The sequence below is a fragment of the Neltuma alba genome, unplaced genomic scaffold (genome assembly GCF_004799145.2).
Source record: "Neltuma alba isolate B1F8T4 unplaced genomic scaffold, ASM479914v2 tig00013555_pilon, whole genome shotgun sequence".
Taxonomy (NCBI): domain Eukaryota; kingdom Viridiplantae; phylum Streptophyta; class Magnoliopsida; order Fabales; family Fabaceae; genus Neltuma; species Neltuma alba.
The window spans coordinates 1,915-126,612 of record NW_021637761.1 but is presented as its reverse complement, the minus strand read 5'-3'; the positions used below and the strand labels follow the sequence as shown (position 1 = coordinate 126,612).

The following is a 124,698-nucleotide window of genomic DNA, read 5'->3' as shown; positions in this document are numbered from 1 at the left end:
GAGAAGAAGAAGAAGGAGAAATATGTGCCCTATTTTCTACTCGGTGCTCCCCCCACAAAACTTCAGGAAGTGGCAAGTTTATAAATTGGCAAAGAAATTTAAAGCGCAAGGAGAGAGAAATGGGGTTTGGTCATCTTCTTGGTATACTTTGAATAAGCTGCTCAGAGATTTATGTCTGGAGTTGATTCATGCATATGACCCCCCCAAGTAAACAAATTACCATAAGGGGGAAGACAAAGAAGGTCACGTGTACAGATGTTAGGAGGGTTCTTGGGTTACCAGATACGGCTCCAAAGTGAAGTTGGATGGCTTCAAGGATGAAGTAAATGAGCTGAAGAAGGACTATACTCCACTGACATATTCTCAATTGCGGAGAAGATAAAGAGTGATGAAGAAGATGGAAACTTTGAATTCATTTTGTTCTTTTCACAGTGGGCACTCTTCTTTGTCCCACGGAAGTGCAAGTGTGAGTGACAAGGTGCTAAAAGTAATGGCCTGCACAGAAAATAACTGGAAAAAATTTGACTGGGCTCCTTTGTGCTTGACGAGCTCAGTGAGGAAATTAACGGTACAATAGGATCAGTAAGGAAGGACAGACCGAGAGTGCCAGAGTCGTCGGAGGTGCATCTACTTTTTATTGGTACTTGCATATTTCCTTACAAAATATGCCCTGTTGGATATGCTTTGAACATTAAACTGTTGATGTATTATTATTTGATTTTTGAGTCATATTTTTTCTTTCTCTGTAGTTGTGTTAAACATCCTAATTTTCATGTATCTAATATTTAAACAATTTTTTATAGAATAGGTAGAGGTTAAATATACATATATGTATTAAAATAATTCTGCTTGTGTGTGTGTGTGTATGATAAAATGAATAAAATGACGATGTTAAGAAGTCCCACATTGATTAAATGATAGGAAGTGAATAAAATAGCAATGTTAAGAAGTCCCACATCGACTAATCTTTAGAGTGAAGGAGTTTGAGGAGCCTATATATAGGAGCTAGTGAGTGGAGCTTGGAGTAAGTAAATAATTTTCGCACATATCTGAGGTAGTCTCAGAAAAGTGCTAGTTTTGATTTTATTAACCGTTGGATCGGACTGAAATTTGGTCGGCCCATTTGGGACATCCAAATCGTTAATTTCAACGGTTAGATCACCCTTTTGATCTCCGAGTTACAAGTTATTAGGTACGTTTTTAACTTATATCTTTTGAATTTAGCATATAGAGTCTTGAATAGTAAATTAGTATTTTAAAGTTTATTCACCGTTAGATTGAGCTATAATTTGGAGGATAGTATCATGATAGATAGGAAATTAAATTCAACGGTTAGATTATGCGTTTAACTTCTGTAGTGAGAATAAATTGGTTCGTACTAAGTCTATTTGTCTAAGTCTTTCGAAGATGGAATATAAGTTATAAATTTATAGTTTGTCTATTTCATTATGAATTTGATGATTCTAATAAATAATATAATATTAAGGGATATTAAGTAAGGAAAATTAGGAATCGAGTCTAAATCACGTATATTATTATATGTTCTCATTCCAAACCTTAGAGAAATATCTTTTAGACTAGAGTTCTGAGTAAAATTAAAGCTTCTAGAGAAGGAGATAGAGGCTAGAATTTTGTGAGTAGCCTACTCTAATACTATAGAATAATATTTTAATTTTTTTTGTAGATATAAACTCTATTGTGGCATTTTTGAGGTTGGACTCTGGTTGTAGTTGACTGTTAGCTAGGAGACCAGGGTAACAAAATTTCTATCTGTTGCATGCTCTAGTATGAAGTTGGTGAGCGGCTTATAACTAATTCTATAAAAGTATATTACATTTTGTATGAACTGTCTTGTGGGATGCTATTTTTAAAAGGATTGACATAGTTTGTATTGCAAGAAATTGGTGATCATAATGATGATGTGCTATTATGAAATTCTGTTGATTATGCATATAAATGTGTCATTTTGAACCCTGTGCATCTATTTTGGGTGGGAAAGGAGGTAATTGGAGCTATTGAGATTCATATACTTGCCACGTGGTATTACCTCCATACGGAGCTCTATGGTTGGCTGTTATTGTTGTCCCACTAGTTCTTCGAGGGACTGCGACACCCCAACTAGTTCTTCGAGGGGGGACCCATGGTCCACGAGTGCTCTGTGGTCTTTGGCCGGTCCACATCATTCGTGTGGTGAGCTTGTTAGAGTTGCCAGTCAAATGGAAAGAACTTAGCCCATGGGTCCAGTCGGCGGACATAAGGAGGATATAAGGATGGATTTGGGTTTAGGAATTGCATATGACATGAAATATTCATTGATATTTATATCTTTTAAATAAATGACAAGTGCGTTATCTATTTTAAAATGTATAAATTGCATGAGAGTGGTGGAAATATTTGTCTTATATGATTATTGTGAGTTTAAATGTTAAATAAATGTTTATCAATTATTATTAACTCTGTGTATCCCACCTGACACCTCGCTAGCCCATGCTAGGGTGTGTGATAGGTAGGGATTTAGTTACTGAGACGTTGTCTCATCCCTATTGTTTAACATTTTTCAGGTGAAAGCTTTAAAGGAGGGACGTCAGGGAAGGCTCAGGAGGAGTAAAGCTACATTAGCAACTTGTAGCGTCTCCTCGGTTTATGAGCTGTGTTGTATCCTGTATATTGCCACCTTAGGATAAATTGTTTTTAATTGATTCATGCATTATTATTTCTTATGTCTTTTGAGTGTACTATTGTGGTATGTGTGCGGATAGGTGGCCAGAGGCCTAGGATGGTATATTCGCATGTGATTTGTTTATGAATTTATTATAAAGTATGAATTAAGATTTAATTCTTAACATTTTGACTTATGAGCTATATTATATGTTGTATTATAACTATATTAGATAAGATTAATCCTTTCTTATATAGTTTGTATTTGAATGAGTTAAGAAAAATTCTTTTATCCGTGATAGGATGTATGATTGGGTGCTGCTCTTTTCTATCACGGATAACAATATTATATAATTAGTTAGTGTAGATGATTGTGATATAATTTGAGTTTGTATTTAGCATAGTTTGGTTATAAAATGTTATTTCTTAAAGTTACTATGAAAAAGTTAAGTTTATCTGTTTATTTAGGGAGGTTGTTTCAAGTTGCACTTCCTGTAAAGGTTCCCTCTACAGGGAGGTGAACCAAAAGACAAAGACGCCGTCAGATATTGGGATGATAAGGCTGTGAAGAGGAGAATTGATGCGGAAAAGGAGAGTCGACATGGCATTTTCTACAGTCCACCCGCTGCTGAAGTGAATGAGTCAACACAACCGGGGAGCAGTACAAGTTTCCATCATCCGGTGAGTAATACCAATGTGATAATGTCTGTTGGTGAGACTTAATATCTGTTTGATGACATACATTTACAATGTGCAGGACATTAAGGAGTTTTGGCTCAATTTCAACACCACATTGAACAATGAGATGACCAAGATTCAAAACTTAGTTTGTGATGAATTAGTTAAGTTGGAAAATAAACTTCTTAACCGGGGAGGCAATGAAGAAGAAGGAAAAGAACACCACACTGAGGAGGATGAAAATGAGCGGCCACAACATGATGAAGTTATGACTGTAGAGAGCGGAGAAACACATGAAAGTGGTGACAAATTGCATGATGATGAACAGCAAGAAGAAGAAGAAGAAGAAGAGGAAGATGAAGACGAGAACGACAATGTGAGAGAAGATGAAGCTGCGGATAAGGATACTGAAGATGAACAGGCAGCTCAAACGGAAGAAGGGAAAATGGTGGGCAAAGCAGTGCAGCTACCCACAAGGAGGTCAAGTAGACGTAAAGTCCCAGCAGTTAAATCTCCTTACATGTCTACTTATGGCAGAAAGGTGAAAATGAGTGACAGGGATGCATTTTATACTGTGTGTACTGAGTGGTGTCAACCAGATGAGGCTCAAGAGTAAGTATAGTCAGTTATTATGGAAAAGACAGCCTGTGAATAATACTACTATGCAACACTGACTACTTATTTTCACTTTCATATTTGTTGTAGGGTCATGGTAGATATGTTTGGGCATTTGGCAACACGATCAGACCTACAAGCACTGGGTCCCAGAAGGTGGATAAGCAACAGGGTACGTGCACCTATTCAAGTTACATCAAAGTGGCCATATATGGAATGTGCCACAATTTTAATTTAATTTTCCTGCTCCTTTATTCTACAGATCATGACTCTGATTGCCCACACCTTGAACGCTGACCAACATGAGAGTGCCTCTGCGGTTAAAAGACACATATTTGATGCAGATTTCACGGTTAGTGCTATCCCCTGTTAATGGATCAATGCTTTAAATTGTGCAATAAAGTTATCGATACAGTTTCTTCACTGACAATTTGCATTGCTGTGCAATTTGCTGTTGTGATAGGCAAGGATGGTGCAGCAACACACAGCATGGCAAGTGGACAAACACCTGAAAGAACTACTTCCCCAACACGTGGGATACAATTTGGCTGAATGTGAATACATATTTGCACCTGTTGTGTTTGCACTGCATTGGTTTTGCTTTGTGTTTGAACCGAGCACACTAAAGTTTTATGTGCTGGACTCTCTGCGTGGTGGTGAGGATACAATGAAGCACCAAAAGAAGAAGAATAAGTCTGATCCAGCATTAAAGGGGCAGCAAATGATGGCGCAAACTTTTGTAAGTGGTGTAATTATTCTGCTACTTTTGTGTTGGACAACCATAGTATCCCCTGTGTGATAATCATCTGTAATTGTGTAGAGGGCACACTTCATTGAAATACTAAGGAGAGTGAAGCCTGAGCTGGAGGGGTTGGCCAACCCAGATTCAAACAATGACATCTTGTATCCCACGGTTCATGTTCAAGACAATACGTGAGTCTTTTGTTCACTGAAAGTTATTTGTCATAAATTATAATCGACATACATAAGCCAGCATAGTGATGTGTTCATTTTTTCAGTGATGATTGTGGGGTTCATGTCATCACATATCTAAGAGAGTGGCCCAACCCACAAGAGAAGGATGGAGTTCTATTCACCATGCCTTATTATACAGCGGTAGGTGTTGAATTATATATTAATGACATCATGCATTTGTGTCAACTTACTGAGAACAGTTGTTGTTGTCCCATAGGATCAATACACATCTATACGGTGTGAGCTATTGTGGTGGCTCGTGACGCATCAAAGAAACATCAAGTCAGATGCTGTTACCAAACACCTTGACCACATTAACAGACAACGCAAGAGAAAGCGATGACTGATCAAATTCCTACCTTGTAGTTTTTGCTGATAAGCACTGTAATTGTTGTTGTGAACACTTTATGCGGACTAAAATGTTGTGCATACAAACGATGTTAATGAAGACTGTTTTGATGGATTCATATTATCACTACTTGTTTACTTTCATTAGATGTACGGTTAACAACAAAAATTAGGGAATTTGCACCAAAAAACAGGAATTAACACCAAATGTTCGTCCATTTCCAACTGAACAACCTACATCAGGGATTAGACCTTTGCACGAACGATTAGACAATTTGCAAGAGAGACAAATAAGTTAACAACAGAAATTAGAGCATTCACAAGTGTCGTTCATCTGCTGAACAACGTGTCCTCTTAAATATGCAAGTGCCCTCCTTCACCTGAATAAGGTGTCCATTTCCATGAGGAACTAGGGAATTTGCTACTCCGATACATATATTCACAACTGTAATCAGTCCATTTACATGTGCCGTCCTTGACCTGAACAGGGTGCGCATTTGCAAGGGGAACTAGCCAATTTGCACAACACATACCGATATTCACACGTGGAATCAGTCCATTCACATGTCGACTGGTCCAGCTGAAGCATGTGTCCGTGAGGGAACAAGTGCGGGAGAGCGCATTTGCAAGGGGAACTAGCCTATTTATAAAATACATACCTATATTCACACGTGGAATCCGTCCGTTCATATTGGCAAAGGGGACTAGCTAATTTGCAAGACACATACTTGGCTTCACATGTGGACTGATCCACCTGATGCATGCGTCTTCCTTAAGTGTGGGACAACCCATTTACAAGTGGGACTAGACAATTCGCACCATACATGCATATTTTCACAACTATAAATAATCCATTTACATCTGACCTACTCGTACTGAAGGAGGTGTCCGTGGGTGAACAGCTGTGCAAGGGCCCATTTGCAAATGAGATTAGACAATTTGCCACATACATACAAATATTTACAACTACAAATAGTCCATTTGCATGCGGACTGATTCACCTGGAGAAGCTGTCCAAGTATGGTTTCGTATACCATTTGCAAGTGACATTAGACAATTGGCAACATACATATATATATTCACAACTGTAATCAGTCCATTTACATATGACGACCTTCACCCGAAGAAGCTGTCCGTCAGTGGACAGGCAGGGGAATCTCCGTTTGCAAGTGAGATTAGACAATTTGCAACATACATAAAATATTTACAACTAAAAATAGTCCATTTGCATGCGGACTGATTCACCTGGAGAAGCTGTCCAAGTATGGTTTCGTATACCATTTGCAAGTGACATTAGACAATTGGCAACATACATATATATATATTCACAACTGTAATCAGTCCATTTACATATGACGACCTTCACCCGAAGAAGCTGTCCGTCAGTGGACAGGCAGGGGAATCTCCGTTTGCAAGTGAGATTAGACAATTTGCAACATACATACAAATATTTACAACTAAAAATAGTCCATTTGCATGCGGACTGATTCACCTGGAGAAGCTGTCCAAGTATGGTTTCGTATACCATTTGCAAGTGACATTAGACAATTGGCAACATACATATATATATTCACAACTGTAATCAGTCCATTTACATATGACGACCTTCACCCGAAGAAGCTGTCCGTCAGTGGACAGGCAGGGGAATCTCCGTTTGCAAGTGACATTACACAATTTGCAACATACATACAAATATTTACAACTAAAAATAGTCCATTCGCATGTGGACAGATTACAGCCTAACATATCCTGCGACAGCTATAGTCACCTACTGTCATGAAATTTTTTAACTATTGACACCACTATACAAAATATAATCGAACCCACCACCAAAAAATCAAAATGGGTTGTCATAGCTACTTCCCCAACAACTCAACAACTACATAGTGGGGCTCATTTATGTACAAAAGTAGCTGTGTGTTGAACCAAAAAAATAAAAGACCATTTTGAGCAACAAAGTCACCCAGGGTTCGGGTTAGTGCAAATCTTTCTAGTGTGACCAGCTTCACCACATCCTGAGCAATGATACGCTTTCTTCTGCTGGAATTGTGATTCAATCCTCCTACCTCTGGGTCTTCCAGCACGCCGAGTTGTCAATGGTGGTTGTAGGAAGATGGTGGACGAGTAATCTTCATATCGAGGGAATTGGCCTAGGGATGTCATGGGTCTCAACTGGAATCATGAGTCTGCCATAAATTTTCTTTTGGGCTGAGAGTAAAAAGCAATCCTCGACATATGCATATATATTACCATATACCTTCTTGATTGCAGCACACACATGTGGGCAAGGTAGTCCTGACATTTGCCAACCTTTGCAGGTGCATTCACGTAACACAAGATTTACCCGCACATCTAGGTTTCCCCATCTGACCCTGAAATTGTTCATTCCATAATTTTGCACATCCATTCTTTCTGATCTGGCCACATGATCCATCAACTTTTCCTCTATATTAGGTCCCATACCATTGCTCCAATTCGTCATGGCTTCTTTGCTGTGGTACATCTTGTTTGCGAATTTTTCCCTGTGCTCATGTATCAAGATAGCTATGTTGTGCTTCCTCTCACCAACAAGCCAAGCATTAAAGGATTCGGCTAGATTTGTTGTGATATTGTCCCACCTCTTGTAAGGAATTTTGTTTTGTGCCCAACGCTCAATGTCTCCATTTGTTTGAAGCCATTGTCCTAATTCTGGACAAAATGCTATTAGCTTTTCCATACTGCAATCAAAGTCTCTATCAAGTCTTGCGTATGCAATACAATCAAGTAATTTTAGTGCAACTTCCTTTGTCTGTCCGCTGGTCCTCCTCTTTCCCCTGGTTATCTTCAAAAACTCAGCACTGTAATTCTCCTTCACATGACGGTAGCAAAAAGCATGTCGATCTCCTCCAAACACGGCTTGCACTGCACCTTTTATTGAGTTGTGTCTATCCGATACTATTGTCACTTCTAATGAGCCCGTAATATCCTTTATGTTACCAAGAAACCATGCCCAGTCATCAAGCGTCTCACCTCCAACAATCGCATATGCAAGTGGGAATAATTCATTATCCGCGTCATACGCTTGTGCTCCCAATAACGTTCCTTTGTACGGACCACTCAAGTGGCATCCATCCACATATAATACAGGTCTGCCACCTTTCAAAAACCCTTCTACACAGCAACCGTATGCAATAAATACAGCTTGAAATCTATTATCTGATGATGCAACCCACTTTGCTACCGTTTCTGGATCACTTTCCTTCAGCCTTTCACATATCCAAGGGATTAGCATATAAGACTCCTGCGGACAACCATGAATTTTTGCCAATGCTTTCTCTTTCGCCCTATATGCTTGTTGGTAGTTGAGCCTCAACCCATACTCTCTTTCCAAATCCCGTCTAATGTCATTTGGAGCTTTGTGCATGCAAGAAATCAACTCATCTATTATGACTGCTGAAGCAAGTTTGCACCTCTTTCTCTGAGGGACAACTAAGTTGTCTTGTGCATAATGCAAGTGTTCATAGTTAAATCTTCTCACAACTAGGAATCCATTATTCTCACCTACACCATATGCTGAAATTTCCCAGGGACAACCATCTACACAGCACTTCACAATCATCTTATGCCTATCATTCTTTACGTACCGGTAACCAAACTTGTGTGCAAGGCTATACTTATATAATGCCTCTCTAAAATGTTCAGCACTAACAAAGGTTTGCCCTCTTGACATCAACAAATCTGCCCACTTTGATGAATTCATCACCGCTATTGGGGTTGGCAACGTTTCCATACCTACACTTCCTATCAGTGTTGGCACATCTTGTACGGAAGATATGTTTATGTTGTCTGTGTCTAGATCCAATTCCATTGCAGATACTGACATTCCACAAGGGCCAACCAAATCATCTAACCTGCATAAACAAATACAGCTATTCAGTATTACAGTTCAATTTATCAAAATTGGACATATTCTTTCTTATCCTACACACAATCTTAATAAAACCAGTTGAGAACAACTTACTCTTGTACACTGTCCAGCTGTGACACTTGTGTGAAGTCTTTCTCATTCTCACAAACATAAACATGGCCACTACTATTGTTGTACTCAATTACTTGTCCAACACCAATATCGTCAACAAGATCCAAGAATGTATCCCGGTCAAAGCTAACTGTGTACTTCATTTTATATTCACGAGTCCCTGGCCACACATCATGAGCTACCATGCATTGTAGTTCTTCATATGTCATCCCTTCTCTAATCAATCTTCCAGTAATGATGCCCCCTTCATAAATGAATTTCCCTTCTGAGGTCTTTACAAAGTGCCCTCTAACATGAAAGATGCAAAATGCTTGTTTCCTACTACTGCTAGCCATTTATCCTCTGCTGCTGCACATCATTCAAGTATGACACAACATACGTTTACATCAGCAATTTGACAATTGACAACAAGAATTAGTATTTTCACAACATTATATTGCTTTTTCTCGCACACAACCAGAATTACCAAATTTACCATCGTACTATGTATTTTCACCATTCCTCTGCACGTCTACCTGTCATATAACCCATTCCAGGCCACACACCCATTTCCCTTTCTTTTTCGCCTACCTATGTTCCTTCAGCAGTGCATTATTCTCAATATGCACCCACTTTTGAAAACATCACAAACACCACATCTTTAACAACTTAAAATAGCATCAGCATGAATTTCTTAAACCATAAAACCGTAAGATTTGCAACTCACTCCCAACCTACATGCCCATGCACTTAAATACTCATTTCTTCCTCATTCACCCATCACAACCCACCTGTGCTAATCGAATCACACCAACAAAACCAAAATTTTAACAACAAAATCTTACCTCCCACACCAACCTGACGCTACTTCCAGAGAACACGCAACACTGTAGGGCACACTTGCGACTTCTCTCTCTTGCACCAACTCTAGCTTGGAGTCCGAAAGACGGCGGAGGGACGGACCGCAAAAGTGAAGCTTCGCCACTGCGTTTTCTCAGCTCATGGTTGTCAGCTATCTCCCTTCCACACCGGCGCGCTGCATGGGAGAGGCAGGAAATAACGCCATCTCCTCCCTTTCCGTCTTTCTTCCGTCTTTTACACCCGCTGATAATATGTCTCATTTTCGGAGGAAATAAGTCTTCATTAGGGGCAGTGGCATCATTTCGCTTGTGGAATTAATATCAGATTGGCCCCTTGGTTTTGCAGTGAGATTTCAAAATGTTTTGGGGGCTCTTTGAAATTATTTGTCTTCTGCGGTCCTACAGTGAAATTTCCCCTTTCTTTTTTCTTTCCACCCAAATAAAATAAACATGAAACGCGTAGTCACGGCTTCAAGAGCACCGGGTCCCTGCTTCAATTTTTTTTTGACAGGGACAAATTACACATTCTGTCATTTGGAGTATAGTAAATTTATAAATAAGCATTATATATGATTTTTCATTCCGTCACACTGAGAGTCTCAGAATGATTGATAATTAGATGGCCACTTATGGTTCTAATTAAAAAGCTTGTCCAAACACCTTCAAATATTCTAATTGATTGACTACGAAAATATTCATTATTTAAGGATAAGTAACAAGTTAACTGTGGGGAAATTTGATAAATGTATATTTTATCATTAAAGAGCTATTGATTTTGGATTATATTTGACTAAATTTATTAATATTTTAAACCTACTTAATTAATTGTTACACATTTTCACCTATACACTTGTTTATATGATAAAAGAGGGAATTTTGATACAGAATCTACTTAAATCTTTCTGTAAGGAAAAAATGATGAAAGAAAAAACAGAAGAAAATTAAGGTTAAAGATAAATTAGTAAAGTAATGAAAGGATAAGCAAGTAGGAGAATTATAATAAGATCCTAAGAAAAGAAAATAATTAATTTTGATAATAGTAGTTGTCATTTACTGTCTTAGAACTTGTTATTGTATACTATTCAAATACTATTAAAAAAATTTTTAATAATTAAATTTCTTATTTAGAACTTCATAACAATTTTTCTAAGTCATATTGCGAAGAAAAAACTTAATTTAAAAAATAAGCATGCACATTGCACACGCAGTTACCATTACCAAGCAACAACTCCAACCCAACCAAACCTTCTTTACAATTTTTTCTTTTTTTTTTTTTTTCCCGCCCCCAACTCAAATAAAATAACATAAAACCACCTGATGGCTTCCGGCCCGACTCTGCTTTATTGACCCCAAGTCAAAGATTGCTGGTTGATGATAGACATTAGCTAGAAAAAAAATTGTGATGTAAAAATACTACCTCAGATCCTTAATATAAGATCTTATTTAACTTTTATTTTGGTTTTGAATATAAAATCTCAATCCACTTTATCTCTCATATTTATTCATTTTTTTCTAAGATATTCCTTCTAATAACAATAGTTCTAACCAACAAACTTGATTAGAAAAGATATTTTTGGAAAAACAACACATATTTGTTACAAATAACTAACTTAACTTGTTTCTTTAATATACTCAAATTAGTCAACTAACTCTTATATTTAGAACTGGAGGTAGTATATTACATGTTGTATTTTTTTACTTTCACTTTTATTAAATATAGAAGAGAGATGAGAGATAATAAAATGTAACATTAAAGAGAATTTCTCATTTTTTTAAAAATAAAATAGGAAATTCTATAATTTTAGGACTATTTTAATGACTAAACTTCTATTTTTTTATTATATGAGAAAAATTAATCGTCTTGTTATATTATGAATCAAAAGAAGCGTTGCAGAAGCCAACTTACGCTAATAATCCAACCAACCTTCTTCCAATCTCTGGTACTGACCATATTTTATTTAGATTCAGCATTAACTTTGACTGGTTTTATTTTTTTTTTCCCCTCCTCTCTATAAATCATTCACTAGATATTCTTTAACTCATTTTTTCTTGAGATTCATGTGGAAGATAATTTTTCATGAAGTTTCTCTTTTAAGCTTTCTATTGGTAATGTTGTTGAACTTTACTTTCAGAGAAAATTTCATGAGAAAATTATAATTTTGAAAAATTAGAGCATTCACCATTAATTAAAATAAAGATAAAACCGCGTAATGGCTTGTTAGACTCATGGGTGTTGCCTTTCCCCTCTCCTCATTTTCTCCCCATCGCCATTAATATTGTTTTTAATATAGTAATTTATTGTGTTGTGGAATTCATTATTACACTACCTGTATTGATATATCATACTAAATTATAACAAATTTATAACCGTTGAGCTTCAATATTTTATAAAATTATTATTATAATTTTACATAAAAAACATATGTAAAACATATGTAAATTTACAAAGTTGAAATTTGATTCGAATAAGTTAGATCCTTAGACTAATGTTAAAAAAATATCTTATGAATTAGATTTTTTTTAAAAAAAATTTCTTACTACAATTATAAGGTGTTCGAATAAAATTTTAATAATTTAAATTTATATGCACTTTGTTTTTGATAAAGAATAATAATAATACTAAATCCGAACTTTTAAAATTTTAAAGAGAGAATGACACAAAAAGAAGTTTGAAATTACTAAATCCTAAATAAGAAATTTTTACAAAAATATATTGTTATTATATTTTTATTTGTAAATGTAGTGTTATCAAAATCTATTAAAATGTTATTATTTGGAATTTAGTAATTTTTATTTTTATTTTATTTATTTTTAGAATTTTCCTAGTTACTAATGGTAACTGAGGGAAAAGAGGGAAAATGAGGGGAAAGAGAAAGGGGACAGCCGAAAGGGGAAGGGAGATACCCAGCTTTAGTTGACTCCCTGTCAACAACTGATTCATAAAAACACGGATATTGCAGAAGCAAACTCACAGTAATTATCCAATAGACCTTCTTGCCATTGCTGGTAGTGATCATATTTCAAATCTTGAGAGCTATTTATCATTTTATTTTACTTCTGCATTAACTTTGAAAGGTTTGGTTTTTGTTGCAGAGGAATTGGTACACTTTCTGGAGAAGAAACTCGTTGCTCCGTCTTGAATCTCTTCCTCTCCAACCATAGCTTCTTTTTCTACTTCTTCCGATGATTCTCAAATCAAACACAATGTGTTCATCAGCTTCAGTGGCAAGAACACTAGACGCGGTTTTCTGAGTCATCTAATAAAGGAACTACGTCGGGAGAACATCATAGTCTATGTAGATGAGAAATAGCTGAATGATGTTTGGTGATACCTCAAACATGATTGCATCTAAAAGAAAAATACATGTGCATATAAAAAAAATAATGGCTATATTTTAAAGTGAAAAATTGAATGAAGAAGAATTCATTGTGAGTGCGTAAGATTTTTGCTTTTTCTTCCCTCTCAAGATTCCTTTTTCTTTCCCGACAAACTGTCAAATTTAGCAACAAAAAAAAAGATTAATTACAGAAACGGTTTCCTTTTCTTGGTCCCACTCAAATAAAATAAAATCAAAATCAAAATAAAAAAACCCGAGATGGCTTCTAGGCACGTCCCTGCTTCTTCGGTCTTCACTAAGTCATTTTTTAAACCTTAGTCGATAGTTGACTCTATGCCCACGATCGGTAATTCGCTACATAAAATTAAAAACACGGATTGCAGAAGCAATCTCTCAGTAATGATCCCACCAACCTTCTTGCAATCTCTGGTAGTAATCATGGTTCAAACCTTGAGAATCATTTATTACTTTATTTTGCTTCTGCATTAACTTCGAATGGTTTAACTTTGCTGCACAACAGAATACTTGCTGCAGTTTCCGGAGAAGAAACCCATTGTTCCAGTTTTGAATATCTTCCTTTCCAGCTATGGCTTCTACTTCTTCTTTTGATGATTCTCAAATCAAACACGATGTGTTCATCAGCTTCAGTGGCAAGGACACTAGACGCGGTTTTCTGAGTCATCTAATAAAGGAACTACGTCGGGAGAACATCATAGTCTATGTAGATGAGAAACTGAACAGAGGAGAAGAAATATCATCCTCGCTTCGAACAGCAATTAAAGAATCGCAAATTTCAATCGTCATTTTCTCAGAAAACTACGCCTCTTCGAGGTGGTGCTTGGATGAACTTGAAGAAATAATGGAGTGCATGAAAGTAAACAAACAAATTGTTCTACCCGTTTTCTACTACATAGATCCCTCACATGTACGGCATCAAAGAGGCGCTTATGAAAATGCATTTACTGAACATGAATTGAGGTTTCAAGGAAATGGCTTGAAGGTACAGAATTGGAGATCAGCCTTGAAGAATGCTGCTGAACTATCTGGCTATGATTCGTCCCGTTATGGGTAAGCCTTTGCAAAATACTATTTAATTCTCAACAGTTGATATATCAGTGTGTGTGGCTGGCTATCTAATTTAGACCTTGAAAAACATTTGTCTTCGCTTTGTAGAAATTAGAGCATGTTTTGCATCACAATGTTTAATTGGTAATTTTCTGATATGATATTCCAACAGTTTCATACAGGATCCTAAAAGTTTCATGTGGTTTATCGGTAGATACTACATTTATCTAATAAACGGCTTGGATTAGGAGTCATTGCATTGTATAACACATATAAATATAGGACTTGTTGATCAGCTATTTCGTTCCATCTTCTTGTTCTGATACATTCTTTTTTCTTCTTTGATTCAGTACTGACTCTGAGCTCATAGATGAAATCGTCAAATATGTTTTGTTAAAAGTGAATGATATCTATCCTAGTGAGTCAAATCGTCTTGTTGGAATTGATCAACATGTTGATCGTATTAGATCATTTTTGGAAATGGAGTCAAAAGGAGTTCAAATCCTCGGAATTTGGGGCATGAGTGGTATCGGTAAAACAGCCATTGCACGAGTTGCATTTGAGAAATTCTCTTCCCGCTATGAAGGCTCTTACTTTTTAGACAATGTGAGAGAAGAATCACAAAAGCATGGGCTGAAATCTTTAAGAGAGAAACTTATTTCTAAACTGCAAGAGGAAAAATCCACTTTCATATGTAGAAAGCTCATTAGACGAAGAAAAGTTTTTGTCGTGCTTGATGATGTGGGTTCTTCAGAACAACTACAGCATTTGGTTACAGATGGAATTCATTGGGGACCTGGTAGTAGATTCATTGTAACAAGCAAAGACAAGCAAGTGCTAACTGCTGGAGGAGTTCATTCCATACATGAGGTCAAGGAATTGGGCCCTAAAGAATCTCTTAAGCTTTTCAGCTTAAATGCCTTCAAAAAAAGCCATCCTAAAAAGGGATATGAGGAACTTTCAAAAAGGGCAATTGGTTATGCCAAGGGCCTTCCTCTGGCTTTAAGAGTTGTGGGTTCATCTCTTTGTTCTGGAGATAGAGGAACATGGGAAAGTACATTGAGAAAACTTGAGAGGTACCCTCATCCTCAAATTCAAGATGTGTTGAAAACGAGCTATGATGGATTAGATGATGTGCTAAGGGACGTATTTCTTGACATTGCTTTCTTTTACAAAGGAGAAGATAAAGATCATGTCATAAGACTACTTGATGCCAATAACCTTTTTGCTGCTTATGGAATAAAAGGACTTTTAGATAAAGCTCTTATATCCATTTTAAATGATAATGTAATACAAATGCATGACTTAATTCAAGAAATGGGTTGGGAAATAGTTCGCCAAGAATGCAAGGAAAATCCTGGAAGACGTAGTCGGTTGAAGGACTTTGAGGAAGTGTATGATGTGTTAAAAAATAATAAGGTATGGGAAAAATATCTTATCTTCTCTTTGCAAATGATTTTTGTACAAATTGCAGCCAGATGCATTTTATTTACTTTTCTTATGAATTTGTTTTATTTTTCAGGGAACTGATGCCATTAAAGGCATAGTGTTATATGCTTCTCTTTTTAATGATGTACGGTTGAATGTTGACACCTTCAAAAATATGACTAATCTCAGAGTCGTCAAGTTTTACTCTTTCTGGCATGTGAGATGCTGTACTGTTCACCCTCCAACAAGTTTTTTGCCGTTCTATGATGAACTAAGGCGCCTAGGGTGGGATGGATACCCATGCCCATATCCTGAGAAACTTGTTGGGCACTCTGTGCCCAACAACCATGCTGGGAAACTTTGCAAACTAGTGCAGGTAGATATACTCGTGTCTTTAGTTAGTTGTCTTTTATTCAAATTCTAAAATTTCCCCCATTTCTAATATCTCTCGTTTAATTGCTTCAGGATTATGCGAATTCTAAGAGAATGAGCCTTGGCAGCTCAAAACAATCAATGGAGTTGCTTGATTTCAGAAAGGCACAGAGAACTGAATGGGAGGATATGTGTTCTTGTCAAGGTTTTTGTAACGTCAATTCACATGTCTTGTCTCTTTCCATGATTGCTGCTGTGAATTTAGGTCACTCCAAAGGTTCAGAGAAACATCACAGTGAGAGTAATTTCGGATCTCTTATAAACTTTGATGTGGGTTTATGCTTTAGTGTGAGGGTATTTTCGTCGTCATCCAAGGAAATGTCAGAGTTGGATTTAGTAACTTCAAAATTCGAAATATTGTGCTCATCATCAGTTAGGGGTGTCAGTGAGCTAAGAAGGATCACACATGGTGATTCAAGACTAGAGATTGTTCCCCTAAATGAGTTATGTTGCCTGAGATTTTTTGAAGAGCTTAGTGTTTCTGATTGCAGACGAATGAATCAAAGCCCAGAGCTGCGCATGCTATTTGACGCCTTACTTTATTTACGAGAGCTATTTATGACTGGATGCAGTGTCTTCTTTAAATCCCCTCAGACTATTGGCATCTCTTCGTCATTTAATTATTTGACGGATCTATCTATACAAGAAGATCAGGCACTAACGTGGCTTCCTGACGCAATTTCCGTTACGCCAGTGCGGCTTGTACTCGCCAGGGTTACATTTGAATCGGTGCCGGAAGACATTCTGGATGTTGCGGAATTGGTTGGGCATTTCCTTCGCGGTCCCCTGGACCATGCTTACTTCTTCTCGAATCAAGCATTTCAAAAAACTTTAAGAGAGAGTTTGTTATGTCAGTCGAGTGGCAGAGTTCCAAAGTGGTTCAAATATAAACAAACAACGGAGGCTTCCATGGCAATGCAGCTTTCATCAGCTACTGATGAATTGTCGGGTTTTGTTTTCTGCACTGTTCTTCCCCAGTTCGCCTCAAATGAAATATGTCGAACTCGCTTGAAATGGTCATGCTACTTCGACGATGGTGAAAAGCTTCAAGTATCATGGGCATTATTTTGTCCCGCCACAGAAGAATCGAGCTCTGCAGATAGCGTTTTTCTGTGGAATGACCCGCACCACAGTGAACGCACTGTAAAAGGACTTGCAACAAGATCAGGAAAAGGTGAGGACGTCCCAAAGGTCTCATTTGAATTCCATGCTGGTACTTGATCAAAGGACTTGTTATTATGACAAGGGTAAGGTAGCCAAACATGAGTGCTTGATCAAAGGATGTGGAATCCATCCAAGATATGCGTCAGAACAAAAATTAGAACTTGCCTCTGGGTTAAAGATGGAGCTTCCTGAGCCTGTTTCGTTTATGTGCCCAGCTTTTCATGTGACACAGATTATGAGCGAACCGTCAAGAAAGCTGACTCGGCATTCACCATTTCAGTCATGGCGGAGGCAAGCGCTGAATAGGAGCATTCCCTCGCCTTAAAATAACACCTGATACTATTTCCTTCTATTACTTTATGGTGCATATGTACTTTTGTGCCAACTTTTGTTTCTTTAAATGCAAGGAGTACTACGTCCTATTTTATGATGCATATATTTTATTTATTGATTGCTGGTAAAAAAAATTTATTTATTGATATAATAAGCCCCACTTTTTTAAAAGTTTATCCTAATCCAGTGGATTTAATAAAATCAACAAGAACTTATATAGGGAAGTGAAAAATAGAGTGAGACTTTATAATAGAAGTGGTATGATACATTTGGCACGTAGACAAGTCCTTTATAGAGTGCAAAAGAGAGAGAGACAGGTGGATTTATGTGCTTGGCATGTTAAGAATTGGCAGTGCGTTTTCTAAACGCAGTTAGGATATTAAGAAAAACCCTCTTCCATATTCAGTCCCATTCCTATTATCATTTTCATCCCTACTTCATAGCTGAGAAGCAGTGAACCTGATTCTTTAAATGTTTTAAATGATGTGCGCTGGCAGCATCTTCTGATTTGTTCTTTCTTATGCTTAATTGCCACCTGATATGGTTTATTTGCTTTACCTTTATTACTTCTAATTATGCTTATTTTATCTAATTAAATCCCATTTCTTTTGTTTTTTTTTTTATGTTGAGTATAGGAATTATTGTATCGAACAAGACCTGTCCGAAGCACTATGGGCCTCCGGTTATTTTATTATAGGATACTGAATATTAAATAATAAATAGAATAGAGAGGAGAAATGATTTTTTGTTTTTATTTATAGGATACTGAGAAAAAAAATTTATATTGATATGCAATTTTACTTTTTATTTATTATTGTGTTGATTTTGTTTACTTGAGTTATAATGTGTATTAAATAGGGATAAAGTTATAAAGTTATTAAATTTTAAATGAAAGTTAATGAAATTTAAATTTTTTTTTAATTTGTGTGAATCATGAAATTTATTTATTTTGGTTTTTGTAAAATATGTTAAAAATAACTTGTAAATAAAGTTTTAAATAAATTTTCAAGAAAATTCCAATATAGACTCGCTATTTTTGTGAGTGATTAACATTTTTGGTTAGTGAGTCTGCTCCCCAAATGCGCTGAAAATGTGTCAGGATTTCTTTCCTGTTTGTCCTTTTGAAAAACTTGTTAGCCCATTGATTGGCAACGGTTCAGAGGCAGCACTGCGTCTATACCTCAAATTGGACTGAAAAAAAAAGAAAAAAGAAAAGGAAGTGCCATCTTTTTGTCATTTTTCCTCTCTTATACGTCCTCTGTTCTTTGTGTTGCTCTTACCTTTACATGTCACTCCTCTCTTAATATAAAACATATTTAATTAGATTCAAAAAATTAAATAAATTAGTTAATTATAATAAATATCACATACTCTTTCGGTCCTTAATATAGGACCCAATTATTGAGTTAGTTTTAGTCCTAAATATAATACATATTTCTTATATTTCTTATAAATATCACTAAATACATTGGGTGGAGACATGAACAATGCATCTGAACCTCCGAATAAGTCTTCCATCCTACATAACAGGATAGGTCATGGGGTCGTTAATGATAACCTTCAATCACTGTAATAACAACTTAAACACAACAATTAACAATAGCCAACACTACTTCGAAATTTAAATAATACAACTTACACCAGTCTTCCATCCTACATAACAAGACAGGTCATGGGGTCGTTAATGGCAACCTTCGATCACTGTAATAACAACTTATGCACAACAATTGATAATAGCCAACATGACTTCGAAATTTAAATAATAAAACTTACACAATAGCCAACTGTTGCTCTGAAACTGAGAAGCGCCTCACCTAAATATGCCAGTAATAGATAATATCAATATGATATACCAAGAGAGAGAAGCTCGCCGGCGGTGGGGTGCGAAGGTCATTGATGATGGAACCCACGAGGCTCGCTGGTAGTGGGGTGAGAACCAAAGACCGACGGACCGTGCACGAGATTGGAGGCGTCCGACCAAAGACCGATTGAGTGCGGACCAGAGACCAATGGAGTGCGAAGCAGCAAGCGACAATGTACCGAGCAAACACTGACAGACCTCGCCAAAGATTGAAGCTGTCAGAGCACACAAGGATGAACACGAACGAGACGGCAGTGGATTTCACGACGATGAAAACCGAAAGGAGTTTTTCTCTCAATCATGTGCTTCGGTTTCTTTCTTTAATCAGAAGGGCAAGAAAGTAATTGCACGTTTCAAATTTTTTGCTATAAAGTCCCTTGGGACCTCATATACATTTTATGATTTCATGGGACCTTTCAGTAGTAAATTCTCTTCTGTGGGACTCTACAGTAATTTTTCCTTTTAATAAATTGCATTATCTAAGATAGCTGAAGATTTACTTATAATAGGAGTATATTTTTTAATTCATTTTAATGGAATTTGAATTATTTATTTATTTTTCCATCTAAGCCTCCTATTGATATACTATTTAATTATGATATTTTTTATTTAATATAATATATTCAAATCCCAATTAAGATATTATTCAAATGCAAAATTAATTATCAATTTCTTTATTTGAACCTTCATTTGAAATTGCATTTATTTATAATGTTTTCTATTTAATTCAATCTATTCAAATCTCAATCAACATGCTACTTAAATTTCATTAATTGAATATATTCGGACCCTATAATCTCATACCCAAACTATTTTCAAACGAATCGGATATTATAAGTTTTCAAAAATATAGTTAATTGATGATTGATTTCAGTAACCAACTGGTGAATGTAGGACATCTTACCATCCATTTTTTATTATAAGAACCTTCTTAATATTTTATAATATATTATCATTTTTCTAAAGTGTAAACTTTTTATCCTAACTAACTACTTACCTTTATTACTTCTAATTATGGTTTTTATATCTAATTAAATCTCGTTTTTTTTTTTTTAAATGTTGAGTATAGGAATTATTGTATCGAAGACTTGTGCGGAGCACTACGGGCCCCTGGTCATATTTATAGAATAAAGAGGGAACATGCTTTTTGGTCTTTCTTTATACAATACTAAGAAAAAAATTTTATATTGATGTATACTTTTATTTTTTATTTATTATTATGTTGATTTTGTTTACATCAGTTATAATGTATATTAAGTAGGGATAAAGTTAGAAAGTGGTTAAAGTTTAAATGAAAATTAATAAAATTTAAAATATTTTTTGGTTTGTATGAATCATGAAATTTAAGTTTTTTTTGTTTGTTTGAGTGAAACATGTTAAAATAATTTATAAATAAAGTTTTAAAAAAAATTTCAGGGAAATTCCAATACTTTTTTTTTTTTGACCAGCAAGGAAATTCCAATATCGACCCGCTATTGTTGTGAGTGATTAACATCATTGGTTACTGAGTATGCTCTCCAATCAATCAATCAATCATCAATTATATTCTTGAAAACTTGTAATACCCGGTTCGTTTTAAAAACGGGTTGCGTATAACATTAAGACATCTGAATATATTTAATTGATGAGATTTGAATAATATTTTGATTGGGAATTATGTGTATTGAATTAAATGAGGAGTATCATTATTAAATGAGATTTCAATTTGAGAGTCCAATGAAGGAATTAATAATTAATTTTGAGTTTGAATGATATCTTAATTGAGATTTGAATATATTGAATTAAATGGGAAACATCATAATTAAATAGTACATCAATTGGGAGGTTAAATAGAAAAATAAATAAATAAATTTAAATTTTTTAATGGTCTTCTTAATTTTTGAATATCTAATTCGAATCTCTAATAAAAAAAATTAAACTTCTATAAAAAGTGAATATAATTTTGAGCTGCCTTAAATAATACAATTTATTATCATTTAAAATTTAATCAAATATTTTAATTCGTGTATCGCATATGGAAGAAATCTCTAGTTGCACTGAAAATGTGTCAGGCTTTCTTTTCTGTTTGTCCTTTTAAAAAAATTGTTAGCTCATTAATCGGCAACGGTTCAGAGGCAGCACTGCGGCCTTATGTTATCTATGTTACTCTTTTATGCGTCCTATGTTATCTATGTTACTCTTTTTAGCCTTACATGTCACTCTTCCAATCTTGATTATAATAGATATCACGTATATTTTTTAAAATATCATAATTATTTTTTTAATATTTTCACTCCTTCTCTTACTTGATTATGATTAAGAGAGTATTAGTAAGGTAATATAAAAAAATGATAAATATGAAAAAATATATCTTATATTTAGATCAAAATTAACTCAACAATTATGTTTTATGTTAAAAAGTGAAGAAGTATTAGAAAACTGCAGTAAAATAATTTATTAACATTATATTTTTTTCTCAAGAAAGACCAATAATTTCATTCATAATGAGACTTAAATAATATTACAAATTTTGGCTAAAGTATGCATTTATATTTTAAGTTTATATCAACTTTTAGTTTAATTTTTTATTTTTGAAAATATATTTTTAGTCCTTTAGACTTAATTAATTTTATTATAGAAAGTGTTGATTCTGTCATTCTAACATACTTCCTCAGTCCTAATTATAAGATCTCATAATGTAACGTCTTTCTTTTAACCTCTCAGAGTACGCATTTATAAACGTTATGGTTCAAACAGATCTATGAAAACAAGCCCATGGATTTAAAATTTTAACATAATTACTGAGGTTACTATTTACTGTTTAAATTTCAAAATTTTTGCTGAACATGTCCACAATTTATACGCAATTTACAAATATAAATTTAGAAATATTTAAAAATAAATCTTTACTTTTGTCAACAATTTATATGCAATAATGATGAAACAAACAATTTTCTTTGCTTACTTTTATAATCGAAAAAATATATAATTAACATCAAAATTTTATATTCAAATATTTTTAAAATAATAAATATTTTAATGATTACCAGTATTATTAAATTTATACTCAATCTAATATGAATAATTAAAAAGCCGATCACTTAAAAAGTTAAAAGGTTACAAATTAAAATATTTTTTAAATTACTATTTTTATGAATATTCAAAAGTAAATCATATAGAACCGCATGAGACAATTTAGCCATGTGGAATAATTGTCTTTGACGGCACCTTTAATTAGATTCTATTTTAAATATTTTTTAATTTACATATTTTAAACTAAAAATTAACATGTGAGTATTTAAATGCTGAATCATCATTTTAAAATTGCTGAGTCAACATTTTTTTTCTAGTGAGATTTAACAATGTTAAATTTCAAAGACTAAAAATATAGTTTTTAATAAATTGAAATTTGATAAACTTAAAGAATTAAACGTGTGCTTTACTCCTGAATTTTCATTTCAGATTCTTAGAGAAATTTTTTGCCCTTGTGATGCACAGATAAGCATATTTAATTAGATTTAAAATTTTAATAAATTGTATTATCTAAGATAGCTGAAAATTTACTTATAACAGGAGTATATTTTTAATTCATTTTAATGGAATTTGAATTAGAGATGCAAAATATATAGGGAATAGATGAAAATTTGAAATTATTTATTTATTTCTCCATTTAAGCCTTCCAATTGACATACTATTTAATCATGATACTTTCTATTTAATTTAATATATTCAAATCCCAATTGAGATATTATTTAAATACAAAATTAATTATCAATTTCTTCATTTGAGCCTCCATTTAAAATTGCATTTATTTATAATGTTTTTTTATTGAATTCAATCTATTCAAATCTCAATAAAGGTATTATTTAAATTTCATTAATTAAATATATTTAGATCTCATAATATTATAGCTGACTCATTTTTAAATGAATCAGGTATTATAAATTTTTGAGAATATAGTTGATGATTGATTTCAGTAACCAACTAGTGAGCATACAACATCTTACCATCCATTCTTTATTATAAGAACCTTTTTAATATTTTATAATATATTATAATTTGTCTAAAGTGTAAAATTTTTATCCTAACCAACTATAAAAATTCATCACTAGTTAACTGAGATTCTTTAACTGATAATTTTTATTCAAGATACTTTGAAGATTTTATAAAAATATTTAATTCAATTATTTTTTTAATGTAGAAGAGATGTAAGATAAAAAAGTAAGAAAAATTAATTAAAAATATTAACTCCAACTCTCATTTTTTCAAATAAAACTCATTAAAATTTTCAACTCCTTCATTTTCTTCATGGCAAATCGAATTTTAATTTACGTAAAGGTAAAGTAGTTATTGAAAATTTATAAAAGAAAATCAGGAGGGAGTGTACAAACGCACATATAACTGGAACATGAGAACGTCATAAGTCCTAATAAAGTGTGATGGAATGATCTATTTGCAACATGCATGTTTAAAATACTTCCAGCCTCCTCTTTTTTGTAAGAAACAATCCTCATATCTCTAAATATAAGAAACAAATTTTTTTTCTGTCATTTGCTGGTGGATTTGGTGTCGAAGAAACCTCTTCATATTTGAAGAGAGGACAGTTACCAATGAAGCTATTATCGCTAACTCCATTGCCCTTTTAGATAACCTACGTCAGGCTCGGTGTAAATTCTCAGGTACTTCTATACCAGGAGCATCTTCGCATGGTGAAAAGCATGGTTGGCGACCTCCACCCCAGTGTTGGACAAAGTTGAATGTTGATGGGGCTTTCTCTACTTTCGGAGCTATTAGTGCATGCGGTGGTCTACTTAGAGATGCTACTGGTCTTTATATTCGTGGGTTTCTACATAGACTTGATGATGGAGATGCCCTTCACGCGGAGTTATGGGCATGTTTGCATGGACTTAAACTTGCGTGGGATGGAGGTCATCGTCAAGTTATTCTAGAATCAGACTCCAGTAGTGTTTTGGAACTAATTTCGACTCACCCAGATGAACATCATGATGATTTTCGTCTGCTTAAAGAGATCAGAGAGATGCTGGATCGGGACTGGGAAGTTCAACTTCAGCATGTGAGCAGGATGCATAATAGAGCCGCTGATTTCCTCGCGAAGGAGGGTTTAAAGGCTATTTCTGGTTTTCATTTGGTTGTCCCTGCACCTGTTAACTTGTTGCCTATTTTGGATTCTGATTGTAATAACACTTGCAATCGTAGGGGGCTGATGTAAGACTTCACTTTTGATATCAAAAAAAAAATTTCCCTGAAATTTTAAACTAATATTTCCACTTTCACTCTCATTAAAGATATGTTATTTATTATGTCTCTCCAAGAATAAAAGCCAAGAATCACAAATAAAAAAGCTAATTAATAAGCTCCCCCCACCCTCCTTGTTCTCCCTATGTTGGATGATTTTAAGTAAAGCCTCCTTCTAATAATTTACGTGTAGGTTGAAGCCAGTGTAGGGTCAATAAATTGTTTAGTTGGTATTCATGAGATGTTTCTTTCCGACTGATAGAAGAGGCTACATCTAACAAAATTGTTGTAAAATTTGAAGAAGAGAAAAAATAGAGAGCAAAATTCATTTATTTATATATCCACTCGATAATAACTCAATTGAGTCTGAAAACTTCAGTAAATATTTAGGATTAATAATCTTAACTATACCAGTCTGATATATTCGCGAGTAAAACTTTTCTGATAAATAAAAGAATGGAAAACAATTAATTGTTAACGGATATGATTTTTCTTTTTTTTCCCATCACTTCTTTTTTTTGGGTATTATCCAGACAAAATTTATCAAATTTACCAAAGGAATTAATTACAGGAACAGGGAACAGTTTCATTACAGAGTCTCTTCAAAATAAATAAAAAACTTAATAATAATAACAAAAATTCAAGGGGAAATCACAAATAAAGACCCTCGAATTAGCAAAATCACTCTATGGTCACCTGAATATGCTAAATTACTATGAGGGACCCGGTCTCAAATTGTAATTATGAAATCATGGCCAAATTACCAAAATACCCCTCTTTAATTTAAAAAAGAAAGCCACTGCCTCACCGGAATCCGGCCACCGGCGCCGGAGCTCCGGCGCCGGCGGCCGCTTCCGGCCATTGTCGGCGGCAGGACGTCGGAGTCCGGCCGTCGGAGCTCCGGCGCCGGCGGCCGCTTCCGACGGTCTTCCTTTGTTTTTTTTTTGAAACTGTTTTTTTTTTAAATTGGGGGAAGTGAGGTTGGGGGGATTTGATCCCCCAACCTAATGCTTCCCAAAATAAGGAATGACCATTGAGCCAACAAATTTTTGTTAACATTATGATGCAAAAAAAAATATAAGTTAACTCATTTACTCTTGTTCCAGGTGATAACAACAATACATTTGGAAATAACAAGTTCTGATTGTAAAATAACACATCTGGAATAAAAATTTAACAATATGTTTTTTTTATAACAATAAATTTTGTTGCAGGCAATAACAACAATACATTTAAAAATAACAAGTTCTGATTATAAAATAACAAGTTTGGGATTAAAATTTAACAACACGTTTTTTTTTATAACAACACACTTTATTTCAAGTGATAACAACAATACATTTAAAAATAACAAGTTCTGATTATAAGATAATAAGTTTGGGATTAAAATTTAACAACATATTTTTTTATAACAACACACTTTGTTTTAAGTGATAACAACAATACATTTGGAAATAACAAGTTCTGATTATAAAATAACAAGTCTGGAATTAAAATTCAACAGCACCTTTTTTTTATAACAATTAATTATTTTATACTTTTGGAAAATAAATTATTTATAACTTATAAAAAGTACTTGTAATCTATTTAATTTGCTAAAAAAATAATTTTTATCTCCAATTTATAATCAGAACTTGAAGTATAATTTTTTATAGATTAAAAATACTTTTTTATTGTTCAAATTTATAAATAAAATTTAGGGAAAATGGCAACACACTTTTTATTTTTTTTTTTAAATTTTTAATCTATATATCTATACAACTTATTATAAATCAAACTACTTCTTATAAATTATAAATAGTACAATTTATTGTGGATTAAAAATACTTTTTGACTGCTTAAATTTATAAATGAAATTTATCTCTAATTTATAATTAAAAATACTATTTTATTCTTTATGTGAAATCTATCTTCTTCTTTTTTCACTTAATTTTTTTTGTGCTTTTGTACAAAACTGTCGCATTGAATGGGAAACAAGAAAGAACTCGACTCACAAACAATTTCATTATGTTCAATTACAGCGTATCAGTTGAGTGATTCCAGAAATGAAGAGCGATAATTCATTTCATGTATCAAACAGAGCCTCAATCATCAACGAATGAAAGGGATTCTTTGCATCTTGAACGCCAAAGCCCCACAAAAGATCAAACAGAGCATCAATCATCAACGAATAAAATTAATCTCAATTTTAAATTAATAATTATATAATTGGACAAAATAATTAATATAATCATTAAGTAATTAATAATTAATCAGAATAATCAATTATACTTAACTATAAATTATTTATAATTATATTCTAATTTTAGAAAATTTTATTATTATAATTTGAATTTTATAACTATAAACATTAGAATTGAAAAATAAATAATCTATATGTTTAACTAAAAATTTAAAAGAATATTAACATAAGATTATTATAATAATTTATCATTTATAGAATATTATTATTTATAGAATAAAGAATAAAAACTACAAAGACCTAATTAAAAATAAGGTAAAACAATAAGGAGCTGATAAAAAGAAAAGAATTATAAGGACCTGATTAAAAAAAATGTGAAATTATAAGGACCTGATAAAAAGAAAAAAATTATAGGGACCTAATTAAAAACCGGTTGAAATTATAAGGATTTGTATATTTATTATCCCTTATATAGACCACCTCTTTATATTCTCTAATGTATAAGAAATATGAACTATTTTTTTTCTTCTTGGGAAAAAGATAGAAAAAGGACACATGAATTTCATAATCCCCAAATAGTTTGCTGAATTTGAAAAATCCCAATTTGGTCTCAAGAGACAAAATTGGGATTATCATGTTAAAAGAAAAGATCAAATTGCCCTTTATTTTATTTATTGTTTTTAAAATACCAAAACCCCCACTAGCCGGCAGGTCAATCGCCGAAGCTCCGGCGGCGGCAGTCACCGGAGCTCTGATGACCGGCCAACAATTGGTCATCGGAGCTCCTGCAGTAGGAAACAATTTTTTTGAAAATTTTTACAGCTTTAGTACAACGATTAACAACTTTTGTAACGCTATTAACAACTTCAGTATAACAGTTAACAACAGATTTTCTAGGAAATTCAACAAACTCTGGCAGCCGGAAATAATTTTTTTGAAAATTTTTAAAATTTCAGTATAACGATGAACAGCTTTTTGTAACGCTATTAACAACTTCAATATAGTAGTTAAGAATAGGTTTTTTGAAAAATTTAACAAGCTCCGGCGGCCGGAAACAATTTTTTTGAAAATGTTGACAACTTCAGTATAACAGTTAATAACTTTTGTGACGTTATTAACAATTTCAGTATAGCAGTTAACAACAGGTTTTTCAGGAAATTCAACAATTGGTCGTTGGAGCTCCAATGGCTAGAAACAATTTTTTTTTGAAAATTTTTACAATGTCAATATAACGGTTAACAACTTTTGTAACGCTATTAACAACAAGTTTTTCTAGAAATTCAAAAAATAGCATTTTTACAATTTCAATAATGCTGTTAACAAGTTCCGTAACTCTATTAATAACTTCGATATAGTATTTAATAACATGTTTTCTTAAAAATTCAACAAAATGGCAGTTTTACTACTTTAGCAGCAACTACTTTTTTTTTTTGGAAAATATTTTACAACTTCAATATAATAGTTAACAACTTTTGTAATGTTATTAACAATCTCAATATAACACTTAACAATAAGTTTTTCAAAAAATTCAAAAAGTAACATTTTACAACTTCAATAATGTTGTTAACAAATTCTGTAACTCCATTAACAATTTCAGTATAGCATTTAATAACAGGTTTTCTTAAAAATTCAAAAAAAAATGGCATTTTTATAACTTTAACGACTAGTTTTTTTGGAAAATTTTTACAATTTCAATATAACGGTTAACAACTTTTGTAATTCTATTAACAACTTCGATATAGCAGTTAACAACAGGTTTTTTAAGAAATTCAAAAAGTAGCATTTTACAACTTCAGTAATACCGTTAACAAACTCAAAAACCTATTATTAACTACTGTACTAAAAATGTTAATAGAGTTATAAAAGTTGTTAATCGTTATATTGAAATTGTAAAAATTTTCAAAAAAATTGTTTTTCGCCGCCGTAGCTCCGATGACCAATTGTTGAATTTTCCAAAAAGCCTGTTGTTAACTGATATACTGAAATTGTTAATAACGTTACAAAAGTTGTTAATGATTATATTAAAGTTGTAAAAATTTTCAAATTGTTTCCGGCTGCCAAAGCTTGTTGAATTTCCTAGAAAACCTGTTGTTAACTGCTATATTAAAATTGTTAATAGTGTCACAAAAGTTGTTAACCGTTATACTGAAGTTGTAAAAATTTTCAAAAAAATTGTTCCCGGCCGCCGGAGCTTATTGAATTTCTCAGAAAACCTGTTGTTAACTGCTATACTGAAGTTGTTAATAGCATTACAAAAGTTGGTAACTGTTATATTGAAGTTATAAAAATTTTCAAAAAAATTGTTTCTGACAGCCAGAACTCCTGTGACCAATTGTCGGCCGGTCATCGGAGCTCCGGTGATTGCCATTGCTAGAGCTCCGACGACTGACCAGCCGACCAGTGGGGGCTTTGGTATTCTAAAAACAATAAATAAAATGAAGGACAATTTGGTTTTTTCTTTTAACATGATAATCCAAATTTGGTCTTTGGTCTAATAGACCAAATTGGGATTTCTCAAATTCAGCAAACCATTTGGGGATTATGAAATTCAAATGTCCTTCTTCTGTCTTTTTTCCTTTCTTTTTTCTTTTCTTTCTCTTTTGCCAAAACAAGTCAATTTTATTAATTTCTTTCAAAAGTACAAACACCAATAGCCAAAGCCATAAACAAAACAATGACTCAGCCTATTTCGCTTTGTAGAAATTAGAGCATGTTTTGCATCACAATATTTAATTGGTAATTTATGATATGATATTCCAATAGTTTCATACTGGATCCTAAAAGTTCCATGCAGTGCACAGGTAGATATTACATTTATCTAATAAACGGCTTGGATTAGGAGTCATTGAATTGTATAACGTATATAAATATGGGACTTGTTGATCACCTATTTCGTTCCATCTTCTTGTTCTGATACATTCTTTTTTCTTCTTTGATTCAGTACTGACCCTGAGCTCATAGATGAAATCGTCAAGGATGTTTTGGTAAGAGTGAATGATATCTATCCTTGTGAGTCAAATTGCCTTGTTGGAATTGATCAACATGTTGATCGTATTAGATCATTTTTGGAAATGGAGTCAAAAGGAGTTCAAATCCTCAAAATTTGGGGCATGAGTGGTATCGGTAAAACAGCCATTGCACGAGTTGCGTTTGAGAAATTCTCTTCCCGCTATGAAGGCTCTTACCTTGTAGACAATGTGAGAGAAGAATCACAAAAGCATGCGCTGAAATCTTTAAGAGAGAAACTTATTTCTGAACTGCAAGAGGAAAAATCCACTTTCATCCATAGAAAGCTTGTTAGCCGAAGAAAAGTTTTAGTTGTACTTGATGATGTGGGTGCTCCAGAACAACTACGGCATCTAGTTACAGAAGGATTTCACCGGGGACTTGGTAGTAGAGTTATTGCAACAAGCCAAAACAAGCGAGCACTAATTGCTGGAGGAGTTCATCCCAATGACATACTTGAGGTCAAGAAATTGGACTTTGAAGAATCCCTTAATCTTTTCAGCTTAAATGCCTTCAACAATAGCCATCCCGAAAGGGGATATGAAGAACTTTCAAAACAAGCAGCTGCTTATGCCAATGGCCTTCCTCTAGCTCTGAAAGTTTTGGGTTTACATCTTTGTTCTTGTGATAGAGAAACATGGAAAAGTACATTGGGAAAACTCGAGATGTATCCCCATCCTCAAATTCAAGATGTGCTGAAAATGAGTTTTGAGGGATTAGATGATGTAGAAAGGGACATATTTCTTGATATCACTTTCTTTTGCAAAGGAGAAGATAAAGATCATGTCAAGAGGCAACTCGATGCCAATAACCTTTTTGCTACTTATGGAATAAAAGGACTTCCAGATAAAGCTCTTATATCCATTTCAAACAACAATGTAATAAAAATGCATGACTTGATTCAAGAAATGGGTTGGGAAATAGTTCGACAAGAATGCAAGGACAATCCTAGGGGACGTAGTTGGTTGAATGACTTTGAGGAAGTGTATGATGTGTTAAAAAATAATAGGGTACAAGAAAGATATCTTATCTTCTGTCTGCATGCAGATGATTTTTGTGCAAATTGCAGCCAAATTAATATCGTTCACTTTTCTTATGAATTTGTTTTATTTTTCAGGGAACTGATGCCATTAAAGGCATAGTGTTATATGCTTTTCTCTATAAAAATTAATATTTTAAACCTACTTAATTAATTGTTATACATTTTCACCTATACACTCGTTTATATGATAAAAGAGGGAATTCTGATACAGAATCTACTTAAATCTTTCTGTAAGGAAAAAATGATGAAAGAAAAAAAAGAAGAAAATTAAGGTTAAAAATAAATTAGTAAAGTACTGAAAGGATGAGCAAGTAGGAGAATTATAATAAGATCTTAAGAAAAGAAAATAATTAATTTTGATAATAGTAGTTTTCATTTCCTGTCTTAGAACTTGTTATTGTATACTATTCAAATACTATTAAGATTTTTTTAATAATTATATTTCTTATTTAGAACTTCATAACAATTTTTTTCTACGAAGAAAAAACTTAATTTAAAAAATAAGCATGCACAGTTGCACACGCAGTTGCCATTACCAAGCACCAACTCCAACCCAGCCAAACCTTCTTTACAATTTTTCCTTCTTTTTTTTAAAAATTTTTTTTGCCCCCCACTCAAATAAAATAACATAAAACCACCTGATGGCTTCCAGCCCGACCCTGCTTTATTGACTCCAAGTCAAAGATTGCTGGTTGATGATAGACATCAACTAGAAAAAAAATTGTGATGTAAAAATATATAACATGTATTTTTTACTTTGAGTTTTATTAAAAAAATATTTGGATAAAATCAAATCGTGGTTTGAAGAATAGCTTCTAAGAGAAAGTTATTTTTTAGAATAGATTTTGTAAAAAAGTGATTCTGATAAAGTGAAAGTATTTAGATAGTTGTTTTTAAAAATACTTTTTATATGTGCAAATTATTAAAAAAAAAATAAGTTTATATGATAATTATATAAAAAATAAATTTTATAATATATTTTTATTTGAAGTGATAAATTTGTTAATAATATATTTTTTGTCAACATAATAAGTAATATATAAAAGACGTAATAATAAATAATTAATATGTGTATATGTATTTATAAATATAAACATGTTTTTAAAAAATGATTTTTTTGCCAACTGGAAAATATTATTTTATCTTGAAGATTTTAAACATAAAATCTCAAGATTTTTTTTTGCAGAATTGAATTCGAAGTTCATTGTATAACAAGTGATGTGATAACATTTTTTTCTCAATTTTTTTCTCTCTTCTTATTTTTCCCTTCCCAATTCTGCTTCCCATACAAACGGATTAGAGAAATTTTCTTGACAAAATTTTAATGGGTTAATATAATTTTTGACCATTTAAGTTTGTTTTTATTTTGTTTTAGTCCCTCAAATGTTAAATCATAGGCTTTTGCTCCTTAGATTTCTTTTCATTTAAAATTTTAATCCTTATAATTTAATAAAAATCTGATTAAAACTTGTCATTTAAAATTCAAATTCAAATTTTTAATTTTAAAAAATGAGGCTTTCACCATTTACACCAACGCCTTAACGGCACCCCACCCCGACGCTTGCCTTTGACTTCTCTCTTTTCGTCCCCACTCAAACAAAATAAACATAAAAACCTGGCTTCAAGAGCGCCGTGTCCCCCCTTTAAATTCTTTTTTTGGACAGGGACCAATTGCTGATTCTGTAACTTAATTTTACACGTAATCGGTAAAGTGGTTTACTCATTAATTAAGTAGCGAAAATTTCTGGGCTAACATTAAAAATCACATTTTGAAGTGTTACTCATAATAATGCCTCTAATCCTTAATATAAAAGCTAATATACAAAAAGTTAAATTTAATCATAAATATAATACCATATTTCACTCGGTTCCCGTTATTTATCGATACTAACAATATTAATGGTATATGTTAAGAGAATTGCCATCAGAGCACAATTTCAATCCAAATGATTCAAGACAATATTTTAGAAAAACCAATACATATTTCTAACAACTAACCAATTTAATTATTTTTCTTAATTTATTCAAATCAGTTAAATAGATTTTATATTAAAAATCGAACGTAGTGTTTTTGTGCTTTCAATTTATTACTACTAAGATTTCATTGGACAAGGGACGAACATGTGGGTGGGGTGCAAAAAAACATATTAGAGCAAGGCAAAGAAAAGAAAATATGTATGTGCTCAAAAATTTCCAGTTCTTTGGTTTAATTTGTGCTAGTAACCAAAGGTTTTATTTAATCACCAATGTTGCCCTTCGAATCAACTGGTGCGGTGACAACCTTGCTAGTTGTATTTGGGTGCTAAGTAAGTTATTCAAAGAAGGCCTTTGTTTGCCTCGTAGGATTTTTATTTAAGGAGCCTTATTCTTGTTGGGCTTGACCCCTTTGTTTTCACCCAAAAAAAAAAGAAGAAGAGAGCAGAATTATATTTCTTATTTAGAACTTCATCACAATTTTTCTAGATCACATTACGAATAAAAGGAGACTGAATTTATCAAAAAAAAAAAAAAGGGAAGAAATAGGAGGCGAGAAGGGAACTTTACCGTTTTATCATTTTCCTTACGGTTCAGTTTCTTCCACTTTTTTATTCTTCTTATTAAATTAATTTTAAATGGTTCAAATTTAATATTACATAAAAAATTTTATTTCAATATCACTTAACAAATAATATATACAAAATAAATTTAAATTATTAAGATTTGGTTTGAACCGTTAACATCTTTTTACGCATTTTGATCTATGAATGTATTTTGATGTTTAAATTATTTTAATATCAGTTGAGCGGAGGGATAAAATTTAGGAAAAATCCCAATTAAATCCATCTGAAATAATGAAATTCCAATTAAGGCTTATACTTTTAACAAATTCCTAATCAGGGCAAGAGGCCTAATTAGGGATTTTCAAATGTTGCTAAAAGACCAAAATGCCTCTTTATAATCAAAAAGGAAAATTGAATGTAGGTGTAAGCCTAATTTTAGTTTTAATTATTCTAGTAGATTTACTAATGAGGATGTGGTTTTTCTTAGACTTTATGTCAAATTTGTATTTTGTACTTGTGAATGTTATGTCAACTCTAGAATTTATGGCCTTTTAGTTATTTTTTATATACTAAAAATTTGATATTGAATAAATCTTGGAGACCGAAAAATTGAAGATGAATTGATGAGTCTCAATGTAATTTTTGAAACAGTAAAATTAATTTTGATAGATATTCAAGAATTTCATGAATCTTTTATTTGATTTTTTCTCGCACAAAAAAAAACTTTGATCCTGTTAATCTTTGACATTTGAAACCGTAAAATTTTTATTAGTTCCCATATTTTTGTAATTCTATGGATATCTAGAAATTATGTATTTTTTTATCTGTACTCTTCAATTTTTTTATTGGCCATAATCGTGATTTTTATTTTTTTTTATATGATAATATTTTTGGCCAAATTTTCATATGATAATATTTAAAGAAAAAACATGTTAGTCAAATTCAATTAAAAGAATTAAAACTAAAATTAGGCTTTTTAATTACAGAGGGCATTTTGATCTTTTAGCAACATTTAGAAATCTCCAATTAGGCCTCTTGACCTAATTAAGAATTTGTTAAAAATGTAGGTTTAAATTAGGATTTTTACGCATTTTGATCTATGAATATATTTTATTGTTTAATTATATTTTTCTCTTTTAGACCTTCCTATGCCAATGAAAATAGTTAATTTAAAAAATAAGCATGCACAGCTGTACACGAAGTTAGCAAGTAACAACCCCAACCCAACCAATCCCCACTCAAATAAAATAATATAGAACTACTTGATGGCTTCCAGCCCTACCCTGCTTTATTGACTCCAAGACAAGGATTGCTAGTTGATGATAGACATTAGCTAGGGAAAAAAAAAAAGTGAAGTAAAATACTACCTCCGATCTTTAATATAAGATCTTATTTGATTTTTATTTTGGTCCTGAATATAAGATTTCAATTCACTTTGTCTCTCATATTTATACATTTTTTTTCAAGATAGTCCTTCTAATAATGATAGTTCTAACTAACAAACTTGATTAGCAAGGATATTTTTGAAAAGACAACACATATTTATTACAAATAACTAACTTAACTTGTTTCCTTAATATACTCAAATTAGTCAACTAACTCTTATATTTAGAACCGGAGGTAGTATATTACATGTTGTAGTTTTTACTTTCACTTTTATTAAATATAGAAGAGAGATGAGAGAGATGAGAGATAATAAAATGTAACATTAAAGAGAATTTTTTTTATTTTTTAAAAAATAAAATAGGAAATTCTATAATTTTAGGACTATTTTAATGACTAAACTTCTATTTTTTTTATTATATGAGAAAAATTAATCGTCTTGTTATATTATGAATCAAAAGAAGCATTGCAGAAGCCAACTCACGCTAATAATCCAACCAACCTTCTTCCAATCTCTGGTACTGACCATATTTTATTTAAATTCAGCATTAACTTTGACTGGTTTTATTTTTTTTATTTTTCCCTCCTCTCTATAAATCATTCACTAGATATTCTTTAACTCATTTTTTTCTTGAGATTCATGTGGAAGATAATTTTTCATGAAGTTTCTCTTTTAAGCTTTCTATTGGTAATGTTGTTGAACTTTACTCTCAGAGAAAATTTCATGAGAAAATTATAATTTTGAAAAATTAGAGCATTCACCATTAATTAAAATAAAGATAAAACCGCGTAATGGCTTGTTAGACTCATGGGTGTTGCCTTTCCCCTCTCCTCATTTTCTCCCCATCACCATTAATATTGTTTTTAATATTGTAATTTATTGTGTCGTGGAATTCATTATTACACTGCCTGTATTCATATATCATACTAGATTATAACAAATTTATAACCGTTGATCTTTAATATTTTATAAAATTATTATTATAATTTTACATAAAAAACGTATATAAATTTACAAAGTTGAAATTTGATTCGAATAATTTAGATCCTTAGACTAATGTTAAAAAAATATCTTATGAATTAGATTTTTTTTTAAAAAAATTTCTTACTACAATTATAAGGTGTTCGAATTAAATTTTAATAATTTAAATTTATATGCACTTTGTTTTTTATAAAGAATAATAATAATACTAAATCCGAACTTTTAAAATTTTAAAGAGAGAATGACATAAAAAGAAGTTTGAAATTACTAAATCCTAAGTAAGAAATTTTTACAAAAATATATTGTCATTATATTTTTATTTGTAAATGTAGTGTTGTCAAAATCTACTAAAATGTTATTATTTGGAATTTAGTAATTTTAATTTAATTTAATTTAATTTTATTTTATTTTTAGAATTTTCCTAGTTACTAATGGTAACTGAGGGGAAAGAGGGAAAATGAGGGGAAAGAGAAAGGGGACAGCCGAAAGGGGAAGGGAGATACCCAGCTTTAGTTGACTCCCTGTCAACAATTGATTCATAAAAACACGGATATTGCAGAAGCAAACTCACAGTAATTATCCAATAGACCTTCTTGCCATTCCTGGTAGTGATCATATTTCAAATCTTGAGAGCTATTTATCATTATATTTTACTTCTGCATTAACTTTGAAAGGTTTGGTTTTTGTTGCAGAGGAATTGGTGCACTTTCTGGAGAAGAAACTCGTTGCTCCGTCTTGAATCTCTTCCTCTCCAACCATAGCTTCTTTTTCTACTTCTTTCGATGATTCTCAAATCAAACACAATGTGTTCATCAGCTTCAGTGGCAAGAACACTAGACGCGGTTTTCTGAGTCATCTAATAAAGGAACTACGTCGGGAGAACGTCATAGTTTATGTAGATGAGAAATAGCTCAATGATGTTTGGTGATACCTCAAACATGATTGCATCTAAAAGAAAAATACATATGCATATAAAAAAAAATGGCTATATTTTAAAGTGAAAAATTGAATGAAGAACAATTCATTGTGAGTGTGTAAGATTTTTGCTTTTTCTTCCCTATCAAGATTCCTTTTTCTTTCCCGACAAACTGTCAAATTTAGCAACAACAAAAAGATTAATTACAGAAACAGTTTCCTTTTCTTGGTCCCACTCAAATAAAATAAAATCAAAATCAAAATAAAAAGACCTGAGATGGCTTCTAGGCACGTCCCTGCTTCTTCGGTCTTCACCAAGTCATTTTTTAAATCTTAGTCGATAGTTGACTCTATGCCCACGATCGGTAATTCGCTACATAAAATTAAAAACACGGATTGCAGAAGCAATCTCTCAGTAATGATCCAACCAACCTTCTTGCAATCTCTGGTAGTAATCATGGTTCAAACCTTGAGAATCATTTATTACTTTATTTTGCTTCTGCATTAACTTCGAATGGTTTAACTTTGTTGCACAACAGAATACTTGCTGCAGTTTCCGGAGAAGAAACCCATTGCTCCAGTTTTGAATATCTTCCTTTCCAGCTATGGCTTCTACTTCTTCTTCTTTTGATGATTCTCAAATCAAACACGATGTGTTCATCAGCTTCAGTGGCAAGGACACTAGACGCGGTTTTCTGAGTCATCTAATAAAGGAACTACGTCGGGAGAACATCATAGTCTATGTAGATGAGAAATTGAACAGAGGAGAAGAAATATCATCCTCACTTCGAACAGCAATTAAAGAATCGCAAATTTCAATCGTCATTTTCTCAAAACTACGCCTCTTCGAGGTGGTGCTTGGATGAACTTGAAGAAATAATAGAGTGCATGAAAGTGAACAAACAAATTGTTCTACCCATTTTCTACTACATAGATCCCTCACATGTACGGCATCAAAGAGGAGCTTATAAAATGCATTGCTAAACATGAATTGAGGTTTCAAGGAAACAGCTTGAAGGTAGAGAATTGGAGATCAGCCCTGAAGAATGCTGCTGAACTATCTGGCTATGATTCGTCCCGTTATGGGTAAGCCTTTGCAAAATACTATTTAATTCTCAACAGTTGATATATCAATGTGTGTGGCAGGCTATCTAATTTAGACCTTGAAAAACATTTGTCTTCGCTTTGTAGAAATTAGAGCATGTTTTGCATCACAATGTTTAATTGGTAATTTTCCGATATGATATTCCAACAGTTTCATACTGGATCCTAAAAGTTCCATGCAGTGTACAGGTAGATGCTACATTTATCTAATAAACGGCTTGGATTAGGAGTCATTGAATTGTATAACACATAAATATAGGACTTGTTGATTAGCTATTTCGTTCCATCTTCTTGTTCTGATACATTCTTTTTTCTTCTTTGATTCAGTACTGACTCTGAGCTCATAGATGAAATTGTCAAGGATGTTTTGTTAAGAGTGAATGATATCTATCCTTGCGAGTCAAATCGCCTTGTTGGAATTGATCAACATCTTGATCGTATTAGATCATTTTTGGAAATGGAATCAAAAGGAGTTCAAATCCTCGGAATTTGGGGCATGAGTGGCATCGGTAAAACAGCCATTGCACGTGTTGCATTTGAGAAATTCTCTTCCCGCTATGAAGGCTCTTACTTTTTAGACAATGTGAGAGAAGAATCACAAAAGCATGGGCTGAAATCTTTAAGAGAGAAACTTATTGCTGAACTGCAAGAGGAAAAATCCACTTTCATCCGTAGAAAGCTTATTAGACGAAGAAAAGTTTTAGTTGTGCTTGATGATGTGGATGCTCCAGAACAACTACGGCATCTAGTTACAGAAGGATTTCACTGGGGACCTGGTAGTAGAGTTATTGTAACAAGCCAAAACAAGCAAGCACTGATTGCTGGAGGAGTTCCTGCCAATTTCATACATGAGGTCAAGAAATTGGACTTTGAAGAATCCCTTAATCTTTTCAGCTTAAATGCCTTCAACAATAGCCATCCCGGAAGGGGATACAAAGAACTTTCAAAACAGGCTGCTGCTTATGCCGATGGCCTTCCTCTAGCTCTAAAAGTTTTGGGCTTACATCTTTGTTCTTGTGATAGAGAAACATGGAAAAGTACATTGGGAAAACTTGAGATGTATCCCCATCCTCAAATTCAAGATGTGCTAAAAATGAGTTTTGAGGGATTAGATGATGTAGAAAGGGACATATTTCTTGACATCGCTTTCTTCTACAAAGGAGAAGATAAAGATCATGTCAAGAGGCTACTTGATGCCAATAACCTTTTTGCTGCTGACGGAATAAAAGGACTTCTGGATAAAGCTCTTATATCCATTTCAAATGACAATGTAATACAAATGCATGACTTAATTCAAGAAATGGGTTGGGAAATAGTTCGGCAAGAATGCAAGGAAAATCCTGGAAGACGTAGTCGGTTGAAGGACTTTGAGGAAGTGTATGATGTGTTAAAAAATAATAAGGTACGAGAAAGATATCTTGCCTTCTCTCTGCAAATGATTTTTGTACAAAATGCAGCCAGATTCATATCATTTACTTTTCTTATGAATTTGTTTTATTTTTCAGGGAACTGATGCCATTAAAGGCATAGTGTTATATGCTTCTCTTTTTAACGATGTACGGTTGAATGTTGACACCTTCAAAAATATGACTAATCTCAGAGTTGTCAAGTTTTACTCTTCCTGGCATGTGAGATGCTGTAATGTGCACCCTCCAAATAGTTTTTTGTCGTTCTATGATGAGCTGAGGCGCCTAGGGTGGGATGGATACCCATACCCATATCCTGAGAAACTTGTTGGGCACTCTATGCCCAACAACCATGTTGGGAAACTTTGCAAACTAGCGCAGGTAGATGTACTTGTATCTTTAGTTAGTTGTCTTTTATTCAAATTCTAAAATTTTCCCCATTTTTAATATCTCTCGTTTAACTGTTTCAGGATTATACGAATTCTAAGAGAATGAGCCTTGGCAGCTCAAAACAATCAATGGAGTTACTTGATTTCACAAAGGCACAAAAACTGAATGGAGGACATGTGTTCTTGTCAAGGTTTTTGTAACGTCAATTCACATGTCTTGTCTCTGTCCATGATTGCTGCTGTGAATTTAGTTCGCTCCAAAGGTTCAAAGAAACGTCACAGTGAGAGTAACTTCGGATCTCTTATAAACTTTGATGTGGGTTTATGCTTTAGTGTCAGGGTATTTTCGTCGTCATCAAAGGAACTATCAGAGTTGGATTTAGTAACTTCAAAATTCGAAATACTATGCTCATCATCAGTTGGGGGTCTTAGTGAGCTAAGAAGGATCACACGTGGTGATTCAAGACTAGAGATTCTTCCCCTAAATGAGTTGTGTTGCCTGAGATTTTTTGAAGAGCTTAATCTCTCTGATTGCAGACGAATGAATCAAAGCCCAGAGCTGCGCATGCTATTTGGCGCCTTACTTTATTTACGGGAGCTATTTATGACTGGATGCAGTGTCTTCTTTAAATCCCCTGATACTATTGGCACCTCTTCATCATTTAATTATTTGACGGATCTATGTATACAACAAAGTCAGGCACCAGCGTGGCATTTTGCCGCATTTCCCCTTAAGTCAGTGGAGCTTGTAGTCGTCAGCGTAGCATCTAAACGGGTGCTGGAAGACATTCGGCGACGTGTCACTTCAGCCCTGGATGTTTTGGTTTTGTCCGGACATTTCTTTTGCGATCCTGATTTGTCTTGGCATTTCCTTTGCGATCCTGATTTGTCTATGGGCCCAGCATCTTGTGTGATACGGACGGTGAATGAAAAGGTCAACGAAAACCAAATCATTATTAGCGGACCAAATATATTAAGGAGCCTGATTCGGTATCCATCATTATCATCATGGCTGAGGTAGGCGCTGAATAGGAGCACTCCCTCGCCTTAAAATAACACCTGATACTATTTCCTTTTATTACTTTATAATTTATATATATATTTGCCAACTTTTGTTTCTTTAAATATAAGGAGTATGCCCAATTTTATGATGCATATATTTTATTTATTGATTGCTGGTCAAAGAAAATATATTTTATTTGGTGATATAATAAGCCCCGCTTATTTAAAAGTTTATCCTAATCCAGTGGATTTAATAAAATCAACAAGAACTTATATAGGAAAGTGAAAAATAGAGTGAGACTTTATGCGTGTTTTTCCACCAAACACTAAATGGGCAAGATCATTTCAAGGAAGTGGCACCCATCTAGGCCTATAAGAGACACTTGTTACGATACATTTAGCACCAGACAAAGTCGTTTATAGAGTGAAAAAGAGAGAGAAAGGTGGACTTATGTGTTTGGCATGTTAAGAATAGGTAGTACATTTTCTAAATGTTTTGACCCTCTTCCATATTTAGTCCCATTCCTATTATCATTCTCATCCCTACTTCGTAACTGAGAAGCAGTGAACCTGATCCTTTAAATGTTTTGAATCATGTGCGCTGGCAGCATCTTCTGTTTCGTTCTTTCTTATGCTTAGTTGCCGCCTGATATGGTTTATTTGCTTTACCTTTATTACTTCTAATTATGCTTTTTGTACCTAATTTAATCTCCTTTCTTTTTTTCTTTTTTCTTTTTATGTTGACTATAGGGATTGTGGCTTCAAAGAAGACTTGTCCGAAGCACTACAGGCCTCTGGTCATTTTCATCGAATAGAGAGGGGAAATGATTTTTGGTTTTTATTTATAAGCTACTGAGAAAAAAAGAAAGTGCCATCTTTTTGTCATTTTTCCTCACTTATGCGTCCTATGTTCTCTATGTTGCCCTTACCTTTACATGTCACTCCTCTCTTAATGTAAAACATATTTAATTAGGTTAAAAAATTAAAAAATTAGTTAATTATAATAAATATCACATATATTTTTTAAAATATCATAATCATCCTTTTTAATATCTTCACTCCTTCTCTTACGTAATTATGATTAAGAGAGTATCAATAAAGTAATATAAAAAATGATAAATATGAAAAAATATGTCTTATATTTAGGATCAAAATTAACTCAACAATTAGGTTTTATGTTAAAAAGTAAAGAAGTATTAGAAAACTGCAGTAAAATAATTTTTTAAAATTATATTTTTTTCACGAAGGACCAATAATTTCATTCATAATGAGACTTAAATAATACTACAAATTTCGGCTAAAGTATGCATTTATCTTTTAAGTTTATATCAAATTTTAGTTTTATTTTTTTATTTTTAAAAATATATTTTTAGTCTTTTACACTTAATTAATTTTATTACTGAAAATGTTGATTCTGTCATCTACTTATTTTAAAATGATAAGTCCGTATCTAAATGCTAACATATTTTTTTTTTAATTTACAAATATAAATTTAGAAATATTTAAAAATAAATCTGTACTTTTATCAACAATTTATATGCAATTTAATAATGATGAAACAAACAATTTTCTTTGCTTACTTTTATAATCGAAAAAATAGATAATTAATATTAAAAAATTATAATTACTTTAAGGATTAGTGTTATTATTGAATTTTATACTCAATCTAATATGACTAATTGAAAAGCCGGTCATTAAAAAAGTTAAAAAAATTACAAATTAACATATTTTTTAAATTACTATTTTTATGAATATTTAAAAGTAAATCACATAGAACCGCGTTAGACAATTTAGCCATATGGAATAATTGTCTTTGACAGCACCTTTAATTAGATTCTATTTTAAATATTTTTTAATTTAGATATTTTAAATTAAAAATTAACATGTGAGCATTTAAATGCTGAATCATCATTTTAAAATTGCTGAGTCAACATTTTTTGTTGGTGAGATTACCAATGTTAAGTTCAAAGGACTAAAAATGCACATTTTAGTAAATGTAAACTTTTTGACATAAAGAATTAAACGTATGCTTTACTCCTGAATTTTCATTTCAGATTTTTAGAGACAAATTTTATAATATATTATAATTTGTCTAAAGTGTAAACTTTTTATCCTAACTAACTATAAAAATTCATCACTAATTAACTGAGCTTCTTTAACTAATAATTTTTATTAAAGATAATTTTAAGATTTTATGAAATAATTAATTCTAGCTATTTTTTTAATATAGAAAAGATGCAAAATAAAAGAGTAAAAAAATTAATTAAAAATAATTAACTCCAACTCTTCATTTTTTCAAATAAAAATCATTAAAATTTTCAACTCTTCCATTTTCTTCACACCAAATCGAATTTTAACTCATGTAAAGGTCAAATAGTTATTTAAAATTTATAAGAGAAATTAGGACGGAGTGCACAAACGCATAAATAACTGGAACACGAGAACGTGACACCGGGGTCACAAGTCCTACTCAAGAGTGATGGAATGATCTACTTGCGACACACGTTTAAAATGCTCCCTCCCTTCTCTTTTTGTAAGAAACAATCCTCATATTTCTAAATCTAAAAAACAAATTTTTTGTCAGAAATTTTAAACTAATATTTCCATTTTACTCTTGTTCAAGATATGCCATTTATTATGTCTCTCCAAGAATAAAAGCCAAGAATCACAAATAAAAAAAGCTAATTAATAAGCTCCCCCCCCCCCATAATTTTCGTGTAGGTTGAAGCCAGTTTAGGGTCAATAAAATTGTTTAGCCAGTATTCATGAGATGTTTCTTTCCGACTGATAGAAGAGACTACATCTGACAAAATTGTTGTAAAATTTGAAGAAGAGAAAAAATAGAGAACAAATTATTTATATATCCACTTGATAATAACTCAATTGAGTCTGAAAAATTTAGTAAATATTTAGGGTTAATAATCTTAACTCTACTAGTCTGATATACATGGGAGTCAAACTCCTCCAGCAGCCAAGACAAAACCCGCTTGATTGGGAACAAATTTGGTTTCTTTTGACCATAAAGCAGAATTGAAAGAGAGACAACGAATTATAATGTCAAATTTAATAGCTATATTTGGAAGTGAAGAATCTATAAAATTTCTGATAAATAAAAGAATGAAAAACAATTCACTGTGAATGGATATGATTTTTCTTGTTTTTTTCCTATCACTTTCCCTTTTTGTATTATCCAGACAAAATTTATCAAATTTACAAAAGAATTAATTGCGGGAACAGGGAACAGTTTCATAACGGAGTATCTTCAAAATTAAAAAAAAAAGCATTTTTTTCACTTAACTTTTTTGTTCTTTTGTGCAAAACTTCCGCATCAAATGGGAAACAAGAAAGAACTCAACTCAGAAACAATTTCATTATGTTCAATCACAGTGTATCAGTGGGATCACATATACAAGGGACTCCCCAAAATCTATTCAGTTACGATGTGATGAATTGTTTTATTTTTTTTGGGGATACAGATTGAAATCTAACTCTACCTATATTGCATAGCCAGTTCCAAGCCAGGGTAAACGAGGAGGGTTGTGTTAGGCCCTCGACAGCCAACGTAAAACTCTGTCAAATCTTTTATGACACGGACTAACAAAGAAAATGTGCTACTACTAGGTTGTTGTCTGGAAGTGATGCGTTGTATGGGTTGAGTACAGTGAGAAGTAAGCAAGAGCCGCTGCATTGTTGCTCGAATGTAATGTTAAATGAGCAAGGGCTACTCCAATCTTATGGACAGAGGCGGAAGAAGTTAGTTCATGAAAGCAAGATTAGGTTTGGCACTTGGAATGTTGGGACACTATATGGTAAATCAAGGGAGGTGATGGAAGTAATGGGCAAAAAGAAGATTAACATTTTGTGCCTACAAGAAACTAAATATGTTGGAGAGAAGGCCTTCGAATTTGCTAATGGATTTAAACTATGGTATACGGGAAAGCCAGGCACAAGGAATAGAGTTGGTATGATCATTGATAATGAATAGAAACAGAATGTGGTGGAAGTCAAAAGGATATAAGATAGAATCATTTCTTTAAGAATAATTGTGGGGAGGAATACTATCAATGTGATTAGTGCTTATGTACCTCAAGTAGGAGCATAAGACCATCTTAAGGAGAAATTTTGGACGGATATGGTGGGTTTGATTCAAAGTATACCAACCATGGAAAAGATTTTTATTGGCAGTGATCTTAATGGACATGTTGGTAAAGATGCGGGATAATATGCTAGGGCTCACAGTGGTATGTGTTTTGGAGTGCGTAATAATGAAGGGCGAGCTATTATTGATTTCTCCCTTGCGTACGACCTCAAGATTGTTAACACTTGTTTTAAGAAGAGGGATGAGCATCTAATCACTTACAAGAGTGGAACCCATAGGTCTCAGATCAATTTCTTTCTGGTAAGAAATACTGATAGAAAACTCTGCACAAATTGTAAAGTGATTCCTAGAGATGATGTGACAGCACAACATAGAATACTGATCCTTGATGTGCATATTAAGTGTATAAAACAAACACGCCAACAAGTGTTAACCCCAAGGGTCAAATGGTGGCAGTTAAAGGGAGAGAAGCGAGAGATTTTCAAAAAGACGCTTTTAAATGGAGGGGTTTAGGAGCTACAAGGAAATGTTAATCTTATGTTAATATAAATGACTAAAAAAGTCTAGAAGGTTACCAAAGAAATCTTGGGTCAATCAAGAGGTCGAGATTGACGAGATAAAGAGAGTTGTGGTGGAACAAGAACGTGCAAGAGAAAATTAGGCATAAACGAGAGTGTTTTAAAGCATTAAATTTGTGTAATAATGCTGAAAATTGGGAAAGGTACCATGTAGGTAAAAATGAGACTAAGAGAGTAGTGGAAGAAGCTCATGCTAAAGCTTTTGAGGAGTTCTATAAGGATCTAGGGACTAAGGCTGGGGAACACAAGATCTACAAGATTGCCAAGAATAAAAAAAGAAAAACTAAAGATTTGGACCAAGTAAGATGTATAAAGAACGAAGAAAGTAGAGTTTTGGTTATTGATAGTGATATTAAGGATCGTTGGGAAGCCTACTTTTATAAGCTATTTAATGATGGGAGCGAAGGACTGACTTATGAGCTTGAAGATTTGACAATTGGAGAAGAGGAACATAATTTTGCTTTTTATCGAAGAATTCAAGTTGGTGAAGTTAAGGAAGCTCTCAAGAAAATGGAAAATAATAAAGCAGTTGGACCTGATGGTATTCCTATTGAAGTTTGGAAATGTTTGGTGAAAGTGGGGTGATGTGGCTTACTAAGTTATTCAATGAGATTTTGCACTCCAAGAAAATACATGATGACTGGAGGAAAAGTAATTTAGTATCTATTTACAAAAATAAAGGGGATATTCAAAACTGTGCTAGTTACAGAGGCATTAAACTCATGAGCCATGCCATGAAATATAGGAGAAGGTGATGGAACATAGGTTGAGATTGGAGACTTGTATTTTTGAAAACCAATTTGGGTTCATGCCAGAAAGATCGACAATAGAAGCGATCTATTTACTAAGGTGCTTAATAGAAAAGTACCGAAGCCATAAAAGAGACTTGCATATGATTTTTATTGATTTGGAAAAAGCTTACAACCGTGTGCTGAGAGAAGTGCTTTGGAGAGCCTTGGAGAAGAAAGGGGTGCGTGTCGCTTATATTAAAATCATACAAGACATGTATGAAGGGGTCACAGTTAGTGTTAGAACACTAGGGGGTGAGATAAAGGACTTCCCTATAAGGATTGGCCTACATCAGGGATCAATTGGCCTACATCAAGGATCATCTCTAAGTCCTTATCTGTTTAACCTAGTCCTCAATGTTTTAACTGAGCATATCAAAGAAGAAATCCCGAAGTGCACGCATTTTGTTGATGATATGGTTTTATTGGCTAATTCAAAAGAAGAGATTATCACTAAACTTGAGACATGGAGAAGAACTTTGGAATCGAAGGGTTTTTGTTTGAGTAGAAGCAAGACGGAATATTTGCATTGCAGTTTTGATAAGAGACAAGTTAGTACAGAGTCGGATGTCAGATTGGGAGACCAGGTCATTCAACAAGTGGAAAAGTTTAAATATTTGGGATCAATTATACAAAAAGATGGGAAAATTGATGAAGATGTTAATTATAGAATTCAAGCTGGGTGGTTTAAATAGAGAAAAATGACAGAAGTTATTTGTGACCAGAAAGTATCAAATAAGGTCAAAGGAAAGTTTTATAACACTGCTATAAGACCGGTAATGCTATATGGCAATGAGTATTGGGCTTTAAAGGGATAACATGAATAAAAAGTGGCAGTTGTTGAGATAAGAATGTTGAGACGGATGTGAGGTCATACAAGAAAAGACAAGATCCGTAATGAACATATAAGAGGAAAAATTGGAGTGGCTGCTATTGATGAGAAAATGGTAGAAAACCGATTGAGATGGTTTGGTCACGTGCAAAAAAGCCTTGGGACGCGCCAGTAAGAAGAGTTGAGCAAACAGTATGGAGTTCTCTAAAAAGGAGTAGAGGAAGGCCGAAGACAACGTTTAATAAAGTCATTAAGAGAGATCTTTCAATTAACAATCTATCCAAAGATTTAGTTTTGGATAGGACTCAATGGCGTCGTGCAATCTATGTAGCTGATCCCACCTGGTGGGATAAGGCTTTGTTGTTGTTGTTGTTGGATATAGATTGAAATCTAACAATTGCACAAAAGAATCATACCTCAAAATTAAGTGATTCCAGAAATGAAGAGCGATAATTCTTTCATTTCTTTTCGTGAATCAAACAGAGCCTCAATCATCAACAAATGAAAGGGATTCTTTGCATCTTGAACACCAAAACCCCACAAAAGATCAAGAAAATGATGGGCGCTTCGGTGCATGAGCATGCTGCATCCAAAGGATCTCCAATTAGCATAAATGGCGGTGTCAAGATTCCCTCCATTGGTGACAGCAGTGATTGAAGGACCTCCGACTCCTTGTTACTGGCTCTAGTTTCTTTTTTTTTTTGGTTACAAACGTGGCCCAAGGCCCAAAAAACAACTAAGTTCCTCCTACTCTAGTTCCAACTCCGACCACATCGTCTAGTTTACTTTCACTTTCGAACAAGTTTCGTACTTTCAATGGTGGCTGCAACCATATCTCTAAGTCTCCTTCCAAGTCACGACTTATCTTCGCCAGCAAATCAGCACAGGCATTTGCGGCCCTCGGGATCGATCTCACCTTTACCTCCCACTTTCTACTCATTAGCAAATCTGTAATTTGTCTCATAAGAGTGCTCTGAAAGGTTCCTTGTTTCTCCTTGCCCTTCAATTTCCTGGCCAGGATTTCAGAATCCGTTTCTATCTCTACTTTTCTAAACCCCATGTGCCAAACCATGTCAAGTCCTTCCTTAATCCCCCACATTTCTACTTCTAGCACATTGCAAAAACCCACCTTCCTTGCGAAACCCCCAATCCATCGCCCTTGGTCATCCCGTATCAATCCTCCACCCCCTGCTTTCCCAGGGTCTCCGCTACATGAACCATCGATATTCAACTTGACCCACCTATTTTTTGGCTGTTGCCACATTTTTGACCCTGCTTCCTTGGTTTGCAGGTGGGTGCTCATTACTCCCTTCACCTCTGCACATTCATGAGCAAAGCTTCGACATCTTCAGACTAGATTCCACACATCACACGGCTTTCCTTGGAAGATTTTCTCATTCCTCTGCTTCTAGAGGATCCAGCATGTGATTCCAAAGGTCATAGCCCAAGGTATACTTCCTTCTCCCTTCTTCTCTACAAGGTTGGATTTGAGCCATCTGGTGAGCGTCTCTTGGTAAAAACCCGTTCGTTTGGATCCACATATCATATTCCAAACTTGTCTGGCCTGGGTATAGTCTTGCAAGACATGCAAGGTTGTCTCGAGTTTTCCATACACCTCACAGGTCCCCTTTGCTCCCCATCTTTCGCATCTTAGGACATTCGAATATAGCCGATCGTGGGCTGCAAGCCATAGAAAATGGTGGATTTGTTCAGGGCCCTTCCACCTCTAGATCCTCTTCCAGATCTCTTCCTGTGTTCCATTCTTCTCTCCCCTTATTGCGTTATAGCCCGCTTTAACTGTATAGTCACCCTCCTTTCCTCCCTTCCACAATAGTTGGTCTTGGCCTTCTTTTAATGGAGGCAAGATCGCTCTAATCAGCCCGTAGGCTTCCTCTTTTAGCACACTATGAATTTTATCACTCTTCCATGACCCTTCCTGCCCCACGACATCTGCAACCTTCCATTTCTTTGCATCATTCGGTATCCCTTGCTTTAGCAAGTTTTTTAACAGTACACCTTCTCGTACCCATTCCTCATCCCAGAAGGATGTTGATTTTCCGTTTACAATACCTTTCCAAGAAAATTTGTTTGTGTAGTCCCAAAGAAGGCCCATATCCTTCCATAACAAGGAAGCGTTCTTTGGTACCTTAAGGATTGAAGAGAGCTCATCGCCTTTGTTGTATTTGTGCTTCAAGACATCACACCATATTCCTCTTTCCCCACATCTCAGCTTCCAAGCTAGCTTTAAAGACATGCTTCATTCATGTCCCTTAGACTTAAGACTCCCAATCCTCCATTCATCCTTGGCCTTTGCACTTGCTCCCAGCTCACTAAGTGCATTTTTCGCCTATCAGGATCATGTCCCCAAATGAAACTGCACTGGTGTTTTTCCACCTCGTCCAGCAGCCCCTTTGGGAGTAAGGTGCACATCATAGGGTAGATTGGGATAGCACCTATAACTGATTTAGCCAACGTAACCCTCCCTGCCATACTGAGACAGTTTATTTTCCAGCTAGCTAGCCTCTTCTTCACCTTTTCTAGGATGTAGTTAAAGTTCCTTCTTCTTTCCTTCCCATAATGTAAGGGTATGCCCAAATATTTGTCCAGGTCCTCTGTCTTCCTGAATCCAGATATCTCGGTTAGTTTGCTCCTCAATTTGACCCCTACATTCCTTGAGAACAAGATTGCTGATTTTCCTTTGTTCACCTTCTGCCCAATTAGTGCGCAGAATTCCTCTAAACAGCTTATAGTGTTGCTGTAACATCCTAATTTTCATATATCTAATATTTAAACAAATTTTTATAGAATAGGTAAAGGTTAAATATACATATATGTAATTAAAATAATTCTGATTTTGTGTGTGTGTGTGTGTGTATGAGAAAATGAATAAAATAACGATGTTAAGAAGTCTCACATTGATTAAATGATAGAAAGTGGATAAAATAGCAATGTTAAGAAGTCTCACATCGACTAATCTTTAGAGTGAAGGAGTTTGAGGAGCCTATATATAGGAGATAGTGAGTGGAGCTTGAAGTGAGTAAATAATTTTCGCACATATCTAAGGTAGTCTCAGAAAAGTGCTAGTTTTGAGTTTATTAACCGTTGGATCGAACTGAAATTTGGTCAACCCATTTGGGGCATCCAAAACGTTAATTTCAACAGTTGGATCATCATTTTGATCTCCGAGTTACAATTTATTAGGTATGTTTTTAACTTATATCTTTTGGATTTAGCAAATAGAGTCCTGAACAGTAAATTAGCATTTTAAAATTCATTCACCGTTAGATTGAGCTATAATTTGAAGGATAGTATCATGATAGATAGGAAATTAAATTCAATGGTTAGATTAAGGGTTTAACTTCTGTAGTGAGAATAACCTAGTTCATACTAAGTCTATTTGTCTAAGTCCTTCGAAGATGGAATATAAGTTATAAATTTATAGTTTGTCTATTTGCATTATGAATTTGATGATTCTAATAATATAATCTAATAATTAAAGGATATTTAAGTAAGGGAAAATTCAGGAATCGAGTCTAAATCACACACACACACACATATATATATGTTCTCATTCCAAACCTTAGAGAAATGTCTTTTAGGCTAGAGTTCTGAGTAAAATTAAAGCTTTTAGAGGAGGAGTTAGATGCTAGAATTTTGTGAGTAGCCTACTCTAATACTATAGAGATAATATTTTAATTTTGTTTGTAGATATAAATTCTATTGTGGCATTTTCGAGGTTGGACTCTGGTTGTAGTTGACTATTAGCTAGGAGACCAGGTAACTAAATTTCTATCTGTTGCATGCTCTAGTATGAAGTTGGTGAGCGACTTAACTAGTTCTATAAAAGTATATTACATTTTATATGAACTGTCTTGTGGGATGCTATTTTAAAAAGGATTGACATAGTTTGTATTGCAAGAAATTGGTGATCATGATTATGATGTGCTATTATGAAATTCTGTTGATTATGCATATAAATGTGTCATTTTGAACCTTGTGCATCTATTTTGGGTGGGGAAAGGAGGTAATTGGAGTTATTGAGATTCATATACTTGCCACGTGGTATTAGTCTCCATACAGAGCTCTATGGTTGGCTGCTATTATTGTCCCACTAGTTCTTCGAGGGACTGCGACACCCTACTAGTTCTTCGAGAGGGGACCCATGGTCCACCGAGTGCTCTGTGGTCTTTGGCCAGTCCACATCATTCGTGTGGTCAGTTTGTCAGAGTTGCCAGCCAAATGGAAAGAACTTAGCCCATGGGTCCAGTTGGCAGAAATAAGGAGGATATAAGGATGGATTTGGGTTCAGGAATTGCATATGACATGGGATATTCATTGATATTTATATCTTTTAAATAAATGACAAGTATGTTATCTCTTTTGAAATGTATCAATTGCATGAGAGTGGTGGAAATATTTGTCTTATATGATTATTGTTAGTTTAAATGTTAAATAAATGTTTATCAATTATTATTAACTCTGTGTATCCCACCTGATACCTCGCTAGCCCATGCTAGTGTATGTGATAGGTAGGGATTTAGTTACTGAAACGTTGTCTCATCCCTATTGTTTAACATTTTTTCAGGTGAGAGTTTTAAAGGAGGGACGTCAGAAAAGGCTCAGGAGGAGTAAAGCTACATTAGCAACTTGTAGCGTCTTCTCAGTTTATGAGCTATGTTGTATCCTGTATATTGTCACCTTAGGATAAATTGGTTTTAATTGATTCATGCATTATTATTTCTTACGTCCTTTGAGTGTACTATTGTGGTATGTGTGCTGATAGGCGGCCAGAGGCCTAAGATCGCATATTCGCATGTGATTTATTTATGAATCTATCATAAAATATGAGTTAAGATTTAATTTTTAATATTTTGATTTATGAGCTATATTATATGTTGTCTTATAACCATATTAGACAAGATTGATCCTTTCTTATATAGTTTGTATTTAAATGAGTTAAGAAAAGTTCTTTTATCCGTGATAGGATGTATGATTGGGTGCTGCTCTTTTCTATCACGGAACAATATTATATAATTAGTTAGTGTAAATGATTGTGATATAATTTGAGTTTGTATTTAGCATGGTTTGGTTATAAAAAGTTATTTCTTAAAGTTACTATTAAAAAAATAGGTTTATTTGTTTATTTAAGAAGGTTGTTTCAGTTGCACATTTGATCCTCAGAAGCTTCCCCAAATAACAACAAATCATTAGCAAACATTAGATGAGTTACGATAGGTCCTCTCCTTCCTACTTTAATTGATCTCCATTTACCAGCCCTTCTCACTTCCTGTATTATGTGTGTCAACTTTTCCATAACTAGCACAAACAAATAAGGGGATAGGGGATCCCCCTGGCGCAAGCACCTTGAGGGTTTGAATCTATCCGTTTTGACACCATTCCAGAGAACTTGAGTCGAGACAGTGGTTACACATTTCATTAACAGCTTCCTAACTTCTTCCTCCAAACCTACTTTCATGAGAATCTCTTCTAGGCAACTCCATCTCACCCTATCATAAGCCTTCTCAAGGTCAATCTTAATTGCAAAGAAGCCCTTCCTTCCTTTCATCTGTCTCATCGAGTGTATTAATTCTTGGGCAACCACAATATTATCCTGTATCTGTCTGCCTGGTACGAAGCTGGCTTAATTAGGGGCTACTACCTTCCTCATTAGTCCTTTCAGTCTGTTAACAAGGATCTTTGGGATACACTTATAAATAACGTTACAGAGCGCTATAGGCCTCATCTGCCTTAGAGTTTCAGGTCTGTCTATTTTTGGTACCAGCACAAGCAACGTACTATTACTCTCCTCTAGCTCTACTCCTCCTCTCCAGGCCTTCTGTATAAATTCAAAAACTTCCCCCTGCACCGTGTCCCACATTCTTTGGAAGAAAATTGCGGGAAATCCATCCTCCCCTGGAGCTTTGAAGGCCCCTATTGAGAATATAGCATTCTTGACTCCCTCTAACGAAACTTCTCTTCCCATGCCAATCAGATCTGACTGATCAATTCTTGGAAAGCCCACCTCTGTCCTCCTCCAAACACTACTCAAGTTTTCCTCCATAAACAGGTCAATAAAATAGTCCCTTGCCATTTTTTGAAGTTCGACTTGGTCATCAATCCATTGCCCCTCATCATTTTTTAGCATGGCTACCTTATTTCTCCTCCTATAGGTCAGAGTTTTTAGGTGGTAGTATTTTGTATTACGATCACCATCGTTAATCCACTTTCCTCTGGATTTCTGAAACCAAAGGATTTCCTCCTGCTTCAGTACTTCCTCTAGCTCCCCTTGTAGCTGGTCCTCCAACTTCGAAAGGAATCTCGCTGCTCTGCCTTCTTTACTGATCTTACGCTGAATTCCCCCAATTCTCGCCAGCAATCTATTTTTCTTCCAGCTTATGTGCTTGAAAACTTCCGTATTCCATTCGATCAAACTTGGTTTTAGTAATTCTAAACTCCCTCTAACTCCTTCCTTTTTCCTCCAGTTTTCCTCCATAAATTTCCCAAAGTCCTCATGTAAAAGCCACGCTGCTTCGAATCTAAAGGGGCGTTCCCCCAATCTACACTCATTATCATCCAAACATAACAGAATGGGGCAATGGTCTGAACATTTCAATCTAACTTCCATAGTCGGAGTTGGCAGTAGGGTAAATGAGTAACCCCCCAACAAGACTTCCGCTGTAGTTTTTTTATAGTTTTTTTTACCATCTCTCTCTTTGGTGCTTTATTTCACAGAGGATGTTACTTTTGCTAGGTTACTTTGTATATAAATGATATTTTATCTACAAAAAATTTCTTACCATATACATTTCACATTAATAGCCCACGCATCATGCAGCTCCTATCCGAGTTTTTGAGAAAACAAAAAAAATAAATATGTTATATTTTTTATAACTGTTTCGAGTAATGCGTTTGTCTAAAATATTGTTAAATAAGTAAAGAATTAAAGTTAAACTTTGTGTTAAATTTTTTTAATGAACATGTGTTTAAATGTTTTTATCAACATGCAAAAGAAATAATTATTTTAAAAATATATAAAACCTTCGGCAAAAGAAATCTACAAAAACATTTATCAAAATTAAAAATTATATTACACAAAAGGATAATTAATCTTCGGGTCTTTATAGTTTCATCTGATTTTTAAGCAGGTCTCTATAAAAAAAATTTTTATTAGGTCCTTTTACTTTCATGTGTTTTTAATTAGGCCCTTTCATTTTTTTTCCTTTTTATCATGCCTTTATAGTTTCACTTATTTTTTAATTAGGTCCTTTGTAGTTTTAAAAAAATTATTTACTAACTATATTCCATAAAATTAATTTCATTTTTAAATTAATAATTATATAATTGGACAAAATAATTAATATAATCATTAAGTAATTAATAATTAATCAGAATAATCAATTATATTTAACTATAAATTATTTATAATCATATTCTAATTTTAAAAAATTTTATTATTATAATTTGAATTTTATAATTACAAACATTAGAATTGAAAAATAAATAATATATATGTTTAACTAAAAATTTAAAAGAATATTAGCATAAGATTATTATAATAATTTATTATTTATAGAATAAAGAATAAAAACTACAAAGACTTAATTAAAAATAAGGTAAAACAATAAGGACCTGATAAAAAGAAAAGAATTATAAGGAATTGATTAAAAAAATATGAAATTATAAGGACTTGATAAAAAAAAAATTATAGGGACCAAATTAAAAACTGGTTAAAATTATAAGGATTTGTATATTTATTATCCCTTATACAAACTGCCTCTTTATATTCTATAATATATAAGAAATATGTACTATTTTTTTCTTTTTTTCTTTTCTTTTTCTTTTCCCCAAACAAGTCAATTTTATTAATTTTTTTTAAAAGTACAAACACCCATAGCCAAAGCCACAAACAAAACAATGACTCAAAACTACAATAGAACTCACAAAAACAAACGTAGCCAGAAAATAAAATCAAATAACTAACATAACAGTAAACAAATACTAACGTTCTGTGATACCCTTAGAAAAAAAATTTTTTAGAAAATAAGCATGCTCACCAAAGAGTAAATGGGTAAAATCATTTCATGCCTGCGGTACCCTTAGAAAAATATTATGTGTTTGGTGGTTCACTTTATAACTATAGTTCGGAAAGGGTTGGTTTGGGTTTTGTTTTGGAAACATTTTTTGTTTTAAAAAAAAAAAACTTGTTTGGTTATTTGTTTTTACTTGGTTGTTTTAATAAGATTGTAGTTTCTTCAATCTTGTTGGGTTCTTTCTTATGCTTAATTGTGACCTGCTTTGATTTATTTGCTTTGCCTTTATTATTTTTAGTTGTCATTTTCAACCTCCGCCTCTCCCATTTAATAGCTATATATGTTTTATGAACAGGAGTTGAAGGTGTAATGAAAACAGTTAGTTTTTTAAAATATGACGAATTAAGATTCAAATTTTTATTAGTAGAGATACATATATCTAGTCTCCAGTGATACCTCAAACATGATTGTATCTAATAGAAAAATACATGTATCTAATAGAAAAATACATGTGCATATAAAAAAAATAATAGTTATATTTTAAATAAAAATTAATATAATAAATAAAAATAATAGCTATATTTTAAATTATAAATAAAAAAATTTATTTATTGATATAATAAGCCCCACTTATTTAAAAGTTTAACCTAATCCGATGAATTTAATAAAATCAATAAGAATTTATATAGGGAAGTGAAAAATAGAGTGAGTGTATGCGTGTTTGTCCAGTACCAAACACTGAATGGGCACAGATCACTTCAAGGAAGCGGCCCCATCTTGACCCATCAGAGACGCTTGCTATGGTACATTAGGCACGTGGACAAGTCCTTTATAGAGTGCAAAAGAGAGAGACAGCTAGATTTATGTGTTTGGCACGTATAATTTTATTTTTTATTTATTATTATGTTGATTTTATTTAATATATATCAAATAAGAATAAAAAATAAAAATATATTAAATTTTAAATGAAAATTAATAAAATTTAATATTTTCTTGATCTGTATGAAACATATTAAAAACGACTTATAAATACGATGAGAAGATATTTTTGAAGAGAAAGTCCGTTATGGACTCGCTATTTTGTGAGTGATTAACATCATTGGTTATTGCTGGTCAAAAAAAAAACATCATTGGTTATTGAGTCTGCTCTCCAAATGCACTGAAAATGTGTCTGGCTTTCTTTTCTATTTCTCCTTTTGAAAACATTGTTAACTCATTAATTGGCAATGGTTCAACCCATGGTCCGTGGGTTCAGCTGGTGAAGGAGTGAAACATATGACCAAGTTGGCATGTGTTAGATTTCTGGGGAGCACTACTTTGTTGTGGTTTCAGTCGCAGCGCTTGGGGAGGCATCCTAACTCCTGAGTGCCTAGATAAATGCCTAAAGGTAATTGACGACTCGCCCTGCCCAATATTGGTATGACCTAGGAGGAAGGGAGATTTCGCCCTGCCCTTGGATTATGGGTGAGCCCAACCCCTTTCCAAAAATTTCTTTACCAAAAAAAAAAAAAATTGGCAATGGTTCAGACGGCATTGCGGCTATACCTTAAACTGGACGCCAAAAGGCCAAAAATAAATATTATATATTTTTCTAAAATGTCATAGTCATTCTTTTTACTATCTTCACTCCTTTTTCTATTTAATTATGATTAAAAAAATTAATAAATATGATAAATATATCTTATATTTAGGATTAAAATTAACTGAATAATTAGATCTTCTATTAAAAAGTGAAAAAGTATTAGAAAACTGCAGTAATAAATTTTGGCTACGGTATGCATTTATCTTTTCAGTTTATATGAAATTTTAATTTAATTTTTTGTTTTTAAAAATATATTTTAAGTATTTTAAACTTGATTAATTTTATTACAGAAAATGTTGATTCAGTCATTTACTTATTTTAAAATGATAATTCCGTATACAAATGCTAACATATTATTTTTTCTAATTTACAAATATAAATTTAGAAATATTTAAAAATAAATCTTTACTTTTGTCAACAATTTATATGCAATTTAATAATGATGAAACAAACAATTTTCTTTGCTTACTTTTATAATCGAAAAAAATATAATTAATATTAAAAATTTATATTCAAATATTTTCAAAATTCTAATTATTTTAATGATTAGCATTATTATTAAATTTTATACTCAACCTAATATGAATAATTAACAAGCCGATCATTAGAAAAGTTGAAAATTTACAAATTAAATATTTTTTAAATTACGATTTTTATGAATATTTAAAAGTAAATCATATAGGACCGCGTTAGACAATTTAGCCATATGGAATAATTGTCTTTGACGGCACCTTTAATTGGATTCTATTTTAAATATTTTTTAATTTACATATTTTAAACTAAAAATTAACATGTGAGTATTTAAATGCTGAATCATCATTTAAAAATTGCTGAGTCAGCATTTTTTTATTAGTGAGATTAACAATGTTACGTTTAAAGTACTAAAAATGCACTTTTTAATAAATTAAAACTTGATACGAACTCTTTGCTCCTGAATTTTCATTTCAGATTTTTAGAGACAAATTTCTAGATATTTTATAATATATTATAATTTGTCCAAAGTGTAAACCTTTTATCCTAACTAACTATAAAAATTAATCACTAATTAACTGAGCTTCTTTAACTAATAATTTTTATTAAAGATAATTTTAAGATTTTATAAAAATCATTAATTTGTTTTTTGTAATGTAGAAGAGATGCAAGATAAAAGAGTAAGACTGTCTGGATCTTGCGGAATTGGTTGGGCATTTCCTTCGCGGTCCAATGGACCATGCTTACTTCTTCTCGAATCAAGCATTTCCGAAAACTTTAAGAGCGAGTTTGTTATGTCAGTCGAGTGGCAGAGTTCCAAAGTGGTTCAAATGTAAACAAACGACGGAGGCTTCCGTGGCAATGCAGCTTTCATCAGCTACTGATGAACTGTTGGGTTTTGTTTTCTGCACTGTTCTTCCCCAGTTCGCCTCAAATGAAATATTTCGAACTCGCTTGAAATGGTCATGCTACTTTGACGATGGTGAAAAGCTTCAAGTATCATGGGCTTTATTTTGTCCTACCACAGAAGAATCGAGCTCTGCAGAGAGCGTTTTTCTGTGGAATGACCCGCACTACAATAAACGCATTTGAATTCTATGTTGTTACTTATTATGACAATGGTAAGGTGGGCAAACATGAGCGCTTGATCAGAGAATGTAGAGTCCATCCAATCTATGCCTCAGGACAACAATTACAACTGGCCCCCGGGCTGAAGTTGGAGCTTGTTGAGCCTGGTTCGTCTATGGGCTCAGCTTCTTGTGTGACATGGAAGAAGAACGAAGGCCGACTCGTTATTAGAGGACCAGATATGTCAAGGAGGCTGATTCGGCGTTCATCATTTCCGTCATGGCTAAGGCAAAGTGCTGAATAGGAGCATTCCCTCACCTTAAAATAACACCTGATACTATTTCCTTTTATTACTTTATATTTTTTTTTAACACCAACTTTGTTTCTTTAAATGTAAGGAGTGCTATGTCCTATTTTATGATGCGTATATTTTATTTATCGATTGCTGATAAAAAAATTTATTTATTGATATAATAAGCCCCACTTATTTAAAAGTTTAACCTAATCCGATGGATTTAATAAAATTAATAAGAATTTATATAGGGAAGTGAAAAATAGAGTGAGACTCTATGCGTGTTTGTCCAGTACCACACACTGAATGGGCACAGATCACGTCAAGGAAGTGGTACCCATCTTGACCCATCAGAGACACTTGCTATGGTCCATTAGGCACGTAGACAAGTCCTTTATAGAGCGCAAAAGAAAGAGACAGCTGGATTTATGTGTTTGGTATGTATAATTTTACTCTTTATTTATTATTATGTTTGACTTTATTTAATACTATTAAATAGAAAAAAAATTAAAAAATTATTAAATTTTAAATGAGAGTTGATAAAATTAAGATTTTTTTTTTGTGTAAATATATGAAATATATTAAAAATGATTTATAAATATGACGATGACGAGATACTTTTGAAGAGAGTCCAACATCGACCCGCTATTTTGTGAGTGATTAACATCGCTGGTTATTGAGTCTGCTCTCCAAATGCGCTGAAAATGTGTCAGGCTTTCTTTTCTGTTTGTCCTTTTAAAAAATTGTTAGCTCATTAATTGGCAACGGTTCAGAGGCAGCACTGCGGCTACACCTAAATTGGACACCAAAAAAAATATTATATATTTTTAAAATGTCAGTCATTTTTTTCACTATTTTCGCTCCTCTCCTATGTGATTTGTTATGGTTAAAAATTAATAAATATATCTTATATTTAAAACTAAAATTAACTCAATAATTAGGCCTTCTATTTAAAAAGTGAAAGAGTATTAGAAAACTGTAGTAAAATAATTTTTAAAAATTATTTTATTAAAAAAAGACCAATAATTTCATTCATAATGAGACTTAAATAACACGATTTTTGGCAACTGAAATTTTGGCTAAAGTATGCATTTATCTTTTAAGTTTATATCAAAATTTAGTTTAATTTTTTATTTTTAAAAATATATTTTTAGTCTTTTAAACTTGATTAATTTTATTACAGAAAATGTTGATTCAGTCATTTACTCATTTTAAAATGATAACTCCGTATCCAAATGCTAACATATTATTTTTTTTAATTTACAAATATAAATTTGGAAATATTTAAAAATAAATCTTTACTTTTGTCAACAATTTATATGCAATTTAATAATGATGAAACAAACAATTTTCTTTGCTTACTTTTATAATCGAAAAAAATATAATTAATATTAAGTAATTAATAATTAATCAGAATAATCAATTATATTTAAATATAAATTATTTATAATTATATTCTAATTTTAGAAAATTTTATTATACATTAGAATTGAAAAATAAATAATCTATATGTTTAACTAAAAATTTAAAAGAATATCAACATAAGATTATTATAATAATTTATTATTTATATAATATTATTATTTATAGAATAAAGAATAAAAACTACAAAGACCTAATTAAAATAAGGTAAAACAATAAGGAGCTAATAAAAGAAAAGAATTATAAGGACTGATTAAAAAAATATAAAATTACAAGGACCTAATAAAAAGAAAAAATTTATAGGGACCTAATTAAAAACCGGTTTGAAATTATAAGGATTTGTATATTTATTATCCTCGTACAAACCACCTCTTTATATTCTATAACGTATAAGAAATATGTACTATTTTTTTTTTTTTTTTCTTTTTCTTTTGCCCAAACAAGTCAATTTTATTAATTTTTTTTTAAAAGTACAAACACCCATAGCCAAAGCCACAAACAAAACAATGACTCAAAACTACAATAGAACTCACAAAAAGAAACCTAACCAGAAAATAAAATCAAATAACTAACATAACAGTAAACAAATACTAACGTTCTGTTGTACCCTTAGAAAAAAAAATAATTTAGAAAATAAGCATGCTCACCAAAGATTAAATGGGTAAAATCATTTCACGCCTGCGGTACCCTTGGAAAAATATTATGTGTTTGGTGGTTCAGTTTATAACCATAGTTAGGAAAGGGTTGGTTTGGTTTTTGTTCTGGAAACATTTTTTGTTTTAAAAACAAAAAAGAAAAAAAAAACTTGTTTGCTTATTTGTTTTTACTTGGTTGTTTTAATAAGATTGTAGTTTCTTCAATCTTGTTGGGTTCTTCTTATGCTTAATTGTCGCCTGCTTTGACTTATTTGCTTTGCCTTTATTATTTTTAGTTGTCATTTTCAACCTCCGTCTCTCTCATTTAATACCTATATATGTTTTACTAACAGGAGTTGAAGGTGTAAAAAACAGTTAGTTTTTTACAATATGACAAGTTAAGATTCAAATCTTTATTAGTAGAGATACATATATCTAGTCTCCCGTGATACCTCAAACATGATTGTATCTAATAGAAAAATACATGTGCATGTGAAAAAAATAATAGCTATATTTTAAAGTGAAAAATTGAACGAAGGACAATTCATTGTGAGTGCGTAAGATTTTTTCTTTTCCTTTCCCGACAAACTGTCAAATTTAGCAATAAAAAAAAAAGGATTAATTACAGAAACGGTTTCCTTTTCTTGGTCCCATTCAAATAAAACAAAATCAAAATCAAAAACAAAAAACCCGAGATGGCTTCTAGGCACATCCCTGCTTCTTCAGCCTTCACTAAATCATTTTTTAAACCTTAGTCGATTGTTGACTCTATGCCCACGATCGGTAATTCGGTACATCAAATTAAAAACACAGATTGCAGAAGCAATCTCTAAGTAATGATTCGACCAACCTTCTTGCAATCTCTGGTAGTAATTATGGTTCAAACCTTGAGAATCATTTATTACTTTATTTTGCTTCTGCATTAACTTCGAATGGTTTAACTTTGTTGCACAACGGAATACTTGCTGCAGTTTCTGGAGAAGAAAACCATTGTTCCACTTTTGAATTTCTTCCTTTCCAGCTATGGCTTCTTCTTCTTCTTCTTTCAATGATTCTCAAATCAAACACGATGTGTTCATCAACTTCAGTGGCAAGGACACTAGACGCGGTTTTTTGAGTCATCTAGTAAAGGAACTATGTCGGGAGAGCATCATAGTCTATGTAGATGAGGAACTGAACAGAGGAGAAGAAATATCATCCTCGCTTCTGAGAGCAATTAAAGAATCGCAAATTTCAATCGTCATTTTCTCAGAAAACTATGCCTGTTCAAGGTGGTGCTTGGATGAGCTTGAAGAAATAATGAAGTGCCAGAAAGTGAAGAAACAAATTGTTTTACCGATTTTCTACTACATAGATCCCTCACATGTACGGCATCAAAGAGGCGCTTATGAAAATGCATTTGCTGAACATGAATTGAGGTTTCAAGGAAACAGCTTGAAGGTAGAGAATTGGAGATCAGCCCTGAAGAATGCTGCTGACCTATCTGGCTATGATTCGTCCCGTTATGGGTAAGCCTTTGCAAAATACTATTTAATTCTCAACAGTTGAAATATCAATGTGTGTGGCAGGCTATCTAATTTAGACCTTGAAAAACATTTGTCTTCGCTTTGTAGAAATTAGAGCATGTTTTGCATCACAATATTTAATTGGTAATTTTCTGATATGATATTCCAACAGTTTCATACTGGATCCTAAAAGTTCCATGCAGTGCACAGGTAGATACTACATTTATCTAATAAACGACTTGGATTAGGAGTCATTGAATTGTATAACGCATATAAATATAGGACTTGTTGATTAGCTATTTCGTTCCATCTTCTTGTTCTGATACATTCTTTTTTCTTCTTTGATTCAGTACTGACTCTGAGCTCATAGATGAAATTGTCAAGGATGTTTTGTTAAGAGTGAATGATATCTATCCTTGTGAGTCAAATCGCCTTGTTGGAATTGATCAACATCTTGATCGTATTAGATCATTTTTGGAAATGGAATCAAAAGGAGTTCAAATCCTCGGAATTTGGGGCATGAGTGGCATCGGTAAAACAGCCATTGCACGAGTTGCATTTGAGAAATTCTCTTCCCGCTATGAAGGCTCTTACTTTTTAGACAATGTGAGAGAAGAATCACAAAAGCATGGGCTGAAATCTTTAAGAGAGAAACTTATTTCTGAACTGCAAGAGGAAAAATCCACTTTCATCCGTAGAAAGCTTATTAGACGAAGAAAAGTTTTAGTTGTGCTTGATGATGTGGGTGCTCCAGAACAACTACGGCATCTAGTTACAGAAGGATTTCACTGGGGACCTGGTAGTAGAGTTATTGCAACAAGCCAAAACAAGCAAGCACTGATTGCTGGAGGAGTTCCTGCCAATTTCATACATGAGGTCAAGAAATTGGACTTTGAAGAATCCCTTAATCTTTTCAGCTTAAATGCCTTCAACAATAGCCATCCTGATAGGGGATATGAAGAACTTTCAAAACAAGCAGCTGCTTATGCCGATGGCCTTCCTCTAGCTCTGAAAGTTTTGGGTTTACATCTTTGTTCTTGTGATAGAGAAACATGGAAAAGTACATTGGGAAAACTTGAGATGTATCCCCATCCTCAAATTCAAGATGTGCTGAAAATGAGTTTTGAGGGATTAGATGATGTAGAAAGGGACATATTTCTTGATATCGCTTTCTTTTACAAAGGAGAAGATAAAGATCATGTCAAGAGGCAACTTGATGCCAATAACCTTTTTGCTGCTTATGGAATAAAAGGACTTCTAGATAAAGCTCTTATATCCATTTCAAACGACAATGTAATAAAAATGCATGACTTGATTCAAGAAATGGGTCGGGAAATAGTTCGGCAAGAATGCAAGGACAATCCTGGAGGACGTAGTCGGTTGAAGGACTTTGAGGAAGTGTATGATGTGTTAAAAAATAATAGGGTACGAGAAAGATATCTTATCTTCTGTCTGCATGCAGATGATTTTTGTGCAAATTGCAGCTAGATTCACATCATTCACTTTTCTTATAAATTTGTTTTATTTTTCAGGGAACTGATGCCATTAAAGGCATAGCGTTATATGCTTCTCTCTTTAAAGATGTACGGTTGAATGTTGACACCTTCAAAAATATGACTAATCTCAGAGTCGTCAAGTTTTACTCTTCTTGGCATGTGAGATGCTGTAATGTGCACCCTCCAACAAGTTTTTTGTCGTTCTCTGATGAGCTGAGGCGCCTAAAGTGGGATGGATACCCACACCCATATCCTGAGAAACTTGTTGGGCACTCTATGCCCAACAACCATGTTGGGAAACTTTGGAAACTAGTGCAGGTAGATGTACTTGTATCTTTAGTTAGTTGTCTTTCATTCAAATTCTAAAATTTTCCCCATTTTTAATATATCTCGTTTACTTGCTTCAGGATTATGTGAATTCTAAGAGAATGAGCCTTGACAGCTCCAAACAATCAATGGAGTTGCTTGATTTCACAAAGGCACAGAAAACTGAATGGGAGGATATGTGTTCTTGTCAAGGTTTTTGTAACGTCAATTCACATATCCTGTCTCTTTCCATGATTGCTGCTGTGAATTTAGTTCGCTCCAAAGATTCAAAGAAACATCACAGTGAGAGTAATTTCAGATCTCTTATAAACTTTGATGTCGGTTTATGCTTTAGTGTCAGGGTATTTTCGTCGTCATCAAAAGAAATATCAGAGCTGGATTTTGTAACTTCAAAATTTGAAATATTGTGCTCATCATCAGTTAGGGGTGTCAGTGAGCTAAGAAGGATCACACATGGTGATTCAAGACCAGAGATTGTTCCCCTAAATGAGTTGTGTTGCCTGAGATTTTTTGAAGAGCTTAGTCTCTCTGATTGCAGACAAATGAATCAAAGCCCAGAGCTGCGCATCCTATTTGACGCCTTACTTTATTTACGAGAGCTATTTATGAATGGATGCAGCGTCTTCTTTAAATCCCCTCATACTATTTGCACCTCTTCATCATTTAATTATTTGACGGATCTATGTATACAACAAAGTCAGGCACCAGCGCGGCATTTTGCCTCATTTCCCCTCAAGTCAGGGGAGCTTGTACTCGTCACGGTAGCATTTAAACGGGCAGTGGATCTTTTGGCTTTGTCTGGGCATGTCCTTTACGATCATGATTCCTCTTGTGCGATAGGGAAGGTGAACGGAAACCAATTCTTTATTAGAGGACCATATATATCAAGGAGCCTGATTCGGTGTCCATCAGTATCATCATGGTTGAGGTAAGCGCTGAATAGGACCATTCCCTCACCTTAAAATAACACCTGACACTATTTCCTTTTATTACTTTATAATTTATAGATATATATATATATATATTTGCCAACTCTTGTTTCTTTAAATATCAGGAGTATGTCCTATTTTATGATGCATATATTTTATCTGTTGATTGCTGGTCAAGGAAGTGGTACCATCTGGACCTACAAGAGACACTTGTTATTCTCTATGTGCTTGGCATGTTAAGAATTGGTAGTACATTTTCTAAACGTAGTTAGGACATTAAGAAAAACCCTCTTCCATGTTCAGTCCCATAGCTGAGAAGTAGTGAACCTGATCCTTTAAATGTTTTAAATCATGTGCGCTGGCAGCATCTTCTGTTTCGTTCCTTCTTATGCTTAATTGCCGTCTGATATGGTTTATTTGCTTTCCCTTTATTACTTCTAATTATGGTTTTTGTGTCTAATTAAATCTCGTTTCTTTTTTTTTTTTTAATGTTGAGTATAGGAATTATTGTATCGAAGACTTGTACAAAGCACTACGGGCCTCTGGTCATATTTATAGAATAAAGAGGGAAAATGCTTTTTGGTCTTTATTTATACAATACTGAGAAAAATTTTTTATATTAATGTACAATTTTACTTTTTATTAACATCGCTGGTGATTGAGTCTGCTCTCCAAATGCGCTAAAAATGTGCCAGGCTTTCTTTTCTGTTTGTCCTTTTAAAAAAATTGCTAGCTTATTAATTGGCAACGGTTCAGAGGCAGCACTGCGGCTATACCTTAAATTGGGCCCACAAAAAAAAAAAAAAAAGAACTAAGGAGAAGTGCCATCTTTTTGTCATTTTTCCTCTCTTATGCGTCCCATGTTATCGATGTTACTCTTTGAGCCTTACATGTGACTCCCCCGGTCTTAATTATAATAGATATCACGTATATTTTTTAAAATATCATAATTATTTTTTTAATATTTTCACTCCTTCTCTTACTTGATTAGGATTAAGAGAGTATCAATAAGGTAATATAAAAAAAATGATAAATATGAAAAAATATATTTTATATTTAAAATCAAAATTAACTCAACAATTAATTCTTATGTTTTTTTTTTCCCAAACAATTAGGTCTTATGTTAAAAAGTGAAGAAGTATTAGAAAATTGCAGTAAAATAATTTATTAACATTATATTTTTTTTTCAAGAAAGACCAATAATTTCATTCATAATGAGACTTAAATAATATTACAAATTTTGGCTAAAGTATGCATTTATCTTTTAAGTTTATATCAACTTTTAGTTTAATTTTTATTTTTAAAAATATATTTTTAGTCCTTTAGACTTAATTAATTTTATTATATAAAGTGTTGATTCTGTCATTCTAACATATTACTTCCGGTCCTAATTATAAAACCTTGTAATATAAAATCCTTTTTTTAAACCCTCAGAGTACGTATTTATAAGCGTTATGGTTCAAACAAATCATGAAAACAAACCCTTGAATTTAAAACTTTAACATAATTATTGGGGTTATTATTTACTGTTTAAATTCCAGAATTTTTGCTTAACATGTCCGCAATTTATATGCAATTTACAAATATAAATTTAGAAATATTTAAAAATAAATCTTTACTTTTATCAACAATTTATATGCAATTTAATAATGATGAAACAAACAATTTTCTTAGCTTACTTTTGTAATCGAAAAATATATAATTAACATCAAAATTTTATATTCAATATTTTTAAAATAATAATTATTTTAATGATTAGCATTATTATTAAATTTTATACTCAATCTAATATGAATAATTAAAAAGCCGATCCCCTGGTCAAAAAAAAAAGCCTATCATTAGAAAAGTTAAAAAGTTACAAATTAAAATATTTTTTAAATTACGATTTTTATGAATATTTAAAAATAAATCATATGGAATCGTGTTAGACAATTTAGGCCCTGTTTGGTAGAGCAGTGAAAATCCCCTATAAACATGTTTCACGTAAGTTGAGATAAAACTTCTTTTGCATATTTGCCTCATTTATGCATCCTGTGTTCTCTATGTTGCTCTTACCTTTACATGTCACTCCTCTCTTGATATAAAACACATTTAATTAGATTAAAAAAATTAAATAAATGAGTTATTTATAATAAATATCACATATATTTTTTAAAAATATCATAATCATCCATTTTAATATCTTCACTTCTTCTTCTACTTGATTATCATTAAGAGAGTACCAATAAAGTAATATAAAAAATGATAAATATGAAAAAATATATCTTATATTAAGAATCAAAATTAACTCAATAATTAGATTTTATGTTAAAAATAAAGAAGTATTAGAAAACTGCAGTAAAATAATTTATTAAAATTATATTTTTTTTCAAGAAAGACCAATAATTACATTCATAATGATACTTAAATAATACTACAAATTTTGTTTAAAAGTATGCATTTATCTTTTAAGTTTATATCAAATTTTAGTTTAATTTTGTTATCTTTAGAAATATATTTTTAGTCTTTTAGACTTAATTAATTTTATTACAGAAAATGTTGATTCGTCATCTACTTCTTTTAAAATGATAACTCCGTATCTAATGCTAACATATTATTTTTTAATTTACAAATATAAATTTAGAAATATTTAAAATTAAATCTTTACTTTTATCAACAATTTATATGCAATTTAATAATGATGAAACAAACAATTTTCTTTGCTTACTTTTATAATCGAAAAAATATATAATTAACATCAAAATTTTATATTCAAAGATTTTTAAATTAATAATTATTTTAATGATTACCAGTATTATTAAATTTATACTCAATCTAATATGAATAATTAAAAAGCCGATGACTAAAAAAGTTAAAAGGTTACAAATTAAAATATTTTTTAAATTACTATTTTTATGAATACCCAAAAGTAAATCATACAGAACCGCATTAGACAATTTAGCCATGTGGAATAATTGTCTTTGACGGCACCTTTAATTAGATTCTATTTTAAATATTTTTTTAATTTACATATTTTAAACTAAAAATTAACATGTGAGTATTTAAAAGCTGAATCATCATTTTAAAATTGCTGAGTCAACATTTTTTACTAGTGAGATTTAACAATGTTAAATTTAAAAGACTAAAAATATAGTTTTTAATAAATTGAAATTTGATAAACTTAAAGAATTAAACGTATGCTTTACTCCTGAATTTTCATTTCAGATTTTTAGAGAAATTGTTTTCTCGTATGATGCACGGATCAGCATATTTGATTAGATTTAAAATTTTAATAAATTGTATTATCTAAGACAGCTGAAGATTTACTTATAACAGGAGTATTTTTTAATTCATTTTAATGGAATTTGAATTAGAGATGCAAAATATATAGGGAATAGATGAAAATTTGAAATTATTTATTTATTTCTCCATTTAAGCCTTCCAATTGAATAGATCTCATAATATTATATCTGACTCATTTTCAAATGAATCGGGTATTATAAATTTTTGAGAATATAGTTGATGATTGATTTCAATAACCAACTAGTGAGTATACAACATCTTACCATCCATTCTTTATTATAAGAACCTTCTTAATACTTTATAATATATTATAATTTGTCTAAAGTGTAAAATTTTTACCCTAACCAACTATAAAAATTCATCACTAGTTAACTGAGATTCTTTAACTGATAATTTTTATTCAAGATAATTTGAAGATTTTATAAAAATAACTAATTCAATTATTTTTTTAATGTAAAAAAGTAAGAAAAATTAATTAAAAATATTAACTCCAACTCTCATTTTTTCAAATAAAACTCATTAAAATTTTCAACTCCTTCATTTTCTTCGTACCGAATTGAATTTTAATTTATGTAAAGGTGAAATAGTTATTTAAAATTTATAAAAGAAAATTAGGGGGAGTGTACAAACACATATAACTGGAACACGAATACCTGACACTAGGGTCATAAGTCTTAATCAAGTGTGGTGCAATGATCTATTTGCGATACACATGCTTAAAATACTCCCCACCTTCCCTTTTTATAAGAAACATTTCTCATGTTTCCAAATATAGGAAATAAATTTCTTGTCAGAAATTTTAAACTAATATTTCCATTTTTACTCATTAAAATACGCCATTTATTATGTCTCTCCAAGAATAAAAGCCAAGAATCACAAATGAAAAAGCTAATTAGTAAGCTCCACACCCCCCCCCCTAAAGTAAAGCTCCTTCTAATAATTTTCGTGTAGGTTGAAGCTCGTGTAGGATCAATAAAATTGTTTAGTTGGTATTCACGAGATGTTTCTTTCCAACTGATAGAAGAGACTGCATCTAATAAAATTGTTGTAAAATTTGAAGAAGAGAAGAAATAGAGAACAAAATTCATTTATTTATATATGCGCTTGATAACAACTCAACTGAGTCTGAAAACTTCAGTAAATATTTAGGATTAATAATCTTAACTACATTAGTCTGATATACATGCGAGTAACACTTTTCCAGCAGCCAAGACAAAACCTGCTTGATTGGGAACAAATTTGGTTTCTTTGGACCATAGAGCAGAATTGAAAGAGAGACAATGCATTATATTGTCAAATTCAATAGCTATATTTGGAAGTGAAGAATCTATAAAAATTTCTGATAAATAAAAGAATGAAAAACAATTCACTGTGAACGGATATGATTTTTCTTGTTTTTTTTTCCTATCACTTTTTCGTTTCTGTATTATCCAGACAAAATTTATCGAATTTAGCAAAAGAGCTAATTACAGGGACAGGGAACAGTTTCATTAGAGTATCTTCAAAATAAAATAATAATAATAACAACAACAATTCAATGCCAGTTTATGTGAAATCCATCTTCTCTTTTTTCACTTAACTTTTTTGCGCTTTTGTACAAAACTTTCGCATTGAATGGGAAACAAGAAAGAACTCGATTCAGAAACAATTTCATTATGTTCAATTACGATGAATTGTTTTTTTTTTTTGGGATACATATTGGAATCTATCAAATGCACAAAACAATCATACCTCAAAATTGAGTGATTCCAGAAATGAAGAGCGATAATTCTTTCATTTCTTTTCCTGGATCAAACAGAGCCTCAATCATCAACGAATGAAAGGGATTCTTTGCATCTTGAACGCCAAAACCGCACAAAAGATCAAGAAAACGATGGGCGCTTCGGTGCACGAGCATGCTGCATCCGAAGGATCTCCGATTGCCATAAACGGCGGCGTCAAGATTCCCTCCGGTGGTGACGGCGGTGACGGAAGGACCTCCGACTCCTGGTTACCGGCTGTAGTTTCCGTAGTCGGAGTTGGCAGGAGGGGAAATGAGTAACCGAAAATAGAGTAATCAAGAACCGCTGCGATGCCGTGGACGGAGATGGAATCAGTGTTGTAGAGGTTTGGATGAGTGACCGGAATGTTGTTGAGAGTGAAATTGAAGCGAGAACTGTTGGTAATAACAAGGGACATGGCAGGAAGGAGAGTGGGAAGGCGAGTGTTGGGCTTGAAGAGGAGAAGATCGGAGAATGAGAGTCGCTGAGGGACGATATGGTAAGGGAAGAGAAGCGGATCCATGGCCGGGTGGTTGTCGGAGATGAGATCGCTGCCGTCTTGAGGGACGAAGAGGGTGGCGCTCATCGGGAGCATCAACGGATTGGCCAGGGAGAGAATGGTCACCCAGCTAGTGAAGTCCCCGGCACCGATCAGGGCGTCAATAATGTTGCGGAGCTGCTGCGGGGGCGGAGTCAGCATCGCCGGAACCGGCGGCGGAGGCTGTGCGATTGCAGAGAGTGAGAGGAAGAGGAAGAAGAAGACGAAGATGCAAAGATTTTCCATGCGAAAGAGAAATTCGCAGAGAGAGAACAGTTTTCTTGAATTTCTTTCTCAGAATCTTCCCGCCAATTCTGCCCTGAGCACAACGAACTTTCAGAGTGCCTGTTAATTTTTCCGGCCGGAACTATACTCTCTCTCTCTCTCTCTATATATATATAAGGAAATTCATAAAATATATATTATTTATCAATATATATATATATATATAAAGATCTTAAATTTTAAAATTGAGATTCCTACTACAGGCTTTTGTTTGTTAAAAAAAAAAAAAAATCGAATTCTCTGAATGAGAATTATGTGAAGAATGGTTTTATACGTAAATCATAATAGTTTTTATTAGAATATTTGAAATCTAATTTATTATAATTTGAATGAAATAAAATGAAAAATATAAAAGATCCAACTCTCATTTTCAAAAGTGTACCGGTTTAAACTTAAGAAAATATAAAGCATATTTAAAATTAAGATAATTTAAAATAAAATTGGGTTTGAACTATTTAAATCTCATTAAAAAGATAAACTTGGCACCTTAATTTCTTGAACAGCAAAGGATACAAATATTAATGTGAACTTGGCATAATTAGTGAAAGCATATTTGATTCAGTTTTTAGTCACTTTATTTTACGTCTCTCTAATTTTAAAAAAATACTTCTTTAAAAAATTTTCGTTCTAAGAATCTGATCGGCCAGCTTGAAATTATAATGCTAATACGCATCCTTTATAATAATATTAAATTGTACAGTTTATTAGTAGAAATATCTTCATTTTAAGATCCTAAAATATTTTCTCTTTGATTTAATCTTCAGTTAATGACAAACTGGAAATTGAAAAAAATAAACAATTGGGGGAGAAATACACAATAGATTTAATTTGATATTACTCCTTAAAATTAAATTAAATTAATACTCAATAGTCAATACATGATTATTATTAGGAACAAATTGTAAAAAAAAGACCTTAAAAAAAGAAAAATTACAAATAGGGACCTATTACAATATTAGTATAAGTTTTGTGTTTATATACGTAAAATTTTAATTTTTTCAAATTTTTTTTTTGTACTACTGCCGCCGCAGCGGCCAAATTTATTGCATTAGTTTATTTTTACGGGACTGAACTTTTTTTTTTATTTTTAACATAACGGCAAAACGTGACACCAGCATTGGGTAGGCTCAATATCATTAACATATTCGATTCTTCATATATAATGACAATTCTTCGTACTTTTTTACCTTTAATATAGAACTTAATTATTAAGTTGTTTTTATTCTAAATATAAAACTTATTTTCATTTATCAGTTTTTTCTAAATTATCCTTATGAATACTCCCTCAACCATAATCAAGTAGAAGAGGGAGAGAGGATATTAAGAAAAATAATTATAATGTTTTAGGAAAAACATGTCATATTTTTTTATAATTACCTAACTTATCTAAATTTCTTAATCTAATCAAATTAATTAGAGGCCTTATATTAAGAATTGGAAGAGTATATTATAACATGATTAGATTGTTTCTCAAATGCTTAATTGGCTCTGCATAGAGATCTTTAACACCCTCAGTCCTTCATATATCTTATATATCATATGAAGTTTTTTTTTTTTGGGCCATGAATTTAGTATCATTAGGCCACGAAGTCACAACAAATATATGAAGTTTGATAAATCCATACACTTCTTACTGCTCTCACACTTAATGTAAGATATATTTAACTAATCTGATCAAGTTAAAAAAGTTAGGTAAGTTAGTTAATTATAATAAATATGACATTTTTTCCCTAAAATATTCAAATCATTTTTCATAATAACCCCTTCTTCCTCTTACTTGATTATGATTGAAGGAATATCAACAGAGATAATTTGATAAAAATTAACAAATATAATAAATAAATCTTATATTTAGAATTAAGATCTATTTTACAATTAGGTCTTATATTAAGGACTTTAGAAGTATGATTTATGAACCTTCATATCCATACTAATATAGCAACATAATTAACAGCACCAGCGCCTTTTCTCTGTAGATACAGGAATCTAGACATGCTAATGACATTAAAGAAATACATCTGTAATAGCCCTGAAAAGGAAGAATGCATTTCAAAAGGAAAGTTAGTACTACATATGTAACGGCCTAATAGGTCAATGCCATAGTCCATCTATAATCGGGTTATTGCCAGCGGGTTACAAATAAGCAAAATTTGGTCCCAACCTCACCCAGCAACCTTCTCTTTCATCATGAATCTCTGACCAAAGAATGGACCTAATCAATGGCTAAATGGATTATGACTACCATAAATCAGCAATAATGGAGATCTTATTCCCTGTTCTATATCTACAAGCTTTTCTGGATCTCCTCTATCAGAGCCGCAATTTCCACTCTCCACTGAGTACTTTCTGCATTAGACCCCAGTAACTTCTGCATTGTGATTAACTCATCCAGGTTCGCTTTCTTCAACAATCCTTTGAGCACCAGTATCGTCCCTTCGAACGAGTCACATTTTTCTCCTATAAGTTTATCATCATTTTCATCAGACAGGCTACTCGAACTGCCACGCACAAGCTTGACATCATCACTTGTACTGCTGGAAGATACAGAAGAGATTAATTCCTTGCGGTTCCAGTATTCTCCGCATTGATGACTGGGATCCAGAGCTTCAATACCCTGAAACCGTTTGTCAGCATGAGATGATATCAGTCCATGTTATTAGAGAACTTATTTACCTTTATATCCAAATAAATCAGCTATCTGTAAATGAAACTAAAAGCCATAATAAGCTAAGCTAATCGATTACAACGGCTGTCAGTAAGTAGAGTTCTGAACAATTGAAGTATAATTTTACACTGAGCATACCACTTGGACATAATATTCAATGCTATCAAAGCTCACAGTTTTCAGTTAAGATGCGTACAATTTAATTTGACCACAGTACTACAACATATTATACACCAGTGATAAGTTTCATTTAATTTGTAGAGCAATCTGTTTAAGAAGCATTAGCATGTAAATGCATTTACCTGGATGATCGATGGAGAAAGGAATCCGAACATTTGTAGACCGTTTATGCCTTGCAGAAGCTCCAATGGAGGAAGTTCTAGTTCCCCTAGGCTTCTGCGCCTGATGATCTCACGATTTACTCTCTCCAGAACTGATTCCCAGCACTTCTCTGCTGACATGTTCATGAAACTTTCACTTGGATGTTCTTCCATGCTAACCTGAACAATATTCACACGAGAAAGAAATATGTCAGCTGAAAGGATCGTTGGTACGATTTGTGCTAAAAAGAATGGATTTCCTAACCATTCTAGGCATCATTAGCTTCATTTATTTTTTGTCAGTTCTACAGAATCAGATAATGATGCCTCTGCATAAAATTTTTCCCTTTAGGCTTTTATGAATAAATTATCAGTCAATGGAATCATCTAAAAGGCAAATCTCTAGTTCAGAAAAGATGGAGAAAGTATTAGTACTAACAATTATCTTTAAAAATGTAACACAAGACTTTAAGATAATTGTTAGGACAATTATTTTCAACATTTTCCAGAGCAGACCAAAACAAGAAGAAATTAAGAAAACATCAGCTCAATTCTATAAACAGTCCAAAGGTCAGACCAAAAACCCCTCGGCCAAAATCAGTGGCTGAAACTCAAAGCAAAAGCAAAGGAATCAACTTGCGTCATTATCTGATGCATCAAAGCAAAAGCAAAGTTGTATAAATAAAAGCCTTTCCCCTGAAAAACTCCAGCTATGAATATACTACTCAAACATGCAAGTACAACATCTAAAATGCCTAAGATGCCTTTTGTTCCCAAAACAGAAAGGAAAGAAATTATCTGATGCATCAAGGGAAACATCTATTTGCTGCATTATTTAATCTAACAGTGAACTAAGCCATTAATGATGCATTATACTGATATCAAGACCATGAAAACCCAAAAAATGTTTGTGGGCTGCGGCAATAAGCTAAAAATAACATATATTAAGAAACATCCATTCTGCTTATGATTTCAAGATTTAAACAAGGTCAGGAATGATATGATACCTTGAAAAGAGGTCCAATTAAGCCACCATCAAGAACTTCGGAAACATAGCTACAGATTGTTGATGGATTAAGCATGCTAAAGAACTTGACACGACTCTTGAATCCTTCAAATGATTGCCAAAAGAAGTGAAAAGTCAAATCCCCAAAAATATTAAAATATATACAAATGGCAAATCTAAGCACAGAAAATGACAGTCTACAGCATACCTTTTGGATATATCTTGTGCTTACTGCACCACAGCTTTCCAAGCACAATGGAGCCCAGGCTTACAGGCTCAACAGATGCAGCAAACTTCTGAATTAGAAAGCTCTCGCTTGTCAAAGATGTGCTTTTATTGAAACTGTCCATGTCTACTGCTTCCGTTTTACATTCACTGTTAGGTAGCACTCTCATACCCGATGCATCAACAGATCATCCCCAGGCATCTGGCCACCATCAAATTTACTTGAAGTGCGATGACCCCTAGAACGTGATGGGTAATGCTTCTTAACAGGAGAAAACCTGTCTGATACATTTTCTTCACTATCAAGGACCACATCATCTTGTTCCTTTTGTGACTCTGAGCAACCGAACTTTTCAACACAACCAATACCCTTGTTTGATTTTCTATCAGCAATATGCAGGATGTCACTTTCATTTTGATCAGACATAACATTAAGATTTAAACCCACACAACAATTCCATGAACCCTTAGCTTCATTAGCCATGACTAAACTTTTGACATTAACATTGCCATTATGACTATCTACAATGTTCTGCTGTGGTGCACTTTCCACTTGAGAATCTGACTGGACTAATTCTGAAGAAACATGACTATGAGGATCGTCATTTAGTTTTGACTTCTTGATTCTTGGACAAGAAGACGAACTTTCCACTTCATTGATCTTAGCTTTACACATGTCTCTGTCCACATGTGGCTTACCTAAACAAACGTCCCTAGCATCTACAGAAATCATTCCAGAGGTCCTATTTGCCCAAACCTTGATAGCTTCTAACCCTCCTTCTAATGCTCTAACCAACTCTTTTAGCTCCTCTATAGGATAACGAAATAGAACAAATCTTTCATCATATCCACATGAGCAAAACGAATTTGAGTGTCTTAGACAAGAGTATTTATCAACAGAGCATTGGCAGCCTGAAGCAGAAAGGTGCAAATCATAGAAGCAAGCAAAGCATTCTCTTTCCTTATCCAAATCAAAGTTGATGTCCATTTTCACCAATTTTATGGGAGTCTGCAGACGTTGTATCCGCTCTTCCTCAATCTTTATCCTTGTCTGGAAAATTTAAAAGAAAGACAGATGATAAAGAGACATTTAATCAGCAACTAAAACTAGTAATTTCAATCAATGTCTGCCAGAATATAGAACGGAGTTGCTAAATGAATATTTGGATAAAAGTTTCGTGAAACAAGGGAGACTGCAACAACCATTACCTTAACAGCATTAGTAAGAACACCATCTTTCCCACAGACACTTTTCCATTTCAAATTTTTTTGAGTTTCCTTTCCTTCAAGAAGAACTTCTGCAAGGGCTTGTATGGCTTCCTGAGCTGATCCTAGTAATAGCTTGTCATGTGACAATGATGTTTTACGGCACTGCTGACTATAAAGTTCAACAGCATTCTGGCCATGCAGCAACCAATCTACAGGAGCAACATTCACAGCCTCGGCACAGTTGAAACCACAATTGAAGCCAGCATGGTATGCTCTAGGAAAGGTAATTACAAATTCCCCAGAATGCTGGACAGTGCGAAATATAGGAACTCCTTCAGATTTAAGAATTGAAGGTGATAGTTGAGTGACCTGCCCAAAAGTAAATCATAAGCATTATAATTACAACTAAGTCCCCATGCTTAGAAGCTATCTTGTGCTTAACAAAACTGGAACCTATTGTCATGGAATGGAAAAAAGAACTGGGGAGTTACAAAGATATATTACTGTAGTCATTGTTACTTGTTAGCATTAAAACTGAAATTCAGCCTACAATATATGGGGGTTGAGGTTCTAAGCTCATAAATATGCAACAAATAATCTTCAATAAAACTTGTAATGATAAAATGTCAGTGGCAAGGCTCCCCAGGACAAGAGAAGTGTATAGAAAGAGATCAAATAATACTTAGTATGAAACATAATCAGGTTAGAAGCAAGTTTCAAGTATGGCTTTATGCATAATATACTATGTCAGATATTAATTTATCATAGGGAAGTTTTTCGGTCGTTAATTTCTTAGCCAACACTTCCATAAGATTGTAAAGTGCATTTAAGCTTTCGAGGGAGAATAACTGAAGAAATATACAATCTTATCCGCTTACTATTCAAGACCCTAATTACTACAGCTTCCACTGCATATCTACTTTTACAAATAGAGAACTCTTAATACTGGATTCATCGGTGTGCCAGCCATATATGATAATAAACATGTGGCACTACTTTGAAAACTTTAGAGATTGATCAACTAAACAGTTATATGTGCACGAAGTGGTTCGAGGCTTCCCACAAACAGCATGCGTAAAATACACATTTTGCATCAAACAAGTGCAATACTAATCATGAGGTCCAAATCATGTTGACAACAATTGTGTACTTCTTCCAGACAAAAATACTTCAGAAAAACAGCAGAGAGTAAAACATAGACCACACATCATGTTATATCATGAAAACCACGCAAAACCAGAGAATAAAGGTTCACAACTGAAAACAATGAGGAAAGGACAGCATATAACATAATACCAGTTCATTGAGTAAATTAGGTTGCTCCTCAAATAAATCAGGCATATGCTTTCTCATCGCACCCTCCAAAGACGTAGCATGATTGCCAGGTACTCCATACCATACTTTTGGATCGCCCCAGTGCAAATAATTTAGTGAATAAAGGTGATGATCCTCGACATGCTATTTGAATAAACATAAGATGTAGGTTTAGTAAAGCATAAAGATTTGAGATAAAATGCAAAATTACTCACATCCCTATAGACTGCATTTATGTACTGAGGAATATACAGCATTTGGCATTAGTTAACTTCATGCTTTATGCAGTTAGTAGTGGTCCTTCTAACTTCTCCATTAACGTAGTGATTGATTTGTCCCAGAAAAATCCCATCCAATTTGAATCTTTCTTTCTTTGTTTAATAAGGTTAAGACCTTCTATTAAGTTTTTGATAAAATTACTTAAAACTTCTATGACTCAACTTCTACAGATGAACAGCTATATTTAAAACCCAAGAGTTAGAGTAGAATAATTTCATTGCTTACCCAGCAAAATGATGAAAAACACATCCCAACATATAGCCAAGGCACTAGAACTCCAGAGATATCACTTCCTTCAAAACATAGCACCGAACCTGGCAGCCGTGGGATGTTATTCAGATTCCAGCCAGATAGTGTATACTCATCCAAGTCACTCTTAGTTAGAGAATCAGCCTTTGGAAAACCACTTCCAAGTGCTCCACTTTCCAGGTCAGCTCCGTAGTACACCTACAATATGACATGAAATATGCACTGATCACACATTTATTTGACAATAAAGACAATCAGAGTGGCCTAGAGATAATAATTATTACCTCGACCTCATCAGTTGGTTGCTCAATTATTCTCCAGTATTCACCTTCAATTTCCTTCACAGAGGGCTGCCACCTTTTCTGATATTTATTATCACTAATTTGTCCATCCTCTTTGATATCCTTCTTCCCAAAGTAGCGTTCTTTAAAAAAAGCAGCATATCGTTGAAAGTCTCTGAGTGTGAAGTCTGGTCCTGATTGGAATCCAAATTTTTCATCAGATTCAGAAGCAGCATTAACTTCTGAATCTGGATTGGCAAGTCTCCTGCACATTGCCATTTTTGTGTTCTTTCTACGTTTTCGTTTCCTTCCCCTGCTTTTCTTTCTCATGGGCTCTCTATTCTGAAGCAAGTCAATCTGCTGAATACGGGTGGGAAATTTAGCATTTTCCCAAATATCTTTCTCCTTAAGAGGGCAAGATGGAGTCCAGCAAGGTGGAGGGACTATCCGACATATGCCATGTGGTTCAGCCAGGGGGCGTATCTTTGCTATGTAACCAAGGGTGTCCTCAAACTCCTAATAAGAGGGGTAGAAAATTAAAACTAAATAGAAAGAGAAATAAAAAGCTACAACCATCCAAAGGAATAACTTCAAGATAGCTCATCTTTAAAAGTACCTCAGCAGTTGGATGAAAGACAGGTGCTTCATCAATTACAGGCAAGCATGCTTCATCTGGATCCCATCTGGCTGATATCTGCAACATGAAAATGGTGGTTCAGCATACTGTTTCACGCTTGACTCAACATGGGGTTATATCAAATTATAGTTGACTTGTATCAAATTGAGTGATAAAAACATGAACAAAGACACAAATGTGGAAGCAGTTAATTCTCAGCAGATTCTTCCATAGATGAGCAAGAAAAATAACAAAGTATAGGTCATGGTATGCCAAGCTTCAGGAAACCATTAAATATTTCGTCAACAAAGTAAAGGCAATAAAGATAGTCACGGATGCAAGAAATACAAATGTTGAAACAAACTCCAGAACTTCCACAGTTCCACTAAAGACAGAATATAGACTAGAATGACACACCTATTGCTCATAATCTAAGCATCCAATAGAGTTTTATGCAAGGAAAGAACCTTCCTTTGGCAATAAAAAAGGTTTCGATTCAAAGCTTGGTTCTTGAAGGCCAAACCCTTACACAAGAAGTTCAAGGTATCGAAATCACATATGACAAAAGTATTGGCGTAGTCAACACCAATTAAAAGAACCGCCTATAAGATATGACAATCTCATCTTGAATGAAAATGTAAAATGATAAAATTGGAACAAGGTTGCGTGATAGGAATTGGCTCTTATTGTCCCTCACTCAGGACATATTCAATGATTAAGGTCACCACCCCGATCACATTGGTTTAGACATAAAATATAGAAAAACGCATTTATCATTAAAACAACCATGCTGTGTGCTAGTTTGCTTTTTGTGGACAATGAATCTTCACTGCAGGCAATTTCCCACATTCAAAACAAAGCAAATTTTCATTTATGCCAAATAGTTACTAAATTTATGCTTATGCTTCAGCCATAATACTTTAGCACGTTAACACATTTTTCAACTACTGTACTTTAACACACATAGAGGATTATTGAAGAAATTGGCAATCTAAAGCCATATCTAGGCATATTTTATAAGCTACATACAAAATAGGAGTTACTAACCAGGGAAAAGTTTTGTTCCGTGAAAACACCATGAAACAAAGAATAAACATAGCTCAGAAGGCCAACTTACACAAAAAGTTCAAATTTTGTGGATAAATAATTGATGAACAAATAAACAAAAACATAGTTCTGGAGAGAAGAAGTTTGCACAGACTCTAAACTACTAATTATCATACAACAAAGACTTTACTAGCCAAAATACAATGTTACTATCAGAATGAAGGAAGAGTAACCAAGTAAAACAGCACAAAAATAGCAACGAATTTCAAACAAGATAAAAAGGGATCAGATCTGAAATATTTATGATCCATAACAATACAGAGCATAGAAGATTCTAAAAGAGGAACTAAATGTTCAGGACAAGGTAAAGGGCTCCAAGAACATAAACACACAAGATATTTCTAGGGTTTAAAAAATGAAATAAGAATCCTACCTCCTTGTAAGGAGATTCAGCAGACAATTTCGACTGTTCCATTCAATGCAGAATTATGGGGAAAACCTAGGTGAACAATTATTCCTGCAGAAGGAGAAAACCAATAAAAACAGAGACCCTAAGAGTCACCTCAATAGAGTTCTAATCAATCAAAACCGGAAACAGTTTCAAGAGTATATAAAAACCCATCCCGTAAAAACTTACAAACAAGGGGAAAATGCAGAGAATTTGGCATACCAAATGCAGCAGAAGCTTTTCAGACAGAGTTTGCTTCCCAGGTTCTGAATGGACCCAGAAAAGTTTGCGTACGCAAGAATTAATCAAGAAAGTTCTCATGCATATCAGAACAGTAAAGACCCAATGCAAATTTAATTGCCTGTATTCATATCTAACAAACCCCCAATTCCTCACAAATTCCAAAACTGTAAATTTCCAGGAACATCGAAACCAAACGCTGAAAAAATTTGCAGAATTGAGACAAGGATAATAAACGGAAACAGGAATTTGACTTAGTAAAAAAGTTAAAATGTCTGGACAGGTGGAACGAGAAACAAATATAATTAGTCGGAAATAATGGGAAGGATATCAGTTGAAAACAAAACCAATAAATCATATTATAATTAATAATTAATAATAATAACCATTTTAGAGCGACTAGGATTCTCCGTTAAGAGACGCGGTGGTGCACTTTATTATATTTTATTTGCTTTCTATTTTAGAAATTTTTGTTCCTGACATGAACAGTTACATAGAGGCTGGAAGAAAAATCAACGAAAGGCAAAAGATAAGCATAAATAATAAAATCTCTGTAAATAAGATGAAATTCGAGAGAGAGAGAGAGAGAGAGAGAGAGAGAGAGAGAGTCATCACGAACCCGCTAAACGCACGCGGTATTAACATCCACAGAGAGGCGTTAACGCGCTGAACCTATTGGGCTTCTTTGGAGTTTGGACCGTACCTTGTAAGATTCGGTCGCTATATATTTTAAAAAATAATTTAAAAAAGACTTCCCGATATTTACAAAAAATCTAATAGTTATAATCTATATATCTATTATAAAAATAAGATATATATATTTCAACAAAATTTATTTGTCTCTTGTAGACAAGTATTACATAAAAAATTGAAAAATGAAATATATGCTATGGACTTGTAGTAAAGTAAGATTATTTTATATGAATTTAATATTTAATTTTGCTGTAGAAGATAGTGGATAAAATTAATTTTGATAACTAGCTATTTCGATTTAGAAAATAATTACAGGAACACAATGATGCTTTTTTAAGAAAATTAATATTTTAAAAAAATAAGGATGCTACCACTATTTTGATTTTTAATTACATAAATTACTTTTTCTTTCCACATCAAAATTTTTTTTAACTGCACATCAAATCAAATCGAATCCCTCTTTAAAAAATCTTAAAGGATCATTACTCAGGCTAAATCTAGTACATTTTTTAAAAAATTAAACATTTTTAATAGATTATAAGTCGCAAACATGATGTTTTATTAATTATTTATACAAGTTCACAATAATAAAATAAGATAATTATTCAAAAATAAATATAATTAAATAAAGTTAATTTAACAAATAAAATAGTGCCATCACGAGGCCGGTCCCTAACAAAAACTGATGGGTATCATGCTAAATATTTCAATATAACTATTTTTTATTTTATAAAGCAAAATGGGCATAAAATTTAAAGGATAATAAATTAAGAAAAGACAAACCGCTTTTACAAGTAAGTTGAATTCTTACTCTGTTTGAACTCCTTCTCAGAACTGAAATAATTACTTTTTAAGCCATACATTTGACTTGGATAGTGAAAATCCTTATTTATCCCTTCCACTTTTACGCTGCTTGTTTCCTCACTTATCTTTGTGTGCTACCCAACAAGTTTAAACTTTAAACAAATAACTTTAGTTTATTCATTATTTCATCAAAAATATAATAGGATCAAAATTAGATGACATAAAGTGTACAAATTATTTACACATTATTCATCGTCTAAGGGGATTATTTGCGTAAAAGAATTAATTTTAAGCAATTATGTAATACCCATAAATTTATACCAAAAAAATGTCAAACGCCATATGTTTTTCAAACGTACAAAAATACAAATGAAATACAAAATCATAGCAAAAATGACACAATTGCTAAAATAAAATGACATCTGTTACTTTTGCACCTTCGAAAAACATATAGTGTTTGGTGTACTTTGCATAAAAGTTTATAAATATTTTTGCACATTTACCCTCCATAAGTTAATATGTTTGATATAAAAAAATAACAGAATAATTAATGAAATAGTGTAAAAATTTAATTAAAAGTTTAGGAAGAATACCTCCCTCCCCACTCTTTTATATATCTATTATTTATAAGTCAAAAATTAATAACAAAGTGTAAACATATAATAGAAAAATAAAAAGTAAAGTATAAATATAAATATAGGCCGTATTTATATTATTTGGGAGATATAAAATCATACAATTCATTCAAACACTACGTAAATTGTAAAATATGATAATTAGTTTAGTAAATATGGCGACAAAATTTGCTATGGAATAAAGCAAAGTATCTTGTCGGTATTGTTTATTTGATACTCACGGTATCTTCATGTACTTGCATAAACTAGATGCGAAAGTAGAATGAGAAAATTACAATGAGCTTCCATACAAGGAAAACAGTTAAAAAACAAGTCTTAGAAATTGTTATTTTCACTATAAGACTTGTTATTATAGGTTGTTGAGGTTGTTATTGGGATCTTTTGGTAATTATTTTTCTTCTGTGGGGTTTGATTATAATTTCCCAAGTAGAATTGTTATACTCCTACACTTTAATAAATAAACAATTATATAATTATACATATACTGTCTATATGTTTTTATTGTTTCAGAAATATATTTTATTGTTTATATTTTCAAAATCCGCACTATGAGAAACAACTATACACCCATGCAGATTGTATATTTCAGACCTGATCATAAAATTTAGTATATTTAAATTGACAATATTGATTTTATTTCATATGTATATATTAAAAATGATTGTATATTTTCAAAAATTTTATTTTGATGTTACTCTTTTTTTGGTTAAAGCTATAAATTCACTTTTTTGAATAAAATCATATTTGTATGCATAAATAATGAATTAATACACACTATATTATATAAAGATCAAGGGTATTGAATTTTCAACTTTAGTAAAAAATATATTTTTGAAATGGAAAAAAGATTAAGGGTATTTTTGAATAGCAGGAAATTAATTTTTATAAAATCTAATATTATTCAATGATTTTTTTGTCTCCGGAAAAATTGTTTTTGTGACAAGAAATATGAAAGGGAGGAGTACTGCTACACGTGGATACAAAATGGTATTAAATGCATCAACATGCCATTGCAACAAGATACTGATGACTAATAGTAAATAAAAAAATTGGTAATATAATATTTTATGTTGTTTTAACGTGAATAGACTAAGTAGGCTAAAATGAATAGGCTTATTATTTTTAATTTATGCATGGTATAACTCTTATGTTATTTGTAGAAAAATATAAAAGTTCAAGCTTCATGTTTTGGGGACGCACTAAAAGATAAGAATAAACAATAAATTTCAACAACTTTTTTTTCCCCAACAGAAAGCTAGGATAAATATCTGATGAAAGAAATCTTTTAGAAAATGGGCAAAAACAATCAAGGTCAAGAATTATGAGAAAAAGTTAATCAAATATTTTTGGTAAAATTGTGAAAGAAAGAGCAAATACCTGGCTTTGATGGCTGATCTCTTTAGTAATAGCTCTTCTACGTACCTTTTGCTTTGAACTGTGAGAAAAGTTAAGAGAAACTTAGACCTCTCCAGGTATGTGGAAAATGGAGGATTTGAAACATGTATCTATAATATTTAATTTGTAATGGATAATTCTTAAATTACGTGTCGATCGTTCTATTTAAATACTACTTTTGATTCTTAATATAAGAGTTTTTTTATTTTAGTTCTAAATATAAGATTCTAATCCACTTTGTTTCTCATATTTATCTATTTTTCTCAAGATGGTTTTGATAATAATGATATTTCTAACGAATATACTTAATTAGCAAAGATATTTTTAAAAAAATAACACTTATTTATCACAAATAACTAACTTAACTAATTTTTTAAATCTATTCAAATTAGTCAATTAGTTCTTATATTAAATACTGAAAATGAGCTTTCATGGAAGGACATAGTCCAAAGACAATAATAAAATAAATGTAAATCTTGTAATTTTTTTTTTTCCGCACGATCGGATTTTTTTATCAATTTGTGAAAAGAAAGGAGTGTACACCTTTGCTTTAATGACCGATTTCTTTAGCAATAGTGATCTTCTCCACACCTTTTTGCTTTGATGAACTGAAAGGAAAGCGAAGAGAAACTCAAAGCCGGCTAGGAAGAAACGTGAAAAAGTAGAGAATTTGGAATAGGTCCCTACAATATTCAATTTGTAATGAATCATTCTTAAATAGCATGTCAGGTTTCATTCTAATCAAACATTAAATCAAACAAACTCTAGATGAGCATTGTGTCAGGTATAAAATTACGCTTTCATGGAAGCACATAATTCTAAGACAATAATTGCTGGTCAAAAATAATTCTAAGACATATATAGTACTACCTCCGATCTTTAATATAAGATTTTATTTGATTTTTATTTTGATTTTAAATATAAAACTCCAATCCACTTTATCTCTCATATTTATGTATTTTTTTCTAAAGTAGTCTTTCTAACAATGATAGTTCTAACCAATACATTTAATTAATAAAAATATTTTAGGAAAGACAACACATATTTATTATAAATAACTAACTTGACTTCTTTCCTTAATCTCTTCAAATTAGTCAACTAGCTCTTATAATTAGAACCGAAGGTAGTAAATGGTAAATCGCATAACCTAATTTTAGTACTCATCACATTGATAAATATCATAGTGCTTATTCTTGTGATAACATCTACACCTTTTAAATACAATTTTAATGGTTCAAATTTAAATTTTTCAAATGATAATTTTTAAATAATAAAATTAGTTTTTTGAAAAACTAGCAATTAAAATATTTTTTTTATTTTAAATAATATATATACTCATTAAAACAAGGAAAAATGGCAAATAAAGACTCGATCTTATGTTGCAAATATGAAATCTTGATGAAATGTCTAAAATGCCCCTCAGCCAAGTTGTAATTTAGTCTATTGAAGTTATCATTCGCTAAAATGAACTTGTCATTCCCATAGATACTTGTCAAATGCATAGCCTTAACCAAGTTGTGATTTAGTCTATTGAAATTGTTATTCGTTAAAGTGAACTTGTCATTTCCCATAGTCAACTTGTCATTTGGCTGATAGGCGTTTCAGATATTTCACTAAGATTTTATATTTACAATATAGGACCAAACATTTATTTGTTATTTTCTAAATTGAGGGTTCCAAATCACAATTTCATATATTAAGCGTCTTTATGTGCCATTTTCCTTTAAAATAACTGTTCTAAAAAGTATAAATAAGAAAACATAAATCTAAAGCTTCTAGTGGTCGAGATTAAACTGCAACTCAATCCTAAATCTCATAAATTTTTTCAACATATCAAAATTCAAAAAAAGATTATTCAAACAATCAATGAGAATCAACACGCATGCAACATCGAGAGTCCAAAAAAAAAATTAATAAAATATTTTTGGTCAGTTTGTGAAAAAAGGAATATGCACCTGGGCTTTAATGGTCTTTAATGGTCAACCTCTTTCACAATACCGACCTCTCTGCACCTTTGGCTTTGAACTAAAAGGAAAGCGAAGAGAAACCTAGAGTTGGTAAGGTATGTGACAAATAGAGAATTTGGAATAGGTCCTTGTAATAGTTAATTTTTAACGAATCATTCTTAAATAGCACGTTGAGTTTCATTCTAATTAAACGTGAAGTCAGACAAGCTCTCGACAAGTTATTCAAGCATTATGCTGAGTGTAAAAATACATATAATTTTAGGACAGCAATAAATGGTAAATTTTAGGACTAAGGTTCAGTGCTCACAATGATAGTCGGTACCATTGTGCTCATCGTTGTAATAAAATTTGCACTATCTAAGTACAATTTATTTGTAATAATTTTCAAATAATAAAATCATACTTTGTAAAATTGAGATTTGAAATATTACTTTTATTTCAAAGTCTATATCCATTACAAAGATTGTTTAAAAAAACTAAAATAAATATAAATATGGACCATCCAAGTTAGAACTGACTGGTCTAGATTAAAACTGACAAGTTATTCAAGCATTATGCGAGTGTAAAAATGCGCTTTCATGGAGGTATGTAATCATAAGACACCAATAAATTGTAAATTTTAAGACTCAAATTCAGTGCTCATAACAGTAATAGGTATCATAGTGCTCATCGTTGTGGTAAAATCTGCACCATCTAAGTACAATTTATTTTTAATAATTTTCAAATAATAAAATCGTACATTGTAAACTTGATATGTGAAATGTTATTTTTATTTCAAATTAATTCTATATCCATTAAAATGATTGTTTAAAAAAATAAAATAAATATAAATATAAATCATCCAAATTAGAATTGACCGGTCTAGATTAGGACCAAAACTCAATCCTGAATCTCATAACCTTTTTCGCAAGTTCAAAATCTGAAAAAGATTTTTCAAATAATAGGAAGCAACATTCCATATCAAGAATCCCAAGAAAAAATTAATAAGAATTTTTTGGTAAATTTGTGAAGAGGAAAAAAAAAAAAAAGAGCACATACCTTGGCTTTGATGGTCAATCTCTTTGCAATAGCTCTTCTTGGTATCCTTCGCTTTGAACTAAAAGGAAAGTAAAGAGAAACTTAGTGAAAAATAAAAAATTTAAAACAGGTTCCTATAACATTTAATTTGTAACGGTTCTTTCTTAAATTGCGTGTTGGGTTTCACGCGGTTCAAACATGAAGCCAAGCAGGCCATAAACATGTTTTTCAAAGCATTGTACTAAGTATAAAAATGAGCTTTTATGGTGGGATCCTTCGTGACGAGGAGGGAGCTTTCGTATCTGCCTTCATGTTTAAACCAATGGAAGGAGATAGTCTCGCCGCAGAACTGTGGGCGCTCCTTCACGGCTTGAAGCTGGGATGGGACAATGGGTGCCGAAAGTTAATAGCTGAGACGGATGCCGCTGAGGTAGTCAAGTTGATACACGAAGAAGACACAGACTCCCACCCGGATTACAACCTCATTATGGAGATACGCACGTTGCTCACGAGGGAGTGGGAAGTGGGGAGTAATCAGGTCCCAAGAGAGGTGAATGCTGCCGCAGACCTTTTACAGAGGTAGTCAACCTAAAGAGCTTTTATAGAAGCGCATAATTAAAAGACAATAATAAATGATAATCTCATAACTTTTACAAAATCAACATATGGGGAAAAAAATTATTCAAAGAATGGGAATCAACATTCAAATTTTTTTTTTTTGCCGGAGAATCAACATTCAATTTGAGAATCCCAAGAAAAAATTAATCAGAACTTTTGCTAAATATGTGAAAGAAATAGAATATACTTTGGCTTTGATAGTCAATCTCTTATAGCAGTAACTTTTCTCTATATCTTTTTCTTTTAAGTGAAAGGGAAGTGAAGAGAAAGTTAGAGCTGCTAAAACATGTGAAAGGTGGAAGATTGATAGCATATCTCTGTTATATTCATTTGTAACTGATACTTTTAAATTACGTGTCGGTTTTCACGCTCTTCAAACAAGAGGTCAAGCAGGCTTTAGATGTAATTTTTAAGCATTTTGTCAAGTATAAAAATGAGCTTTTATAGATGCGCATTGCTAAAAGACAATAATAAAATTTTTTAACTTTTTTAATGAAAAAACTTGATCAAAATCGTATAAAAAATCATTTAGAAAATGAGAATCAACATTCAATATCGAGAATTCGAAATAAAAATTAATCAAAGATTTCTGATAAAATTATGAAAAAAGGGTATGTGCCCTGATTTTGATGGTCGATCTCTTTAGCAGTAGCTCTTCTCTATGCCTTTTGCTTTGAATTGAAAGGAAAGTGAAGAGAAACTCAGGGGGTGTTTGGCAACCCTCAAAAGTGTTTCTCAGAAGCACTTTTCCGCAAAACAAGACAAACTCCTTCATATATTTACTTCGTAAACTGTAAAAACATTTCTGAAACTATGGTTTGGTTTTCATCCAAACACCCCCTGAGACTTGTTGTACGTTTGAAAAATGGATCAGAGATTTTGAACAAATCTATATAATATTTCATTTGTAACGGATCGTTCTTAAATTGCGTGTCGGATTTCACGCTATTCAAACAGGAAGCCAAGCTAGCTCTAGATGTATTTTCCAAGCATCATGCTGAGTACAAAAATGAGCTTTCATGGAAGAACCTAGGTAAAAAATCAAAATAAATAGGGAATCTCATAATTTTTTTCACAAAACAAGAATCAAGATCTAAATCTGGTGGAAAAAAATTAATAGAAAAATGGGAATCAACATACAATATTGAGATCCTTCATAAAAAAAATTAATCAAAGATTTTTGGTAAAAAATTGAAAGAAAGAGACTATACCTTGGCTTTAATGCTTGATCTCTTTAGCAACAACACTTCTCTTCCTTTTATTTTGAACTAAAAGGAGAGAGAAAAGAAACTTAAAAGGTATGGGGGAAAATGGAGGATATGGAAAAATGGTTTCAGAGAGAGAAGAGATTTGTGAGGAAAGTTGTGAGTTAATCACATATAGAGAAGGGAAGAAGGAGAGGAAGAGAGAGAATAAGGCAGTGACATGAAGAAACCTGTGAATTGTGCTTTATTTATATAAGCAAAAGCAAAGAGGGGTTGTGATATAAAAAAAAAAAAACAAATAGGGGTTGTAAGTAATTAAAATCTATTTTGTAGGCATTTTATGAACGTGATATAAGAATTAAATAACTAGGCGAATTAATGAGATATAATAAGGTGTCACTATACAGATGCCCTTGACGTGGCAATCCGTTTGATGTCTTTACCGCCAATGATGGCTCCTTGTATTTTATGTCTATTGGTTGTCATTTTTTCAAAAAAAGAAAAAAGTGGAAAAACAATCACCTAATTTGGCAAAATAATAGCAAACCCTAAATCTAAACATCCAATGAGCACCGCCGCAATAACAACTATTACAGTAACTGGAAAAACCAAACACCATTGGAAATCCCAATAATTTCTTAATTTGTGGAAAATATATTTTAAATATTTTATTTTATTTTACCATTATATTTGCTTGCTCTTTTATGATAATGAATAAAATAAGAAATACATTGATTTGTTTCTTCCTTTTATATTTGTATTAAAAAATAAATTATGCTAATTGCTTTGCTTTGACTTATCTCATTAACCTATCTTTAATGCACATCAGTAAATATAAAAATAAATGCAAAATCATAATTTGCACAAAAGCACTATATGTATAATAGTATTAAAGTTAAAAATTCACATTGTAATTCGTCAACATATACTACCACAGATTTTTAAATATATCCGTTGGATAGGTGACAGTTAAAATGAAACACGATTATCTATCGCTAGTTGGAGATCACACTAAGAAATTCGTGACAATCATATTTGTAACCGTCACATTTTTTTTTAAGATACATGACAGTCATTTTTAAAAACTGTCACTTTTTTTGTCAATAATAAAATAATGTTTTTACAAGCAACAAAAGGATGATTTCCCAGAAAAACCATCACTATTGCTCCTCTAGACCTTTTGCCTTCCTCCTCAAACTGTCAAATTGTCGCAAATCATGACTATGCAATCAATGTGAATGGCTATTCATCTCCAACTTCCAATGACCATTATGACAATATGCCACTAAGGCAACACTTCTCCAATATTTAGACCCCTGATCTAACTCTGTTTTGCACCAAGAACTACTTTTCCTCTCACTCTCTCCCTCATTCTATCATGGTGAGATGCCAACATCCCCAAGATATGTATCCCCCTATTGGGGATCTCCTTCTTCCTTTCCTACTCTACCTTCGCCGCCTCCACCTCTGTAAAAATCTTCCTTCTAAAACTCACTTTAAGATAATTAGAAACATTTTACTTGAAAGATAATTATAATAGAAAGAGTAAACAGTAAAGTCATGAAAATCTCTATCATGGTTAGAAGAAACTGGTGCTGCAAGCAAAATGTACTATAAAAATATACCCCTACTTGAGTATAATATAATAAAATAAAGTCATTATTAGGCCTTACACTTTTAAAGTCCAAAAATAACATTCAACCACAAGCCTAACCTAAAGCTCATACTCCCATCATCCAAACATATAAATGTTACCAAGCTAAACTATGGAGCTTTAATGTTTGATGAAAGTCAACAGTTTAACTAAAAGTATCATATGCAATAATATTAGAGGCCTCAGCCTTCTATTAGAAAAATAGTTAACCAAGAGTATTTTAGTTACAAATAAGAATTAATGAGTACTAAGTGGCAATATACAACAAATTAGCACAATACAAAAAGAAAAAGAGGCTATACAAGAGATATCAATACTCTAAGCCTTTGGATCCTTTCCTGTAGTATCAATACCAGAACTATCACCTAAAAGACATTAAGAACTATGGGGTAAGACAGAAGCCTTAGTAACCAATAATCCAGCTAATTATATATATATATATATATATTAATATATGCTCATAAGGTGCAAAGTGGAATAGTTTAAGACTAAAAACACATAAGTAATAATTTATCATGTTTTAAAAACTAACAAGTGTCAAAAGAGCTCCCACAATCCAACCCATCCTTATTTTTGCCAACCAAACATGTGGGCTAAGTATCTAATCATATTACTAGCCACTCAAAAGCTCACCAGTCATGTGATAAGGATCAACCAAAATCCTAAAAGCACACAAGTGGACCATGACATTTTCTCTCATCATGAAGATGGGGTGTCACAGCCCCTTGTTAAACTTGTGAAGTAGTCTCTCATTGAACCAGTGAGACAAGGATTAAGCCAATCATTGTGCACCAATGGGATGAACAACTTAATTAACAACCCAATCTGATAATTTCAACAATTCTGAATGTATAAACCTCAAGATTAAAATTTAGTATGTTATAGCCTCTACCTCTACTAGCTTCTCCATCTCTACCGCTTCTTCCAAGCCCTTCTACTCTATCCTCTTCTACCAGATGGGCCCCCTTGACCTATTGGAATACTTGTTTTAGTAGGCCATTCACATTGGCTTAGTGATACACAAGCTCGCCCTCTACATCCACAACCTCAACCACAAGTTAAACCTCATTCTACAACAAAATGACATTAACTATGACATGTCTAATACTTTCTCTCCATCCTACATCCAAGACTCCGAGGAAGAGCTATAAATATATATGTGTGTGTGTATTTATTTATTTTAGTTATTATTATATTTTGGAAGGGGCTATAGCCCCTTATATAATATACATAATAAAAAATTATATAAAAATGATGAAGAAAGTTATTTTAAATTGATAATTATGATATGTGATGGTTGTGGAAGAAAGACAATCATGCAAATATGTCTAAATTTATTAATTAATAAACAAAATACGTGTTAGTTTATAGTAAAAACTATCACGTAAAATTTCAAAGCAAATAAATGTAAGCTCTTAGATAATAACTGACACATAGTTTACTTTTAAAACATGTTATGCTCCCTCCTACCACCACATTTTCAAACTTAACATTTATTATTTTGCTCAAGAAGTACATGTTGGTTCTTAGAAAATAATTAATTTTAAAATGTTGAACACCATAACAAACAACTTGATAGAAAGGGTACTTTTTAAGTGCTATTTGCTGTGGGTTTGCCATGGTGAATCCATAGAAAGTACGTTAAAAATTGGTTTTTAAAATTAATTTCAGACACGATTTCAGATGGTTTGGGGTAGAGGACCATTGGGGCTATATTGGGGCTTGTGGATTTTGGTTATTAAGAGTATATTTGAGCTTCTAAAAATCAAAGTAACCTAACTAATTTTTTCATATTTAATATAGTTAAATCTTGGGCCTTTTCAATAATTTCAAATGGGCTAAAATTTTGACTAATTATTTTGAGTTTAAATAATTTATATGAATTAGATTAATTGTTTAATTAGTTTAGTTTTCTTAGGATATGTTTAATTGGTTTAGAAGTTAATAGGAGTTAGAATTGATGTTTAATTGGTTTACAATTGATGTTTTGAATTGATTTTCATATTTGGGTATTTTTTTTTATGATGAATCCTGGATTGAGAAATTAGGGCTTTTGATCCATTTGTGTAATTGGGAGACAATTGAGGATTCTTATAAGTTGTTTGACATATTGGGATAGTGTGTTGAGTGTTGGAATGGTCAAATTGAAGTTGAGATGAGACTTGGGTTAACATAGGGATTTAAGTCCCCTATTATTATTGTTGGCCACTTAATTAGTTGTTAACTAATATGTGGTGAATGTGTGATTTTATAGATTGTTTGTGATTAGTGTTATTATGCACAGTGCAACTGATTTGTGGTAATTAATCCTTACTTAGGCTAGAAGTAACCACTTTTCACTCATTATATATGCTAACATGTTGTTTTTGAGTAGTTTTATTGCTTTGGATTTAAATAAGTCTTGTGGGATTGGGTTTTTAAAATAAAATCCTTGAAATTTATGATATTATGTGATTACTGTAAGTTTTGACTTGGAAATGGATTGTGTGATTAGGAATTGACCACTTGCTGAATTTTGAGCATGATGTATACAATGAGAATTGGTGAGTAAACTGTATATGTTACTATCACGTGATGAGTACCTCTATTAATGCATGATGGTTGGCTTTTTATATTCTTCCATATTGAGAGAACGACTTCTTTAGCTCTTATCCCCTAGAGAGAGGAATAGGCCTTGGGATTTTTACTTATAGTAAGGGATTAACCTCTTAGCCCTTTTCCCTAGAGTGAGAGATTGGCTATCTGGCTCTAACTTTTCCTATAATAAGGGAAGATGGTTATTAGAATTGCATGTGCATAATGACATTGACATATGATTTATGAGATTTGAGAATTAAAATATGAGTTTAAGAACTGTTGTTATCTCATAAATATGTGCATATATGTGTGCTTTTACAACTACCCAACTTGACACCTCCTAAGCAAATATTGGCATGTATGATGAGTTGGATTGTTAGTTACTGAGATTTTTGTCTCACTCTGTGGTTATTATTGTTTTTCAGGTGATAGTTCTCATATGCCTCCATTAGGGAAGGTGCCAAAGGCCTAGCTATCAAGTTAATCTTGTATAGCCTGCTTTTTGTTATGTGTTGGGTATTTGTATATTGCTGCATAAGGCTCATGTTGCATACTTTGATTTGTTTAAGACTAGCTATGCTAGCTACATACTTTTAATAAACTATTGCTAGATTGCATGTTAGGAGAAGGTCGAAGCCCTCTAGGTATTTACTTGTGTTTGTGAGTTGTGGATCTGTAATGACTTTTGAAAATATTTGAATATTGTTGTTTTGAAAAGTTATAAAAGAGTATTATTTAGGAAATGTCTTGTTATGGACTGGGAGTTGAAGATTTGATATTTTAGGCTTTGTAATGCCTAAGGCCCTATTATTAAGAAACATTGTTAGTCATGGTCCTCCAATGTCTATAATAGCTTGTAATTATTTTAGTTTAATTCTTTTCTATTATTGATAAGTATTGAAAAATGAGTTTATCTCTTTTAACCATGATAGGCATGTTCAAGAATTAGTTTAAGTCTTTTCTATCATAGTTAATCTTTAACTAAATGATTTGATTTAATTTAAAGCAGGTTTTAGAAGAACTTTCATTACGCGATGTAACTAGAGTCAAGTTATTCCATCTCAAGTCAAATGCTTCATATAGAAGCATGTTCATAGTGACTTCGAGCCTAAGATCAATCTCTGTTAACTCAAGTAATGTGTCACACTTGAATACATCATCTTAAGCTTGAGTCTAGTGCATATAATTGAAAGTTATCCTCAAGTAATCTTGAGTTGGTCAAATCAATTGATAATAGAGATATGTGCTATCGTTGTGATAGCTTTAGAAAGTCTTACTTAATGTCCATATTTTTGAATACTTGATTGTATCATTGGGAAACATCAAGTTCCTATACTTATGTCTTAGTCAATTTGAGTTAGTAAGCATTCAACCCGAGTCGAGTAATTCCTCACACTTCATATAATAGTTCTCCTACTTCAAATCAAAGCTCATCAATTATAGGTTGATCATGAGCTTGAATCAATTATCCCATGATTTTCATGATAGAACACTTTCCTTACTTGAGATAAGTATTTCAGAATCTTCAATCTTATCTTGTCTGAAGTTTTATCTCTCTAACTTACCAAGTTTTAAGATGAGCATTATTGTCTAACCCAAGTCAAGGATTCTTAACAGAGTCAAGTGTGTTTTAATCTTATTATCCTTAGTTTTTAATTAATTCCTGATGAAATATTTTGTGCTTTCACTGACATATTATTATACTTATCATTCTTGAGTATCTTACTTGTGTTTATTTGATTATATCATTTGGATCTCATTTTAAACAATTTTGCATCTTTCCTAAAGTGTGTCTAATATCTAGATAATATATTTAGGCATTTCAAAATACATTTAGTAGGTAAACAAACAAAGAATTAAGAGATAATGGCTAGATTATATTTTAGCCACTTTGTCAAAATGATAACTTACAGAAATCAATGCGAAGATAAAGTCTCATAACGAGTAGAAGTTTACAGTCTAGTAGCCATCACTAGCCATCAACTTTAAAAGGATAAAACTTCAGATGAAGAAAACAAGAACTCTCAAACATGTGTTGAAATGTTGTTGTGATCATTTTTAAGCTTTATTGTACATGCTCGTGTATTATGCTTAAGTGCCCTGCATTATTTAGAAAAATAGTAGATTCATGATATTAAGTTTATGTGCTATCATCATTATCACTTTCATATCTATACTTCGTGGTCATTATTAGATTATAAACTGACATGGAAGGGGAGTAGTTATTAGGTACCCAATTAAACCTAATGATTATAAACATTCTAATGTACCCATGAAACTTGAAGAAATTGTATTGAGGCACCAAAAAAACTTAATCTAGATCTAAGAGATATAATGGAAATTTCAAGAATTTCTTGGGGACTGAACGAGGCCATCACAGATTGGGTTAAATCAGTATAAATTTTTTTGTTTTAATTATTGTAATATTATGAAATTTAATTTGAGGTTTATAATGAATTAAGTTTTGATTAGCTAGAAAAATTGTGGCATTAAGTAATTGAAATTGAAAGTTAGAGGCTTAGAAATACTAAAATTAATTATTGGAGATCATATCTCTAAGACTTTTTGAATAGCTTTTACTTATGAGTGATTTCTTTTATATTGAAAAATATACATCTCAAGTTTCCCAAAGAGTCTTAGTTTGTAATTTTTGGAAATCTATGGAATTAGTTATGAATTTTTTAATTCAAACATTTTTATTTGTGTTTTTGGTGCATATTTGCTAAATGTTTGCTATAGCAAGCATCATAGAATTTTGCTACACATTCGATAAATATTACAATAGGAGAATATACATAAGAATGATTTCATTGCCAAGTACATTGATAAATCTTGATTTTAAAAATTATTTGATATCTTTTTGAGGATATTTATCAATTAAAGTGGGATAAACTACATTGATTATGGATATCTTGAATCAAACACTGATTACATGAAATTAGAGATTTAAAAGGAAATCTTATTATATTTTTATCTCTTTTTTAAATAATTAATTTTGGATTTTATGATAGCATGTCAATTTATCTTTTGCAGGCCTAAAGGAAAAAAAGGAAACAAAGATAATAGGAAAGTTGAAAGGAAGAAAGAAAAAAAATAATAAAGAGGAAATTAGAGACACAGTTTGAACATCAAGGTATCAGATTATGATATTATCTATATTTTTATGGATTCAAAAAAGAGGACGCAGAAATTATCCATACGCCAAGCCTCGAAATTTGATTTATATATCTATCTATTTCTTCAGCTCCAAGATAGAAACCATGCTACCTCCTTCAATTCTTTCCTATATATATCGCCCTCTCCTTAACAGCCTCCATCGATTCTCATTGCTTCAAATATATTGCGCATTCCTCTAGAGCTATAAGAGGCTAATTTCCTTGTGCTTCTTGAAGATGGAGGAGTAGCTTGAGCTTAGAGCTTCAATTAGGGGAGTATTTAGTTTTCCAATTAATTTTCTTCTGAACTTCATTAGATTTTTCTTATGTTAGGAATATTTTCATTTGATTTAGAGACTGAGATTATGCATTATAATTTCTGTTAATTGGATTTTTGTGTTTAATTTGAGTTATATTACTTGGGATTTGAATTTATATATATTTCCTTTGCATTCATTAAAATTATTTTATCTAGCGTGTCATTGGATTTTATGATTGAGATGTATTGTAATTGATGTCTCTGTGAGCATGCTTTGAGAGAAAAACAAGTTTTATTAACTCAATTTAAATTGCACATCAAGTGATTTTTAAAGGTGACTTAATAATTTGATTACTATCTAGCGTTTAAGGTAGTCGAGTGTTAAGTTTACTTGACCTAAATCGTGTTTGGGGTTGTTTTTCTTAACTTGGTATATTATTTTACTCCCATATCTTTATTAAGTAAAGATAGCTACATTTCGTTTTCAAGAAGCATTCTCATCATTGATTTTCTAAAACCCAATTTTGAATTTTTCATTCTCTCTATTAAAAATACCTCAAAAAAAGTAGTTTAGATTTATTTCTTATTTTCATAATTAGTTTTATTAATTGAAAAATCCTTTTCCAAACCTCTTCTTTTAATTCTTTATCACTTAGTTAACTTAGGAATTAATAAAAGTCTCCTCAAGAAACACGATTCGAATTGTGCTTTCCTGCATAATTTGGTTTTATTTTTTATTTAACTCAAAGCGACTAAAAAGGTTCAAATCATACATCGATCTTTCAAAATACGTGACCTAGTTGTAGTGGAGAGATAACTCTAGTTGGATGACCAAGCAGCCAATATCTCTTAGACCTAAATTAAAGCAATAGTAGGCACTATATGATATTGTAAGCTTTAAAGCTCAGGGAGCTCAGGTAGAAGAAAGTGGTAGAATGAGAGATATATGTGCAATCTAAACCTCAAAGCTAACTCACAATAGCATAATCTAATCACCAAACCTCATTTTAAGTCATCACATTATCATTAACTATCAAAAACCTCCAAAAATTAAAAAAAAATCCTAGCTTCAAATTCCAACAAAACTCTAAAAACTTAATCTATACCATATAAGCCATTTAAACTTAAAAGATTCAATGGAAACCTTAACTAATTTGAAATCATCCAAAACCCCAACTTTTCAACTTTTTCAACTTTGAAAAATCTAAGGGAAAACAATAGAGAAATTCTAGGAAGCTTACCTGAATGTAGGAAGCTCAAAAACACCCTCAATATATCGGATAATAAAGCCCTAGCAGAGCCCAGTCGATCCCCTTCCTCTTCCCTTCTATTTTTTTTTTGCATCAATTGAATAATTTATAAAACCAGATTTTGATTCATTTGTTATAGCAAACATACAATGAACAACATAGAGAAGATGGTCAAAATTTCGTAATGTTTGCTGTAGTGTTTGCAGGAAAAAACACAAAGAGAAAGGTCCAATTTCAAAAATCATAACCAATCCCACAGATCTTGAAAAATTATGAACTTCAATAAAAAAAGAATCCCTAAAAAATAAGGTCATTTGACCCTTTGGAAATGCCCTATTTTCCATGCTACTAAAAAAAGCCTAGAGACATGACCTCCACTAATCAATCTTAGTATTTCTAAGTCTCAAACTTCTAGTTTCAACTACTTAGTGTCTCAGTTTTCTTACTAATCAAAGCTTAGTTAACTCTAAATCCCATGATTAAATTGCAAGATGTTACAATACCTTACCTTCTTCTAAGTTCCTATTGAAATATTTTCTTAAAAGCTGATAAGGATGACCTCGATGCAATCATTTGTGATGCTCCATATATGAATTCTTCATACCATATTTCAGCCTTACCAAATGTGTACCCTCTTCACAAATAAGATATCCAAGTTGACCTTCAACGCTATACTAGACAAATTACTATGCGCAAAAAAAAATTGTTGATTGTGACAAATACTAGTATGGCTTGCAATTTCAACCTTTTCTCATTATAAGCACCATATACGTCAATCCAATACTCCCATAATAGCTTCAAGTCTTCAATTAGTGGTGCTAGGTATATATCTATGTCATTCTTAGATTACTTAGGCCCCGATATTAGTATAAACAACATGGAGTACATGCTTTTTATGTAAAGCTACAGAGAACGGTTATATATAAACAAAATCATTGCTCATATACTATGTGTACAAGTTCATATCCCATAGGGGTTCATCCTATCAATAGATAACCATGTTGTAAGTTTCTATTTTTTCTCCCAAATTCTTGGTACTCAAAATCAAACTTCTTTCATTTTAGAGAATCAGCAGGATATTAGGCATGTCACCTTCAATCCTTACATTAACATGCCGCCTTAATTTTCTCTCATCTTCTGCATTGCTATATAAGAATATAAATCTATGTATAATGGGAAAAATACTGTAGAATAAGGCCTTCTACTTAAGATAATGAGTTAACAACTTGTGTTTGTTTCTACATAAAACATAATCATTAGGTAAGCATGAATCTTTTTATAGCTCAAGCTGACAAACGCAACATTTATTTTACATCATACATCTTACTTGAAAGCTCATTTTTCTTCCACAATATTACCTTCAAAAGCAAGAGCAATTCGATGAAATTTAAATCCCTCTACCCACTTCTTACTTTCAAGTTGTACAATTTGAATGTTGAGAACAATAAGGTAAAGTTATTACAACTATCATACAGAGGCTTCTTTGTGTTACTCTTCAATTTTTCAAACATTTGTGGATAGTTCTCAAGTTCCTCTTTAATTGCATTGGCTATGTATTTAAGATAGTTAGCCTCATATGTACTTATCAAAATTAGATGATACCAGCTTTATGCTTTGCCTCAGGCTACTCTTAATCACATCCCTCTTCTCTTTATGCTTTGTCTAACATTTATAACTCAAATCAATTGCATGCATCGATAAAGCTGCCTTATATTGCCACATTATGCACAAAGGTAAAGAAACATAATGGGGTCATTGGAATGGACAACCACAAAAAGGCCTTGGATGTCTTGCTTGGACTTTACCTCATATGATCTAATTTTGAGTCTCTTCTTCCACCTTTGGCAACTTAGTTAGGTTTATTTTCCACTCTTTCCCCTTTTATCAAAAAATACGTCTAAGGTAGTTTATCAATAGAAAATTTTAGTCAAACCCACTCTAAACAAACTTATTTTTTAGCAACCCTTACAAGATTATGAAACTTTATTCCACCCTATTTGACCCAAATGAAATTAAATTTTATGGGTAAAAAGACAATTGTGCCCTTGCATTATTTTTAAAAATAAAAAAGAGCAACCACTACTGAAGCTGGCCAATCATAGGAGCTTCGATGACTAAAGAATTTTTTCAAATAAGGTAGCTAAAAAGGGATTTGAACCCATGATCCCTTGGCACACTAAAAGAATTATAATCACCATGTCATTGAATCCATTTAATTATATAATGTAAAGAAAATATATATAACAAAAGAAATGCAAGTGTCCTAGTATGAATGAACAACTAAAGTAAGGCGATTTACAACACAAATTAGGATATTTATAAAAGGTATACGAGAATTCACAAATCCATTTGAGGTTCTATGGAGAGAAAAATTAAATGTTAAGGGATGCATGAACAGTTAAAATAAGACAATTTAGAATAGGTATATAGAAATTCACAATTTCATTTAAGGTTCTGTGAAGAGAAAAATTAAATGAGAAGGGTTATATGAATAACTAAAATAAGGTGATTTACAACAGAAATTTATAAGAGATAAATCAAATTTCACAACTCTATTTGAAGTTCTGTGCGGAGAAAAAATTAAATATCAAGGGTTAGATGAACAACTCAAATAAAGTGATTTACAACACAAATTAAATGATGTATAAGAGGTATATGAAAATTTTTAACAACACACAAGACAATTACAAGATTACCCCATTCACAAGAGGTATAGAAAAATTCACAACAACACACAAGACAATTAACGATGAAAATAAGTCAAAAATAAGGTCTTAAAAATCGCCTAATTTGGTTTGTAAGTAGCCTTATTTTATTTGTTCCTACAACCCTTAACACTTAATCTTTCTCTCCATAAAATCTCAAATGGAGTTATGAATTCTCATATACCTTTGTAGATAGCTTAATTTTTGTTGTAAATCACTTTATTTTAATTGTTCATTCATACTTGAACCCTTGCATTTGTTTTGGTATATATAGTTTTCTTTCCATTATATGATTAAATGGATTAAATGACTTGGTGGTTATAATATTTTTAGTGTGCAAGGAGTCATGGGTTTAAATCTCCCTTTAGCTACCTTATTTGAAAAAAATTCTCTACCTAACTAAGCTCTAATGACTAGTGGCTGGCTGCTAGAGGTCGAAGCTCTGATCAGCTGGCTATCAAAGTTCAAGTGGTGGTTGATCTTTTCTATGGGGAAAATAATGCAAAGGTATAATTGTCTTTTGACTCACAATTTCTAATTTCCTTTTGTTTAAAGGGGTACAATGAAATTTTAAAATCTTCTGGAAGCTATTAAAAAATAAGTTTGTTTAGAGAAAGCTAACCAAAATTTTTCAATTTCTCAATATGAAAAAAAAAACACTAATTGTACTTTTGTCAAAAGAACAACCTATTGAGACAAACAAAAAAAATTTGAAATCTCTTTTTTTTCCCATAATTTTGTTCACCGATTTTACAGGGTTGAAAAGAAAAATTGCACTTTACCTTTCTTTTGTGTTTTGTGTTTCCTTATTTTATTAATTTTTAATTAATTAAAAGATTCTTATTGGTGTTCTTATCTAGCTTAACTTAATATTATTCTATATTGACTTTTCAAAAATATTATAATTTTTCATGCCTTTTTTTTTATCCCAGTGGATTTTGTTGTTTCATATTTTTTAGTAGAATTTTGAGTAATCTAATCTCTATAGTTGAATTTTTGAACAAAGGAGGAGAACAAAATTGAGTTGATTAGAGTCATTAAAATTAAAAGGTTTGGAGAGAAGAGTGAGAGGCCCAAGAGAGGTTAAAGATAAATTATGAGGAGAAGAGATAAATTATGTTATTTTACAAAAGCTCATTATGAAATAAAATATTATTCTCTTAACTCCCTTCTGTAAGAGCCGTCACTTTTGAAGGGTAGGCTGTGAAAGGGGAATAGGGGAGATGAAACATCCTTCTATTTACCGCCTTTAGTATGTGTCTAGAACTGTTACAGTTTAAGTAGATCATGAAATAAGCCCATATATTGAAATTTCAAAATTTGATTCTTGGGTTACTATTCACTAGTAAATTTTATATTTTGTCCAATTTTAATAATTCATAACTAATTATAAAAACATCATATTGAGGTGATTTAAGTCTCTATTTAAAGATCTTAAAATTCTATACAGGAGAAAACTACTCATTGGATCATTTACTTGCTCATTCATTTCAGAACAATTCGTGAAGTGGTACTGTTCATATGGTCAAATAATACTTTGCAATTTTTTTTCCTAATTTTGGAAAATGATATCTCTTAGCATACATATTCATTTTAACTGATTTACACTTGTTTTAAACTTAGGATGTGTAATAGTAGCTCATCAAATTTCATAGGCAGATTCATTCTTTTATTTTACTTTTGTTGTATCTCAAATTCATTGCTTATTATGAAAAATTCTATCCCTTTATTTGCATTATTATGCTATGAACCTTTTTTTATTATGCATACAGTCATTCCAACAATTCTTAAACTATTCTTAAATGCCATTATACTCAATTATACATGCCATCCTCACCATTTATTATTACATAACATTGATGGCATATTCATATCATACATCAACATAATGGAATCCATAACATGTCATAATATATTTCTCAATCTCTTCTCTTTATTCTTTAATTTCACATCTTGAATTCCTCTTCCTTTCTCATAAAACCTATTATGGTCAATTAAAAGAGGGTGATATTCATGAGAATCTTAGTAGCAAACCATAACTACCCGAACACAAAAGACATAACTTGACATTCATAATATGCTTGCAAACTTCACACTTTTATAACAAAATGATATGTTTGGAAACTATCATGTATTAAACATAAATTACATAGGCCTATGGAATACTTTAAAAATATGTACATTCATAATGCATGAGTTCTTAAAATCACATAAACATACAAACATGCCATACATGCAAGTAAATACCAAGCACATAAAAGTAGGGTAAAGTTGGATACCTTTGGCCTTTTACATTAAATCTTTTCTCTTACTCCCTTTGTTTCCAACCATCAAGATTGCTTAATTGTCACACCTTACTTATATAATACCTTAGCATTCATTTAGAACCATTCCAGACCACTTTAGATGGTCTTAAGCTTAAAAATTTCAATTTGGACGTTAATTTTCGGAAAATTACTGTTTACTATCTAGTTTTCAGATTACAGGTCCAACTTTGAAAAACCATAACTAATTCTAAAAAAATCGTATGGAGGTGTTCCAAAATTCTACGGAAAGCTCTTTCAATGCTCTTTAAGGGAAAAATATTCAACTAAACTCATCCTCACTGAAAACGTACAGTTTTTTGGATTAAAATTACTATTCATTTGGTAAAATCTGGACTTTCCAGATTCTGTGCCTTAACTTCAAAAATTCATATCTCGTTGTATACACATCCAAATGATGTGATTTACCACTCATTTTAAAGCTTGGGATATGCATTATAAGTGTACCAAATTCCGTAGCTTAACTCATTCATATGATAGGTCGAACTAAAGCTTGAAATTAACTGCTTCAGGACCTACGTTTTATCCCTTAATATCTCTTTACTTTAATTCTTTTTATTTCTTTGGCATACCTAACATGGGCTTACTTTTTCCCATTCATGCTCATATACTTTCATTAATGCCATAAACATCCTAAGCACATACATTGAATTGATGGCATTCATAACATGACTTACAACATAGGAGAATTATACATTGAATAATAATATCAATCATTAGCATTAATAATTCTCCACTTCTTCTCCTTGCTTCTCATGCCCTTAGTGCCCATCATTGATTTGACCTAAATGGTTGGTTAGGGAGGGGGTGAGATTCGGGGGAATCTCAGTAACAAACATTACCACATACATGCACAAGATGGATGCTAGTGTATGGTATGTAGTTTTTCATAAACTTAAGTTAACTAGTGACATGCCATCATGCTTTATGCTTGGTATAAAAATGCATGGCCATGGGAACATATTAAAAACAGCATTTCCAGCAACAATCATCATGTCACAACATCATTCAAACAACAAATACAAACCAACACATAAGCATACCATGTCAAGCACATAAAGGGTAAGTTCACTACCTTGCACCTCAAGCTTTCCTCTTACTTTTCCTTTGACTCCCTTGACTTTCCAACCATGTGGGCATTCGGTCAACATCACTAAACATCCTCTTGGATGTTCTAAAGGTCCTAAACATAACCATAATGATGACACAATCCATTAGGACCATTAGATTACATAAAGTTCAAGACTAGCTTTCTTGAACCTCAACCCCTTTCTCTTAGTCTTAGGGTTTTCTTTCTAATTTTTCTAATATAAATCTTATCATTTTACATCCTTATGATCTATTTCCTATCAATTAGGACCACTTTAGATGGCTTTAGATTCAAGAATATCAAATCTGGAAATTTTGGTTCGTGGGTACTGTTCACACAGAATCTCCAGAATTTTTGCTCAACTTTGAAAATTCATAATTAAATCTATAAAAATCCAAATTGAGTGCTTCCAAGTCTCACTGAAATATTATTAAGTTAAATTTAAAGGAAAAATAGTTTCAGGAACCAATTCTACGCTGAACAGTACCAGAATTGTACGAAACTCGACACCCTTCCAAAAGCTTAACACTGTTTCCAGATTTCAAACCCTAACTTTGAAAAATCACCATAAATCGTACACATATCCAAATGAAGTGTTCTACCCATGGATTTAAAGCTCACAGAGTGTATTTTAAACATGCCAAATTTCAGAACCAGATATAAACAGTAACTAATTCGAAAAAGCCATCAAATCAGCACGTAATTCTTCCAATTTTCACATAGATCCACTTGGATCTACCATACTTTTGAGGTGTTCTAGCAAGATCTAACAACCAAACTCCCTTCCCCACTCATCAACCATTTCGACTAGCCATCAAAGGGGAGAGAAGACAGATTTTTCAACCTTAAAAGAGAAGGAAAATAAGACAAGAACACATCTAGAACCAAGATCTCACCTTGAATCCTTGATTGATGACCAAAGTTGATAGCTTTTCCTTGGTTCTCCTTCAAAACCCTCTCTTTTCCCTCTTCCTCTCACTTGGACGAAATTCCATCAGCAATTAGGGGGAGAAGAAGCTCATTAATGTGTACAAAATATCCCACCAACCATCATTAATGTTATGCCAAGTGTCATTAGCCTACTTAATCTTAATCCTCTCTCTTAATTAACTTAAATCATAATGTAATTAAATTCCAAAGTCAAGATCCTCTCCATTAGTAGCTTGAAACTTGGAAAGCTTTAATTACCATCCATTAAAGGCTTGACAAGTGGTGACTTGTGGCCCAAGTAAAGTGCAAGACTCTGATTAATACTTTATCGGTGCACTTTTACTCCGGGTTTAACTTCTTTTCTATAATTACAGTGCTCTGGCCTCTGTAATTATTTTCTGTCAGATCCATAAATTCTCTTTAATTCTAGAGAGTATCTATGAATTTTCTTAGCCCATAACACTTCCTTTAAGCCTTGCATAAAATTCATTTACTAAAATACCCTTTTATCGGCAAAACCGGCTCTTTAATTCCTTAAAGCCACTCTACTGGCCTTTTGGTTGCGGGACTAATTTTATAAATTAGTACAACCTTTCAACCATTTAACCTCATTTTTGTATACACTTTTGAGGTCTCTTGCTATTTCAAATAATTACCTCAAACGGTATACTTTTTACCGGTCACAACCTCATAAATTCCATTTAAGCTGCCTCAGGGGTATTTTCATCTTTTCTCTTCATAGAAGAGTCTTAGAATATTATTTCCCATTTTCTAGGATTTTTCTTAGAATTTTCTGTACCCTCTTCCATTTTTACCCCTGTTAGTCATAACTTTCAGAATTTACAGTTTAGTCCCTGCTTGGACTTAACTTCATTAATCCTCTCTTTGAGGTTTCTAACTTAACCTTTGACCTGTGTCTAGTCTCTTTTCTCTCTCTCTGGGCCTTCGAGACTTTACTGGAGCCTCTAACTTTATTACACTTTAGTCCCTTAAAACTTTTACTTTGCAGTTTAGTCTCTGAAATTACTTTGACTTCCTTTCTCATCTTTGGGACTTCTGCTAAAAAAAGGTCTGATAGCCTATCTAATTCAGGCTATTACTGGTACTTCTAGGCCTAAAACTTTGGATGTTACATTAATCAACCTTTCCCAATAATTTTTTTTTGATGTCATATGGCTGTAATTATATTAACACATCATTTTCATTCATTTATTAGGGCTATGGAATCAATGACATTCATATTTTGCTTAACCTCTAACTTTTGAGCTTTAATTTCAATTTTTCTAAAATTAATTCCACATGCTATTCCTTGATAATTTTACATTTAAAATCCATTCCCAAGCTCAAATTAAATAAAATCCAACTCCTTCCTTATGAACTTAGCTTGGCTGAATACATAGGGTTTGGGGTTTAAAAATTTCGTTTTCAATTACAATGCTTCCAAACTTATTTTCTCACTTGTATCCCATACAATTTTTTATTCTAAACACACTAAAGACATCAAAATCATCAAAATCCAACCCTAAATTACACCCTAGGTCTGGCCAAAATTGTCATAAAGTTAAGGGAAAGTTGGATTTATTCCAATGTTATCACAAAACCGCTTGATTCTTGTTCCTTTCTAGCCTTTAAACATAATTCCATCATCAATAAATCATTTTCATAACTTAAACATATTTGGACGACATCTTGTCTTAGGGTTGCATGCTTCCAAAACCCAACAAGGTCATATCCAAGCTCAACAAGACAAAGAGCAACTTAAACTACATTAAAAACCATGATCTTATCTTGTCTTGAAGTTTGAATTCGCCCAAGACTTTAAGCTCTTCCTCTTCTCCTTCTTGCATTTTCACAATTCGGCCTTCCTCTTTCCTTCCATTCTTGGCCAAAAATTCTCTCTCAAATGTGGGGAAGGGGTATTTATAGAATGACTTTGAAAATTCACCCCTAACTTCAAGTTACCACTTATCATTACCATAACACTTGTCTTCTTATTAAGCTTAATCCCTTATGATTTTGCCATGCAATTCCATCAAATCACTAGGTGTCTTGATTATGTTTTCCTCTTCAAGATTATGCAACATAGCATGCTACCTAATTACACATATGAGGAGAAAACATTTTTTTTATTACATAGTTCAATTTATTCCAAGCATATCTCTTGAAAAGTTACATAATTCCACCCATGTCCCCTTATCAAATTAGCATTAAAATAGGGAGGAAAATAGGAGAAAATTTGTGCTCTCTCTTACCCTTGATTATTCCTCCACCTATTTTACAATTTTTCACTGTATCAAGTACCTTTCTGAGTCTTGACTTACCCAATAAACCTTGGACATGTTCTAACATCCTTTTTCATCACAAATAACTTTGCATACAATTATATATGCATGCGCATAGAGAGAGATATTTTTCTCCTTATCTCTTCATTAAACATTTAATAATATTTATTTCATATTAAACTTGATTGCATTCTCTCTATTGATTCATAACTCCAAAAATCTGTCTTTGTGTACCATTAACTTCTTTTTATCACAGGAAATTTTTTAGATTTCCCTCAAGTCAAAATTTGATCTGTACACGATCAAAATTTTCCTCAAGTCAAAATTGCTAGGTATTTTGATTATGTTTCCCTCTTCAAGATTATAGCATGCCACCTAATTACACATGTCCCTTGAAAAATTACATAATTTCATCCATGTCTCCTCATCAAACTAGCATTAACATAGGGAGAAAAATAGAGAGAAATCCATGCTCCCTCTCACCCTTAATTATTCCTTCACTTATTTTACAATTTTACACTGTATCGGGTACCTTTCCAAGTCTTGACTTACCCAATAATCTTGGGACATGTTTTGGCCACCTTTTTCATCACAAATGACTTTACATGCCATTTTATATGCATGCATATAGAGAAAGATACTTTTCTTCTTGTCTCTCCATTAAACATTTAATAATATTTATTTTAGAGTAGAATTAACCGAATTTTCTCTATCAGTCCATGACTTTAAAAATATATCTTTGATTTACTTCAAGTCAAAATTCAACCTGTAAGCAGTCTATTTTAACTTTTTCCGAATACCCCACTCTCTATAAAATTTGACTTTTAATTATTCTAAAGCCAACCTATTTTCTTTCAAGGGTCAGAGATAATTTTACAATCTTACATAACTCCTCAAATAATTATTCCTTATCTCTATCTAATTATTTGAGGTATCCTCATATTTTAAATAATCTATTTTTAATTAGCCAAAATTGTCATAATTAGCCAATTTACTAAAAATTTCTTAAACTTTATTTTTGGGGTATTTTTATCATGTTTAACTCAAATAGGCCTTTATACCTCATTTCTCACTTTCTAAGATTTTTATAAAATTTTGGGCATCCTCCTTGTCATTACCCTTTCTAACCCAAAACTTTTCAAAATTATAAGTAGGTTTCTATTAGGGTTTAACCTCAAGAATCATCCCTTTGAGGTCTCTAACACAACTTTTCATCCATATTCATCCTCATTTATCATAATGGAACACCAAGACTTCATTGCAATCTCTATATTCCTTGTTTCTTGGTTCTTAAAAAAAAACTCTTCCTTTGTGATTTAGTCCATAGGAATCCTCTCGTAATTCCAAGGAATTTCTGGAACTCCTGCTAAAAGGGATTTGATAGCATGTCCATCTCAGGCTATTTCTTACACTTTTAGGTCCAAATTTGGGATGTTAAAGGGGAAGGAAGCCCCTTCTCTCTTCAAAAATTGTTCTAACCAAACAAAGATAGGGAAGCAACTTTTGTCCCTGTCTTTAAAAATGTCCTAACCAAATGAGGAGAGGTATCTCCCTTCCTCACCAAAGACCGCTAGAAAAACTGTCAAGTATCGTTCTTTTCCTTATATATTTTTTAGAAACTAAAAATACATATAAAACACAAAATATATAAAACTTAAAAAAACACAAAATAAAATTAACAAACATACTAATCTTCTTCCTCGTCCTCATCCACATCATCATCGTTGTTAGAGGCAAGAGAGGAAGCATCAAGGTCCATATTTTATTCAACATCATTCTAGTAGAGGGCAAGGTTAATCTTCCAATTGAGATCATGATAGCATGTGACGAGCCTACACATGGCATGATACATTCATGCAACTCGCTGAAGGATGTCATCTAGAGGCAAAAAGGAGGTAGAAAAGGAGGGAGAGGCATTAGAGGCTTCCAATATGCTAGATACATAGCCAGAGCTCTCTAACATCACATATTGTGTTGGAGAGGGAAAAGCTTTCGTTGTATGAAAGGAAAAGAAGGTGATGGGTTTAAATTGAGTAAAAGTAATGCCTCAGAACCATCATTACTAATTTCAAGTTGGAAATAGATAGTCACTCCTAGTAGTGCGATATTAATCAATCACACTAATTTGACAGTCAGAGAGGGAGACAAGGTTCAAAAGTATTTTACTCAACAATTGTACTTTATAATCATTTAGTATTGTCTTGTAAAAATTGAAATTTATTTCTTGATAAAAGTATGTGATGGTTAGGGAAATAAACCATGAATTGCAAGTTATATTATGACCATCATATCTTTGTTTGCATAATTTCCACCTCATGATCTTTGACATTGTTTCTTTTTAACCATCACATATTGAGCATCATATATTTTGAAATATGTGGTAGTAATTGATTGAGTACTCTACCTCTCACACCTTCTTTTAAGACCACATTATATCCCAAATAGAATCATTTGGAATCATTTCTTATGGCCTTAGGTTAGAAAAATTTAAAATTTAAAATTCACTAAATTCGAGTCAATATTCATGCAACTATAAACCAAGGCCAAATTTTGAAAAATCATAACTAATTCTAGAAAAATCAAAATGAGGTGATTTCAGGTTCTATTTAAAGCTCCTAATATGATCTTTAGAGAAAAAAATACTCTCTGATATAAAGCCCTTATCAATCAATCTTAGAATCAATGCAATGTGGTACTGTTCATATGATAAATTTTCAATTTTTTAGAATTTATGCCTAACTTTAGATAGGCATAACTTTATGTACAAAACTCCACTTTTGATGAAATACTACTTGTTTTAAAGCTAAAAATATAATCTATAAGTCTGCTAAGTTTCAACTAAAATCTCAATCATTTGACTAGAATCACATTGGTATGAAATTGAGGTACTTTTAGGGTTATTTTATCCCCTTTTTTATGCTTTTTCTTGACTTTTCTCTTCTTCTAACACCATGGGATTATTCCTTTCACATACTATATGTTTAACCACGATTCCTTAAGAAAATATTCACATTTGTAAGATATTAGATCATCATTACAATAGTCTAAGACAATTCACATAATGTTAGAAGATTACATTAAACATAAGTTCACAAAACAATCTTTCAAGAGGCATCAAAATCACTTCTATCCCAAGACAATCTCCTTGCCTTTATCCTTGCTTGGTCCAACCCCTAATCAGTGAGTAATTTGAACATAAAGGAATGAGGTTTCATGAGAAATGTTAGTAGCAATGAATCATAATTATCATGCTAATCATGCTATGTAAAAATATGACATGTTAGTATGGAACTAGAATTATCATGTGCAAGCTTTCACATGTTTTTTATTGACATGGAAAGAGAGCCACATATCATATCATTAAGCCATTCAACATTACATATTGCCAAGGCATCTTGTACATAGAAATTCATACACAATCATATAACTTGCTCAATCACATCATGGTATCATAAAACAAGTAACACATGCACATTCAAACAAAGAAGATAGCAATCAAATTATAAATTCAATGCTACCTATTGCTTAGATATATGTTTCGGCCTCTTAAAGTCTTTAGTACTCCTCCTTGATTTCTTGCACAATGCCTATCAATCCAAGTATAAACATATTCCACATTACTAACAATTCAAAGCATAAACACCATTACTTACTGACATACTCATATAAACCCATTTTCCCTTGATTTGTAACATTATTGTTTCCTCTTTGTTTTAACCAATATCTTGGGCAATTCCTACATAATTTTTCATGTAGAATCCAAATATCAATTCAGATTTAACAAAATCACACTTCTTTCCTCTTAATTCAACTTGGCCGAAAAGGGTATTTAAGGGGGCCATGATTTCCATTTTTTATTCCAATGATTTTAACACTTTTTCTTGGTGTTTCCCCACACAAAATCACTTCTAAACTCATTGGAATCATCAAATCACATTAGAAAAAATTCTACCCTCAAGAACCAAGAGTGGCTGAGAGGCATCCTTATTAACATAACTTAGGATTTATTCCAAAATTTAATCCAAAAATCAATCAAACATGTCATTTCAAGCTTCTATTCAAGGTTTCTATCATTCCCTAATCCTTGCTCAAAATGACCAAAATTATGGTAGCATGATAGCCGAGGATTTTGTTATGAAACCTTAGCCAAAACAAACCTTACACATAGCCAAAATCAAGTTTAAACATACCTTAATTAATACTTGATTGAAGCTTGGTGATTTCTCTCTTCTTTTGCATGGTTTAGGTCTTCTTTTACTTGAGTTTTTGGTGCAGCAAAGTCTCCTCTTAGTTGTCCAAATTTTGGCCGAAAATGAGCTCATCTGAAGGGGTATCTATAGAGCTCTTTACCAGGCCAATTCCCCTTCTATGTGGCCTAAAAATCTACCAACTCAAGGGCCATGTGTCCCCTCTCATAGCCTTTTATCTTTTGGTCATGCCAAGTGTCCCTTAACATGTGATTTTTCTTGGTTTCTTTAGCTTGTTTTTGGGCTTAAACTCTTCTTACATGAGGGACCATGGGCTGCACGAAATTCCTATGTTTCCTTGGCCCAAAATCATTTCAAAACTGATTGGAGAGAAAGAGGAAATGTGGCCTAATCATGAATTACCAATTTCAAGTCAAAATACACTATATCGATTATTATTTCCCACTAACTTCCAATAATAGTTTTGGGCCTCCAAAAATTCATTTTTATTCATCAAAAATCATCTTTTAATATAAAAAGGTCTCATGAATTTTTCTAGAATTTATTTCCACCTTTAACCTCCTGTGTTGAATTTCTTCTGAAATCGGGTTTTACTGATAAAGTTTCATCACTAATTATCCAAAAATAATTCTCATCACATCCTGAGGTCAAAGATTATTTTAAAATGCATAATAATATGCTAAATAATTCTTTCATTTTTTTTTAAAGTTATTGCGGCCTCGTGGTAGCTCAAATAATTAATTATAACAAAAAATCCCTATCCGGTCATAAAATACTAATAAATCTTAACAATTTTGTCATAAATTATTTTCACCCCTTTTCACCTTTGGGCCCTTATATACTATCCTAAATCCTTAATGCTCCTTTTTTCCCCCTATTTTTGGGGAATTTTTTAATTTTTCTAACACCCCCTTCAAGTATGTCCTACTTATACAAGATATTATGAAAAAATCAATCCCAACCCTATCTGGATTTTATGTCACGAATAGCTTCGTCAATCAATCTACTTTACCTATTGGCTCTTGACTTAATTTTTTACTTCTATTATCAAGGCTAAAATTTACAGGATGTGACACTACCTGTATCAAAAAACTCTGTTACTTTGTGTAACATTCCGATTTTTGGGCCTAGAAGCATCAGAAATAGCCTGAATGAGATAGGCTACCAGACCCCTTTTTAGTAGAGGTCTTAAAGATGAGAAAGAAAGTTAAAGCAGTTTTAGGGACTAAACTGCAAAGTGAAAGTTTTAAGGGGCTAAAGGGTAATCAAAGTTAAAGGCTTCAGTAAAGTCTCAAAGGCCCAGAAAGAGAAAAGAGGCTAGATACAGACCAAAGGTTAAGTTAGAAGCCTCAAAGAGATGGTTTTATGAGGTTGAGCCTAAGCAAGGGTAAAACTATAAATTCAAAAAGTTACGGCCATCAGGGGTAAAAATGAAAAGTACTTAGAAAATTCTAAGAAAATCTCAGAAAATGGGAAATAATATTCTAAGGCTCTTTTGCAAAGAGAGATGATAAAAATACCCTTGAGATAACTTAAAAGGAATTTATAAGTTTATGGCTCAATTTGAGTTGTAGAGGTAGATTTAATTGTTTGAGTCATAAGGAAACCTCATAAAATTATGGTAAAATGGGGATGTATGATCTAAGAGACTATAGAAAATTATAAAATTAGTCTCATCCCCAGAAGACCAGTAAAATGGCTTTAAGAATACTTAAAAGCCAGTTGTGCTGAAAAAAGGCATTTTAAATAATGATTTTTAAGTGAGGCTACAGGTTGAGTTATGACCTGAGAAAATTCACAGATTTTCTCTAGAATATGAGGAATTTTATGATATTTTTGGATAAATTTTTAGATCTCTGGATTGAATAAAATGCTCCAGTCAAATATTAAATAATTTTGTCCCCTAAATAACCAAAGAAAATATCTAAGAGCCATCATGACGATGCTGAGTGAGCGTGTTGAGTCATCAAGCGTAATCATGACACCGACGAGTCATCATGCTGAGTCATCAAACATAATCATGACACCTACGAGTCATCATGCTGAGTCACCAGAAGATATTTATGGACAGCATAAAAATCAGAACGCAGTACGGGAATATTTTAGACAGTCCTTTGTCTACCCGTTATAGTGAAATCTCTACTGCATGACTCAGTAAGGTTAAGTAGCCTGTCAGTAGAGCTAATTATTTTTATCTATGCTCCTCTGAGATGGCGCCATATATGTACCTTTTATTGGCCAGAATTTTAAGAAGAAGTTGTCCCAACAGTATAGGGTAAGTCAAGACTCGAAAAGTATCTGATATGGTGCAAGATTGGCTTGGTAAGTGGAGAAATAATTAAGAAAATATTTTTGCACAAATTTTTCATTTATTTTCTCCCTATTTTAATGCCATAAATGATGAAAGGACATGAAAGTGACAAGTGTACGGTTAGATGAAAAAAAGAAAATATTACGTGTACGGCTAGATGCAAGACACATGTGCGGTTGGATTAAAGACATGTGGCTTGATGATGTAAGCATGATGTCATCATGATGATGTAAGCATGATGTCATAGGACACTTGTCACCATAAGATCAAAAAAAAAATGGACGGTCCAGATCGAGCCACGTATTTTTAAGATCAACGGTCCAGATTCAGTCTGCTTTTCTATAAATACCCCCTCCCCTCCCTACTATTTCGTCCAAGCATAAGGAATCCATGGGGAAGCTCTTGCAAAATGGTTTCTAGAGAGAGAAAGAAGAGAGAAAAAGAAAGGCCAAGTGGTTCCAAGCCAGATCAAGCTGTAAAACAAGGTATGTGATGGTTATAGCACCTGATTTTATGCCTATTTTGGATTAGTTACTGTGTATATCTGATTCTGAAATTTTTCATGCTTAAAGTACACTCTGTGAGCTTTAAATCCATGGGTAGAACACTTCATTTGGATATGTGTACAATTTATGATGATTTTTCAAAGTTAGGGTTTGAAATCTGGAAACAGTGTTGAACTTTTGGAAGAGTTTCGAGTTCCGTACATTTCTGGTACTGTTCAGAGTAGAATTGGTTCCTGAAACTATTTTTCCCTTAAATTTAACTTAATGAAATTTCAGTGAGACTTGGAACCACTCAATTTCGATTTTTCTAGAGTTAATTATGAATTTTCAAAGTTGAGCAAAAATTCTGGAAATTCTGCGTAAACAGTACCCGCGAAGCAAAATTCCCAGATTTGGTATTCTTGAATCTAAGGCCATCTAAAGTGGTCCTAATTGACAAGAAATGGATCTTAAGGATGGTAAATGATAAGATTTATGTTAGAAAAGTTGGAAAGAAAACCCTAAGACTAAGAGAAAGGGTTGAGGTTCAAGAAATGTAGTCTTGAACTTTATGTAATCTAGTGGTCCTAATGGATTGTATGATTAATGTGACTATGTTTAGGACCTTTGGAACATCCAAGAGAATGTTTGGTGATGTTGACCGAATGTTCACATGGTTGGAAAGACAAGGGAATCAAAGGAAAAGCAAGGGGAAAGCCATGTTACAAGGTAGTGAACTTACCTATACTGTGTGCTTGATATGTATGCTTGCATGATGTGATTGTGTTGCCATGATGTGACTAAGCTATGATGAAATGTTTGCAAAGTTATGTTTACAAGTTTATATTATGATTTTCCTTAGCAATATGTTATGGAAGCATGAAATGCTTTAGCTTACTTTCCCTGGCATTCATGTGTTAATGTTATAACATGTCATGCATGTGCATTATGTCTTGCATGCTTATGGATAGTGTTTGCTACTGAGATTCCCCCGAATCTCACCCCTCCCTAACCAACCATTTAGGTCAATCAATGATGGGCAATAATGGCATGAGAAGCAAGGAGAAGTAAGCAGAGAATTATTCTTGCTAATGGATAAGACTGTTGATAAATGTATAATTCTACTATTTTGTAAACTATGTTATGGATGCCAATGATGCCATGTATTTAATTATAATATTTATGGTATGAATGAAAGTGTATGAGCATGAACGGGAAAGAGTAAGGCCATGTTATGTATGGCAAAGAAATAAAAAGAATTAAAGAGATGTTAAGGGATAAAACGTAAGTCCTGGAGCAGTGAGTTTGTAGCTCCATTTTGACCTATTAAACGAGTAAGTTAGGTCATAAGATTTGGCAAGCAAATAGATCTGATGTTTCTCTTTAAAATGAGGGGTAGTTTGCCCGATTCCGATAACTGAGCAGAAAGTTATGCCTTTCCAAAGTTAGGTAAAAATACAGTAAAATCCGAAAATGACCTAATGAACAGTAACTTTTTCAAAGGAAATTGAGCTCGAATTTCAAGGAAATCAGTTTAGAAACTATTTTTCCTCAAAATTTTATTCAAAGAGATTTCTATAGAACTTGGAATCACTCAATTTCAATTTTTCTACAATTAGTTATGAATTTTCAAAGTTTGTCACATTTTAAGGTGACAATGTATAGTAACCCGTAAATGAAAATTTTCAAACTTGATTTTTTATCAATTGTAGCCTTCAAAAGTGATTCCAAATGCTTCCGCAAGGAAAGTTAATTGATTTAAACATGAGGTGTTACACTCTGTTATAGTGCTTTAAGGTTGCATATACTCTTTTGAGAGTTTATGATCTATTGATCATTTTTATTTTACTCTTTGAGAGAAATCCCAAGGTGTTTTTACCTCAGAAGTCCTAGTACTACAATCTACAAAAAGAGTTGTAAGGATAAGTGTAAGCTTTAGAGATTGTAATGGTTTCACAAATACCTAATCTAAAATTATCGGAGTAAGTAAAAAATACCAAGTGTGATCTTAAGGATAGGATGTAAGCCAAGAGTTAGGCCGAACCATGATAATTTCTTTTGTCTCTTTCATTTAAATCCAGCTATTATATTTGTGTTCTTAGCTTTTATTGCTCTCTATTTTATCAAGTCTTCTAAGTTTGCAAAATATTTTTAATTGTCATCTAACTCACCCTCCTCTTGGGTATAAACCTAAAGGACACTGTGATATGCGATTCAATCTTGTTATTCTCATCCAACCATGTATGAATATATACAGAGAGAATTGAGATTAGGCCGATAATAACTAGGCTGAGGATCATGGAAGAAGATATGGAGGATATAATCAGATCATAGCAAATATCCTTGTAACTACAAAAAAAATAATATTTATAATAAATAACATAATCTTCCCTTTAATCTCAATGAATATCCACACTCCCCCTCAAGTTAGATGATAGATGTCTATCATATCCAACTTGCCAATGAAGTACTTGAACTTGTCTCTTGGTAGTCCCTTTGTGAGAACATCTACTGTTCGCTCCTTGGAGGGAATGTATTTCAACTGTATGGTTCCTTGGTCAATTTTTCTCTTATAAAGTGCCTATCTATTTCTACATGGTTGCTTCTATCATGTTGGACCGGTTGTGAGAGATACTAATGGTCACCCTGCTGTCTGAGTAGAGTTTGATAGGTAGATTGAGTTCTTTCTTTAATTCTTCAAGAACCCTCTTAAGCCAAATCCCTTCACAGATTCCAAAGGCTATAGCCCTAAATTCTACTGATGTACTGCTCCTTGTTACTATGCTTTGTTTCTTGCTTCTCCAAGTCACTAGGTTGCCGTCAATATATGCATAGTATCCTAATGTAGATTTCTATCATCTTTATCATCAGCCTAGTCTGCATCAGTAAACACTTCAATATCTTTCTTGTCACACTTTTTAAATAACAATCCTTAACCTGGGGATCCCTTTAGATATCGAAGAATTCTGTAGACCTCATTAAGGTGTTTCCGCTTGGTATCATGAGAATGCTGGCTAACCATATTGACTACAAATACAATATCAAGTCAGGTGTGAGAAAAATGTATGAGTTTACCCAATTGATACCTTCCTATATCCACATCCTTACTAAGATCTTCATCATCATTAATCTTGTCAATCCTTATAAGTGTATCGCTTGGTCTACACCCTAACATTCTTATTTCCTTTAGAATGTACATTCTCTGAGAAATATAAATTCCCTTGTTTGATCGAGCCACTTCTATACCCAAGAAGTATTTCATTTCTCCAAGCTAATGCTCCTTTAATATGTCTTATTTCTGCATAATCATCTCCTGTGAGTATGATGTCATCTATATAAACTGTGAGCATAGTATGATTACTCTACCCCTAAGTATAACCTTGTTTCTTAAGGACCTCTGTGAATCTTTCAAACCATGCCCACGGTGACTGTTTTAATCTATACAATGATCTTTTTAATTTGCACACTTGGTTTTGTTTCTTACTTAGGAACCCTGGAGGTAATTTCATGTAAACCTCTTCCTTGAGTTCTGCATTCAAGAAGGTATTTTTCACATCTAGTTGATGTAGGCGCTATTCTAGATTAGCAGCTAGGGATAGTAAAATTCTGATGGTACTGAGTTTTACAACAAGAGCAAACGTTTCATTGTAGTGTATACCATAAATCTGTGAGAAACCCTTAGCAACTAGTCTTGCGTTGTATTTGTCTAGACTCCCATCTGCCTTATTCTTTGGGGTGAACACCCATTTGCACTTGGCAAGCCTTTTCCCTTTAGGTAGGTCTACTATTACCTAGGTGCCATTTCTTTTCAGTGCTTCCATCTTATCAATAACTGCCTGTCTTTATTAGGGTATCATTATGGCTTCCTCTATGTTTTTTGGTACCTTGACACTATCAAGATGTGATACAAAAGAATGCTAGGAGAAAGGGCCTTATATGAGACAAACCTCTCTATTAGATGGTGAGTACAAGCTTTGGGTTTCTTTCTTATTGTAATCGAGAGATCAAGATTAGTTTCCTCAACCATGTGACTAGCATCACCCCCTCTACCTTGTTCCTTCTCTGTACTTGTTAATGGTTCCAGCTCTTGACAAGTGTTGGAGATCTGTGGTTTATTACTTGTCCTTGGTCTCCTTGTATAGAACCTCATTTGTTGATTTATGTCTCCCCCTGGAGTAGGGTTTCCCTTTTAGCTAGGTACTTGTTTTGTTGTATTGCGGTTAGGTTCAAGTAAGGTAAGTTCAAGGTTGGAGGTGAGATTAACAGTCTCAAGGTTAAGGGTGTGATTTTGTTTAATATGATCTGGTTCTTCAATGGCAATCATATTAAGTTGGTCAATCTAGTTATTGGTCTGGAATTCCAGCTCAGTCTCCCCCAGAATTGCAGATGAGGAGTAATAGGGGACATTTTCATGGAAGGTGACGTGATAGGTAACATAACGATGTTGGGCGGTAGGGTTGTAGTATTTGTATCCTTTCTGAGAGGATGAATAACCAAGAAAGATGCAGCAGAGAGCTTTAGCGTCAAGTTTGCTAATATGGTGGAGGTAAACATAGGCGATACTCAGGGTAGGGTAGATGATAGTATTGGTAGAGGACCTGGTAGGGTGCCCAGTAGGATAATGGTTTGCCAGGTATATGATTGATGAGGAAGGCAGTAGTGAATATGGCATCATCCTAGTAGCATTTAGGAATATGGCTACTAAACATATAGCTCTGGCCGTTTCAAGTAGGTGACGATTTTTCCGTTCAGCAATACCATTTTGTTAAGGACTATTAGGGCAGGTGCTTCGGTGAATAATACCATGGGAAGTGTAGAAATTAGAGAGTTTTTTTATTAAAGTATTATGTGCCATTATCCATGTGGAGGATTTGAATTTGGGCATTAATTGATTTTAAATCATGGTATAAAAATTGATAAAGATTTGCAAAACCTCATTTTTGTCTTTCATGAGATAGACCCAACTTACACACGTGTGATCATCAATGAATGTGATGAACCATTTTGTTTTTGTACGATTCAAGGTGTGAGAAGGACCCCACAAGGCACTGTGGATAGTCGTAAACAGTTTAGATACTTTGTACAGAAGATGGGGAAAGAAAGTGTGATGATGTTTGGCTTTCTTGTAAGAATCACAATAAAAGTCAGATGAATTTTTACTTGAACAAATAGAAGGAAACAATTAAGACATGTAATTGCTATTCGGATGTCCTAAATGTTTATGCCATAAGTCCAAATCGCTATTCCTAGGGAGAGACGCTTTATTACAAGATCGAAGATGGTGAGGTTCACCAATATCCAGGTAATAAAGACTGTCAGACTCATACACACTAACAATCGTCTCCCCCGTCAGCAAGTCCTAAAATAAACAATATGAGCAAAGAAGCTAACATGAAAACGTTTTTCCTTAGCTAATTGACTGACAGAGAGTAAACTGCACTTGAGATTTAGGACATGTAAAACTGAATGAAAAGTCAATATGGTAGAAACTTTAACTGTGCCAATAGTGGCGACAATTGCATTAGAATCATCAGTAATTTTAACCATAATATATGTAGTAACTAGTGCATAAGTGGTAAATAAGTCATGCTTGTCAGTTATATGATTTGACGCACCAAAGTCAACAATCCAACATAGACCTGTGCACTTGTTCTTAATGGTAGTTAAGGCCTAAGAAAAGTTACCTCTTTGCTACCGGTTGCTTTCGAGGCTATTGGGTGGTTTGGATAGACGTAAATACCTCCAGAATCTTACTGAGTTGATCACTAGCAAGATAGGGTCAATAGTTTTTTCAGCAACATAACCACAACCATGTCCCTTTTTCGGTTTCCAATCTTAGGGCTTGCTATGAAGATCCCAACAAGTGTTCTTGGTATGCCCTTGCTTCTTGTAGTGTTCACAGGTAGGTCGTACTTTAGGAGGACACTACTCAGTTGATCGAGCAGCAAGAGCAAAGTGCTCAGCAGTGGGAGTTGGAGGAGGATGATCCTCTTTCACAATGGTTATCTGCTGAGATTCTTTCTTTCAAAGCATAGCAAATGCCTCTCAGACAGACAGAAGTGGGTTTTGACTAAAAAGACAGGCTCGTAGATCATCATAAACTGGATGAAGACCCACAAAGAGTTCAAACAACCTCTCGATCTCCTTTTCTTTATGGGCTTCAATGGCATTAGCTGTACAATGATGGACCGGATTAGTGAGGGAGTCTAATTCCTACTACAAGGCATATTTTTCAAGATAATAATCATTAAGAGAACGAAGGACCTATTTGACCTACCAAAGTTTGGATTTGATCTCAAAAATTTAGGAGATGTTGCCGCTGTCATCGTATGCCTATCGAACAGCTTCCCATATGTCACAAGCACTAGGAAGAAACATGAAACTCCTTTTAATAGCCGGCGACATAGCATTCACCAACAAGAGGAGACCAAAGCATTCTCAACTTGCTAGACAGCGACAGTCTTTGTTTCTGAGGATAAAGGGGCTTTGTGTCGGCAAAGATATAACTTAGTATACATCGACCAGCGAGAACGAGTGACATAGATTGGACCCACTATTGATGATATCACTGGTGAGACGCTCGAGGATGATAACATATGAGGTCTCGTGACCTATGGGGATAGGACCCAATCAAACCGGAGGATCCCTCAACACCAGTTGCCATTAGTGGGGAAGATGTTGGCCGAAGGTTTAACTCCTCTTGTGTTTCAAATGAATCATAGGTGTCCTTTGAAAGCTCTAATACCATGAAGGACACTGTGGGATACGATTCAATCTTGTTATTCTCATTCAACCATGTATGAATATACTCGAGAGAATTGAGATCAGGCCAATAATAAGAAGGCCGAGGATTATGGAAGAAGATATAGAGGATATAATCAGATCATAGTAAATACCCTAATATCTACAAAAAAAATAATATTTACAATAAATAACATAATCTTCCCTACAATCTCAAGGAATATCCACAAAACCTAATCTAACATCAAGGAGGATGTATATATACACACATAAGCAAGGGAAGATTGTGGTATGTCATGTATTAGAATTCAAGATTGACTAGTTATGATTTGAAAAATATAGATTACATGTGTAATAGCTATTTTATCACAATGGACCCACTTAATTGTCTTATAACTGTCCTTGCATATTTGTATATCTTGTGTCTCATTATGTGGTTTCTTAGTATTTTCATGTGAGGATTCTAATTCAGTTCTAAGGAGAAGGCACTCAAGACTTGAAAGTCTTTATAATATTTGTATAACCTGATTTTTATTTCCTATGCTCGAAATGATATACATTGTTAAATTTTTAGGGCTTTTTTAGACACTCATTATTACATATTATATTCAACTTTTTCTAAATCTTATTGTCTTTATAATTGTGGATCATGTTTTTTAGAAGTTTGTAACTTGGACTGAGACCAAGATGGTGATATGGACTTTGGCATATATTGAAATATCTCAATGAAATAGCAATTTGAGGAATGATATGCAATGAAATTCATATGTTATTTGTATGGTTTATGATATAGGTAGTGACTATTGGTTATTAGAACTTGTATGTTTTAGGTTTCAAAAGTGCCTTATCCCACTCATGATTATACATATGAACACATTTGGATCCCAAATAGATTACTTGTTGTGTTTTTAAAGGTATTCTCTAATTTTTGTTTCAATCCTAATAGGAATGAAAAGCCTACTCCAAATCCTACATTTAGAGCCCCTAATCCTATACAAGATATTAGGAGCTGAATGACACGTTTAAGGAGTAAATATAACACCCAATAACAACCTTACCATACTTAGCATCAAAGGTTAGGCTTTACGCATAACCATGATATAAAAAAATGAAACTTATCATTGATAGAGTCATTAGGGGTTCAGTTCATGTCAAATCATAATGGAAAGATAAAAACATACAATAACACTTCATATCTCTGTCATTCATGAGTTTCATATCATAGAACAGGAGGGGAAAAAGAAACAACAGTGATTTATGCCTTTTGCCATGGTGAGGCTGATGTCTCACTAGGGCAAAGGCCAGGTATGCTTTGTCGTGACAAAACCTGAAGTTCATGACAAGATTTGAAAAAAGGTCTAATTCGATTTTAGGGCTTCTATCCAATCCTAGGATTTAAAAAATGCACTATTTTCACAACAACCAGTTACACCAATCTAATCCTTGGTTATAATCAGTAATTTTGACAGTTTTCAGTTTGGTTTTCCTATTCCAAATTCTTTTAAAATTTATCCTAAAGGTTACTCTTTAATTAAAGGTCATCTAAAATATCTAGAATTATCCCTTAAAATGTTATGTGCGAGAAGAAGGGGTGTGTTTTCTTGCTACGTCAAAAGGAAATTTAATTTCTTATTCCAAACTTTGGATTAAGGTAGAAATTACTTCAAAGTTTTCACTCAATAACACTAGGCATCTGATTTTTTTTTTTTTGAAAATTCATAACAATATTGATTCATACTGTTTTAACTATCGTTGGCCATTAAAATAATAATGTTGAGTGTTAATATTTTTAATAATAAGGAACAATATTGCTATAATTTTAAACTATATATCAAGGCACACCAAGAAAAAATTTTGGGTACCTAACACTTCTGAGTGAAAACTTTCAGGACAAAATTGTACCTTAACTATTATTTATATATAATAGATGTGTCATATGCACATATAGTCATAAAAATATATGTAGATTATTTATACAAAAACTATAATTTAAAAAGTCCATTACTCACTATCCTACTTGAATAAAATTACCAAGGGTAAAGAAAAGTCTGTGTAAACTTAAAATTTTATAGGAGTTTTGTTATATCAAGTTCTAGATGACAATGCTATCTGCATATACCTCAAAAGTATTTTAAAAAAATTATGCAACTATAACATGTTAAATACGAACTTATTATTGTTATTTTCTTTAACGAATTATCAAATCAGAAATTTATAAACCAAATTATTAACTGTTTAAAATAAAAGTAATTCCAAAAAAAAAAGCACGGCATGGGTGCCAAATTGTGATTTAATTTATTTGGATAAGGTCTAAGCCTAGCATGGGAACTTTATAAGGGTGAAAAAAACAGCCCATTAATTAAGTAGCAATAATGCCACACACGCATTTATTAGTGCTTCTTGCACAACTAATTACAGAGATCAAGCTTTGCTAGCCAAACATTAAACAAACTCAACACAAAAGGCATATATAATCATGGAACAATATCGTTAATGCGATTTGGCTTGAGTAGTTTGATGATGGACATCCCTGTGATAATGAGGAGGAGAAGGATGCCGGCAAAGGATGCGGCAAGGGCGCCGCCGCCTCGGTGACAATAAGCTTCAAATTTGTCACAGATTTTGTCCCACCTTGCATGAGAGTTGCCATTCTTCCCTAACTCCGACATGAACGTTGCTGCACCATCTCCGGCGGCTGCTAGGGCCATGACCATCTTTATTGCATAAAACATAGCGACATGAGTGGTATTTTTCGTGATTTATGAAAAATACGTTTTTCTATAGACTATATATAACTGCTAAGGTAGGAATCTTGAAAATTTTCAAATATCAATGAGGACTTGCTAAAGAAGTATTTGGATCTGTCAAAAAGGTATGACTTGAAGTGAAAATCATACACATTAGAGACATGAAATACTGAAATAAATTGAATGGAAATAAATGTCAAATAAATTTTTCAACTGAAATAAAAAGGTTTTTTTTGCCTTAGATTAAACCAAATTGTATTTTTGTACTAAAATACAAATTGTTTAAAAAATATTTTTGACAAAACAATTGAAAGATTTTTCCTCATTTTAATTAAATTCACACAATTTTTATAAATTGAGAAGTGAGTTTCATGGATCTTTCCTAAAGGAAACATCCAAAAAAAAAAAAATACCTCTGAAATTTTAAAGTTCCAAATCATGAATGAAAATAAAGATGTGTTGTCATTTACTTTTCAAATATTGTTAATTATTATTGAAGTGTGGTAAATAAGAATGATTTGGAATTTTGTAATTCAAAGGTGTTTTTTTTTTTTTTGGATTCTCCCTTTCCTAAATTTTGTATATATTTAAAGTATAAAAAACAAGTAATATAATATATAATATCAATAAAATTTGAGAAAAATCTGTATATATAATTTCTATCAATCCCCATTATTTTATAATTATAAACTATATAACTAGTCGAATTCCATATTGCCCAGCAAACAAAAAATATCTAATTTAATAAAATTTGAATATATGTACCATGTCAAGTATTGCAATTAGTGCAAGCCTGAGTCCTTTGTAATCAAATTGGCTTCCAAGTAAGTCCACTGCTATCATCACCAGATTATGCAGACATGCATTTCCATTGGCTATCACAAAGAACC

The 124,698-nt window shown here is 32.6% G+C and overlaps 8 protein-coding genes across 8 annotated transcripts in view; 4 read left to right on the top strand and 4 right to left on the bottom strand.

Moving 5' to 3' along the window:
- Positions 1 to 3,171: 3,171 nt before the first annotated feature.
- LOC114738184 (glutamic acid-rich protein-like) lies at positions 3,172 to 3,831 on the top strand (the record flags this gene model as incomplete). The annotated part of the gene is made up of 3 exons (XM_028926204.1): positions 3,172 to 3,339; positions 3,416 to 3,757; positions 3,826 to 3,831. Coding segments are annotated over 3 exons (516 nt in total), but the record flags the coding sequence as incomplete, so codon positions are not given.
- Positions 3,832 to 7,233: 3,402 nt separating this feature from the next.
- Positions 7,234 to 9,627, bottom strand: LOC114738183 (uncharacterized). Its single transcript, XM_028926203.1, has 3 exons — positions 9,275 to 9,627; positions 7,532 to 9,164; positions 7,234 to 7,446 (listed from the first exon to the last, which is right to left on the bottom strand). The coding sequence occupies exons 1-3, from the start codon at positions 9,625 to 9,627 to the stop codon at positions 7,234 to 7,236; spliced, it is 2,199 nt and encodes a 732-aa protein (XP_028782036.1).
- A 5,387-nt stretch (positions 9,628 to 15,014) lies between these two features.
- On the top strand, positions 15,015 to 15,789 carry LOC114738181 (TMV resistance protein N-like). Its single transcript, XM_028926202.1, has 2 exons — positions 15,015 to 15,680; positions 15,781 to 15,789. Exons 1-2 carry the CDS (start codon positions 15,015 to 15,017, stop codon positions 15,787 to 15,789), a joined length of 675 nt encoding a protein of 224 aa, XP_028782035.1.
- A 1,947-nt stretch (positions 15,790 to 17,736) lies between these two features.
- LOC114738180 (TMV resistance protein N-like) lies at positions 17,737 to 36,908 on the top strand. The gene is made up of 4 exons (XM_028926201.1): positions 17,737 to 17,849; positions 24,307 to 24,957; positions 30,111 to 31,160; positions 36,815 to 36,908. Exons 1-4 carry the CDS (start codon positions 17,737 to 17,739, stop codon positions 36,906 to 36,908), a joined length of 1,908 nt encoding a protein of 635 aa, XP_028782034.1.
- Positions 36,909 to 38,598: 1,690 nt separating this feature from the next.
- On the top strand, positions 38,599 to 64,995 carry LOC114738179 (putative disease resistance protein At4g11170). The gene is made up of 3 exons (XM_028926200.1): positions 38,599 to 39,543; positions 63,773 to 64,054; positions 64,144 to 64,995. The coding sequence occupies exons 1-3, from the start codon at positions 38,599 to 38,601 to the stop codon at positions 64,993 to 64,995; spliced, it is 2,079 nt and encodes a 692-aa protein (XP_028782033.1).
- A 5,088-nt stretch (positions 64,996 to 70,083) lies between these two features.
- Positions 70,084 to 70,818, bottom strand: LOC114738178 (FAS1 domain-containing protein SELMODRAFT_448915-like). The gene has a single exon (XM_028926199.1). The coding sequence runs from the start codon at positions 70,816 to 70,818 to the stop codon at positions 70,084 to 70,086; it is 735 nt and encodes a 244-aa protein (XP_028782032.1).
- A 2,236-nt stretch (positions 70,819 to 73,054) lies between these two features.
- LOC114738186 (lysine-specific demethylase JMJ18) lies at positions 73,055 to 80,992 on the bottom strand. The gene is made up of 14 exons (XM_028926207.1): positions 80,739 to 80,992; positions 80,502 to 80,585; positions 79,022 to 79,099; positions 78,409 to 78,921; positions 78,101 to 78,322; positions 77,579 to 77,740; positions 76,283 to 76,651; positions 75,831 to 76,124; positions 75,539 to 75,559; positions 75,352 to 75,422; positions 75,057 to 75,238; positions 74,850 to 74,953; positions 73,825 to 74,022; positions 73,055 to 73,471 (listed from the first exon to the last, which is right to left on the bottom strand). Exons 2-14 carry the CDS (start codon positions 80,541 to 80,543, stop codon positions 73,142 to 73,144), a joined length of 2,586 nt encoding a protein of 861 aa, XP_028782040.1. The 5' UTR covers positions 80,544 to 80,585; positions 80,739 to 80,992; the 3' UTR covers positions 73,055 to 73,141.
- A 42,424-nt stretch (positions 80,993 to 123,416) lies between these two features.
- Positions 123,417 to 124,698, bottom strand: part of LOC114738185 (CASP-like protein 1B1) — a gene marked incomplete at its 5' end in the record, with an annotated part of 2,898 nt that continues 1,616 nt past the window's right edge. Inside the window, 2 exon segments of the mRNA XM_028926205.1 lie at positions 123,417 to 123,775; positions 124,574 to 124,697. Coding sequence (XP_028782038.1) covers positions 123,536 to 123,775; positions 124,574 to 124,697 — 364 coding nt within the window.

Coding starts and splice junctions, on each gene's coding strand:
- LOC114738180 (XM_028926201.1), top strand. CDS start 17,737: ATGGAGCTTCCTGAGCCTGTTTCGTTTATGTGCCCAGCTTTTCATGTG. Junction 24,958..30,110: donor TGCAATCGTAGGGGGCTGAT/GTAAGACTTCAC, acceptor TCTTTGATTCAG/TACTGACCCTGAGCTCATAG. Junction 31,161..36,814: donor TTGAATGACTTTGAGGAAGT/GTATGATGTGTT, acceptor TTTTTGTTGCAG/AGGAATTGGTGCACTTTCTG.
- LOC114738183 (XM_028926203.1), bottom strand. CDS start 9,627: ATGGCTAGCAGTAGTAGGAAACAAGCATTTTGCATCTTTCATGTTAGA. Junction 9,165..9,274: donor CAGCTGGACAGTGTACAAGA/GTAAGTTGTTCT, acceptor TTGTTTATGCAG/GTTAGATGATTTGGTTGGCC. Junction 7,447..7,531: donor TGTGTGCTGCAATCAAGAAG/GTATATGGTAAT, acceptor TCATGATTCCAG/TTGAGACCCATGACATCCCT.
- LOC114738181 (XM_028926202.1), top strand. CDS start 15,015: ATGGAGTCAAAAGGAGTTCAAATCCTCGGAATTTGGGGCATGAGTGGT.
- LOC114738186 (XM_028926207.1), bottom strand. CDS start 80,543: ATGGAACAGTCGAAATTGTCTGCTGAATCTCCTTACAAGGAG. Junction 78,323..78,408: donor AACCAACTGATGAGGTCGAG/GTAATAATTATT, acceptor GTCATATTGTAG/GTGTACTACGGAGCTGACCT. Junction 74,023..74,849: donor TAATTGGACCTCTTTTCAAG/GTATCATATCAT, acceptor AATATTGTTCAG/GTTAGCATGGAAGAACATCC.
- LOC114738179 (XM_028926200.1), top strand. CDS start 38,599: ATGGAATCAAAAGGAGTTCAAATCCTCGGAATTTGGGGCATGAGTGGC. Junction 39,544..63,772: donor ATGTGTTAAAAAATAATAAG/GTACGAGAAAGA, acceptor TTTATTTTTCAG/GGAACTGATGCCATTAAAGG. Junction 64,055..64,143: donor AACTTTGGAAACTAGTGCAG/GTAGATGTACTT, acceptor TACTTGCTTCAG/GATTATGTGAATTCTAAGAG.
- LOC114738178 (XM_028926199.1), bottom strand. CDS start 70,818: ATGGAAAATCTTTGCATCTTCGTCTTCTTCTTCCTCTTCCTCTCACTC.